The 121,896-nt window shown below is 47.8% G+C and overlaps 1 protein-coding gene across 2 annotated transcripts; it reads right to left on the reverse strand.

The window, feature by feature from the left end:
• Positions 1–16,242: 16,242 nt before the first annotated feature.
• On the reverse strand, positions 16,243–120,985 carry GALNT16 (polypeptide N-acetylgalactosaminyltransferase 16). 2 transcript variants are annotated; one of them, XM_082384395.1, is made up of 15 exons: positions 119,172–120,977; positions 47,161–47,318; positions 44,243–44,341; positions 43,216–43,283; positions 42,597–42,662; positions 40,377–40,498; positions 37,432–37,519; positions 35,794–35,878; positions 35,392–35,495; positions 31,033–31,159; positions 29,465–29,557; positions 27,998–28,081; positions 22,630–22,771; positions 21,820–21,942; positions 16,243–18,443 (listed from the first exon to the last, which is right to left on the reverse strand). In XM_082384395.1, the coding sequence occupies exons 1-15, from the start codon at positions 119,346–119,348 to the stop codon at positions 18,306–18,308; spliced, it is 1,674 nt and encodes a 557-aa protein (XP_082240521.1). In that variant the 5' UTR covers positions 119,349–120,977; the 3' UTR covers positions 16,243–18,305. The 2 variants fall into 2 exon arrangements, with proteins under 2 accessions (XP_082240521.1, XP_082240522.1); XM_082384396.1 differs by lacking the exons at positions 16,243–18,443; positions 21,820–21,942; positions 22,630–22,771 and adding an exon at positions 26,768–26,981 and having other exon boundaries at positions 119,172–120,985.
• Between the last annotated feature and the right edge of the window lie 911 nt (positions 120,986–121,896).

The following is a 121,896-nucleotide window of genomic DNA, read 5'->3' on the forward strand; positions in this document are numbered from 1 at the left end:
TGTCTCCTCCACTACATAGTTTGACTTGTAAGCCTGAGCTAAGAAAGATATTTTACCTTTGGAGAAAATAGTGATCCCTTCAGCTACATTAAGAGGTCCTGTGTCAATTTACCTAGCACACTCCTTTCTGTTTTGTAATTCAGTGCTTCAACAGGATGTTCAATTTAAGGCATATTGTGAAGAGCTTGGTTTTAAAAGCTTCTTCTGTGCCAGAGGTAACTATGCTTTTCAAGAGAGTAGGGAGAAGGCTAATGAGAACTGATTACATCACGTAACTGAGATGGGCCCTGTGTCCTTGTCAACAGATGTTTGAATTTAAGGTCTCTGGACTGTAATTTAAGAGATATGGGGTAGATCATGGTTTCTTCCTCGGAAGCCTGAGGTTGGAGGGGTTGCCCTGGTGATGCTAACTCCTACCTTCACTTACTAGCATTTGTGGTGGAGTATCTGCTCTTCCAAGACCCACCCAGGCTTGGTCAACTATATTGCCCCCTAGTCTTTGAGGGAAAGAGTATGTTTGAGTCTTTTAGTACTGCTTCAGGACGAACAGTTTGAAGAGCACCAGACAATGCTGGGCCCCTTCTCTCCAAAGTCCTGGCCATTGACTGCAGAGATTGCTTTGTCCTTGACACTGTCCGTGAACACAGAAGCCTGTTAGAAGCATGGTCACCCGCTTCCTTTCACCTACAAAGCAATTCCAGAAAGGATTACCATAATGATCTTCCCAATGATTAAGCAAATCCCAGTGGGAGGGACTTGACTGGTGGTCCAGTGGGTAAGACTACACTCCCGATGCAGGGGGCCCAGGTTCAATCCCAGGTTGGGAAACTAGATCCCACATGCATGCCTCAACTAAGAATTTGCATGCCGCAACAAAAGATCCCGTGTGCCACAACTAAGACCTGGCGCAGCCTAAATTAAATAAATAAATAAATAAATAAATATTTTAAAAATCCCAATGGGAAGTGGCAGTTGTACTGACAGAAGGGGATTTAGCCTCATTCTCCCTTCAGAGGAGTGTTACAAAAGGATTTGAAGGTACAGGTACTAATGAGGGCAAATGCTCTTTAGCATGAGGTCTTGATACAACGCTAAGGGATTTAAGACAGAAAGCCTTGATACCCCAGTATTTGGTAGCTTCTCTGAGCCAGGCCCTCTGGGTCTATTCAAGTACTTGGATTGAGAAATTACATCTTTCCTTCATGTAAAAGGCTGATGATCACTACTTACACAGCAGAGCATTTGAGGCCTATGTGACCTGTACATGAACAGTGACCATCTCTGTAATATTGCCCAGTAATTCCTGCAACTGACCATCCTAGATAGGGGGATTCTGCAGTTTGTATAAAAGATTCTGTAGCAGTGCTTCAAGGGACCACCCAACATTGAGCCGGTGTTGGTATCAGCATGGAGCATGCTGTCCTGAGAGCCCATGGCTAGGACGGTCACTCAGGCTCCCCACGTGGACAGAGTCTTCGCCCCACTGGGCTCTGACAGCCGCCACCTGGCTACCCTCTGCACAGACATCTCCCCACTTAGCTCTGATTCCCACCTAGGCCACTCATGGAGAGGCCCCTCTCACGCTGCTCTTCCACAAAGATGATTTTGCATGGTAAACACTTACATGACCAGCTGCCCTGATAGCTGTCACGCTGTTTACGTCCCATTTTTAGTGCCATTTTTAGTGTTTAACTTAATCCTCAAGATAAATGTAGAGCTCGGTAAGTAATAACTGTTACTACAAAACAAACTCCTAGAGTTTTGTGCACTTTTCTCTGTATATATATGTTACAGTTTAATAAAATGTATTCCCCAGAAATATTTAATACTGTTATTAAAACAATACTTCCAGAAAGAAGTCTAAAAAATTCACGTTACCATGAAGTTATCCCTGTACCTTAGTAGAGGCCTGGGACCCTATGGCAGCCGATCAGACAAAGAATCTGGTTCACCTCCCAACACTTCTTGGTTCTCTAATGGGCTGTCCTTGCAGCACTGGGAAATGCCAAAAGGTCTGATAAAAATGTGAGGGCTGCGGTTTAACTTCTCTTTTAGCGTATTTCAAGAAATGTTTTAAACATACTAGAGTTGCTAAGACGTTGGTGCTGATCCTAGTGTGGGCACAATCTTGCTTTGCTTTGATCTTTTTCCTTTTTTGTTCCTTTGCATTTGACACATTATTCCTTGAGGGATGAAGGGTAAAGGAGATGGGAGTGCAGGAGCCTCCTTTGCTCACTAGTATACGATTCCATCAGTGTTAAGGAGTTGTTGTGAAGTTCCTTAGGTTTGTTAATGGTATTGTGCTTATTTTTTTTTTAATTGTTATCTTTCGGAGCATGTACTGAAATATTTACAGATAAAATGATGTAATATCTATGATTTTTTTCAAAATAATCCAGTGGAATGATGTAGAAGAAATAAGGTTAGTCATAATTTAATAATTGTTGAAACTGGGAGATGGGCATTAATCTCTTTGCTTTTTTATATGCCTGAAATTCCCCATAATGAAAAGCTTAAAAGAAAATTGATAACACAGTCACAATCTTGCCACTACTGTGCTGGCGGGCTATAGGCAGCTGTAATGCTGATCGTTTGTGAGACTGGCAATGAGCATTCGTCCCTTAGCCCTGTGTAGTGTTTGGCCATTTACAGCACCTCATGTTCACTACTCCATTCCACCTGCCCAGCTCCCTCCTCGAAACCTGAGCTCAGAAGAGGGCATGCTGAATTCTTAAAGCAGGACATATTTGGGTCACAAAAGAAGGCTTTGCTCTGTACATTTTGGCCACTGTGGCAGGAGGAGCTTACAAGGAAGCCTAGCCAGCTATGCTGTGTCAGGCTGGCGTTCCCGCAAGCCCAGGAGCAGCTTGGGATGTTGGGAGCCACTGAAGCTGCATTTCTGACACGTGTTAATGAGCTTTGCTCAGGGATGTAAACAGAGTCAGCCCTTCAAACTAAATTCTGGTGGAATTTAACAACCTTTGCTTAACCATCTCCCTAGACTGCTTCTGGGTGGACACAGAGTGTCAATCTAAAAGGGGGCATTTCCCACCTCTGACAGCTTTCCAACACCAGTTTTTAAAAAGCTGCCAACTACACCCAGCCTGAGTGTGGGTATTTGCATTTGACACATTGTTCCTGTTAGAGGAAAGCAAATGTGTTTTCTGAATACCCAATTTCAAGCTTCTCGACTGCCTCCATAATCTTCCCCAGTCTGGCTGGGAGTAAGCTGTCATACAGGGGACGCTGGAGAATCATGCTGGGAGTCAGAAGGACTCATTAGGCTGACACTTGACAGCTGATTTTTGTCATGCTAATTTTAGACCATTCCTAATCAAGGACCACCAGGTCCCAAGGCAGTTGTGGTCACTGCCTATTTGCCAAATTAGGTCTTTCTCTAGCCGAGTAAATAGACTTTGAGTACGTGTAGCTGCGTCCCTCAGTTACATGGTCAGAGCCAAGGAGGCCAACGACAGAGATGAACTCATGTAGACAGGTTAACATCTCTGTTCCCTAAGACTAGCCGCTCCTCTTGAAAACACATGCCAGTAATTCAAAACCAAACTCATCACCCTTCCCCTTGACCCCATCCAAAGCAGCATTTCCTGTCTTGAATAGGACTGCCAGCCAACCAGTCATTCAAGCCTGAGACCTGAGTACGATTTATCTCTCCCTCTTTCTCATTTTCTATATCCTATCAGTCAGCAAGTCTTGCTTTTCCTTTGTCTCCCTGCCTTCATTCATCATTTCCACTGCTATGTGCCAGACACAGTGTTAACGTCTGGGGATACAATGATGAATAAGGTAGTCCTATGTGATCCCTGCTTTCAGTTCTTAAATGTTCTCCTATTTGGGCCCTAATCACCATTCCCAGTGCCCTAGGTCTGCCCTAAGTCAGCTCTCAGCTGACTCACTCCAAGTTTCCTAACTTGCCTGCCTCAGTGTGACTCTGCATCTGTTAGTCAGTTGTCTTCTTTCTTGTTACAGATGACAAAAACCCACCTGAATTACCTTAGGCAAAACTAGAGGAGGTGTCGTTTATTGACTTGTATAACCTAACTACGGGGATGGCCGGAGCACAAGTGAATCTCAGGGTCAGATTCAACCAGAAACATGGACAATCAGGAAAGCCTACTATTTCCAGTCTCTGCTTCCCTTTCAGTGTCAGCTTCATTCTTCCCACAGACCAGCTTCTACTTGGTGGGGACCATGGCTGTCCACAGTCTTCAAGCTTCACCACTTTAGAAAGATTTCTTCTTTCTGGTTGAGTGCACAAATCCCAAGAAAATGTTCAGGTTGCCCCAGTTGGGTCACCTAACCTAAGGAAGAGGTGGGGTCTGTGTGGTAGACAGCCCCTGAGATGGGCCCCCATGATCCCACCTCCTGGTAGTCGTGCCCTTGAGTAAACCCCTACTCTTAAGTGAGGACTGGACTTATTAATGACGCTCTTCTAATAAAAAGGATACAGCTGAAGTGATGGACTCCCACTTACATTAAGTTATGAAAAGGCTGTGGCTGCCATCTTAGGCACACTCTCTCGCTCTCTCTTGGGCTGTTCACTTGGGGGACAGCCAGCTGCCATGTTGTGAGACAGCCCTGTGGAGAAGCCCTCATGAGTGGGCTTGGAAGCAGATCATCAGAGGCCTGCCAGCAGCCATGTGAGTGAGCTTGGAAGTGAATTCTCTAGGCCTGGTTGAGCTTTGAGATGCTTGCAGCCCTGGCTGACGCCCTGACTGCAACCTCATGATGTCCCTGAGCCAGAACCATCAGCTAATCCGTTCCTGGATCCCAGATCTACAGAAACTGTGAGATAATAAATATGAGTTGTTTTCAGTCACTAAATTGTGAGGTAATTTGTTACACAGCAATAGATAACTAGTGCAGTCTCTAACAAAATGGAAGCCTCTATTCAAGCCACAAGAGAAGGCGCATTTCCCAGGAAAAGGAGGGGGCCATTCTGCTGATAAAAGAGCAGCTTCTACCACTACTTTCTCCTAGTCTATCCTCTTTCTTGCTGTGGAAGAGAAATTTTTCTATAATGAAAGTCACTTTCCTGCTTAAGATTCTTAAAGCTGTCTATGACTCTTAAAATAAAATCCAAGTTTTTAGCCTGATGCCCAAGGCTTTTTATGATGAGCACCTTACCACCTGTCAAACTTAGCTCCCACCACCCTCCTCCTGCTCCCACCACACTTCTTACGGTCCCTTGAGTACACCACGTGACCTCTGGCTTGCCTTTGCACAAGCCCTTCCTCTTTTTTTTTTTTTTTAATTTATTTATTTATTTATTTATTTTTGGCTGTGTTGGGTCTTCGTTTCCGTGCGAGGGCTTTCTCCAGTTGCGGAGAGCGGGGGCCACTCTTCATCGCGGTGCGCGGGCCTCTCACTGTCGCGGCCTCTCCTGTTGCGGAGCACAGGCTCCAGACGCGCAGGCTCAGTAATTGTGGCTCACGGGCTTAGTCGCTCCGCGGCATGTGGGATCCTCCCAGACCAGGGCTCGAACCCGTGTCCCCTGCATTGGCAGGCAGATTCTCAACCACTGCGCCACCAGGGAAGCCCAGCCCTTCCTCTTATGGTCATGTCCACAAGGCCCACACACTCTAACCCCTAATCACAGGTTAAGGCTTGACTCAGTATCACCACCTCCAGGAAGCCTTCCCTGATCACCTGATCCCTCCAGTCCTCTGTCTTCTGAGCTCTAGTAGCATCCTCTGTCATGGTTCTTAATCCCACTGTGTGGAATTGTTGGTGTGATTGTCCACCTCCCTCGATATTCTCTGCTCTTTGAAGGAGGAACCAAATCTTTCGTATTGGAATCCCTAGTTCCTTCTAAATAATATCAATAGGTTCTCAAGATGTTTGTTGATTAATTAATCAATTAGCTAATTAATTGAGTTATGGTATCAAGGAGTTACTCTCACCTGCACTTGCCTGTTAATCTGGTTCCATTATAAAAGAGTGTGGGCCTTGTGGGTCAACTTCATTTTATTACCTCAACTAGGGTTCATAAATGAATGAAATAGACATGATCCCAATCCATGATACCTTCATGATGCTTACAGTCAAAAGTAAAAACTAGTGTGGTTACGGCAATTTCCCTGGAGGTCCAGTGGTTAAGATTCCACACTTCCCCTTCAGGGCACAGGCTCGATCCCTGGTCGGGGAACTAACATCCTGCGTGCCGCTTGGCACGGCAAAAAAAAAAAGCAAAACACACACACACACAAACTAACGTGGTTACTATTATGAAGGAAACCATTAGGGTTTTTTTGAGAGAGAATAGTCTTTTGAGTTATTTGAGCTTGCAGAGGCAGAGGCCCCAATAAGCCTTGACATTAAGCTGAGATTTGAAAAATGAGAAGGAGCCAGCCAGCCAGAGTGGGGGAGAAGCATGTTACAGGCAGAGGATGTGCTGTGCAAAGGCCCTAAGCGGGGAAGAGGTTGGTACATTTGAGGAATTCAAAGAAGACTGGCACAGTGATGGCAACGGGGAGCAGAACAAAATGAGGAGGGACAGGTAGGCAGGGGGCGGAGCTCAGGACTCCAGCTCACCACACAGGAAAGCCCAGTACGGAGGCACCCGCCCGGCTACGTGGTTCTTTCATTCTGGCCAAGGGCGTGTCCCGCGAGGCCTTGCACTCACTACTGCCTCTGCCCGAATGCTCTTCCCCAGGCAATCCTCTCCTAGCACTCAGGTCTTGCATCAGTGCCAATTCCTGCCCCATCTGAAGTTAGCCCTTACCTTCCTAGTAACTCAGTCACATAGGCACCATTTACTTTCTGCATAACACCTATTAGTATCTCAGAATAATCTGCTACATCTTGTGGGTTACTTTTTTTTTCTCTCCCTCTAGAATATATGCTCCATATCAGGACCTTGTAGGTATTGCTCACTGCTATATCCCCTGTGCCTAGAGCACTGCTTGGTATGTAGTAGTAGGTGAGTATTTATTGTTCATTCAGTTAGCCAACAGTTTTTTAATGTCTGTCATGTGCCAGACCTAATGCCTTGTTCCAAGACAAAACGGACATGTTTCCACCAGGAACCCTGACTCAGGGCCGGCTTCTCAGGTGTGCAATGTGTGCAGTTTGTTCAGGGTGTTGTGCTTAGAAGGGCCCCATGCTGCTGTGATTGTTTTGAAATTCTGAATAGTTTATGCATTAGGTGACCCATATTTTCATTTTGCACCAAATCCTGCAAATTATGTAGCCAGCCGTACCCTAAAGATAACTCCAGCAATCTCCTCAGCACATTCAGATTTGAAAACAGCTTAGGGACAAATCAGTAGATTCTGCACATCACTGTTAATAATTTTGACAAGACTGCCTTGTATATTTAAAGCTCTGTAAAGGGTAAGTGATTTACAGAGATAGTGTGGTTCAAGAATATAATTCTGGGAGCCAGACATCCTTGGAGTCCCGGTCCTGACATTTCCTAGCTGTGTGACTTTGAGCGACTCACATAACATCTGCTAACCTTGATTTCCTCATTACAGATGGAGATAATGATAATGTCTACCCCCACAGAGCTGGCTTGAGAATTAAATGAAATAATACTTAAAACCCTTAGGTCCGGTTCTGCATGTCCTGAAAAGCAAGTTCAGTGGCCCAGCTGCCCGCTGCCTTCTTTGCTCCCCCTCCCTTTGGCTCCTCCCACTCTCCTATATAGTCCCAGGTGGAAAATCTGGGTCAATGTGAGTGACTGCTAAGTGAGAAGAATACTGAGGAGAAAAACCAAGGAATTATAGCCTTCAGGGAAGCAATAATATTTTACTTAAAAATTGCTTGAGCGAAGACTTTGTAGATGTTTGCAATTTGTATGCAAATACTAAAGACTCCAACACCCTGAGCCGGGACATGGCCCTGGGCAGAAACTTCAAGAAGACCACGGCTTGGACCACAGAGAAATCTTCATCAGCTTCTCTCTGCTGCCAGTTTAAACTAAAACCTTAGATAATCCCAAAGCTGCCTTAGCCTTTAATATATTCCGTAGTATATAAAGCAATTTTCTAACAAGGTAGGTCCATCCCCGTCTGTATTTACTGCATCATCTCTGCTGTATTATCCTTGTTCTCACATTTATTGTCTAATCAGGCACTGATTTGGCATTAACTTGCAAATGCTGGGTCTCCTGTGCCCGGTGAAAAAGTATTTTCACTGGTCAAACCTCACCTGATTCCTTGAAAACCCAAATCAATAGCCAGTTTAGAAGAGAAAGCTGAGAAAAACTTGACATGCACCCCAAACCCTGCTTTCTAAGGCTAAAGACTCTCAGAACTGAGAGAACAGAAGCTTTATTGCACTCATTCAGTCATTCAACAAACATTTATTGAACACCTACCATGTGCTAGGTGTTTACCAGGTGCTGTGGATATGTCTTTATCTTCCTGCAGTTTGCATTCTAGTGGGAATGTAGAATACAGCCCTGATTCAAGGTAAAAGGGGGAAATATGGACGCTCAGGGAACCTTTAGGAAGACCCCTCCCCCAGTGGCTAGGGACGGAGGTGGAGAATGTCAGGGAAGCTCCCAGCATTCTTGCCCACGAATTACATCCATTTGTCCATCTCTCAGTTCCGGGCCTGCCAGGACTCCTCTGTCTGCAAAGTCAACAAGCCTGACATGTACCGATCTTGAATTCATGCCCCCTTTTGGAGTCCTGGGGACCCTGGACCAGGGCTGGGGCTAAGGTTGGAGTCAAGGCCTTCCCAAGGAGACTCGTTTGCTTCCCACCGAGCTACACTCATTCATTCGTTCATTCATCCACACTTATTGAGCACATCCTCTGCATCAGGCTCTGGGGGTCCAGCTGCAAACGAGACAGATACTTCCCCCCTCACAGAGTTTGGGCACCCCTCTAGGCACCATGCCCCCTTTTCTTTGTTTATTCCTGTCCATTCACAAATGTCACCTCTTACTACATTGCTAAGAAGCAGGTAGTGTTTTCCCTGTTTTACCAGGGAGGGGACTGAGGTTCAGTCAGTGAGGTGAGGTGACTTGCTGTAGGTTGTCCAGCTAGTCAGAGAAACAGCCGGGCCACAGCTTTCAGTGTGGCTCGCCAGCCTCTGCTTTTTCTGCCCCACCAGGCAGAGCGAACCCTGGGCTGGGAAGGGGCCTCCCAACGATGACACAGGGGCTTTCTCAGGCCTGCTGAGAGTGGCAAGGTCGTGCCTGTGTAGCCTCCAAAGACAGAGGCCGCTGGCCTAGACAGTCATCACAGCCCCCATCTCCTCTGCTCCAGGGGGCGGGCCCAGTGAGCCCTGATCCATGTCAGGCCGGGGATGCAAATGGGAGGTTCCCAGATGGAACCACGCTTCTGCCTCGTAACCCTCCCTCCTGGCTCCCATCCTGGCCCTCCCCACCAGGCTGAAGCTTTTCAAAGCCTTGTTGGAACATCAAGTCCCCTGCTGAATCAACTTTCTCTGCTTCTCAAAGGTAAAAGCAAGTGCCACCAACAAAGTTTCAGAGCCAGATCAGCAGTCTCTAGCTCAGGAACAAAGTGGACGCCAGGACTCCCCAACTCTTCTTTCCTGGTCGGCTTCCCTCTCCCTCGGGCCCCTATGTCTGAGCTGCGAGGCCTTGTCCTGATGGCTGGAGAATATCCTTAGCAGCTGGGAAACCCACAGCCTCAGGGTCTGGCAGCTCTGGCCTGCCCCAGGGTCAGAGAAACCCTCCCTGATAGTTTCCGGAAGGCTGCACATGCTTTCCAGTTTCTGACCACAGACGTTTTCTCATTTGACCTTCGCCCACATCACCCCCGTTTTTCAGGACCCTGAGGCTCAGGAAGCCTAAGTGGCTTGCTGGAGATTACCTGGCTCATAAAGGGCTGGGCTAGAGCTGGAGCAATTGTTCTCTTACTGCCAGGCCAGAACTCTCCTCGCCACCCCTGTTGTCACATGATAAAGCAGCCAAGAAATAACTGGGATGGACACATTTGGTTATAAATTTAAAATAAACCCAGGTGCTTGATGAACATACAAAGACCACCTAGGTGCCTGGTGAAAACTGGGTGAATCTCCCAGGCTCCACAAAGAACCCTCAAGTCCCCACCCGAGCTGGACAAAGCCACAGGGGCTAGTGTGCAAAAGGAGATTCCACCTGAACAAGCACAAAACTAGGGTCTGAGGAGAAATAATGCAGAGCAAAGAAACATTGCCAGGAAGGTGTGTGGAAAACAATAGCCCTGGCCAGGCTGCAGGACGAAAGCAGACAATGTAGCAAAGAACCTTGGCCTGCGGGGCTGCATCACTGGGGAGGTGGGGAATGTCTCACCTTCCGACACCTGGCACCAGGTAGAGCCATCAGCAATTGCCTCTGTTACTGTGTCACGGAAGGTTACGTTCTCGGGTCTCCTGGGGCTCCCAATATCCTGCTCTGTGACTTTGGGCGTCTCGGCCTCCCAGCCTGTTTCTACATCTGTAGAAGATGATAGTAGAGCCAATCCTGGCCCACCCTCCCTCTCAGGCTTCTAAGAATCAGCCATGGAAGGAACTGGGGTGTAGGGGGACAAACCTTGGGCCCTGGAATAAGACGGAGAGCTTTGCACAGGGCCTCAGTTTCCTTAAGTGCAGGATGGGGAAATAACAATACAGAAGTGTCAGAGTTAGTATGAGGATATGAACTAACATATGAAAGGCAATGAAGGGTAGTAAGGAGCTTGGACCCTGGGTCAGACTTCATAAGTTCAAATTCTGGCTCTACCTCCAGCTTAGCTGGGTGATCTTGGGCAGGTGTGTTAACCTCTCTGGGCTTCAATTTCCTAGTTTGTAAACGGGGTGATAATAAAACACCTACCTGATAGAGTTGTTGTTAGGATTAAAGAAGTTGAAATGTGTGACTGTCAGTGACTGGTGGATAAGTGATAGTACTGGCTATGAATGTCATCAGTTGGATGACCCATAAAAAGGACTTTTAGTCATATAACTCATGGCACAATGTATGCCCATCCTGTGGGCTTGGGAGGTGCAGCACTGATTCCTTGATTCATGAATCTTCTGGGGTGGAAACTCTTCTATAACCAAGTCAGCCACCTGTGGCTGGTATTGGGGAAGAAACTCATAAATCACACAAAGCAAAGTTGGCATGTGACATCTGGCTCAGCAGCAAACCTTGGCCAAGCCCCCTGCCCACCCACCCTCTGCCCCGGAGATATCTGGCAGCCTACTGAGCAGAGGGCAGGTCTGCCACATGCAGCGTCAGCTCTCTGAGCCCTCTGTGCCAGGTGGTGACCCACGCCCTCCAGTAGGAGACCAGGACCCATCTCAGTCACCAAACCAGTGAGTGACTCTCAAACTTGAGTGTGCATCAGAATCCCCTGGGGGCTTGTTAAACTCAGGTGGCTGAACGCCACCCCCAGTGTTTCTGATTCAGTAGGTCTGGGTGGAGTTCAAGAGTTTGCATTTCTAGTAAGTGCCCACATGATGCTGAGGCTGCCGGTCTGTGGGACCACACTTTGAGAACCACTCACCTGCACCTCTGTGGGACTGAGTTTACACCTTGCTGTTTGTCCTTGGGCAAGTTTCTTCTCCTCACTGAGTCCCCACTCCCTCATCCCTAAGATGGGCACACCAGAACCTGCCTCATGGGGGTGTGGACACCAAATGAGATAAGGCACATGGTAGCCCTCTTCAGTTCTGGGATCCCAGGAAATGCTCAATCCATTAAGCCCTCAACATCACCAGTGCATTGTTGTTGAGGGCTCAGAGACAACTAATAAGTAGGAAGGATGGAGTTTTGAAGATCCTAAGCTTTTACAGACAAGTGAGAGGGAAAAATGAACAAATAGAGATTGGGTGCTTTCTGAATGCAGTGTACTGATTCCTAAATGCAAAAATGCCTTATCACTCAAAACAAAAACAAACAAACCAATGAAATGCAGCTAGAATCTTTCATTTCATTCATTCGACAAGCCAACACTTATGGTGAGTCTGAGAACTGGGCTGTGTGCTGCAGCTGTGTTGTACGGTGCTGGGAAGTGCTGTACGAAGCTGGAGCAGACATAGGTCCTGTAATCAAGGAGCTGCAGTCCAGCAGAAAAGAGAAAAGTCCACCTCCCAGCATAAGGAGGAAGGTGCTCACTTCAGCTGGAGAGGAACATTCAAGATGAGGAAGAAACAGGCCAGAGAGATGCTTTCAGGCAGGTGGGAGATAGGGCAGGTTTCCTTATGGAAGCAGCATTTGCCTGGAGAATGGGTAGCATTCAGCCCTTGGAGATGACAAGTAGAGGGTGGAAGAAACACAAGAGTACCGACAAGAGAAGGCAGACCGCAACTTCCAGAAACAGGACGCAGAGCAGTTTGGCTGGATTGCAGGGTGAGGAACAGAGGGTGGGAGCTGAGGTTGGCCTGGTTGCCTGGTGTCCAGGGATGGATGGCCTTGACCGTCGGTGGTTACACGGCTCCTCCGAGCCTGTTCCATGCCCTCTGCGGGGTCGGCGCTCAGCACATTACGGGCTTGGTGACATTCATGGTGAGGATACCACAGGTGTGAGAGTCTGCATGACCCAGGAAGGGTATCCACAAGGAGCCCAAACCGCTGCCCAGAGCCTGCTCGCCTTCCCAGCATCCGTCAGTCCCCTGCCCTCCCCCTGACGGCCGCAGGACATGAGCCCAGGGCTGAGGTCATGCACACACCCAGGAGAGGGCCCCCAGCACCATTCTGCTGCCCCACCTGCTGTCCCCCACTGCTTACTGTGACCTGACTTAACCTTAACAACCCCCCACTCTCCCACCCCTGTGGAGAAGAGGCTCTGGAGAGCAGAGTCAAACAGGCAAGGTCTGCCCTTGCCCATAAGCAGAGGAGCCCGGGGCTAGGCAGCTACCCCAGAGGGCTGGGGCCAAGGGCCACCCGTGCTGCAACCAGCCTCCTGCTGTGCTGCCAGCCGCCTCTCACCCGGATGGTGGCAGAGGTCCCGACGAGGCCCTGGAGACTCTTCCCTCCTGGTTCTGGACCCAGAACCCCAGACTCTCCTGCCAGCCCTGGTTTCCCCTCCCAAAGAGGGTTTCCCAGCGGGGGGCATTTCTCCTTATGGGGGTGCCGTTTCTGGCTCTGATGTCTGGCTCCCAGATCTGGTCCCCACATTCATCCAGCTCCTCCTTGGCTTCTCCTTCTCGCAGTGGGGTCAAGGGCCAGTGTACTCAGTGTACACAATCCGGAGCCGGCCCGTGTGCACTGTGTCCTGACTCGACCCTGCGCGGCTTTCTCTCCCTCCTGCTTCAGAGCGCTATGGACTCAACATGCGTCATATCAGCCGGGCCACCTGTCATCACGCAGATGAACTGGGAATCAGCAGGTCTGGGTGGGAGCCTGGGCACAAACGCACTTACAAGCACCTCAAGTGATGCCAGCGGGTTATCTGGACGCACCTTGAGAGACAACTTATTTGAAAGAAGAATTGTTGAAAGACGAGCCTGCTTTTCAGATGGCTTGAGCAGTCAGAGATAACCCAAGCCAGGGAGTAAGAAGAAATCGAGTCTTTCTGAACACCTGCTGGTCATTTGTATTCATTCTCTCCAGATAAGAATCACTGAATTTTCTAGGCCATCTCATCCCACCCTTTCTTTTGCCCTCCCCACACTAAGAAAACAGCCCTGGAGGAGTGGTCACTGGCTCAAGGAGCAGAAGACCCATCTGTCTGGGTTTAAATGGATCCTATATTTTCCATCTATAATTATTCTATGATTACAGCCTGGTCCACATCACCACCATGCTGCAATGCACTGGGGTAGAAAGTCAAGGCCACTCGGCAGTTGCCCGCTGAGCCTCCAGCTGGGCTAGTATGGCCAGCTGGCCTCACCAGGCCTCATCCAACCCGCCCTTTACCCGGCCCGAGACTGGCATTGCCCAGAATGTCATTTCCAGCTGCCCTGGAAGCATCATGACTCCCTGGCCCCCAGGCCACAGTGAGAGGCCCCTCCGTGTTGCTCCCATAGCTCCCGCCTTCCCTGTAGCTTTTCTCTTCTGGTATTACGGTTGCCTGTTTATCTGTCCATCTCGCCTGCTGGAACATTAGTTCTAGAACATTTGTCTTGTTTACATTTGTGTCCTCACCCCTAGGAAAGTGCCTGACATGCAGCAGGCACTCAGAAAATGCCTGTTAATAACAGCAATAACACACACTTACTAAGCATTTAGAAAGGGCTGGGTGCTTTGCAGTAGTTAAATAAGCCAGTCCTCACAAAAACCCTCGGGAGCTATGAGTACCCCCATTTCACAGGTGAGGAAACCAAGGCTGAGAGATGAAATGACTTTCCAGCTAGTAAGTGGCAGAGCGGGATGGACCTGGCTGATGGGGTCTCCGGATCCCCACTCCTGCTACACCCTTCCCCACACTCCGTGGGGCTGAGTTCCACAGCAGAGGGCTGTCCCCAGATGGCTCTGGAGCCTCAGTCCAGCTTGGCTGCCCACACCCTGGCTGCCAGGTCAGGAGAGAGCGGCCCACCCTGCTCCATCTCAAGGTCTTTGCTAAGGGCCTGGCAGCGAAGACTTTTTTTTTTTTTTAATAAATTTATTTATTTCTTTTTAGCTGTGTTGGGTCTTCGTTTCTGTGCGAGGGCTTTCTCCAGTTGCGGCGAGCAGGGGCCACTCCTCATTGCGGTGCGCGGGCCTCTCACTATCGCGGCCTCTCTTGCTGCGGAGCACAGGCTCCAGACGCGCAGGCTCAGTAGTTGTGGCTCACGGGCCCAGTTGCTCCGCGGCATGTGGGATCTTCCCAGACCAGGGCTCGAACGCGTGTCCCCTGCATTGGCAGGCAGACTCTCAACCACTGCGCCACCAGGGAAGCCCCCCGAAGACTTTTAAGATGAAAGAAGCTGCCCTGGTCCCCCTCCCTCGTTCTGGAGGAAACTGACTCAGACTATCAAGGGGGACACACAGAAATACCACAGACATTGAGAACATTGTCGGGAATGAAGTTGTGGACATTGTGAACTCCAGCCCTTCCTCTCCAGGTTTCCTTTCCTGTCCCATGGTGGAAGAGGACCACACCCCTTCAGCGCTGGAAGACATCTTCCCCAGGCCTGGGGGTGCCAGACCCCCGGGGGGACAGAGATGTTGCCTGGGTTATGTTGTCCCAACTGTGAGTGGGGAGACCCATACCGAGGGGCCAGGAGGAGCCTTTGTGAAGGCAAGTCACAGATGCCCAGGGACGGGGGGGCCCCCTCCCTGCTGGACACATGGGAGGTTGGCCCCATTCAGACACCCCTCCCGCCCTCCCCTTCCCGTGTGCTCTGGAAGACTCTCTTCTGCCGCATTAGGGTTATGTAAGGCCCAAGGCCATGGTTAATTGCCAGCCCCAGGGCTTTTGCTGATTCCTCCAGGGGCTGGCTAAGGGCAAAGAGTCTTAGTTCCCAGGAAAAAACTGGGGGTGAGAAAGAGAATGGGCCTCTGGAGAGGTAGGCTTGGAGGAGGGCAAGAGAGAGCATGACTCAGGAGAAGCCAGCACCAGAGCCCTTCAGGCTGCGAGTGAAAATAGACGCCAAGTGGAAAGCTGGCTCAGCCTGGCCGGGAAGGAGGCCCGAGAAGGCGGCAGGCAGTGCGCTGTGCTCCTTGAGAGGACGGATGGACAGACAGACTCTGCAGCCACGTTGTGTGCTCGGAACTGTCACCAGCCAGGGCTTTGCTCCGGGCCCCTCAGGCCTGGTGGTCAGTTCTGGAGAATCCCGTATGAGCAGCCCTGAGGCCAGGCGGGTGCGGGGGTGGGAACGGCTGTGTTCAGGGAGGCTTAGTGGCGCGCTGGCCTGCCCACTACAGTTCATGTGCGCACCGAGGCAGTGCTTATTTTTACCTGGTTAGGTTCAGCTTCTGATCACAGAAATGGTGGGGGCTTTCCATTGGTTTCCATGGAAACATTAGACAGAGCATCTGCTACCCCATCAAACAAGGCTACGCTGGTAGGACTCTTTCTGGAATTACTTTGCAGTTTCTACCTAGGAAAATCAGCCCACCTGCGTTTTTACCACTGCCGTCTTGTGTGGCAGAGGAAAGGAAGGGCAGTTCAGAGGGAGCAGGCTGGTACCTGGGAGCCTGGGCTCTGGTCCCAGCCTGCCCCACCTGATGGCTCCCCCCCAGAGCAGCCAGCCTGTCGTCCAGGAGTGCCTGGGGGGGCACATGGGCTGGGGAGCAAGCTACCAGGTGCAGGAGGGGGTGAGAGCTGAGCGTGCTCAGTTTCACTTTTCCAGAATAGAGGGAGGGTGGCACTGAAGGCCTTGGCTCTGGAGTCAGAAAGGAAGGCGCTGGTGCACGTGTGCATGTGAGAAGTGGCTTTATTCCAGGAGTTTTTCATAAAGACGAGGTCCTCAGGGACAGCGAGTGGCACATGCTTTGGTCAGGAAGAGGAAAAGCAAAACAGAATAGGGCTGAGTCCCAAAGGACAGCTGACAAGTGCTGAGCCTGGTTTGATCACAGGGAAGGAGGGGGCCCTCTCAAAGGCTCTCTGAGCAGCAGTCCTCTTACATTCATTGAGAGATGCCCATGTTCCCTGTCCCCAAAGGTCCACGCTACCTGCTGGGGTGGACACGCACAAGGGAGATGGCGGTGGATGAAGCATCACACAGAGGATGGGAGAAGTGTTGCCCTGGGGGCCAAGGGCTCCATGCTGGGGAGTGCAGGGGTTCAGGCTAGGGCACAGGAGCACTGCTGAGAGCACGCCAGCGAGAGCCAGGAGGTGAGAGGAAACCACTGAGAGCCCTCCAGGGTGGGTGTGGGGACCATGGCCCCAAGGGCTGCATGGGGGGAGCAGGACCACAGCAGTTGAGGCACAGCAGGGAGGGGGAGGGGCATGGCAGCTCCAGTGACCGGTAGCTCCAATCCAGAGCAGAAGTTCAGACCTTTTGGCGATCAGGGACCTCTGTAAGAAGCTGGGGAAATCCATGGACCCTCTCCCCAGGAAAATGCATATATGCACACAATGCAATATTTGGGGGACCATTTCAGGACATTCCTAGGCCTGGAATCCATGAACTCCCTAGGGGTTCCAGGCTGATTTGCTTTGGGTGAGAGACCCACCAGGGTTCCTGGTACCACCAGTCTTTTCCCTAAGATCACACTGCCTGAGCCAGTGGGGCGGGGGGAAGAGGAACATGGGAAACAGCAGAGGCAGTTCCAAGACCAGGCCCTGGGGGAGGGGAGAGACTCCCAGTGGTTGTGAGAAGGAACTGGGAGCTCTGCACAAACTGGGGCCTCCAGCCAGCCTCCAGGCCACTGCAGCAGCCAAGTCCCAAGGGCCTCCCTCCTGCAGTGGGGAGGGGTGAGGATAAGTACCAGCCTGGATGGCTTAGCCCCCATGACCTAGGGATGCTCCAGAATGGAGGTCCCGTTCTTACCGCCCTGCCCCCGACCCTGTAACGCTGTGTTTACAGTGGCAAGGGCTCTTGAGAAGGCAGGAGTCAAAAACTAGGAGGGAGGATGGGGCTGTTCGGTGGTGTCTGTCCTCATGGGGTCCACGCGGTGCGACCGGGCAGGGGGCCAGGGCACCCGCTGGTCTTTAAGGCCCAAGGGAGAGGTCTTGTCCTGACACGTGTCCACACAGAAGTGGGATCTGTTTAATAAACTGTGTCCTGAGGCTTCCCCTGGAGATCCCCCTTCAGCCCCGTGCTGAGCCGGGGGAACCAGAGCGCAGGACCGGAGGCACCGGCCCTGGGGCTGGTACGTGTGGGAGGAATTAGGTCCCCGGGGAGAGACCCACTCTTTTCAGTGCTTTGCTGCTCTTCCGTCCTCGTCTTTCTGCAGATCACCCATCCTTTGCCCTGGATCCCCTCCCTCCCGCCCCCAACCCAGCAACCTGCCTGGGACAGGCCACTGAGCTGCTCACCTCTTGCTGTTCTCCATCTGCCCCGCAGGCTGCCCCTTCCTCCGCCTTCAGCCTGCCCCCCGTCCACACTGCCCACATTCTCCTCTCGTGCCTGATCCCACAGGCAGACCCCTGGCCCAGTGGGACCCGTGTGGGCTGCTGTCCTCGTTCTCCCCAGCCAACAAGGGGAGGCCCCCAACCACTGTCCAGACCTCGGGAGGGTGGAGGGAGGTAACAAAGGGCCAGGGCTCCTGCCCAGTCTCTGCCCAGTAGCAGTCCAGCATCCTGACCTGCTCCTCTCCCCAGGCAAGGCCGGGGTGGCGGCCAGGGCAGCAGGGCATCACCCCTGCGTCCTCCCCGTACAAGCTTTGGAGAATCATGTGTCGTGGCAGTGGTGTTTGCTGATGATTCCGGCAGAAATGTGAGGAGATGGAAACGGCCCGCTTTACACTCCCCCACCCTAACCCCCTTCCGGTCCCAAAGTCTCATGCAAAAGGTACAGGAGGCCCCAGGCTACGGTCATGTGTGTGGCAACAGCTGCCACTGCTGGGCTGGGACGTCGGCCTGGCACTTGCTGGTCACCAGCTGGGTGGTCTTGGCCTCCAGGCAGAGGCCGCTGACTGAATGCTGGATGAAAGAGGCTTTTCTCCTCCATCTCTGTGGGGAGAGGCAGGAAAGGAGGGGAAAGAGAAAACAATGATTAATAATAATCATAATGTTCATCCCTTCATTACACGTGTATGTAAGTGGCCCTAGGACACACCCCCATTTAAATGGTCTGTGTGTCCCTTACAGAAGAGGTGCCCACACCCCACATGCAAACCTGAAGCCCGTTCCTCCTGAACTCTCTGCCTTCTGTAGGCTGGCATGAAGAAGTCACTGTCTAGGTCAGAGGCCCATGGGCTGGGCTGAGTCTAGCCCAGAGATGTATGTTGTCTGGCCTGCACGTGCTTATTTAAAATTTGGCTTAGTCATTGCATAAAAACCTGCATTTCCAACTTCCCTTTAGACATGGGCCTGGTTTCTTTGGTGGCATCAGTTGGTTGTGGCTGGAGACCTGCTCTCTGCTAGTCAGCCTAGTTCCTGTTCGCCATAGTCCCACCTGGGCCCGACTTTTCTCCTCTAGGGCTTCCCCACTTGCACTCTGTAAGCCCTTGAGTTTGAGTCCTGGACTAGGTGAATCTTTTACTCCTTCAAACAAGATTTCTTCTTCCTGCAGCTCTAAGCTTCTGCCCTGGCCTGTAGCTGTGCAGCCAGTTACCTACACCCTTTAATGGGAACTGGTCGCCATCCCTGCAGAGATGAAGAGTGATGGAATGGTGAGGGCACTTGAGTCCCCCTATCAGAGTCATGAAGGGGCTCCTGAGGCAGTGCCTTCACCTCCTGGTGCCTCCCCTGCCCCAAGCTTGACAAGGGGGACAAGAGTTGTTCCTGTAGACCATTTTGGAAGTGGCTGGATGGACGATGGAGTGTGGTCTGGAGAAGGGATGAGAGGCTGAGACCCAGGTTTCGAGGCTCAGGGAAGAGTAAACAGGGAGACAGGTCTATTTTTGGTTTCTCTCCTATTTCCCTTCCTTGCATCCATAGCCCCTCTTCCTATATCTACCTCGTCCTCTGTCCTCCGAAGAAGTGGGGAATGCTGGAGCCGCAGGGCTCTGAGGGGGAGGGGCCCTGTTCTCACTGGAGCAACTGGGAGAAGGGAGATGAGCGGCACCAGCTGCAGGGCCAGCACTGGGGCGGCAGGGGAACGTGGGGTGGCCACAGAAGGGAACCAACTGGGAGGTGCGAACAGGGTGGAAGGCAGCAAGGGGGCGTGCTGCAGAGCCCAGAGTCCCCTTAGGAATGCGGGGCTGAGAACCAGTCTCTCTGGCCCATGTGGTCCCAGCAGAGAGGGCTTCCTGGCTTAAAGGCCCCGGGCGGTGGGCAGGATTGGGCCTTTGGTCCCTCTGGAGCTCACAGCATCCTACTGCCTTGTGCTCTTCCAGTCTCCGACCTCCCGGGAAGGGTTGGCCACACACTCCCCAGCTGGGCATTGCTGGGCCACTTTCATCCTTACGGCCAATGTGATCTGCACCTTCCTTGACACAAGGTAGGCACCGAATGCAGTTTTGTTTTATGAAGAATGAATGCATGGGTGAATGAATGAATCACCCAGTCATGAGGAAGTGCTCTGCAAATCACGGGATTCTCACTTCCTACCGGTGCCATCAGGCACAGTCTTGGGGTCTCCCCGACTCTCCTGGCCATTATGTTCTGGCCTGGCCAGGGAAATAATATCGCCTCACAGCGCGCTCCCATCGCCACAGTCTCGGTTCTTGCAGATTCCTTATAAGGCAGACAGGGAGAGAGCCCCTCATTTTATAAGTGAGGAGACTGAGGCCCAGAGAGGTGAGGGGGGGTGACGGAGCTAGGACCTGCTGACATCTTCCCAGCAGCTCTATGCACAGGTATCTCTCCCATAACTGATACCCAGGTGGCCTCAGAAACGGGGCCAAACGGGGACCAGGAAGGGAGGCCTAGATTTGAGAAGGCACCGGCAGTGGGAGAGCTGCTCACCCTTCCTCCTGGAAGAGAGGGCTCAGCTGTTGGGGCCCCTGCAGGATTTGCAGGGGCAGAAGGAATGGGGCCAAAGGAGATTCCTAGGAGCCCTGGGTCAGTGTGAAGGGGGAAATGGATGCTTCAGCTCCAGAGAAGTATTTGAGTGGTGGCTACCCTGGGAGCTACTTCCCTGACTTTGGCCTCCGCAAGGATGGGGCTGGGAGTGGCCTGACCCTCAGAGAGGCCGGTACTCCAGGTCAAGGGGAGCCTGGGGACCCACCTAACTGCAGGGGAGGCGCAGAGGGCAGGTGCAGAGGGCAGGCAAGGAGGCAGGCAGGACAAGCTGCAGCGTCCCAACCAGGAAGTGCTTCAGATGTGTCCCGCAGGCCCAGCGAGCAGGCCTTGGCACACAAATCTCTCTCTCTCCCTCCCTCACACACACACACACACACACACATACACACACACACGGAGGCTGAAGGGAGAGGAAGGATCCGGCTGCTTTTCCAGAATAAAATAGCAAACTGCCAGTCATCCCTAAAGAAAGAGCCGACCCAGGCAACAGAAAAGGGGTGGGAGGAAAAGCCCGTGGCTGAATCAAAAAGCCAGGCACTCCTCTGCCCCTTGCAGTGCTCTGCAGGCTGGCCAGGGTCAGGCACAGTGGGAGCTACCAAGAAGGTGTGGGCAGAGGAAGGACTGGACCAGAACTCTGGCCTTTGTGTCCATTCCCGGGCAGAGCGGCAGCCCTCCCAGCCAGGAATGGAGTGGGGCTGACTGTCACTGGCTGCTGTGTGCCCTGAGCGTCCGTTTCTTCCTCAACAGGCAGGCCTGACCTGTCTCCCAGGATTAATGAAAATAGGGCAGGTGAGAGTGTTTGACAGATGGAAAAGGCAGTGCTCACGTGAGGCCGGCGTGCCAGCTTGGAAAACACTGTGGCTGGATCTCAGTTTCCCCAATCAGCCAGCAGTCAAGAAATACCTACTGAGCACCTACTATGTGCTGGGGCAAGACTGTGGGCTTAGGAGTCATGCTGACCTGGGTTTGAACCTCAGTTCCACCCCTTCCCAACTATGTGATCTGATATGTTTCTTAAATTCAGTGAGCCTCAGTTTTCTCACCTCTAAAATGGGGTTAGTACTAGGGCCCACATTGCTGGGTTGCTGGGAGAATTAGATGAGATGACCTATGTAAAACCCCTAGCACAGGTTCTCAGTAAAAGCTCACACTTATTTTGGCTGTGCTGGTTGTCAGGGGCTAGGGATACAGTGTTGACAAGATAAATAGTCCCTGCCCGCACGGAGCCACAGGATGCAGGATGGACACCTAACAACTATTTACCGTACTTCGTCATGAGGAAAACAATAGACTTGACCTGGATACTGGCTTAGGTCCCCCAGATCCTCACTCTGGAGGGCTTATTTGGGTCTGTATGCCAAACCCGCACTGTGTTCCCCGGGGCTGCCGCCATCCCGTGCCCACGGGCGAGAAGGCTTACCTGCCTGCCTTCTCTCGGGTCGCACGCCTGCAGTGCGACCAGGGACCCGGGGGAGATGGAGGTGGAAGCGGCAACCAGGCACTTCCCCTGCTGCTGGATGAGATGGTCACTGAACAGCCACGCCTGCAAGACAGGGAGCAGAAAGGCCAAGTCCAAAAGTACAGCAACGGATGGATGGATAGATGGGTAGATAGACGATAGAGCAAATACACTGTGTATTTTGGTAAAATTTTCTACAAATACTAGGGATGGGTGTATGGGTAATCACTGTACAATTCTTTCAACTTTTCTCTGTTTGAAATTTTTCATAATAGAATATTGGGGTGGGGGAGCTTAGCTGGAGCTGGCCAGAGGACGTACGGAGGGATGCTCAGGGGATGGGGGGAAAGGCAGGACACGGGAGCAGGGCAGCCCAGGAGCCAGTCCACGCCGGGGTCTCCACGACCTGCTCTACTGCGACGTGGTGCATCAACACTCATGTTGCGCACGTGTGTACACAGGCGTCCTGCATGCCCTGTATATACGGGCGGGCCACAGCTGCATCCCAGGAGAGAACCGGGCTCTGTTCGGGCAGCATTTCTCCCTCTGCAAGGAGAAAGCAGGTGGTGCCCATAGGGCGACTGTGTGACAGGCTACAAAGGCGACCAAGTATGGTGGGAGCAGACCCAAGGAGCAGAGTGGGAGGGGACAGCTTGCAGGGTCCTTGGGAAAGTGGGTTTGTGGAAGGTGTAGGCAGAGGGAAGATGAGAACGGGCAGAGGGAGGTCCCCACCCGCGCCCGGTCCTGACCCGGGGGCCCTAAGCCACTTACCTGGGCCGCCGGCGGGCTCTTGGCAGACCCTCTGCAGGTCCCCATGCTGAGCAGGAAGTTACCAGCCGTGTCCTGGCCCTGGGATTCTAAGCAATTAGCCCCCTGCCTAATGATGCCGGGGAGCGCTTCCTTCGCGGGGACGCTGAGAGGAGAGGCAGCGGTCAGGCTTGTCCTCTGCCCTCCCCGGGCGTACCCACCCTTACCCAGAGGGCAGCGCCCTGCCAGCTCTCGGGGCACCCAGGTGTCCGTGCGGAGGGGAGCCGGGGAGCAGGCCTGGCAGCGGGGGGAGGTGAGCAGGGGATGGGGAGGGAGCAGGGGTGCCTCTGGGAAGACTGGGCCTCGCCCCACTGGGTTCTGGGCAGCTCCGGGAGCCCCAGGGACGGCCCTGGAGGCCAGGCCTGAGAGGGTTCAAACCAGAAACCAGGGCTCCCCAGTCCAGAAAGAGGACGGGCTGGGGAGAGGCTGAGGCCCAAATGTGGGCTCAGTAAACAATCTCGAAATGACAGGGAAAGGGGTCACTTTGAAGAGGCAAATGTAAAATACACAAATATAGAAAATGTGCTCAATCTCACCAATGATTAAAGAAATACATATTAGAGAAGTACCACTGTTTGTTTACCATATGTTTATATATATGTGTGTGTGTGTGTGTGTGTTTATATAATTTATTTACATACATAAAATAATATATTTATATATTTAAGTGTAAGTATGTATATCTATGTATATATACACACATATACATATATATATATATATATTTTTTTTAAATATCACTACCTAGTGTTGGCAATAGCTGTGGGATTGGGTGAGAGCATAAATTGGCCCACCTTTTCTGGAGGGCAGTGTGGTATTACGTATCAAAGGCCTTAAAAATGTGCACACCTTTGTCCCACTTCCAGGAACTTAGTATCCTAGGGCAATAATTAAAGATGTGTGCAGAGATTTAGTTTAAAAGATTTTCATTCAGAGTGACTGCTTATACTGAAAACATTGGAAATTCCTAGATATCCAACAATAGGGGATGGGCTAAGTAAATTCTGATTCATCTGTAGGATGGAAAAAACCTTTAGCCATTAAAAATGACTCTGGTAATGTGGGTAAGTGTTCAAAACATACAGTTAAGTAAAACAGGCATGTTTCAAAATAGTGTATTATTAGAACATTTTATATGCACAGGAAAAATATGCTTAAACACACACACAGATATAAAACACACTGTCTTACCCTGTGGGTAATAAACCTAAAGGGGATGCTGGCCCCAGCTGACGTGGGCTCGTATTCCTGGGTTTAGAAGGTTATACACACACTTGGCTTACGGACCCACAGGGCGTGACGGGGAACCAGGAGGGCTTAGAGTCTGACCACATGCTAATCCTATCTGCCTCTGTTACCTCTGTCAGGAAGAGAACCTGGGCGGGGGGCATGGATCAGAACATTTCCGGCACTCTCTTGTCTCATGTGGACACCCTGCAGGACCTCGACCAAACCAGGTCTTCCTTCCTCAGGGCTGACTGGAAGCCCCCGGATTCCCAGAACCTACCCGCTCTCACAGAGCCTCAAGGAGAGCCCTTCACTTTCCCTCCACACTACTGGTAGCAGTGCCCCTTCAGAACCCCACACCCCCTTGTAAGAGGTCGTGCAGTTCTAGAACAGAGGCTGCAAACTGTCGGCCCCTAAGCTGAATCTGGCCCTGGACAGGTTTTTTCTGACCTGTACAGTGTGATTATTGGTGCTTTTAATTAGTTGGCAGTATTTTAAGATTTCAAGTTTACACAGAAAAATCCAGCTTCTTTTTTTTTTTTTTTGAACTTTAGAATTTTTTGTTTTGAATTTTAGAATTTTATTTATTTTTTTTATACAGCAGGTTCTTATTAGTTATCCATTTTATACGTATTAGTGTATATATGTCAATCTCAATCTCCCAATTCATCACACCAAAAATCCAGCTTCTTTGGAAAACATAGGAAGGTCAGGCCACACCAAACTTGCATTCCAGCACGGCACTAACACACTGTCATGAGCAGCAGCTGCCCCCTTATGGGTGGAGCTTGTGCATTTCAGTTTGCCACAGTCCCCTCCACTCCTTACTGTCATCCCCACCCACTTGACTTATTGACATTGCCTGTCTGATCACGGTAGGATTTAAGTTTGCAACCTGCTAGGTGCAAGGCTGTTGGGAGGCAAAAGCTCCACCCCTCTGCTTCATCCACGGGCAACTGTGTTATACTTCCCCTCTATACAGAGATAAGGTCCTGCGGAAGCCTCTTTGAGAAGCCAAGGTTGTTTCAGACCCTCCTCTTCTCTTCCCCTCCCTACCCGCTGTTGCTTAGGAAGATGTGCAAGATGATCAGTTTTCAGAGGTGAGGCAGATACTGTCCAAGTGTGGCAATGTCACTGACAACAAAGGCCTGCCCACTGATGCTTATGGAGGAAACCCGGGGCTTGGGCAGCAATCTCAAGACCAGATGCAGCTCCTGAGGTGTCTGAGTGGTAGCAGCCCTGCAGCAGCTGGGATGGCCATCACCACCCTTCCTCTGCTCTCTGGCAGAGCCAGGTTTAGCTGTCCTATTTGTTGGTAGTCCTCTTAAGTCTGCATCTGCTTTGCTCTCTGTGGACCACCTCGAAGCTGGGCTGCCATTAGCCCTTATGATGCCTTTGTAGAAACAGCAATAGGCATCCCTTTCTTGAGACACTTTACTTCCATCTGTTAGAAAATCATCATAATATAGATGATTTTCTACCTTATGAAAAAAAAGACAAAAAAGTCTTTTGTTAGAAGACTTTTACTGTCATTTGCCAGGAATTGTAGTAATAAAGGTACAATACTGTGTGACCAGCACCCTTCAAATATGGTGTGCTTGTGCAATGCACAGCCTGCACAACTGTTCCTGAACATCCTAATAAAGGTAATACATTAGCAATTGCTGAGGCTAGCCACAGAACTCTGATCTGGAAAAGCGGCAGCACTGTAGCAGTGCTGCAGGCAGGCCTAGGAAAGCAAAGGCCTCTCCATTCAGCCTCCTAAGTTTCTCCACTGACCATCTGCAAATGTGGTCCAACTATTAGGATCTTGTCTGGAGGAACATGGTATCATCTGGGCCTATAGATCTCCTTTCTTTTTTTTTTTTTTAAATTAATTAATTAATTAATTTATTTTTGGCTGTGTTGGGTCTTTGTTTCTGTGCGAGGGCTTTCTCTAGTTGCGGCAAGCAGGGGCCACTCTTCATCGCGGTGCACGGGCCTCTCACTATTGCGGCCTCTCTTGTTGCAGAGCACAGGCTCCAGACACGTACGCTCAGTAGTTGTGGCTCACGGGCCCAGTTGCTCCGTGGCACGTGGGATCTTCCCAGACCAGGGCTCGAACCCGTGTCCCCTGCATTGGCAGGCAGATTCTCAACCACTGCGCCACCAGGGAAGCCCAGATCTCCTTTCTAATTAATAACCTGATCCACTCCGGGCCCCTCGTCCTGAGAACTGAGGCAGAACATGAAGGAACAGACAGAGGATGAGTAAACTGGATAGGAATGAGCTGCAATTTCTACCTTAACAACAAAAAATCATTTTTAAACGTCCACACAGTGACAAAACAAACGGAAGGTGACTTATGCTCCTCATATCACACGGCTGGTTTCATCCACTCTCCTGTCTTTGTGATAGATCCAGACTTCTGGTAGTTATAAACGACTTCTTCCTCTTGGTGCTCATGGGATGACATGGGACACTGCGTGGGGACTGGGGTGTGGGGGGGAGAAGCACATCCCCGATCCTCCCAACTCTTCCCCCAGCTCCCCAGCTCCTGTCTGAGGCCTGGAGTCCATGACTCCAACCGGATAGCATGAACTCTGACAGAACACAAAGAAAGACTATGCTTTTTACCCTCAGAAATGACATGTCTGAATGAAACTGTCCCCTTAAAAGTGGCCACTTGAGGAAGCTGTTCATTTATTACAAGTTTGTAAATTAATGTTCTTCCATGCACAGCCATCATCTGCGGAGCTGGGGTCCTCCAGGCTGCCAACTTCTTCCAAGGATGCTGCCGCCGCTCAGACTCTTCTGGAATTCCTTGAACATTGCTTGCAGAGTCAGTTTATCCTTGTTACTTGTTTCAGTCTTGTCACCCTGTATTTGGGACCCAGGATTGTATTATCTGGGTTAATCAACCAGCTTATTCACTGGACTTGGCTACAACTTAACTACGGCTGTTTTCCAAAAATCAAATCTGCCCTTGAAGGACAAAGATTTGCCTCCTTGGAGGACCTGCAGGCTCTGAGAGATGGAGTGTTCTGGAAAGCCATGATAGCATCCTTGGGAGACAGCAGCGGAAAAACCCGTTCCCCGAGGTGACATTTCTAGAAGAGAGAACGCTAATTTCAAAGTTATTACTGACGCTTATTGACTACGCAATTTATTCAGTTAAAAATATTTATCGAGTGCCCATTTTGTGACAGGCACTGTTCTAGGGGCTGGAGATAAGGCAGTGAGCAAAACAGATAAACACCTCTACCCTCACGAGGCTTCCTGTCAAGTGTGGGGAGATGACAGTAAAATTAATTGGCCACATATATGCTGAATGACAATAAGGGTGACAGAGGAAAATAAGCAGGGAATGCTGGGGAAGGTGCAGTCGGCCAATGCAGAGTTCGGGGGAGCCTCACGCGGCGGGGACAGCTGAGTCAAGGCCTGGAGGAGGTGAGGAATGATGTAACCAGGATGCTGAGAAGCATTTTGAAATGAGGAAAAAAAGAATCAGCTCCGCCCTCCCCACCCCTGTCATTACAGCTACTGCCCACCGTGCTGTAGCCCACACACATACACCATTTTCACGCTGCTTCCTCATTTGCTGGAGCAAACATTTCCCCATGTTTTTTCACGGTTTATGATTATAACATTAATTGACACATATTTGCCTAGGTCGACGCATCATGATTCACTAAACCCAGCCCCTATTGTTAGTTATTTCTCGATTTTTTCACAGCAGAGAAGCCTACAGTGGACATTTATTTGTCAACAGGTTTTTTGCTTTGGTTGCTTTATTTCCTTAGGATAAACTCCCGGAAGGGAGAGAAGAGAGTCAAAGGAAATGAGTGTTTCTGCAGCCTTTGCTACATAGTGCACTGTTGCTGTCCTAAGGGGACAATGGCCATTTCTAGCTCTAAGGCCCAGTCTGTTAAACTTTGGTTCCTACCACACCTCACTCTTAACTCCTGGTAACCTCCTCCCGGTTCCTCCAGACCCTTCACATGACAACAAACACCGACAGCTAGAAAGAGCCAGATTGCCTGGGCTGGGGAGAGATCAGGGTGAAGGGTGCCCAAGCTGCCGGCCCCCACCCAGGCCAGATGCACGAGCTGAGGGCTGCACTCACGTGAGCTCTGGGTAGACGTTATCCAGGTACCAGCGGAAGGACTTGCAGTTCATCTTCTTCCTTTGCTCAATCCGCGTGGCCACGCTGGAGGAGAAGGCAATGCTCAGTGGGCGTGAGAAGGCCCCGGAGGCCGGCCCCCTCTTTCCACCTACCCCAGGGAGATAGGGCCAGGAGCTGTCCAAGGCTGCCTTCCAGCCTTGGTCCCTGCCTTAAGTCATTCTCTGACCTGCAAGCTCGTCCCAGGTTTCCTGGCCACGCCTTATTTCTCTCCTCAAATTCCTGCTCACCTTTCAGGATCTGCCCAGCCCACGGGGGCCAGGCTTTAATCTCAGCTTCTTACTCCTTGAGACCTCAAGTGAGGATACCACTATCTGGTCCTTATTTTCACAGACTTAGCAGAGCCTTAGTGAACTAGTTTTCCTTTCCTGCATTCCAGTTGAGCAGCAAGTGTCTACCAACAAGAAAACCACGCTTTAAACATCTTTCCAAAAAGTTGGCAAATAAAAACCATCTGATGTGTCCATGGACACCTTCCTCAGCTCCACTGACCATAATGGCCACTGACAGATGACCCTCACCGCCTCTCTGAGCCTGTTTGTTCTCAGTAAAGTGGGGACACAACCATCTATCTCCAAAGGTTTTTGTGAGAATCAAATGAATAAAGGGGACATAAGTGCCGAGCACAGGGTAGGTCCTCAGCAGATGTTACTTCCCCACTAAAAGAAATAGTGACATAACTTCTTTTTTTTTAAAACTTTTTTTTTTAAGGGATAAATACAAACAAATAGAGGGAGATTCATTGATGATAGCTAATAATGTTTTCAAACATATCTGACCACAACATTAAGTAAGAAATAAATACATTGTGACCAAGTATACCCATGGGCATATATGGCTACAAACATACAACCAAAATAAGAGTTTTCACAAAACAATATCTATCCATAACTGCAATCAACTGTTATGTTCTGTACTAATCTGTAATACTCTAGTTCTCTATCATTTAAAAAAAAATACTGGTCACGACTCTCTAAATTGATTTCGCAACTAATCCACATTTTGAAAATGCTTAACTAGACTGTAGTCATAACAGTTCAGGGCAGAAAAATAAGCTAACGGATCACCGTCGGATTTTGAACAGCAAGGGGTAGAGCCAAAACCCCGAGTGTTTTCTACAGAGAGCCATCCTTAAGCACTTCCCCAGATGTCCGTCCTGCAGGCAGCTTGTGGGCCGGCAGAGCTGTCATAAGCGAGCCCTCCCTGGTTATTTCTCCCTATGAGGCTGCATCCTCCTCAAGGACCCAAACCTTGTCTCTGCATCGTATACCCTACAGGCCCGGAAGAGCCCAGCGTCCTGGGGCAGCTCAGTTGCTAAGGAGACCCTGAGCGCTTCCCTGGCGTACACACAATTTTGTATTTTGCTAAGGTTGTGGAGGGAGGCCAAGGGGGGCTGGGAGAGGGGCCCACCTGCCGAAGGCCTTCCCTATGGCCGAGGGCCGGGCCTCATAGTAATACTGCTTGTATTCATCCATCCACACCTCTGCAGTGCGCTTGGTATTCCTAAAAGGGTAGGAAGGAGCAAAATAAGGTCACCAGGGCGGTGACAGAGTTAGGGTTGGGATCAAGATCAGCTCTGTGCAGTACAGGGTGCGGAGGCTCTCAGGAATGCACGCGAAAGAATACTGATTGGGGTGGTGTCAATGAGAACAGTCTTTTTGGAGGACAATCTGTCAGCATCCATCAACTCTGTGGGTATAGATACTATTTGACACTCCACTTTGAGGAATCTATTCTACCAAAATACCAGCACGTGGGCAAAGGGACATGTACAAGAATACTTGTGTCATAAAACACTGGTGACAGCCTAAATGCCCATCAGTAGGAGAATAATGAACTACGTCCACATGATGGAGTACTAGGCAGCCTCGAAAAAGAACACCAAGGTTAGTACATACTGACGCTGAAGGATGTCTACAATTTAGTGTGGAGTGGCAGAAAAGCATGCTGCAGAAAAATCATGCAGTGTGACCCCATTTATATAAAAAACACAAAAAGAATAGATACATGTATATGTATAACCGAATCACTCTGCTGTACACCTGAAACTAACCCAACATTGTTAATCAACTATACTCCAATATAAAATAAAGTTAAAAAAATGTAAAAAAAAACACCCCACTAACGCATGCACCTCTATACAGAAACTATATATATATATGAAAATAAATTAAAAGACCTGAAATGATAGGCTAGAAATCTATTAGCAGTAGTTACTTTTGGAGAGACAAGTGGATACGAGTAAGACTGGGTGAAAGGGACTTTCACTTTTTTCTCTCTATGTGAAATGAAGAGTAAAAATTATAATGTATAACATACTATATGTACAGATATATATATAATATACATGATATAGTGTGAATTTTTACAATAAACATGTATCACTTTTACAAGTATAAAAACAATTAAAATGGGATAAGGGGAAGCAAAACAAAAAGGCCATTTGATGAGCTAGACCTGGGGAGCCACCGCTGGCAACAAGGGAGCCTGAGAAGATGAAGACTCATCCCTGGGAGGGGGGCGCTCATGACGCTCCTCCCACCCTCCCCTTGCCACCAGCATCAGGGGGGCGGGTGATGGGGGTGGTCTTCTACGACCCTGCCCACTGCCCCTCAAGATGAAGTGCACGCTGTGACTGGGGACATGGATGGGCAGACGCTGACCAAGTCAGGGTCAGGACATGGCGTCTATGACCAGTACTTGGGACCCAGTGAGTGGAGGGCAGCTTCCAGTTGGTCATTTGGCTGGTTTTCCAAGACCCTCATGGACAAAGACAGTCAAAACAAGAGAGGCCTGGTGGAGACACTCCCAGCTTCATCCTTCCAGCCTGACAGTACCGGGATCCCAGAATGGGGGGCAAATGGGGAAACCGAGGCCCAGAAAGGTGGGGTAGCTACCCACAGTCCCTTGGGTAACTGACAGGGCTGGGGTCTAGGTGTCCTAGCTCTTGGCGCGGTGCTCTTTGCACTGTGACCTACCTGATGTAGGTGAGGGCGTTGCCCTCAGGAAAGTTGTAGGGGTGCCGTTTCCTGAAGACGTGGCCCACCCGGCTGCAGGGCACGATCTCCAAGCTCCCACCGCACATCCACACCCGGAAGGAGAGCTCTGCAGAGACGGCAGCCATCAGGAGGGGGAGGAGCCACTTGGCAAGTCCCCACGGAGTGAAGGTGGGAAGGAGCTGGCTTCCCTTGCCTTTGGTGTCTCCTTGGAGGCATACGCTGGTGTCTGAGCTCCTGGGCCTGTTTACACGGGGTGCACCCACTCCTTGCACGTGTTCCTGACTGCTCTCTCCATGCGTGTGCACACACACATCCCACACACACACCCCCTCCTCACACACACTCCACACACACACACGCTCCACACAGACACTACACACCCATTCCACACACGCATACCCTCCACACACACCACACACACAAACCACACATACCCTCCACACACACATAACCGCTGGCATCTTTCTGGCTGGCCCAGACCTCCCTCATGGCCCCGGTGGTCTCCATTTACAGCTACCACTGGCCCTACTGAGACATACTTCCTTTTGGTGGTGGTGGTGACGCTGAACGAGCTTTCACAGATGACTGTGGTCCCTAGTAGTGCTGGGAGAGACGAGCTGTGGCCATCCTGCCTCCCAGAAGGGGACGTCACAAGTTGCCCACTCTGTTTTCCACTCAACAATCCTCACTTCTGACAAGGACCCACCTCGGCAGCTGGCTGAACCTCACATAATCTCTTCTGATTTTCTACTTTCTTTCATTTTAACCCTGAAGTTGGACACCCTTTGACATTAAAACACCTCCCTCCTGTCCCAGAAAATCCGTAGCCCTTGTTTTTTTGTTTTTAATTAAAAAAAAAAAACAAAAACAAACGGAAAGACCAGTTATTTTCATGAGTTCCAGCCTTGGTTCCTCTTCCCACTCCCCAGTTGGCTGTAAGGACACTTGTGGTCCCTGGCCCCGTCTGGGGGCTCTCATCTGGAGCGACTGCTCAGGGCGCTCCCAGGGACAAGCAGAGTGGGCAGCGGAGGTGGCAGGACTAAGGCCCCCCTCCTGGCCAGCCTATGTGCACCAGGTGACTTCGCACTGTGGTCCACGACTGGACGTTAGGCATATCTGGACCCGCACCCAGGGTTGGCTACGTTAATCGGCTTCCCTAGGTCTGCCTGCAAACTGCCAGGCCTCTGTCCCTTCTCCTGGTCAGAGCTCTGCAGCTGGTTCGGCAACTGAGATTTAGAACTGGGGACGGAAGATCTGCATTCTGGTACCATTTCTTCCAGATTAACTTTGTTATGCTAGTTAGGTCATTTCATCCCACATAGTCCATATTGCCCACATTACTATTACTTATTGTCATTTTTATCAACAATGGCAACGACAGGGAATTCCCTGATGGTCCGGTGGTTAGGACGCTGCGCTTTCACTGCCAAGGGCACGGGCAGGTTCGATCCCTGGTCAGAGAACTAAGATCCCACAAGCTGTATGGCGCAGCCAAAAAAGACCAACAACAATGGCAACAACAAAAGCGGTAACCATCATCCATTTACTGAGCGCTCACTCTGTGCTCTTTATGGCTGATGTCTAATTCTCACAGCTACCATGTGGCATTGGTGTTATGATCCCCCACGTTTTTAATAAGGACTGCGAAGCTCAAAGATGTTAAATAACCTCTCCAAGGTCACCTCCACGCTCAGGTGCAGAACTGCAGTGTAAAGTTCACACTTTGTCCAGCAAGTCCCACTGTTTGAAACAGATCATGATCTGTCAGACGCCGTTGTAGAATCCCTTACATTCTAGTGGGGGGAGACAGGAACTCAGTAAAAGAAGAAACCAAAATACAAGTAGACAAGAAAATGAGTAGAATACTTCATCTGCGAAGCAGGTAGGAGACTGAAGCAGGTGAGTGGAGTTGGGGGTGAGGCTGCAGTTTTAATGAGGCTGATTAGGGATGTTCTCGATGAATGGGAATGGGACATTTGAGCCGAGGCCTGAAGGAGGTGAGGAAGAGGCACGTGACTCTTAGGGATGAGCGTTCCGGCCAGAGGGACAAGCAAGGGCACAGAGCTAGAGGAAAGAGCACAGTAGGCAGGAGTGGAGCGAGGTGCGGGGAGGGCAGGAGGAGCTGAGGGCGGAGCTGGCGGTGTGTGCTTGCGGGGGAAGGGCAGATGGTGTAAGGACTTCGGGTTTTGCTCTGAGTGATGCGGGAGCCCTTGCAGGGTCTTGAGCAGCTGAGTAACATGATCTGACTACCTTTTAAAAGGATCCCTAATGAGAATCCCAAGGTTTTCACGTTGGCCACCCTCACTCAAGGCGGCCTCTGTGTTCCGGCGTTTGGCTATCTCAGGGGAAACAGGAACGAGTCTCGGTTTGGGCACCTCCCTTCCTTCCACAAATGAACAGTTCTGAAAGGCCCAAACCCATCAGTGACGAGAGTCTCCTGGCTTAAACTGGTCCCAGCAGCTGAACATCTGAGCACCACGGCTAGCCTAGGAATTTCTTTGAATTTTTTCAAAGAAACAAAACCCTCCCTAGAACCACTGTGTGGTTCACCTTTCAGTTCCGCAATCACTGAGCCCTGGCCTCAGGCAGAGTTTGAAGTTAGCTATTTGACCATTCACTTGTTTCTCCATCAGGCCCCAGCCTTAAAAAAAAAAAAAAAAAAAAAAAAAAAAAAAAAAAAAAGAAGGAAGGAAAAAAGAAAAAGGCCTCTGGATGCAGCAGAGACCGTTACTTTCCCAGCCCTCTGAATCTTTACAGGAAACTGGATTTGCCAAAGCTCCCTTCAGGCTGAGATGGAGAACACAAAAGAGGTCACTTAGGCCCAAAATACATAAAAGGAGGTCAGAATGGAAGGGTCACTGCACCCCAGTTCCCAGAATTTACTCCTCTGAATGCCTGCCTGGAAACGGTTTCCAAGAGTAAGTTACAAAGGGGAGAAAATCCCACGCCTGTTTCCACTGCGGCTGGTCCTGAGTCAGAGCCCCACTGCCCATCTGTCCCACTGTCCCAGTCAGAGAGGGAAGAAAGACCTGGTCCTTGCCTCCCAGAAACACAGACTCTGACTTGGATCACACCTCACAACACTTAAGTGGCTCCTGTAAAGGCACTACCTACACCTGTCAGACATGGAGTTTCCCGGCTGAGATCTGGAAGGTGGCATCTACCTCAGTTTGCCCATCTGTCAGATGGGTGAGATACCACCAGCCCTATTTACTTTGCAAAAAACCTGGTCAGGTTGAAAAAGGAAGCAGTGGGAAAGGGCTCTGCAAAGGACTGACTGGGTCCACTGCCAGAGCAAGGACAGGCCTTTGTGTTTCACAAGCCTCAAGGTACCTGCCCCCAAAACCCTGCCCCACTCCTGGATCCCTGGGTTCGATCGCCACCCTCCTCCACCACGCTCCTCATCTGGGAGGCTGCCTGTGTGGGCTGCACCCCTGGGCTTCCTTCCTGTGTGAGGAAGTTCAGCCAGCAGGTCGGGGGAGAGTGAGGGTGGGTGTTTATTCCCTGACACCTTCCACCTGGCACAGTGGACTGGCTGTAGGCGCCCCAAGACCACAGCTACTGTGGGGGAGCACTCCCTCCCTGTCTTTCAGACCTGGGGGTGGCTACACCTCCCAGCAGTCACCAGCCCAGCCCTACCCTGGCCCTTGTGGTTCCCTGTAACTTGCCCACGCCGTGTAAATAGGCCCTTTTATAAACCCCCCTTAAATTACCCACATCAGATGTTCCATCTGTACCCAGCCTTTATCTCACCTGAACCTCACCAGCGACCCTGGGGGTTCACTGGCTCTTCCCTTTCCTTGTGGGGCTAAAGGGTTCCTATGGCCTCCTAATAATAATAATGGCTGCCAGCATCTTCACCCCCCTCATCTCACTGAGTGCTTATAACAGCCTCTTGGGGAAACTGAGGCTCGGGGAGGCTTTCACTTGCCCAGGGCCAAACAACTTATAGGTGGTAGGGCCAGGATTTGCACCCAGGCCATCTGACCCCATTGCTTACGTTTAACCGCCACCCCCTACTGCACACACCACCCCCAGCCTTTCTTGTAGGGAAGCAGCCATGTGCTTCCTCCATACACGTGTCTAGCCATGTGGCCACAGGTTCTCCCTGACCACCTAATCTCTTTGTTGACTAGCTGTGTGGCTCTGGACAAATTACTTAACCTCTCTGTGCCTCAGTCTCTTTACCAGTAGAATGGAGATATAATAGTACTTACTTCAGAGATTCATTGTGAGGATTTAAGGAGTCCATATGTGTAACATCCTTAGGGCCTTACATATAGAAAACACTCAATCCGGGTTACCTATTATTATTATTGTGGTTATTTCCCAACTTACCAAAATTCTCTCCCCCCCAGATGTCCATCTGGGCATCATACTTTCCCAAGTGGTTAAACCAAGACTTGTCAATCACGAAGATTCCTCCAGCTATGACAGGTGTCCTGGGAGCAAGGAGAGGAAAGAGGTAACATATGAGCTGGAAAATCTGAGCCCCTCTAGATGGCCCCAGGGCCCAGGCCATTTGCCCTAGCATCCCCCACTTGCAGAGTCACTGGGGTCGGATATCTGTCCCGCTTGTTGGCCTCTGGCCTCTCTCTCTCCCCAGGGCCCAGAACAGAGTTAGCCCTTGGATCGTGCACCCCTAGGAGCCCTGGCGACTGAAATGGCCCTCCCAGGAGCCTCCAAAGCCCCTGACTCAGGGAAGAAAGGGGTCTCTCCAGAGCCCACAGCAGTCCTGACCTTATGGGCTTGGTGGGGTCTGTCCGGGCAATCTTCTGCTCCAGAGGGATCTGCTCCCACTTGAAATGCAGGCTCCAGTCAAATCCTAAGGGACAGACTGGGGTGAGGATGGGGCTCGGGGGCTCTTGTCCCCTCACTCCACCACCCCTGAGAGTGTCCCTTGATCAGAACCCAGCTTGTAGAGGGCCCTGGGCAATTCATGTAGTCATTCCTTCATTCAGAACGAGACAGGTCCCTGTCCTCATGGAGTTTGAATCTACTGGGTAAGACAAAGACTTACAAAGATAAATCAGTAAATGGATAATATGTCAGTTGGGGTTGAAAAGTGCTAAAAAAAAGAAAAAAAAGAAAGAAAAGAAAGGAGGGGTACCCATGCCATTCTAGGAAGTGTAGCCAGGAAAGGCTCTCTGAGGAGGTAACATTTGAGTAGAGACCTGAATGAAGAACTGATCCATGCAGACATGTAGGGAAAGGGAATTCCACGTGGGGGAACAGCAAGTGCAAAGGCCCTGAGGTGATTTCCCTAAGGAGAAATGCCTGGCTCCCTTCAGAATCCCACTCAGCCTCAACGTCTAACGACTCTGTCCATTTATTGGAAAACTGAGCCCCAAATAGGAAATCCACTCTGCGCATTAGCTCCTGGCAAAAGATTCTCTGGAGCAGCCTGCCCAATAGAACTTGCTGCAATGACGGAAATGTCCTATATCTGCACTGTCCAACGTGGTAGACACTAGTCACATGTGGTTATTGAGCACTTGAAATGCTGCTAGGGCAATTTAGGAACTGAGTTTTGAATTTTACTTAATTTTAATTAATTTAAATTTACATAGCCAAAAGTGGCTATTATCTACTGTATTGGACAGCACAGTTCTAAAGCCTAGACCAGAGCTGCCCAAAAGAAATACAATGCAAGCCGGAGACGCAAGCCACACATGCAATTTAAATTTTTCTAGTAGCCATATCAAAAAGTAAGAAGAACATATGAGATTAATTTGAATAATGTATTTTTAATGCAATATATCCAAAATACTATCATTTCAATCATTATCATTGATGAACATATTCATAATCAATACAAAAAATTATTAATGAGATATTTTATATTCTTTCATACTAAGTCTTCAAAACCTGGTGTGTAGTTTTTCTTACAGCACATCTCAGTTCAGACTGGTCACATTTCAAGAGCTCAATAGCCACATGTGGCTAATAACTACCATATTTGGCCAGGTCTAGACCATTTCCAGGCGTACAGGTCAGGAAACCGTGCAAAGTTGAGGGCTCCCCCTTCCCCACCCCCAAGACAGTAGTCATATCATGTTCTTCTGCCAGGACTTGTGGACATGGTGCCTGGGCTGGCAGTATTTGAGAAGGATGTGTCAAAGTTCGGGGGGAGGGAAAGATCAGAGACTAGCTTGGCTCTGTCCCTGATTGTGCCAGGAGCCTGCAACTGCCAACTCTGGCCCTTGGTCCCCAACCCCACGGCTCTACACAATCCCCTTTCGTTTTCTAGAGGTAAAGGGGGTGGGGGTGTGAGACGCTCTGGCACAGTTGGGAAGAAGAGCACCAAGCCAGGGCTTTTGCCTGCCCTCACCTGCCTCCTTTCAGGTCTAGAGCCCCTCCCCTGGGAGCCGGACCCACCTCCCCGAAGGTCAGCAGATGCAGCAAGGTAGGCGAAATTATCCAGACTGATGACATCAATGATGGGGCTCACCACGCGGGTGTGATCCTAGGAGAGGACACATGAGATGGCGTGAGGCCAGGGACTCCGTGAATAAAGGCCCAACTGCCTGCTCTGTGAAGAAGTTCTCTTCGAGGCATTGGGCACTCAGCACCTCCTGCAGGACACGTCAGGCTCCCAGGAGCTGTCCTGCATCACCACATCTAGGCTCCCGGAAGGTCCCTCTTGGGTCTCATGGGCACGATGCTCTCCCAGCCTCTTCCTCTCACATCATGTTGAGCCCTGCCAGGATCTCACCTCCTCAGTAAAGCCCTCCCTGATTGCTGCAGGCTGAGGACTTCTTCCTCTTTTAAACTGCTCTCACAATTATAGACCAGACAATTCCTGGGACAGTGAATCAGATGCTGCCTGATGTGGATCTTCTGTTGCTGGTTTGAACTGTTGTTTTACTAATTGTCGTCCATCTTTGTACATGTTGAGGTTGAGTCTTCCCAACTGGACAACCAGCAGCTTAAGGGCAGGGACCCTGCAGTCTCTGTGTAACCTGGGTGGCACTCCTCTCATGCCACATCCACTTCAAAGTCAGACTCACACTCCCTTCATCATCTCCCAGACACAAATCCACCTCCAAAACATTGGTGGGTAATATGCCAACTTTACTAAAGGTTTTTTTCTGGGGGTGAGGGGTGGGGGGATAGTGGCGGTGGTGGTGGATTTTATCATATACCACGTGCAAAACTTAATTGCCCTCCATCAGCAGGATGTCTGTTCTCTTCTTTTCTGCCTCCATGGAGGGACATGGAACAGAATTTCTTCTCCCTCCTCTCTCTGCATTCTGTGCTGACCCTCAAAATCCTCTTGTCTGCAACTTGGAATCCAGCTCTGCCCCTCAGTTCACACTCCGTCTCAGGACGACAAAACTGTGGGACGTGGCAGAACAGGGGAGACCATCCATGGTCTCCCACAGTGTTCTATGGGGGCCTCACCTTATCCTTTTTATAGACTTTTTGTATTGAGATATAATTCACATTTTTATAACAATTTTATTAAATATAATTGATATACCATAAAATTCGCCATTTTAAAGTGTACAATTCAGTGGTTTGTAGTATACTCACAAGGTTGTGGCACCATCACCACTCTCTAATTCCAAAACATTTTCATCACCCCAATAAGAAACCCTGTACCATTAGCAGTCACTCCCCATACCCGCCTCCCTCCAGCCCCTGACAACTACTAATCCACTTTGTATTTCTACAGATTTATTTATTCTAGACATTTCATATAAATGGAATCATATAATATGCAGTTTTTTGTTACTGGCTTCTTTCACTTAGCATAAGGTTTTCAAAGGTCATCCATATTGTAACATGTGTCATTACTTCATTCTTTTTATGGCTGAACAGTATTCCACTGTATGGATATATCACATTCTGTTTACCCATTCACGGTTGATAGACATTTTGCTGTTTCCATGTTTCAGCTATTCTGAATAACACTGCTCTGAACACTCAGGCACAAGTTTTTGTGTGGGGTATGTTTTCATTTCTCTTGAGTATATACCTAGCAGTGGAATTGCTGGGTCATATGGTAACTCTACATTTAAACTTTTGAGGAAGTGCCAGACTGTTTTCCAAAGTGGAAAACAGCACCATTTGACATGCTCCCCAGCAATGTATAAAGACTCCTATTTATCTACATCCTCACCAGCAATTGTACTGTCCATCCTTTTGATTATAACCATCCTGTAGGTATCAAGTGGTACCTCATTGTGGTTTTGACTTGCATTTCCCTAATGACTTAACGTTGAGCATCTTTTCATGTGCTTGTTGACCACTTGTCCATTTTCCATTGCGGTGCGCGGGCTTCTCAATGCGGTGGCTTCTCTTGTTGCGGAGCACGGGCTCTAGGCTTGCGGGCTTCAGTAGTTGTGGCACGCAGGCTCAGTAGTTGTGGCTCGCGAGCTCTAGAGCACAGGCTCAGAAGTTGTGGCACATGGGCTTAGTTGTTCCGTGGCCTGTGGGATCTTCCCGGACAAGGGCTCAAACCCGTGTCCTCTGCATTGGCAGGCAGATTCTTAACCACTGTGCCACCAGGGAAGCCCCTTTGCTCATTTTTATTTTTATTTTTTAAAATATTTATTTATTTATTTATTTATTTTTGGCTGTGTTGGGTCTTCATTTCTGTGCGAGGGCTTTCTCTAGTTGCGGCGAGCGGGGGCCACTCTTCATCGCGGTGCGCGGGCCTCTCACTGTCGCGGCCGGGCCTCTCTTGTTGCAGAGCACAGGCTCCAGATGCGCAGGCTCAGTAGTTGTGGCTCACGGGCCTAGTTGCTCCGCGGCATGTGGGATCTTCCCAGACCAGGGCTCGAACCCATGTCCCCTGCATTAGCAGGCAGATTCTCAACCACTGCGCCACCAGGGAAGCCCCCTTTGCTCATTTTTAAATTGGGCTATTTGTCTTTTATGGTTGAGTTGAAATCACCTCATCCTGTGCTCCATATGTCCAAATCCTCCCCATTCTAGAGAACAGCAGACACATGGGAGGGCCCCCTGCTTGAGAATACCATCCTCTCCTCCCTCCTTCTCAGGCTTCCCAGCCTGACTCACCCTCACTCCTCATCACTCTCTCAGGAGGAAAACAACACCACCCATTCGTAGTAGGAGCTTTGTGGCTCACCCAGGCTTTCAGCCAATTTAATTCTCACCACAACCCAGTGGGACAAATATTACAATTATCCCTGTTTTCAGATGAGAAAGCTCAATGAGGTGAAGTTACTCAGGAGGGAGCAGACCATTTAGGCTTCCTACTCTGCCTGCCCAACTCCAGAGACCGTTCATCATCTCCCCTCATGCCAAGGACATGTGGGCACGTCCAGGGCTCCCCCAGGGACAGACAGACTTACCTCCTTCACCCGCTGCAGCATGGGCTGCAGCCACTCGGTGTTCACTTCGCAGTGGCTGTCCAGAAAGGTGAGGACAGCAGCTGTGGCCACATCTGCCCCGCGAACTCGGGACCGGATCAGCCCTGCAATGGGAAGGGACAAAGGATGGTGCTGGGATTGAGCCAATTTGCTCAGCCGTCCCCCCAAAGTCTCAGGGCTCTCCGCCCCTTAGGGCTGAGGTTTCCTCTGAGTTATTGTGATTTAACTTTACTTCGTATTTCTTGATTTCTTCCCTCCCTCTTTTTCTTTCTCTCACCCATCCATCAACCATCATTACTCCAAGGTTATTCTCTGAGTGCCCGCTGCATGCCAGACATTGGACTCTGGGGACACACTGATGAACAGTCAGAGTTTAGTGAACAGAAGTTGCAATAAGGTGTGGTTTGGTACCAAAGGAGAGCCAGAAACCACCACTTAGGAACCGCAGGGTGGTCCCCTCCAGCTGCACTATCCTCTATGACATGCAGAGAGTCTTCTAGACTAAGACAAGCTGGAGTTAGTATGCCAGCCCCTTCACTAACTGTAGCATATTATTTAACCTCTCTGAGCCTTAGTTTTCTTATCCAGAAGATTCAGAGAGAATAATCCCTGCCTCTTGGGGACAGTGCGTGGTGCCCAGGAAGCCGACACGTGCAGAGATTCTACTCTGCTTCCACCTCATTCCCCAGTCTCGCCGAAGGCTCGTCGACTGTCAAAAAAATGGCCTCACTTTTGGCAGCGCCCTGGTCGGAGCTGGGGACTTGCCTGATCAGGAGAGAGGAGACCCAGATGGTCCTGCCCCTGACAGAGCAGCCACTGGTGTGGGGAGATTTCCCTGGCCACACACAACTCTGCCCAGCACTCTACTGCCCCATCCTTCTACTCCATAGGGAGCTGTAAAGCACCTAATCATAAATTTACATCTATGTTGGGTAAAACCCCAGGGAACAGCATACTCCCAGGCCTAACGGCACCTGCAGCCCAGTGCTTGGGAGAGATCGCTCTCTGGCCTCTTCCATTCCAGTTTGAAGGTCCCCTCGGCCTGACTGGACTTTCTTAAATACACTCATCACATCTCTTTCTTTCCTTCCTTCCTTCCTTCCTTCCTTCCTTTCTTCCTTTCTTCCTTTCCTCCCTCCCTCCCTCCCTCCTTCCTTCCTTCCCTTCTTCCTTCCTCTCTCTCTCCCTCTCTTTTTCTCTCTCTCTCCCTCTCTCACCTTCAGTGGCTCCCTATTCTCTGCTTTATCAAGTCTAAATGCCCCCCGTCATCTATCCTCACCCCACTCATTCCTCGTGCTGACCAGGCCCAATTCTCCCAGGAAGGGAGACTAAGTAGAGGGAGGTTAAGAGGTTGGGCTCTGGGTGGGCCCCCTGCCCCGGGGTGCAATCCTGGTTCCTTTATTCATCACTCTAGGCAAATTACTGAACCTTCTTAAACCCCAGTTTCCTTATTTGCAAAACAGAATGATGGTCTGTTATGAGGACTGAACATGAGAATGTGGGCAGAGTGAATGCTACAGGGTGAGAATGCAGGAAACTCAGGAAGAGGCTGTTAGTACTTCCTGTACCCAGGCCGGACTGATGCCTTTGCTCGCAGAGTCCCTGGGCCTGGAACGCCCTCCCTTGTGCCCTATTCATCTGTCTCACAACCCCTTCACCCAATCCAGGCCCCCTCTCCGGTCATTCCCCTCTCCTTCGGCTCCCTCTCCTCCATCTCCTTTCTACCCCCATATAATTATAACCAGCCTCAGCTCCATAATAAGCTCTCCGAGGGCAGGGACCATATTTATACTTCTTTTGTGTCCCCTAGAGTGCCGTGTACAATCCTACACTGTAGTCGGTGCTCCAAAACACCTCTTGATTGGAAGTGCGGTCACATCTGCTTTATACTGCCCTGTGGTTTTCTCAAAGCATTTAAGCCTTACAATAACTGTGCAGGACAGAAAGGGTACTATTATTATTCCCATTTCTCAGGAGAGACAACGAAGGCAGCCGGAAGTAGAGCTATTTACCTACAGTCACACTGTGATAGGGGCTGACCCAAGATAGCAAGAGGGTCTTTCCCCAGACATTGGTCCTGGCCACCAGGAACGCAGCAGGACCACACTGGCTTGGTATGACATGGCACCAAAAGGGAGTGGGGAGGTGCAGAAGTCTAGATCAAAAGAGGTCTGTGGTGGCACCTAGGGTCCAAGAACTTACCTTCCCGCCGGTCATTGCGCAGGCATTTGACCTTGGGGATCCTGGTCAGGAGAAGGCAGTCTTCAGCTGGGGGTGGAGAGAAGGAAGCAAACTCATTCAGATATTGACATCAGACCACACGTGGTTCGACCACTACTGGAACTTCCCAGGAGCTTCTCCAGACCAGGCCCAGGGGAAGGCGAGGCATGGAGGAGAGAGGTCATCTCCACTGGCCAAAGGATCGCCCTGTCCTCCACTCCCCGGCCAGACTGAGGACTGCCTGTACTTGTGGCATTACCCCCCAGGGGGCACCAGAGAGCACCAGCGCTGTCACCAGTCCATCAGCCTCGGAGCTAGACTGTGGGGACAATACTCTGCACACGGCAGTTGTGATAATGAAGGATGCTGCTGAGGCAGTTTAATTTTTTCTTTAATGTCATCTCACTGGTGTCCCATCAAAGCAACACCACTCCTTTTGCACCAGGGAGCAGAGCCAGGGAGGGCACCTAGAAAAGACTGAAGATCCCCGTGGGGAGCAGAGGTCAGCCTGTGATGGCCAGAACAACCTCAAGAGTGCTTCCCTTGGCATTCTGGGGAAATGGGGTGTGGAAGGGTGCAAGAAAAGAAGGTGCGTACTTACGATCTGAACTGAAGTCATCCACTAGAATGATCTCCTGGATCAGGCTGGCAGGAGTTCTGTTCAGGACGCTGGAGCAGTGATGGGGACAGAGGAGCCCAGATTTAGACGTCACCTTCTACTTCCTTCTTCCTGCCATGGGTTCCCCCACCGCCCACCTCGGAAGCCTGCACACTGGCCACGGGCAGCTGCTAGCAAACCTTCCGGGCCCTGGTCAATGGCTGAGGGGCAGTGTGATCCTCAGGGTCCTCCAAGACCCTGCTGACCCTGCTGCCTGGACCCTCAGGTACTTGGGGCCCACCCCAGATGGGGGGTGGGGACTGCCCTAGTTTAGCTGTTGAGGCAGGACCTTAGCTGCTCTGGCTACCTGGGCTTAACAAGCCCACCTGAGGACAACCCCCGCTGGCCCCGAAGCTGTCTGCTTGGAAAGCTAGTGAGGCTCCTTCTGGCCTGATGGGTCCGGAGGGGTGTTCTCAGAAAGCTCCCCCGCCAACTCTTTCCCTCCCACCATCCCTCCTCCTCCTTCACTCCCTGGTGAAGGAAACCTAAACTTCTTTAATCCCTGCAATATCACTGGGTACTCCATTCTGAATCCTATTCTTATCTAAGTTCATTAAGAAATGAGGTGAGAAGTCAAACTTGACCACGGGGCCAAGCTTAGGAGAACAGGAGGGGCACCGCTCTCTGAATCGCTGACAGGTGCCTACTGGGCTGGCATCCATCCACCTAAGGCCTCACGTCCGTCCCCACCGCCCTGGGCTCCTGACCCCTGCATTTCTGCCCGAGTCCTGGGGACCTGACCTTGTGTTTGTGCATCTCGCTAACAGTTGGACTTCTTGGGTCTCCCTGACCCTGATGCACCAGCCTCAGCCTCTCAGAAGGGCAGAACACCCCCTGCCAGTGCCCGCTGGTCTTCACGCCGTCTGGCCACAGCACCCAGTCTCAGTGTCCTCCCCTGCCAGGGCCCAGCAGATCCCCGAGGCCTGGGGGAGCTGCACCACTGAGATGAAAGATCCAAGGTGGGGCTCACCTTTTCACCGTGCGCAGGAGGGTGGAGCGGGCTTCGTTGTGGAAGGTGATGATGACGCTGGTGGCCGGCAAGTCCGAGGAATAGGACACGGAGGGGCAACTGAGAAGAGAGCAGAGAGGTCAGAGGGCAGCTGTGAGAGTGTTCTCAGGGCAGGCTTAAGCTTCTCTGTGTCCAGCCTGCTGCCCCCTGAAGCCGGGCGTGGGCCCCGGGCCTCCACACCCATGCCCAGCCCACTCAGGCCGCCCAGCCTGGAGTCCTTGGAGGGAAGCACAGGTTGGGGGCCCTTCCCAGGCCTGGGTGCTCTTTACAAAAGACCTAGAGCACTCGGAGCCCCACAGTCACTGAAGTGTTGAGGAGGGATCGACGTGTGTAGGCACCGCACAGGCCCCAGGATCAAGCCCCGGACCAACACACAGAACTCCCTGCCCGAGGGGGCAGCCAAGAGAGACAAAATGGCAGAGGGGAGAAGAGGGAAAATGGCCTCTCTTTGTCTCTGACACCCTGTAGCTTCTTCCTTCTCATCTCCTGGCGGCTCCTGACATCTGGTGGGATCTGGAGAGGAACCGTTCCCATCCTGCCCTCCCGTGAACTCCTCCCTCTCACTGCCACCACTAACAGCCGCCTGGTGACACCGGGCAGGGGAGCAGCCTCACTCTTCCCATGGGCCCTGGGACACCTGGGGGAAACCAAGTCTCTGAGGAGACACCAAAGGCAGGTCCCCCTACCTCACTCCCTCCCCCAGCAGCTCTGCGCTCCGCCTTCTCCAGACACCACATTTTGGGCCCATTGGCTTCCCCATGCTCAGAAAAGGGAATTAAAATGATCCATCCCTGCCAGGCTTCATCCTTATCGGTTCTGCGAATGCTTCTGTGAATGCATTTATTGGTGCTCCTGGGGCCGCGGCGGGAAGGCAGCCGCAGTGCTAGTTTTCATGGCAATCTTCTTTATTACAACTGCTCTCTGACTATTCCAGCGGTGACTGTTTTTTTATTATGGCATTCATTCCACGGACAGCGGCTTACAGCCGAATTCCCAGGCCCATTGCCTGCCCTGCAGAGCAGCCCAGGTCAGACAGGCAAGTTCCGCTAGCCTGGGACCCCCACCAGAGACATGCTGAGAGGCCCTAAAATAATCCTCCTTGAGAGAGGATGTCGGGGAGTGGGAGGGGTAGAGAAATTCACCTCTGCCCTGGGAAGCCAGGCGTCCCAAGTGCCTCTCCTCCCAGAGGCGTGTGGGTTTGGGGGTAGGAGGGGGCTTGGTCTGCTGAGATGGGGAGCCCTGGGGGAAGCAGTCACTTCCTGGGCACCCAGACCCCCTGCACTGACCGCTATGGCCCCAGGTCTCTATCTTTGAAGCCCAACGATCTAGTGCCCAGGAAGGATGCCAAGCCCACTGGACTTCTGGTCTCCGTGGGTGACAAGGAAGGTGCTAGAAGCAGGCCCCCTTCTGCACCTTTATCTCACACACATCCGTTGTGCTGCAGAGTCGCTGCTTCAGAAGGAAAAGCAATCATTTATTTATTCATTTATTTATTTATTTATTTATTTATTTTTGGCTGTGTTGGGTCTTCGTTTCTGTGCGAGGGCTTTCTCTAGTTGCGGCGAGCGGGGGCCACTCTTCATCGCGGTGCGCGGGCCTCTCACTATCGTGGCCTCTCTTGTTGCGGAGCACAGGCTCCAGACGCGCAGGCTCAGTAATTGTGGCTCACGGGCCCAGTTGCTCCGCAGCATGTGGGATCCTCCCAGACCAGGGCTCGAACCTGTGTCCCCTGCATTGGCAGGCGGATTCTCAACCACTGCACCACCAGGGAAGCCCAGGAAAAGCAATCTTGACGCAAGTCACCCTCGCCTACCCTCAAACCAAGACCTGCCCGGCGCTGGGCACACAGCCGGCTCCAACGCAGCCCACGTTGGCCATTCAAAGCTGCAGGCACACGAGTGGGTCAGCTCCAACCCCGCCTCGCTGCCTTGATCAATGTCTGCACAGAGCACAGAGGAGGTCCCCATACCAGCCTGGGTTGGCAAGGAACCTTCCCCGGAGGAGAGGACGCTGAGGAGAGTCGTAAGGGTGTGGCGGGGAGGCGTTCAGGCAGAGGAAACGGCCTGTGTGTGGAAACAAGGAGGAAGGCCAGAGGAGTCCGGGAGTGAGGGAGCACCAAGGGCTAGGTGCAAAGGAGCAGAGGCTCGGAGGGGACCAGGTGGCTTGTACTTCAGGGAAAGGGGCTTAGACTGTTCCCATAGGTGAGGGCAGGGAGAGGAGAGGTTGAAGGTGGAGACTCGTATCATCCAGACGGGACACGACAAGGGCCTGAACCAGGGACGGGGCTGATGACTTGCCCACTCACACTGAGCAGAGCCCAAGCTGGGATCCGCGTGGAAGGTGTCCTAGGTCCTGGCCTAGGGCCTCTCCCACCTACCACTGTGGGAGAACAAGGAGCAAGAGTGCCAAGCATTCCTGGGAGCTGCTGAGGAAGTGGCGGCAGCGGGGCAGGAGGAGAGGGAGGAGAGGGGGCGGTGCACAGCACTCTACTGTTGGCACAGTGCAGGCAGGGCTGGCGGCCCCTCTTCCCCTCAGACATCACCAGACGGGCCCCAAGAACGCCAGGCTAGCCCACCCCCTCAGACGTCCCCGTGGTCCCCTGGCAGGTCACTCTTGCTGGGATTCCAGCCTGAGGTACTTAGGGGCCTCTCTGGCCTCACTGGGAAGTCTCCTTGGACCTCTCGGTCTCTCAGGAGGTCAGTGAAATAAAGATGAGTCAGGAAAACGACAGATGGTAAGAGTTTGAATGTCTCAATAGCTGGACCGAGTCTGAGGAAATCTTCCTCATTTCTTAAAATCCACGTGACTGAAAGAAAAGCCAACTGGTGCTGGCCCTTCCCTCCACCTTTCTTTCTCCACCGGCACAATGGAGGCCACACCTGTAATGGCGGGTGTCCCGGATGGGCCGGTCAGGGCTCAGCTTGTCGCTCTCCAGCTGGTTGAAGGCATGCTGTCTGTAGGGGTCCTCTCCAGGCTTCAGCTGCTTGGCTGCCAGGTACGCCTTCTCATCAAAGCCTTTCGAGGGTGTTCCTGTCGCCTGAGACAAAGGTCAGCATCAGAGGGGCCACAGGCAAGAGGATAAAGTAGCCACTGTGTGGTAAGCACTTACGACACGGTAGGACCCAACTGCATTACCTCATTTGTATCTGTGAGCAGGAGATCGTTATTTCCCCCATTGTACAGATGAGGAAACTGAGGCTCGTGACAGTACCCCCATGTGTGGGGGCAGGGAGTACATGGGAACTCTCCGTACTTTCCGCTCAATTTTGTGCAACTAAAACTGCTCTTAAAAAATAAAGCTTATCCTTCAAAAAAATAAAAAATAAATAAAAAAATAAAGCTTATTAATAAAAAAGCTCAAGGTCAGAGCTAGTAGGTCACAGGTTTCTGGAATCAAAATGGTTGTTCTGACTCTGAAGCCCACACTCTTGACCAGTGCTCTTCGCTGGATATGGAGATGGTGACACCTGGAGGGCACCTGACCCCCAAAATGAGGTGTCCTGAGAGGTCACCAAGCAACCTGCAGATTGACAGTCTCCTAGGGATAAACTTGGGCCTGACACTGGGCTAGGCATACAGGAGGTGCCTGATCAGTAAAACATCCAGCGCTGGGACAAGCTGCTGCCCAGAGAACCACCTGTGAGATCCAGCAGACCCTCACAGGCTAATGCCAGAGCTGCTAGGACGCAAATGCACAGGCAGTGATGCATCTTCTCTGGGACTTGTGTTTGCTGCTGAAATAGCTCACGTCAGGCCTCCCGGGCACCCCAGTGCTAAGTGCTGGGGAGTGATGGATGACAGATGCCATGGTCCAGCCTCCCTCCTCTTAGCCACACCCTGCTTTGTGCTCCCAAACTCCCCCCATGAAAGACACTGGGGAAAGATACATCTGAGATGAATGGATGAGTGGATGGATCCTGACATCTCATTATCTGAACCACACTGCCAGCCGGATGTTGCCTGGAAATATCATCAATGGTGAGCGCATCTCGACTCCGCCCCTTCCACCTGACCAGCAGCCCGGGCAGGACCTGTGGGCCCACAGGGGCAGCAGGACGGCGGGTGAGAGTTGTCCAGGCACAGAACCCCTGCGTGAGAACTCCATCACAGGCCTAGTCTCTAGAGGGACAGTCCCAAGAAGACAGCTCGACCTGTGGAGAGGAGATGGATGTGTTGGGAGATCCACCAGCAGCCCAGGGCCTCCACATTCCCCTGAGAGCCTAGCTCCCAGCCTCATGGGACAGGAATGCAAAGGTTCCGGGGAGTGCCTGTCTCCTAAGGGCTGCCTCTCTGTAGTGTTCCTGCCTCCTAGGAGCCAGTCCCTGAGCTCCCTGAGGTCAGAGCCAGTGAGGGAGGTTCCCTCATGTGTACTGGGCCCAGCCCTGTGCCACACACATTCTCAGGATGGTGACAACAGCTGCACTGCCGCGCTGTGATATTCTTATTTGGTGCCATGCCAGGGACTGGACAGATGGGTCAGAGTCCCCATAGACTCGCAATCCACTGCAGGAAAGAGAGAACGAGTGGAAGGAGGGGATTGGTTCAAGATGGTGGAGTAGAAGGACGTGCTCTCACTCCCTCTGGCGAGAGCACCAGGATCACAACTAACTGCTGAACAATCATTGACAGGAAGACACTGGAACTCACCAAAAAAGACACCCCACATCCAAAGACAAAGGAGAAGCCACAATGAGACGGTAGGAGGGGCTCAATCACAATAAAATCAAATCCCATAACTGCTGGGTAGGTGACTCACAAACTGGAGAACACTTATACCACAGAAGTCCACCCACTGGAGTGAAGGTTCTGAGCCTCACATCAGGCTTCCCAACCTGGGGGTCCAGCAGCGGGAGGAGGAATTCCTAGAGAATCCGACTTTGAAGGCTAGCGGGATTTGATTTCAGGACTTCGACAGGACTGGGGGAAACAGAGACGCCACTCTTGGAGGGCACACACAAAGTAGTGTGCGCATCAGGACCCAGGGGAAGGAGGAGTGACCTCATAGGAGACTGAACCAGACCTACCTGCTAGTGTTGGAGGGCCTCCTGCAGAGGCAGGGGGTGGCAGTAGATCACCGTGAGGACAAGGACACTGGCGGCAGAAGTTCTGGGAAGTACTTCTTGGCGTGAGCCCTCCCAGGGTCTGCCATTAGCCCCACCAAAGAGCTGGAGTAGGCTCCAGTGTTGGGTTGCCTCAGGCCAACCAACCAACAGGGAGGGAACCAAGCCCCACCCATCAGCAAACAAGCGGATTAAAGTTTTACTGAGCTCTGCCCACCAGAGCAACAACCAGCTCTACCCACCACCAGTCCCTCCCATCAGGAAGCTTGCACAAGCCTCTTAGATAGCCTCATCCACCAGAGGGCAGACAGCAGAAGCAAGAAAAACTACAATCCTGCAGCCTGTGGAACAAAAACCATATTCACAGAGAGACAGACAAGATGAAAAGGCAGAGGGCTATGTACCACATGAAGGAACAAGATAAAACCCCAGAAAAACAACTAAATGAAGTGGAGATAGGCAACCTTCCAGAAAAAGAATGCAGAATAATGACAGTGAGGATGATCCAGGACCTCAGAAGAAGAATGGAGGCAAATATCGAGAAGATGCAAGAAATGTTTAACAAAGACCTCAAAGAATTAAAGAACAAACAAACAGAGATGAACAGTACAATAACTGAAATGAAAAATACACTAGAAGGAATCAACAGCAGAATAACTGAGGCAGAAGAACGGATAAGTGACCTGGAAGACAGAATGATGGAATTCACTGCTGTGGAACAGAATAAAGAAAAAAGAATGAAAAGAAATGAAAACAGCCTAAGAGACCTCTGGGACAACATTAAACGCAACAACATTTGCATTATAGGGGTCTCAGAAGGAGAAGAGAGAGAGAAAGGACCTGAGAAAATATTTGAAGACATTATATGAGAAAACTTCCCTAACATGGGAAAGGAAATAGCCACACAAGTCCAGGAAGCACAGAGAGTCCCAGGCAGGATAAACCCAAGGAGAAACATGCCGAGCCACATAGTAATAAAATTGGCAAAAATTAAAGACAAAGAAAAATTATTGAAAGCAACAAGGGAAAAACGACAAATAACATGCAAAGGAACTCCCATAAGGTTAACAGCTGATTTCTCAGCAGAAACTCTACAAGCCAGAAGGGAGTGGCATGACATATTTAAAGTGATGAAAGGGAAGAACCTACAACCAAGATTACTCTACCCGGCAAGAATCTCATTCAGATTCGATGGAGAGATCAAAAGCTTTACAGACAAGCGAAAGCTAAGAGAATTCAGCACCACCAGCTCTACAACAAATGCTAAAGGAACTTCTCTAAGTGGGAAACACAAGAGAAGAAAAGGACCTACAAAAACTAAACCATAACAATTAAGAAAATGGTAATAGGAACATACATATCAATAATTACCTTAAAAGTGAATGGATTAAGTGCTCCAACCAAAAGACTCAGGCTCGCTGGATGGATACAAAAACAACACCCATATATATGCTGTCTACAAGAGACCCACTTCAGACCTAGGGACACATACAGACTGAAAGTGAGGGGATGGAAAAAGATATTCCATGCAGATGGAAATCAAAAGAAAGCTGGAGTAGCAATACTCATATCAGATAAAATAGACTTTAAAATTAAGAATATTACAAGAGACAAGGAAGGACACGACATAATGATCAAGGGATCAATCCAAGAAGAAGATGTAACAATTGTATGCACCCAACATAGGAGCATGTCAATACATAAGGCAACTGCTAACAGCTATAACAGAGGAAATCAACAGTAACACAATAATAGTGGGGGACTTTAACACCTCACTTACACCAATGGACAGATCATCCAAACAGAAAATTAATAAGGAAACAGAAGCTTTAAATGACACAATAGACCAGATAGATTTCATTGATATTCATAGGACATTCCATCCAAAAACAGCAGATTACACTTTCTTCTCAAGTGCACACAGAACATTCTCCAGGATAGATCACATCTTGGGTCACAAATCCAGCCTCAGTAAATTTAACAAAATTGAAATCATATCAAGCATCTTTTCTGACCACAACGCTATGAGATTAGAAATCAATTACAGGGAAAAAAACAAAATAAACACAAACACATGAAGGCTAAACAATACATTACTAAATAACTAAGAGATCACTGAAGAAATCAAAGAGGAAATAAAAAAATACCTAGAGACAAATGACAATGAAAACAAGATGATCCAAAACCTATGGGATGCAGCAAAAGCAGTTCTAAGAGGGAAGTTTACAGGTATACAAGCCTACCTCAAGAAACAAGAAAAATCTCAAATAAAAAATCTAACCTTACACCTAAAGGAAATAGAGAAAGAACAAACAAAACCCAAAGTTAGCAGAAGGAAAGAAATCATAAAGATCAGAGCAGAAATAAATGAAATAGAAACAAAGAAAACAATAGCAAAGATCAATAAAACTAAAAGCTGGTTCATTGAGAGGATAAACAAAATTGATAAACCATTAGCCAGACTCATCAAGAAAAAGAGGGAGAGGACTCAAATCAATAAAATTAGAAATGAAAAAGGAGAAGTTACAACAGACACTGCAGAAATACAAAGCATCCTAAGAGACTACTACAAGCAACTCTATGCCAATAAATGGACAACCTGGAAGAAATGGACAAATTCTTAGAAAGGTATAACCTTCCAAGACTGAACCAGGAAGAGATAGAAAATATGAACAGACCAATCACAAGTAATGAAATTGAAACTGTGATTAAAAATCTTCCAACAAACAAATGTCCAGGACCAGATGGCTTCACAGGTGAATTCTGTCAAGCATTTAGAGAAGAGCTAACACCTATCCTTCTCAAACTCTTCCAGAACATTGCAGAGGAAGGAACAATCCCAAACTCATTCTATGAGGCCACCATCACCCTGATACCAAAACCAGACAAAGATACTACAGAAAAAGACAAGTACAGACCAATATCACTCATGAATAGAGATGCAAAAATCCTCAACAAAATACTAGCAAACAGAATCCAACAACACATTAAAAGGATCATACACCATGATCAAGTGAGATTTATCCCAGGGATGCAAGGATTCTTCTATATATGCAAATCAATCAAAGTGATACACCATATTAACAAATTGAACAAGAAAAAACATATGATCATCTCAATAGATGCAGAAAAAGCTTTTGACAAAATTCAACACCCAGTTATGATAAAAACTCTCCAGAAAGTGGGCATAGAGGAAACCTACCTCAACATAATAAAGGCCGTATAAGACAAACCCACAGCAAACATCATTCTCAATGGTGAAAAACTGAAAGCATTTCCTCTAAGATCAGGAACGAGACAAGGATGTCCACTCTCACCACTATTATTCAACATAGTTTTGGAAATCCTAGCCACGGCAATCAGAGAAGAAAAAGAAATAAAAAGAATACAAATTGGAAAAGAAGAAGTAAAACTGTCACTGTTGGCAGAGGACATGATACTATACATAGAGAATCCTAAAGATGCCACCAGAAAACTACTAGACCTACTCAATGAATTTGGTAAAGTTGCAGGATACAAAAAAAATGCACAGAAATCTCTTGCATTCCTATACACTAATGATGAAAAATCTGAAAGAGAAATTAAGGAAACACTCCCATTTACCACTGCAACAAAAAGAATAAAATACCTAGGAATAAACCTACTTAGGGAGACAAAAGACCTGTATGCAGAAAACTATAAGACACTGATGAAAGAAATAAAAGTTGATACAAACAGATGGAGAGATATACCATGTTCTTGGATTGGAAGAATCAATATTGTGAAAATGACTATACTACCCAAAACAATCTACAGATTCAATGCAATCCCTATCAAGTTACCAATGGCATTTTTTACAGAACTAGAACAAAAAATCTTAAAATTTGTATGGAGACACAAAAGACCCCGAATAGCCAAAGCAGTCTTGAGGGAAAAAAACGGAGCTGGAGGAATCAGACTCCCTGACTTCAGACTATACTACAAAGCTACAGTAATCAAGACAATATGGTACTGGCACAAAAACAGAACTATAGGTCAATGGAACAGGATAGAAAGCCCAGAGATAAACCCACGCATCTATGGTCAACTAATCTATGACAAAGGAGGCAAGGATATACACTGGAGAAAAGACAGTCTCTTCAATAAGTGGTGCTGGGAAAACTGGACAGCTACATGTAAAAGAATGAAATTAGAACACTCTCTAACACCATACACAAAAATAAACTCAAAATGGATTAGAGACCTAAATGTAAGACCGGACACTATAAAACTCTTAGAGGAAAACATAGGAAGAACACTCTTTGACATAAATCACAGCAAGATCTTTTTTGACCCACCTCCTAGAGTAATGGAAATAAAAACAAAAATAACCAAATGGGACCTAATGAAACTTAAAAGCTTTTGCAAAAACAAAGGAAACTACAAACAAGACAAAAAGTCAGCCCTCAGAATGGGAGAAAATATTTGCAAACGAATCAATGGACAAAGGATTAATCTCGAAAATATATAAACAGCTCATGCAGCTCAATATTAGAAAAACAGACACCTGAGTCCAAAAATGGGCAGAAGACCTAAATAGACATTTCTCCAAAGAAGACATACAGATGGCCAAGAAGCACATGAAAAGATGCTCAACATCACTAATTATTAGAGAAATGCAAATCAAAACTACAATGAGGTATCTCCTCACACCAGTTAGAATGGGCATCATCAGAAAATCTACAAACAACAAATGCTGGAGAGGGTGTGGAGAAAAGGGAACCCTCTTGCACTGTTGATGGGAATGTAAATTGATACAGCCACTACGGAGAACAGTATGGAGGTTCCTTAAAAAACTGAAAATAGAATTACCATATGACCCAGCAATCCCACTACTGGGCATATACCCAGAGAAAACCATAATTCAAAAAGACACATATATTTGTTATAAAGCAGAAACTAACACACACACACACACACACAAAAAGACACATATACCCCAATGTTCACTGCAGCACTATTTACAATATCCAGGCCATGGAAGCAACCTAAATGTCCATCAACAGATGAATGGATAAAGAAGATGTGGTACATATATACAATGGAATATAACTCAGCCATAAAAAGGGACAAAACTGGGTCATTTGTAGAGATGTGGATGGATCTAGAGACTGTCATATAGAGTGAAGTAAGTCAGAAAGAGAACAACAAATATCGTATATTAACGCATATATGTGAAACCTAGAAAAATGGTACAGATGAACCGGTTTGCAGGGCAGAAATTGAGACACAGATGCAGAGAACAGAAGTATGGACACTGAGGGGGGAAAGTGGCAGAGGGTGTTGGTGGTGGGATGAATTGGGAGATTAGGGTTGACATATATATACTAATATGTATAAAATGGATAACTAATAAGAACCTGCTGTATAAAAAAATAAATAAAATAAAATTCAAAAATTCAAAAAAAACATAGGTAAGGACATCCAAAAAAAAAAAAAAATAGAGAGAAGGAGTGAAGGAAGGAGGGAGAGGGGAGGAGAGAGAGAGGAAGAAGTTTCTGGCTTGAACCCTGGATTGCTAGAAGGACCCAAGCTGTCAACTGTGAGAGTGAGGATGAGGGTTCCTTTGTGCCCTTCCCACCAGAGAAAAGAGTGGGTGCTAACTCTGCCCCCCACTTCCACCCAGCCCGGGATCAGGCAAATGGAAAGCGGCCTCCAGCTGATGGTGGAGGAGCTAAAATAAGAACAAAAATTGCAGAAGCTCCCAAAGGGAGAGTATGCCACTGAATTACCCTGCCAGTCAACTGAGGGAAATAACCATGCTTATTTATTTAGGACTTATGGCCACGCTGTGGGCTCAGGAAACATCTGAGCTCTCAACCCACACTCACCCATCGCCCAGTAAACATTGATCGAGAGCCACCAGCTACCGGGTACTGGGACACCCTTCTGCAAGTTCCAAGGATCACCTGATCATTCATTCATTTGTTTACAGAGGCTTGACTCCACTTGCTCATTCATTCATCCACCCATTCATTCAGCAAAACTCCGCTGAGCACCACCTATGTGCCAGGAAGGGGAAGGCATGGTTCTGACTCTGTCCCCATTCCCAGCCTGCTGCCTTCCTGCGCCTCATTCAAAGCTTCTTCAGGGCCACAGAGAAGGCTGTGTAAGAGCATCTCTAGAGAAGTTCCTCTCAGGACCTCAAAACTGAGCTAGACATCCTCAAGGATGCGTCTGCTTCTCCCTCCCTCAGACCCATAGCCTCTGATGGTCCAACCCTCCTCCGAGGTTAGACCCTTCACCTGTGACACACCTTGTGAAGAAGGGCACAAGGGCCTGCTCCCTCCCAGAGGTCTCAGCTCTGCTTTCACGTTGACCCAGCATCCCCGGGGTTTAGAGCTGAAACATCAGTTGGCTGTGTGTCAGCCGAGTGGGGGTGATACTGAGGAAGGGTAGGATGTGACCTCTCTATCCAGTCCCTCTCTGGCCTCACCCCAGTCACTGCCCTGAGCTCTTCTACCTGATATCTATCCACACACCCACACCACAGCTCATTTCCCTCCAGCTCTTGAACTCTCCTTTCCCTTTGGCCCCGGTCTTTGATTCTGAGACTTCCAGGCCTTTGAGTGTCCCAGTGGCTACCACTAACTCAATGCCTCAAAATGAATTCTTCATCCGTCCCCAAAGCAGCTGCTTCTTCTGTGCTGCCTGTTGCAGAGGTGGGCAGTCCCACCCTCCTGGTCCTCCAGGTGACAAATCCAGGGGTCACCCCTAGTGCCCTCCCCCATGCTCCACAGCCTGATGCAGGCCCCTGCCCTGGGTCTCACAGGCAGTGTCCTATGCACATGCCACTAGTGTTAAATCAACAGATTATTTACTGAAAGTCTAGTTTGTGCAGACACTGTGCAAGAAGCTGGGAGGATGGAAATAAACAAAAAGTATGGCCCCCAGAAGAGAAATCTAGGAATCTAGGTCACTCCCTTTTTCTCCCCCATCCCATGCCAGGCATGGCCATGGAGGATCATAAAGAAACCTCCACTCTCAAACTCAGATCACACGGGTAGCTGGAGAACTGGCCATGGAACCTCGCCCACCCCACCCCAGCTGGGGCAGGAGTCTGGTGATGGCACAGGCACCAGGCACTGGTGGCCAGTGAATGCTGCCTCCCTGCTCCCCTCTTCCAAAGGGGAAGTGTGTTGTGCTATCCTGTTCTCCCAGCCACACTGCTTACTAAGCATATCGGTGAGGGGTAAATACATCCTTTGGCTCTGGGCTGCGGGACCATAAGGGGATATATCTGGATCAGCCTGAGAGACCCGAGATCCTGGGCTTGGAGCCAGTCGGAGCCACTGGATAGGAGGACTTGGACTGCTGTCCTTTCTGGAGGGGGTGAGGGCATTTGGGGCTGTCTGTGGAATTCTTATACCACATGGCACTGACATCTGTGCTTCACTTCTCTTTCTTTTCCACTAGATAGTGAGCTCCTAGCACCTGGCACATAGTAGGTATTGAGCGGATGTTTACTGAATAAAGGAATGAATGAGTGAGTGAATGAATGAATGGATACCTAGACAGTATCCCTGCTCTCACCTTACTTATAATCAAGTGGGGAGAAAACCACAGCAGACAAATGGGATCCTCTTACACCACACAAGACCTCCGGTGGCTTTCACTCTCCCTCAGGGCACAAGCCCCAGAGCTCACAGTGGCCCAGGAGCGGAAGCCCTGTCACCTCGCTGGACTCAGCTTCTACTGTTGCCCCCTGCCTAGCTCTGCTGCAGCCACACTGGCCTCCTGATGTTCCTTGAGCCTGCCAGCACCTTCTCCTTAGCCCCTTTGTTCCTTCTGCTTCCTTTCTGGAAGGCTTTTCTCCCAGTTGTCTGCATGGCTCCCTCCTTCACCCCCTACAGGGCTCTGCTCAAACCCGGCTCCTCTGTGAGCCTTCCCCAACCACCATCTGTGAAACTGTGGCCTCAGCCCCACCCTTGCCTTCCCCATCCTCTCGCCTGCTTTGGTTTTCCTTATAGCACGTAGTATCATTGGATGTTCGATGTGCATTTTTGTTATTAATGTTATCTTTTTGACTCCTTCTTCCCACAAGAATATAAGCTTCACCACGGCAGGGATTGTCTGTTTTGTTTAATGCTGGATCCCAAAGCCCAGAACAGTGCCCAATGGGACTGGAAAACAATGGCTAAAGAGTATGTGAGTGATGAGTTGTCATGCCCGCAAGCATCTCCTGTCCCCACCCCCCCACCCCGCTCCCCACACTCAGCTAACACACACTTGGAGTTGAAGTGAACCAAGAAGGTGGCAGGGTAGTTTTGCTCATCTTAGGGACCTCCTCACTCACATGCTCCTGGCAGGGCTGTTAATCACTCTCTTCCCATCCCACCAACACCTCAATCACCACCATGGGGTGGGCACAAGACCCAGGCTAGGGTGATCTTGTCACTGCACTCCCAGATGCAGGGGACTGGTTCAGGAACGGTCATTTGACTCAATCGGGGCCAATCAGAATCCACCCTGAGACTTTTCTATAAACTGAGCTCTTTTTGTCAGCACTGGTCAGCTTGGGAGGTGAGAGTCTTCCTGCCCATCACATGGAGAAGTCTCGTCTGGAGAATGAAACCAAGAAGAAAGAATCAGAGCCAAGAGATGGAAAGAAAGAGCTCTAATGATATTGTTTGGGGTCCCTGGAGCCAATTATATCTGATCCAAGTTCACTTTGGGGTTTTTCTATCTCTCTATATCTGTCCATCTAACTACTTACCTACCTATCTGTCCTTTTTTTTTTTCTCTTGAACTAGTTTGAGTTGGCTGTTCTTCTCTCATAGCCAAAAGTTCAGAGATGTCAGTTCTTCGGTCCTTTCAATGAAAAGCAAACCATTCTCCAGAAGTAAGAAACAAAAATCAAAACCAAAAACCAACAAATGAGCCACCAATGGCAATGACACAGTTTGGGTGAAAGCCATCCATTCCAAGATTTCCAGGCTGTTCTCTGGCATCTGGCCCAGGGACTTGAGCCCAGAGCCGGGTGAGGCATTCCTAGCCTTGTCCAGCAGGCAGGGCTGTGGTCAGGCTTTGGGAAGGGCGGGGGGGCAGGAGGGGGTTCCATCTGGACAATGACTTAAGAGGTCCTTGGGTTGCCATGGTGAGGAACAAGTGTTGGGAAGATGGTGAGTGACAGCCTGATGAGGCTCCCACAGCCCTCCAGCCGCCTGCCGAGAGTTCTTGGTGACGTTTAGGCAGCTGCCTCCTAAACGTCACCAGTCTGTCTTTTCAGGAAGTGCCAAATCCAGCACTTCCATGTCCAATAAGGTCAATCACATCTGAAATTGTTTAAGCTGAAATCATGACTCTGCTTTATAAAATGGGAAGAATTATTTCTCATCTTAGAGACTTTTATCTTCAGTCAATCACTTCGATTAAACTTTGAAACCTGCCTGACTGGTATCAGTCTTTTTCCAGCTAGATTTGCTTATTTCTTCTTGACTGCTAAATTTTTGGAAACAAACAGCCAAGGGGAAGGTTGAAAATAAGAAAGGAAAATATTTTCCAAGTCATTTTCATCAAAAACAGTTCAACCCAAATCTCCAAGCCTTATAAACTTTCTTTTAACATATACGCACATGTACCCCTAAATTTCAGATTTAAACAACTCGAACTCCTTTTAAATAACTGCTGCCCAATTTCCTTTTATTGCCAGTAAAACAGGTACCTGCTGGGTTTGCCTTTCACTAAACTCACTGAAACTGCAAATAAAAAGGCTCTGGATATGGGAACATATGTATATGTATAACTGATTCACTTTGTTATAAAGCAGAAACTAACACACCATTGTAAAGCAATTATACTCCAATAAAGATGTTAAAAAAAAATTAAAAAAAGACTCTGGTCCTATTTTATGGATGACTCCTGACTTTTTTTTCTGAGTCTGCTTTAAACGCCAAACACCTGGTGAACAAAATGTGATTCCCAACCACTCCTGACTCCCCTAGGACAAAAATTTCATCTGATGCTGTGTCCCAAGTTGAAAGACTGCCATTCATTAGGAGAGCTGGGAAACAGTGCATGAGTCACCATCTCTGAGAGCACAGGCTTGGGTTCCACCCCTCCCAAATGAAAAGGCGGGTCCCCTGGGTCTCCCCGCAAGCTGCTGGGTTCTGGGGAGGCAGCCAACCCCGCCTGGACAGCCAGTGCTCCTGCTTAACCAGACAAGATGCCAGGGGCGGCACCGGGCTGGCAACCTCAGCTTGGGCACAGGCGAAACTTGCCTAGGTTACCAAGGGCCTGTCCCAGATACGTCCCCATCTTCCTTTACACATTGCCTCAGAAGTAGTTGTCATAGGGGTTACCAGCCTGGGCTTTGAAATTCCATGGCCCTGGGATACAATGTCAGTGCTTATTGCTCTCTGGCCTTGGAAAGTCACCTACCCTTTCTGAGCATGCTTCTTCGTCTGGAAAATGGGGATTAGGGTGAGGATTAAAGGAGATAATGTAGATAATATATTTAGCACGGTAACTGGCACATAAATTATATATTAATTATCATTAGCTTGCCTGTCTTTTTAGCAGTGACTCTCAACCCTGGCTGTACATTAGAATCATGTGGGAAGATTTTTAACATCCTGACGTCCAGGCCCTACCCAAGACTAATTAAATCAGGATCTCTAGGGGTGGGTCTCAAGCATCAGGGGTTCTTAAAGCTCTCCAGGTGGTCCAATGTGCTACCAAGGCTGAGCAGCTGCTTCGTATGGATGCAGGGTGGTGAGCGACTGCTAGTCAAGGGCTGCTAAAATCACAGGACCAAGAACGAGGAGGGACCTAGGCCATCTCCCCTGACCCCTTCCCAGGAGCCTCACTGTGAGTCTGGTTTTCTGGCCTCTCTTTGTACTGACCCAGAGCTTCACCATCAGCAGAGCCAGCTGCAACTCAGCTAGAGCCTCCAAGGCTACTATAGAAATCCCACCTTGCAACACTTACGCTCACAGGCCTGGGAGGTTCTAGTTCAATTTCATACCAAGGAGCACAAGGTGCCTGGGAAGGCCACCTTGAACTTCCAGTTAGGTTTCCCACCATGACCTGACTTCTCCAGGGTGCTGATGACTGCACAGCTTTATGATACCAGTGGTCTCACCAAGAAAGAGTTCTAGTGGTTATGGTGATCTCACCAAGAAAGAGAGGGGGCGCGTTCCCCATTCCCTTAGATATCTGAGCCAACTAGGATCCTCTATTTAAGGCTGGGACAAGGCATCAGGCCCACTGTTCCAGACCACCTGTGCTCAGATCCAGGAAGATTCCAGGCCCAATCAAGCTCTCTGAGTCTCATTTCCCACTCTCTACCCAGCCCAGAGGTCATCTAGGGATGGAGGAATTCTGAGGGTGGTCCATGCTAGGAATACGTGGTATGATAGCTCAGTTTCCACCTGCTTATCAGTTTACCCAGCTTGAGTAGAGCATTCCTGGGTCTGTGAAGGGTACTAGAACTCTGCCTGACCCTCCCAGCCACAGCTGCTGCAGAACATGAGGAAAGATTAGGCCTCTTCTCATCTGAACCGATAACTGTCTGCTCACTGAGGGCCTACAATAAGCTGGATGCTATACGAGGTGCTTACTTCTATCTCCCAGTAGTCTTGCCAAATAGGTGCTCTTCTTACCCTTATTTTACAGAGGTGGAAACTGAGGCCCAGAGAGGTAAAACAACAAGCCCAAGGTCACACAGCTGCTGAGTGGCTGGGCTGGGACTAGAATTGAGGTGGTCCGTCTGGAAAGCCTAAACACAAAGCTACCTCTGTGTGCCTTCAGACTACTCTGGGCCAGATGTGCTTGGCACCCCCCCTTCCAACTCTGAGTCCCTCAGCTCCAAAGCAAGCTGGCCTTCAGTGCCTGGACCACAACCAGGCCTGACAAGTGCAGGCCGGAGGTGGCCTCCCTCCTGGGCGCAGGGTTCAGAGCAACAGTTCATGACTCTGATGGGGACCTGCCCAGTGCTGTCATCTCTTGGCCTGACATGAGCATGGAAATACTTCTCTGCTTATGGCTAGAAAGAAGACAGAAAAATGAAAAGTATAAGAGTTTGTATTACTCAGACCAAAACAGCACATAACCAGATCTCCTCAGGTCAGCCCAGGCCCTCCTTGGTCTTTCCAGCCAGGGATGCCTTCAGGGTCCTGGTGACCTTGAGCTGCAGTCACATCAAAAGGGGGACAAAGCTGATTCCCCTTCAGGTTCTTGTCTGCTGGATCGTTATCAATCCCCCAAACAACACTGCCACGCTCTGCGGCTGAGAGAAAGGATGCCAGCGGAAAGAACTGCTGTGACAGCTCTCAGGGCTCCCCAGGCCCAACACACACCCTCTTGGCCAACATACGGTGCGGGTCACCACCCCGTTCTGCTCTAGTCACACAAGTGTAAGATGTCAATGTTTGTAAGTTATCGTTGCACTTCTGGTGTTCCATATTCAGAATCTATTGAACTTGAACCTGTCGGATATTAACTGAAAAAATAAAAGCAATAATGGGCCGTGTAACACATAGAACATAAAGAGTATGACGATTTTGAAGGTGGCAATAGCCTCCTGTCTCAACACTGAGGTCGGGACCAGCTGGGCCAGGATAAAATTCAACCCATTAGCACTCAGCAAGGCCCTGATCATGGGCTGGGCACCTCAGTTTGTAACACTTTTCAGAACAGAGAGCCAAATCTGAGTAGTGGCTGATGCAGTACATTATTGGCATTGTGGGTCACGTTCAGAAGTACTTTACTTGTGGTTCATGACTAATGTAATTAAACAATTAGGTTAGACCCATCAGTAGGATAAAGCATGACAGAAGCAGACTTTTTTTTTTCTGGTCACACCATGTGGCTTGTGGGTTCTTAGTTTCCCGACCAGGGATTGAACCCAGGCCCTCAGCAGTGAAAGTGCAGAGTCCTAGCCACTGGACCGCCAGGGAATTCCCAAGGCAGACTTTTATTTTATTTTTTAACATCTTTATTGGAGTATAATTGCTTTACAATGGTGTGTTAGTTTCTGCTTTATAACAAAGTGAATCAGTTATACATATACCTATGTCCCCATATCTCTTCCCTCTTGCGTCTCCCTCCTTCCCACCCTCCCTATCCCACCCCTCTAGGTGATCACAAAGCACCAAGCTGATCTTCCTGTGCTATGCGGCTGCTTCCCACTAGCTATCTATTTTACATTTGGTAGTGTATATATGTCCATGCCACTCTCTCACTTCGTCCCAGCTTACCCTTCCCCCTCCCCATGTCCTCAAGTCCATTCTCTAGTAGGTCTGTGTCTTTATTCCTGTCCTGCCCCTAGGTTCTTCATGACCATTTTTTTTTTTCTTAGATTCCATATATATGTGTTAGCATACGGTATTTGTTTTTCTCTTTCTGACTTACTTCACTCTGTATGACAGACTCTAGGTCCATCCACCTCACTACAAATAACTCAATTTCATTTCTTTTTATGGCTGAGTAATATTCCATTATATATATATGCCACATCTTCTTTAACAAGGCAGACTTTTAAAATCAGGTTAAACATAAAGAAAAAGGAGGCTGGGAAGGGGAACTGGAAAAAGCAGCCTGCCTCGTGGGCAACTTTCTTCAAGGGCCACCGCTGGGACAGGTACAACTTGTCCCCTCCACAGGACCATGCTCTGGACCGGCACCTCCCCTGCAGCCCAGCAGTTTATCTAGGTACAATATACAAAGTGGCCGTAAAAATCTGGAAACAGGGATACTACTAATATTTTTTAACGAATAGAGCCCTTTTGATGACTTCTTCTGGGATACGCTAAAGATGCAGTTTTATTCAATGAGAAATCAGAGACACAGATCATCTGAGCACAGCGTATCACAGATGCATGTGCTGGGATCCATGGAAATGTGATCTTATGTACTGCATTCACTGCAGTTTTGCACAATGCACCAAACCATACATTATTAATGAGCAACAACAAACAACTATGTCATGCGTTGTCATGTAATCTAAATAAGCCACGTATTATATATGCTCATCCGTGTTTTCCTTGATGGCCAGCCTGTAGCTAAACAGAATCTTAAAGGGAAGACATAGCCCGTTCTTGAAAAAGTTTTAGCGATATTAAGGTATGAATCCTCCCTGACTTAATCTACAAACTCAGTGCAATCTGATTAAATAACAAAAAACAACTGTGTTGGCAGTGGGAGGGGTGGTGGTGGGGACAGTAAGGATTCAGCTGGGAGCGCTTAAACATGAGTGAACAATCAGGGAAAATCTGAAAAAAACTAAAGATAGAGAAATAGACCTACAGATATTAAGACACAGCAAGGACTGCAGGCTTTATGCAGCAAGATACTACTGGCATAAAACCAAACAGATGAATAGAAGAAAATGGAGAGATCAGAAATAGACCCCACGTAAATATGAAGGGTTGGCATAAGATATAGTTGCAATTCAAATGGCAGGGGGAAGGGAATGATGTGCTATTCAGTGAATGATGTTAGGAAAAGTGACTAGACAACATGGAAACAAATAAAGCTGAATTCATTTCTTAAACCAAAATTAATTCTAGGTGGCCCAAAAATTTTAATTTAAAAAAGAAACTAAGAAGTATAAAGAAAAAACTGTTTACTTTTTATTCTTGTTTTTTGGCAATCTTGGACATGAAATTCAAATGTTATTTTAAAAACTACATAAAGGCTTAAAGATTTTATGACTAAAAACACCAGAAAGTCAAGATACAAATATCACACTGGGAAAAAGCATATTAGCCAAATATATGCCAAACAAAGAACTAACTTCTTTAATATACAAAGAGCTCTTACGAATCAATAAGAACCAAGAATTCAAAAGAAATGTAGACAAACTACAAACAACAAATGCTGGAGAGGGTGTGGAGAAAAGGGAACCCTCCTTACACTGTTGGTGGGAATGTAAGTTGGTATAGCCATTATGGAGGTTCCTCAGAAAACTAAAAATAGAACTACTGTATGACCCAGTAATCCCACTCCTGGGTATATATCCAGACAAACTATAATTCAAAAAGATATATGCACCCCTGGGACTTCCCTGGTGGCACAGTGGTTAAGAATCCACCTGCCAATGCAGGGGACATGGGTTCAAGCCCTGGTCTGGGAAGATCCCACATGCCACGGAGCCACTAAGCCTGTGCGCCACAACTGCTGAGCCTGCACGCCTAGTGCCCATGCTCTGCAACAAGAGAAGCCACCACCATGAGAAGTCTGCTCACCCCAACGATGAGTAGCCCCTGCTTGCTGCAACTAGAGAAAACCCACACACAGCAACGAAGACCCAACGCAGCCAAAAAATAAATTTTTTAAAAATTAAAATAAAAAAAGATATATGCACCCCTATGTTCGTGGCAGCTCTGTTCACAATAGCCAAGACATGGAAACAACCTAAATGTCCATCAACAGATGAATGAATAAAGAAGATGTGGTACATATATACAGTGGAATATTACTCAGCCATAAAAAAGAACGAAATAATGCCATTTGCACAATGTGGATGGACCTAGAGATTATCCTACTAAGTGAAGTAAGTCAGAAAGAGAAAGACAAATACCACATGATATCACTTATATGTGGAATCTAAAATATGACACAAATGAACCTATCTATGAAACAGAAATAGACTTACAGACATAGAGAACAGATTTGTGGTTGCCAAGGGGGGGTGAGCGGGGGAGGGATGAACTGGGAGTTTGGGGTTAGTAGATGCAAACTATTACATATAGAATGGATGGACAACAAGGTCCTACTGTGTAGCACAGGGAACTGTCTTCAATGTACAGAGATAAACCATAATGGAAAAGAATATAAAAAAGAATGTATATCTACATATAACTGAGTTGCTTTGCTGTACAGCAGAAGTTAACACAACATTGTAAATCAACTATACTTCAATTAAAAAAAAAAAAGATGCCACCTAATTTCCAGGGCTCAATTTCTTATAAATTAAAAAAAAAAAAAAGAAATGTAGCCGTAAAGGATATGAACAAGTAGTTCATAGAAATATGACATACTGTGACTCCCTTGGTGGCACAGTGGTAGGAATCCACCTGCCAATGCAGGGGACACGGGTTCAATCCCTGGTCTGGGAAGATCCCACATGCCACGGAGCAACTAAGCCCGTGCGCCACAACTACTGAGCCTGTGCCCTATAGCCCGCGTGCCACAACTCCTGAGCCTGAGTGCCACAACTACAGAAGCCCACACGCCTACAGCCCGTGCTCCACAACAAGAGAAGCCACCGTAATGAGAAGCCCGTGCACTGTAATGAAGAGTAGCCCCTGCTCGCCACAACTAGAGAAAGCCCACGCGCAGCAACGAAGACCCAATGCAGCCAAATAAATAAATAAATATTTTAAAAAAAGAAATATGATATACAAATGGCCAATAATAAATGACAGGTGTTCAACATCACTGATTATTAAATAAATGCAAGTTAAAACGATACAATTTCTTACTAATTTCGTAAATTTGCAAATAATTATTACTATAATGCTCAGTATTTTGAAAGTTTGAAGAAACAGAAGCCCTTATATGTTGGTGGATTATAATTGGTATGACCAAGCCTGACAACATCAGCATTTTAAATGCTACTTTTTGACTCAGTAGAAGTTTCAATTTTGTATAAACACATACCTGGTTTTCCTGAGACAGTCCCAGTATATACCTGTGCTCTCAGGAGCCCCTCTGAATTAGAATCTGTCTTAGTTTACGTGATAGATTATATGATCACCTTACATTTCTAGATATTAACTCTATAATTAAACTCACATGAGTATTTTAAGTGTACAAGTATCTTAATTACAGTAGTATTTATTTAAAATGCTGGAAATAATTTAAATGCCCATCAGTAGAGAACTGATTAAATAAATTACAGTTTATCCTTACAGTAGAATTCTAAACAAATGTTAGAAGGAATAAGTTATGTATGAATATTGTGATTCATTTCCTATAAAGAGTTCATAAATACATGCATATCTAAATGCATAGATTTGTTTGCAAAAATACATGGCAAACTGCTAAACAGTGGTCACCTCCAGCAAGCGGCACAGGAGTGGGCTGGAAGACTAAAGGATTTTACCTTTCCCTTTATAAAAATTTGAATTTTTTTGTAAATAAGTACTTATTCTTTTACAATTAAAATACTTTAAAAAACCAGATGAAGCTTAATTCTTCTCTACCTAAAAGAGTTGAGCTAATTACTGTCATCATCAACATTAACATCTTCAAAGTGAATCTGAGATATAAATAAATTGATGAAAAGTAAGCCCTTCCTCAGCTGTAACATTTGGGGGCAGAAGTAACAACCAGGGGCAGAAGTACCAGATGGAGAGGACGGGAAGGGAAGTTTAAGGGAGGAAGAATAATTTTCCTTCTGCCCTTCTGAATTCTTAGCTGAGACCCCTGTAATAAAGACAGATAAAGGGTTCTGGGACCCAAATCCAAGGTGTGCTGGGGTTTCCCCCAAACCACCAACAAGCAATTCTTGGACACCAGCTGGGTGTCCGATAATTCAACTCAATCCTGACACTATCTACCTAGAGGTAGTATCAGATTCCACAGGTTGAGGGCTCAGTCCCACAAGACTGCCTTCCACTTCAGATGCCAATTGCAAGCCCACGTTGTTACCTCTGCTTCTGACCTACTGGCTAAAACCCAGAGGTTCCCACAACCCCCTCACTGGGTTCAATTAATTTGCTAGAGCAGCTCACAGAACTCACTAGGTTACCAGTTTATTACAAAGGATACTGAAGGATACAAATCAAGAGCCAGATGAAGAGAGAGTATGTAAGGTGGGGGGAGAGCAGGGATAGGGGTGTTGTTGCAGGTGAATCCATCATTCAGGTAATGCTTGAAACCCAGCTGGGTTTCTCCTGATTTCTCCCCAAAGCGTGAGTCTAACAACTGAAAATGGGGTGCAGGGCAAATCCTGGCCAGGGGCCATTAACCTCACCTCAGGTACCAACCAGAGAAGTACACTCTGAAGAGGTTGGTAGGGAGGCTCACGGGCGACTGGTGTCATTTCCTTTTCATTTTGTCCATTTTAAGCTTTTGTAACCTTTCAAAAGTGCCTGGTGTTGAGTGCTTAACTTAGTAACTTGGTTGAAAGGGGCGGGCAGGCCAAGGAGGGCTGTGAAGGGCTGTCGGTGGAGTCCCTCAGGCTAGCTAGCCCACAAGCCATTCTGCAGCGCCTGGGTTAACCTCTGAGCATAGCAGCTTCTTCACCTGCGGAAAGGAGGTGATGATACTTACCACCCAGAGGTGTCAAGCGTATTCAATAAGATACATCACATCCGGGCCATGGGAGGCCCTCACTAAATGACTGTATAAAAGGAGGGGGGTTGAACAAGATGGTCTCTGAGGCCTCTTCCATCTCGAACATTAAATGAACTATAACTACATCCATTCACCTCATCATCGTTCAAGACATATTTATTGCAGATCATGCAGGCCCTCTAAAGAGCCAAGAGCGTCTTCTTATGTGACCTTGATACAGGTAGGTGCTCAGGGGGGGTGTTTGTCACATTAGGAAGGTGTGTACATTGTTCCCCAGAGACCCAGTTTCCGAGGGAGCTGGAGGAATGGTCAGCAGCTCTGATTAAGTGTCACCAAAATGGTATTTGCTCCTTCTGGGGCCTCGGGTTTGGACAGGAAGTAAGACTACAAAGGACCTCTAGAATGGGGGAGCTGCAGGAAGCGGGTGAACCTGAGACCCCCATTGTGGCTTCTGCCAAGTGCATGAGCTAGGCAGATGGGCATGCTAGCTTTGGGTCCAGGAGGGACAGAAATGTGTGTTTTATTGTGGTTTGAGAGTCATTGTGGTTTGAGGAAATGACATTACGGTGGGTTAATGGCAGACAGTGCTTTTCTCCCTTGACTAATATCTTTGAGGATTATATTAATTTTTAAGTCAACAGAATGGTTATTAACTTAGTACCCTTTTGGAAAACAGTCTGGCAGTACATTTTTAGTGCTATATCTTTTGGCACATGGCCTTTTCTATTTTATTCTGTCCATTATCTTCCCCTAGTCATGGCAGGGTACCAAATGGGCCCCAAATCTCCCACATACCCAGAAGATTTAAATTTAACCTTTGGAAGAAGGGAGTGACGTGTAAATATGCCTTCTCATCTAGGATTCTTATTTTAATCACATAATTAATTATAGACAAATACTGGCATAAAGATGTCCATGACAGTCTTATGTATAAGAATGAAAATTTGGAAACAATCCAATGTCAACAGCAGAGAAAAGATTAAGTAAATTATGTTCCATCAACTAAAAAGAATATTTGGCAACCATTTACTATGACTGTCATAGGCTGGGGGGAAATAAATACACTCTTTCATGTTACTAGAGGGAGTATAAACTGGTACAAATCTTCTAGAGGTAAACTTACCAGTATGTATCAAGAGTCTGAAAAAGATGTGCACATATGATTTAATTTTAGAAATCTGTCCTAAGGAAATGATTAAAAATGAATTCCATTTACAATAGCAAAAGATGGTGGGGGAAAATCCCATAGACTTCCAGTAACAGGGAATTGGTTCAATAGGTTTTGGTATACCCCCCCACCAACAGCATACATTGCAATTATCTTAAAAGATGTAGAAATGTATTTTTTTAACATGGGAAGATGTTCGCCATACACAGTTAAGTGAAAAAACAACAACAACAGGCTACAAATTAATATGTGCATTGTGATTCCATTTTTGTTTATCTAGATGTTCTAATTTGTCTTAATGAATAATTATTACTTGTGAAATCAAGAAAAAATAACATTAGCAATATTAGCTATGAAAGCTGTGTAGCAGCACAGAAAATTACTTGCACAATAATGGGAGGAAAGGGGCTTCCCTGGTGGCGCATTGGTTAAGAATCCACCTACCAATGCAGGGAACACGGGTTCGAGCCCTGGTCTGGGAAGATCCCGCATGCCACGGAGCAACTAAGACCATGTGCCACAACTACTGAGCCTGCGCTCTAGAGTCCGCGAGCCACAGCTACTGAGCCTGCGTGCTGCAACTATTGAAGCCCGCGCGCCTAGAGCCTGTGCTCTGCAACAAGAGAAGCCATTGCAATGAGAAGCCCACGCACCGCAACAAAGAGTAGCCCCTGCTCACTGAAACTAGAGAAAGCCTGTGCGCAGCAAGGAAGACCCAACACAGCCAAAAATAAAAATAAATAAAATAAATAAATTTTAAAAAAATAATGGGAGGAAAGAGCAGGATAAAAATTGTATATACTCTGTAATTGCAGTTATGTAAAAATTATGGAGCTTGACAAGAAAAGCATATCGAAAAATAAAAACAGCTATTTGTTAGGATGGGGAGATTATGAGTGATTTTCCATCCTTTCGGTTATTACTATGTTTATGTAATTTTTATTTTTTCAAGTAGAAAAAACTCCTTTGAGACTTTTTCTTCTGTAGCCTTTCCCCTGCTTGGAATGGTTGTCTTTAGGAAACGCAAGGCTACTTACTAAAAATAATGCCTTACAATGGGCCTAGCTCTTTCCAGCTTCCTTTACTTCTGTCGGGTGAAGTCTATCATGGTGACCCCTTCTCCTTTTATAGGTCTGTACATCTCTACCTTATTGCTATCAACTTGGACCCCTGACCCCAAGCACCCAGATGCTATTGAGCTAACTAGCCCCTTTTGGCTATCCCAGAGCCCATGCATCAAATTTGCCAGCTTTGAACCTTAATGTCTCAGGGTTTTGCAGGGGCAGAATGACCACCTAACATACACAACTAATAATGGTCTGACGCATGTTTAACCCCTCCTAAAACAGGTGCTTGCATACACAGCCCTCGAGAGTACATTCCTTTGGGGGAAACAACTTGGCAAATGTATGGAAAGACTTTTAAATGTTTACAGCCTTTGGTCTAGTAATTCTGATCCTAAGGTGTTATAAAATAATAAATATATAAAGATATGGGTACAAGATATACCGCTCAATATTTTTTATACTAGTAAAACATTGGAAATAATCTAAATGTCCAACAATGGGATCTTGGTTAGGTAAACTACGGCACATGATAAGCTTGCCATGTAAAATACAGGTTGCCCAGTTAAATAAGAATTTCTAAATTTTTTTAGTATATCCCAAATATTGCATGGGATATACTTATTCTAAAAAAGTATATTTGTTGTTTATCTGAAATTTAAATTGGAACATAGTTACGCTAAAAAATTATTCATTGTTTATCTGAAATTCCAATTTACCTGGACATCTGGTATTTTTATTTGCTAAATCTGGCCACCCTACACATTCATATAATAGAACACCATGTAGCCATTAAAACTCGTGTTTTTAGAGCAGGGGCTTCAAATTGTGCTTCTTCTCTCCCTATGCTTTAGCTAGAACATCGCATCTTTTATTTATTTTATATTTTAGCCTTCCGCATAAGATTTGGTTTGAAAATAAGGGTTCCATTGCTAAAAGAAGGTTGAAAAACACTGTTTTAGAAAACTATTTAACAACAGGAGACAGTGCTATAAAATAATAAGTAGAAACATTCATGTTAAAAATCGGTATGATTCTAGGTTTGCATATACACACGCACATATGTGGAGAGAGAGAATGGCAGAGTGTGAGAGAAAGATACAAACACTCTGGAAGAATCCTTTTTTTGGCTGCGAGGCACACGGGATCTTAGTTCCCTGACCAGGGATAGAACCCATGACCCCTGCAATGGGAGCACAGAGTCCTAACCACTGGACTGCCGGAGAATTCCCAAGAATCCTTTTTTTTTTTTTTTTTTTAAAGTTATTATCTCTGGATGTTGGGATTATAGGTGATTTTTAGAAGATTTCTAGAAGACTTTTTCAGATTTTCTATGATGAACTAAATGCATTTATTTTGAAAAAATTACTATTAGAAATATCTAGCCTCTCAGATGACATTAGTACTTTAACATCATTAAGCCTCTATGTCTGAGATTCTTCAATTTGGGAGTTATGAACTCTTTGGGGATCTAATGAAGTCTCTCTGTCCTAGACTCAGAAGGTATTTTCACAGAAAATTCTGCATACAGTCCCCCCTCTCATTCCTTCTTGTTAAGAACCCCTCCTTAGATTCTAGAATGCCATTCTTTTATTCTGCTTGCTCATAAAGCTACTTACTCTGTCCCTGTGGCAGTTGTTCTTAACCTTTTTTGGGGGGTGGGGGGTGGGGCAGTGGTCTCACACCTGCTCTGAGATCCTATTTAAAGCTATGGACTCGCCTAAGAAAAAAAAGCACACATGAACCCAAATGCCGCTGCAGGCGGTTTCTGAGGCTCACAAACTCCCTGAGGTCCATTCTCGGACTCCAGGTCAGAACCTCTGGTGTAATCCCAAGCCTCTGGCACTCACTGGAGCCCTGACTTGGTTAATTCCCTTTAGGGCCAAACTGGTTAAATATAGACTTTGAAAAAAGGAACAGAGCCAGGGATAGAATCTAGCTCAGCATTCCCAGGGCACCATCACACAGCAAGCACTTCTAAAGCTGTGTGTGTGTGTGTGTGTGTGTGTGTGTGTGTGTGTGTATGAGAGAGAGAGAGAAAGATGCAGAGGAAGAGCTTTTTGCACCCTGAGTGCTGCTGAAAAACATTAGAGTTGAGAGAATTCCTTGGACGGGAAGAAGAACCAGAGGGAGATCCAAAGCTGGTACCTCTTGCTTTGTATGATCTGTGCCTGGGATGGCTGAGCGTGGCAGGGAGAGGGTGTGGGAGTGGAATACAGAGTACTGTGTCAACTCCAAGTTGGCCGCCCACTCCTTTTAACAGCTCTTAAGCAGCGACTTAAGTAACATGAACCAACCTCTTTTATGGCCCTGAAAACCTTGACAAGGGTTGACAAGGTGTGGGAGAGGGCTGGGAGCCTGGGAGGACAGCCCCACGGAGGGCGGGGTAATCTGGTAGTAGCTATTGGAATGTTAAACGTGCACACCCTCCTATCTAGCAGCTCTACATCTTGGCATCTCTTAAAAAACAAACAAACTTAACCTACATACCCAAGGAGGAATGAACAGGGTATTTGTTTGGAGCGTGGTAACCGACACAAAGTTATCTCCGATCCATTATACATTTTAAACCAAAACATAATCAGCAAACCCTATGAACATAACACAAATTTATGTTTCTTTTCCTAGGGAAAAACACAACAATATTCTGCATAGGGCAAGTTCCAAGCTCGGGCTAAAGCTGCCTTTATCTTCTTCACCTCATTCCTATGTACTCAGAGGATCACAAGACCAGCAAGAGCCTACGACAGCCCTGTACAGCGGCAGGAGCCTGGGCTTGGAAGCTCATGTTAAGACTAAAACGGATGTCCTTCCAGTGGGAACACCAGTTGCTTTTTCTCTTTGCTTTCATCTTGACAAAAAGATCTTAAAGTTCATCTGGAAGAACATCTGAAAAGAGCCCTGGGCTCTCTAGAATAGACCTCTCCCCTGCCCCACACCCCCAAAAGAAGGCAAATAACAATGGAAGAGATTTGCCTTGCCAGTTATTAAAACTAACTCTAGGAGTTCCCTGGTGGTGCAGTGGTTAAGAAACCGCCTGCCAATGCAGGGGACATGGGTTTGAGTCCTGGTCCAGGAAGATCCCACATGCCGCGGAGCAACTAAGCCTGTGCGCCACAGCTACTGAGCCTGCGCTCTAGAGCCCACGAGCCACAACTACTGAAGCCTGCACCCCTGGAGCCCGTGCTCTGCAACAAGAGAAGCCACCGCAATGAGAACCCTGTGCACTGCAACGAAGTGTAATCCCCGCTAGCCGCAACTAGAGAAAGCCTGCCCGCAGCAACAAAGAACCAACACAGCCAAAAATAGATAAATAAATAAATAAAAATTAAAAAAAAAAAACTAACTCTAAAGCCACTTAATCAAAACAATATGATAATGGCTGAGGAAAAGACAAAACAGATCAGTGGAACAAAATATGATCTAGAAATAATATATATGAGATCTCAGTATGTGACATATGAGCATTCTAATTCAATAAGGAAGATAGCTTGGCATAAATAGTGTTGACATAACTGGCTACTCATATGGAAGAAAACAAAATTAGGTCCTCACTTCATAACAGGTACTAAAATAAATTCCAGATGAATTTTAAATATAAATATTTTTAAAACAATAAAAATATTATAATAAAATTTTGAGTAACTGAACGTTGAGGAAGATCCTTAAGAAAGGCAGGAAGCCCATAAGCCATTAAGGAGAAAGTAAATAGACTGGACTTTACAAAAATTAAGAATTTTCCTATGGCAGAAATACTATTAAATTCAGAAGACAAATAATATCCTATGATTTAATAACTCATTATTTATTCCACATTTGACAGATAAAAATTAATCTCTGAAATATGAAAAAGACAACCCAAATAACTGGGCAAAGGATATGGACAATTCATTAAAGGGGAAATACAAATTGCCAATGAACATATGAAACAACTGATAGGTAAAAAATCAAAATAAAATAAGATGCCATTTTCATCTATCAGATGGGCAAAAATGAAAAAAGAATAATAACATCCAGTGTTGATAAGGCTGCAGGAAACACAGCCAGCGGAGGTATTCATTTCCACCACCTGGGGGAAAATAATTTGGCAAGGTGTGTTTAAATTTAAAATATACAAAACTTTGACCAGTAATCCTAGTTTGGGAACTTTATGCAACAGAAATAAAGGCATGAGTGCAAAGTCCTATGTATAAGAATGTTTATTATAGCATTGTGTATATTGGCAAAGATTTGAAACACCCTGAATGCCCATTAGTGGGGAATGGGTAAACAATTGTGTTAAGGCCATCCCAAGGAAGAGGTACATCTAAGCACACTGTTCTGAAGAGATGTCCCCAATATTTTAAGAGGAAAAGCAAGTTGAGGAATCATTTATAATGTTCCATTTTCTGTGTAAAGAGAGAGCAAGGGAGAGAAAGCTAGCTATGTATAATGTGTATATGCATTTCTATGACCATAGAGAAAAGAATAGGAAATTCCACAGTAGGCTGTTAATATTTAGCTCAGGGAGATGAGATTGAAGTGGGGTGGGGAGAAGGGGCAGGAAGAGAGAGTTTTAACTTTTTCTTTAGATAGCTCTGTATCACTGCACGTGTTAAAACAGGCATATGTTGCTTCTGTGACTTTTAAAAATCTAATAATCCTTTTTAAAGAAGAAAGAATATGGGCTTTAATTCTTGGTTCCACCCCTCATGAACTGTCTGACCTGACGTTCTTGCTATAAAATGGGCACAATTCCTGCCTCTACCTCAGGCTCCCAGGAGGATTAAATGAAGTCACGTGAGCAAAGAGCTGTTCCCAGAGAAAACAAGGCCCAGAAAATAGAGGTACTTCATCTGAGGCTAGGAATGAGATGAGGGACGGAAACGGGACTGTCAGAGTCCCCTGGTTCTCAGGGGGGGAGCCCCCCCACCCCCTGTCCTGAGCAGCTCTTATTCCATTGGAGGAGTCTGCCAAGCTCCAGTCCTTCCGGCGTCCTCCAGTTGGACCAGTTAGGGGCACAGCCCACAGCCCTGAAACCAAGCACTGCTGATCGGCCTTCTCAGGGATGGGCCAACCAATGCTCTTGGCCTCTGCCATTGGGCAGTCACTCCTTCCCTCCCCTGTCCCAGGGACTCCACAGTGGACCAGCCCCTCCTCCACCTTCAACTCCCACCACCCACCAAGAGCCTAGCCCTCAGCCCTCCTCTCATGGGCCCCAAACTGACGCCCAGGACTTCAAAAGTCAGTGAAATCCGAGGGGTCGCATCTAAAGCCAGCCTACCCCTCTTCCCCTCCAGCCTCACAGTGGATGCTGTGAACATTCTGCAGATGCCTCAATGGCCATCCCCCAAATCTACATGCAAAGTTTCTCCTGCAGGCTTCAAACATCACCCTGGGCTCTGAGTGGGCAAAGGCAAGAATGGTTTTCCGAGAGATCAGAGAATGTCACCTCGATCCCTGGTGACGCCAGGGACAGCAAAGGAGAGAATGGCTTCGCTCTAGTCAGACTCTGGTCAGGGTTTCCATTCTGAGTCTGCATGTTTGTATGAGTACATGGGTGCATAAGTCTGTCTGCATGGGTATGCTGGTGGGTGGCACAGGTATGCTTACGTATATACATGGGCACAAGCTTTTGTGAGGACGTGGGCATGCTGTGTGCATCAGGACATACGTGTGTGTGTGCATGTGCAGATGTGGCACATGCACGTCTACTTTAAATGTTTAAATATAAAAGCTCTTTAAGAAGGCAGAGGGGTTCACCCCAAAGATTAGAGATTTGCTGATTTTGGCATTGACTTTTTGTATGTGCAAATTTCTGAACCATTTGTGACATATGGCAGCACACTAAGAAACGTCCCTCCCTGAAGTTTGCACACGTATGTGCTGAAAGCCACCACCTGGGCAGGTCTTCATCCCTTCAATTTTGCTTCTGGGGCTGATAGAATTTTTTCATCAACCGCGAACAGCTCCATCAGACCCTGAAACATGGCCACTTTGGTGTCTTAGGGACAGAACCCAGGGGAGGCCCCTCTGGCACCACCTCTACCACCGTCACCCTGACAGCCACACAGAGAAGCTGGAGGTTCTCGGCAGCCAGCCCAGGGCAGTGTGAGTCACCGTGACTGATCAGGGAGGAAAGAAAAGAAGGATGGGGGGAGGAGTGTAGTTGCTCCAGGACCGGGTGGGGGGAAGGGAGAATCTGCCCACCTGCCCTCATTCTCAGGGCCCACGTCAATTAAGTAAAGGGGGACATCAGTGCTTATCAAAGGAAGGCCCATGAACCTCAAGAATATGAGGTAATCCAGCCAAGGATACACAAAGACATGAGATAATCACAGAGCATCTTCCTTTTGTTCAAAGATCTGGGAGCTAGCTATTTTTCTATTACACAAGAAGTAGGTACAAACTTCTCGTACATCTTTAAACGAAACAGGAGACTCCCACAGCTCTGTGGGCCTCAGGTCCTGCCCCAGAGCCCCGGAGGGATGTGTCCCCTCTCCTCAGGAAGGTGACAGGCTTTGGGAACAGGCCCTGGGAGCCCTGCAGGGGTGCATCCCAGGATGCCAGTGGTGAGGGGAGTAAGTGGCAGGGCTGCAGACTCTGGCAGGACCTCCAAGGGACCTGGCCCAAGAGTTTTACTCAATATGTTTATTTTTTTGTAGTTCTAGTTTTTTAATTTTTAAAAATATTTTTATTGGAGTATAGTTGATTGACAATGTTGTGTAAGTTTCTGCTGTACAGCAATGTGGATCAGTTATACATATACATATATCCCCTCTTTTTCAATTTTTTATTATTTATTTATGGCTGTGATGGGTCTTTGTTTCTGTGCGAGGGCTTTCTCCAGTTATGGCAAGCGGGGGCCACTCCTCATCGCGGTGCGCAGGCCTCTCACTATCGCGGCCTCTCTTGTTGCGGAGCACAGGCTCCAGACGCGCAGGCTCAGTAATTGTGGCTCACGGGCCTAGTTGCTCCGTGGCACGTGGGATCCTCCCAGACCAGGGCTCGAACCCGCGTCCCCTGCACCGGCAGGCAGACCCCCAACCACTGCGCCATCAGGGAAGCCCTCCCCTCTTTTTTAGATTCTTTTCCCATATAGGTCATTACAGAGTATTGAGTAGAGTTCCCTGAGCCGTACAGTAGGTTCAGTATGCTTTTCAGAGGCTCTGTGTAGGGTTCTGAGAGGCAGCCAGACTGGGTCTGAGTCCCAGCTCCTCGTAGGGGGCACGTTGGATAACTTTACCTAGCCTCAACCTCTGCACCTGCAGAATGGGGACACTGACAAAATCTGCTCCACGAGGGCTTTATGAGAATTACTGAGATAACTCCACAAAGCACAGTGCCTGGCACTCCCCGGATCCCAGCCCTGTTGGCTGAAGCCTTTGTTGCAACAGAATCACTGGGCAACTTCTCCCTCTGCGCCCCCAGCATCCCTCAGTCCCTCACAGGGGTTCATCCCCAGGCACTCCCAGTGAACCGGCTCCACGCAAATCTCTGTCTCAGAGCCTGTTTCCTGGGAACCTAAGAATCTAGGTGAGGTTCCTTAGGGAGCCAGAGAAGACAGAACAAACAAGAGGACCAAGCCCTGAGTCCTGGCCCTCCAAAGTTTAAGGGTCAGGGACGAGGAAGCCCCAGCACCGAGAGGGGAGGGAATGGCTGGCTGAGTGTAGTCTCTCAGAAGCCGAGAGTGACAAGGAAAAGAGAGAGTGACCGACAGTGTCAGAAGCAGCTGATAGAAAAGAAGGATGAGGACCCAGATTTAATGATGGGATCTAGTCACGTGGAGGTCTTTGGTGACCTTGACAAGAGCGTTTCAAAGGAATAGTAGGGACAAAAACCTGATTGAAGTAGATCAAGAAAGAATGGAAGCATAGACTTTCCAGTTTGTTATTTTAATCATAGCACGGAGACCCAGAAACAGCATTCTGCTTCCCCAGGGCCGCTGCACACACCAAGATGGGTCCCTAGGGGTGGACACCTGCCCTGTCCACCTCAGTCTCGACCTCACGCAGAAGGTCTGCACACTCTATCCAGATTTTCCAGTTGTTCCCAGCGGCAGGGCTGCTCTGATACCTCTTAGCTAGAAGCAGCAGTGCAAGGCCTCAGCCGGCCGCTCATGGGTGACGTCTAGAGCTGAGTCTCAGGATCTCTGAGGACACAGGATGTAGTTCTCATCACTGGGCCTACCTCTGCAGGACAAAAGCTTCCAGCCCTCCTCCGACACATGCCCTGCTGCAGCCCCAGCGCCACAGAAGGCACCCAGTAAAGCCTGTACCAGATCTTCCCACTGGGGCCCCAAATTTAGTTTAATAAATTAAATCTTCTGCCACAGAGACCACTAACTCACAACAGCTGTTGCCATGGCAACCAAGCAGCCAGCCTGCTGTTCGAGCTAACAGCCACAAGCCTCCCACTGGCTATTTGGCTTGGTGAACCCAGGGGAAGATACCCCTAAAGTGTCTGAGAGGCTGGAACATGGTGGGGGGATGTGGGAAGTGAGGGGGGGACAGGAGGGTGTTTGTGAGGTGCAGCGCTCAGTGCTCTTGCAATTGTTCCATAATTCTCCACCAACAGGTTGGGGTTGGGAGAGCTGTAAAGAACTCGTGCCGGAGGGGTCCCCAGTCTTCCTGTGATGTAGGCCATTTCTCCAGCAATACCCACCTACCCCCTCCACTCCTTTTCTGAAAGGTGAAGGAGGGAGGGGGACTTCAAGGGGCAGAGAGGGGACCACACACAGCCAGGAGAAAAAAGGACACTGGGCCTGAGACAACCCCGCTCCAAACAGAGTGTGTTGGCAGGCCCCAAGGTTGCTCTTGACAAGGGCGCTGTAACCCCTGGGTCCTCCTGATTGGTCTCGAGAGAAGCCGTTTGTTTGAACCAATCCTGAAAGTCTTTAATCTGAAGTATAGTTTAGTGACCAGGGGTTTTGAAGTCACACAGATAAGAGTTCAAGCCTCAGCTCCTTCTCTTACTGTTTAATATTAGGCAAATTACTTAACCTCTGAGCCTCGGTTTTTTTCAGATGTAAAATGCAATGAGCATAAGACCAATGTCATAAAATTATTTCCAGGATTAACTGAGATTAAGCCCAAAAAGTATGCAACACACAAGTGCCTGGCACACAGCAACCTCACAGTAAATGGGGAGTACTGTGGTTATTATTGCTATTGTTATTATCATCAATGATAATTATGTTGATTAACAGACCTAGAATGTTGAAGACATAATTGAGAGACAAAAGAACTGAGAAGGATAAAAGCAAACCCCAGCACAGTATATACATTAAGTATCATTTTTGTTTTAAAAAATGTTAGCAATGGAAAACAGCATGGCAGTTCCTCAAAAATCTAAAAATAGAATTGCTGTATGATCCAGCAATCCCACTCCTGGGCATATACCCAGACAAAAGTATAATTCAAAAAGAGACATGCACGCCAATGTTCATAGCAGCACTATTACAATAGCCAAGACAAGAAAACAACCTAAATGTTCATTGACATTTACATATATGTATATATACATTGTCCATTTATATATATATGTATGTAAAATGGAATATTACTCAGCCATTAACAAGAATGAAATAATGCCATCTGCAGCAACATGGGTGGATCTAGAGATTATCATACTAAATGAAGTAAGCCAGAAAGAGAAAGACAAATACCATATGATATCACTTATATGTGGAATCTAAAATATGACACAAATGAACATATCTATGAAACAAAAACAGACTTACAGACATAGAGAACAGACTTGTGGTTGCCGGCGGGGCACGGGCGTGCTGGGGGAGAGAAGGATTGGGAGTTTGGAATTAGCAGATGTAAACTATTATACATAGGATGGGTAAACAACAAGGTCCTACTGTATAGCACAGGGAACTATATTCAATATCCTGTGATAAACCATAATGGAAAAGAATATGAAAAAGAATATATATGTATAACTGAGTCACTTTGCTGTACAGCAGAAATTAAACACAACATTGTAAATCAACTATACTTCAATAAAATTTAAAAAACTGTTAACAATGGATATCTTTAGGTGATGGCACTATGTTTTCTTTGATTTTTGTCTTTCCAAGTTTTCTGAACGGAACAGGTATTACTTCTGTAATTAGAAAAAAAAACGCTTTTATAAAAGGTCAGAGATGAGCATTAAAAATGAGCTACAGACTGAAAACCATCGAAGGGTATACTTTAAACAGATGAATTGTATGGTGTGTGAATTATATCTTAAAGAACTGTTGCCAAAAAAAGCCTTAAAAAATGACTCAAGGTGGTCAGGCAATAACTCATTCAAAAATTCTTAACATAAAGATGTATAAACTAAAGCAAAATAAGAAGGGCAAGAAAGAAAGAAAATGAGGCAAGAGCTGACAAACAGAACTATTATGTAAGGTTAAAAAACTGGATAGCTCACGCTATTGGCGAGGCAATGCGGAATCAAATCCTTGCATAGATTGCTGGTGGGTATAAAATGGTACAACTGTTAAACAGGACAAACCAATGAAAACCACAAATGCTACAAATGCATATACTATCTGGCCCAGCAATTCAATTTTAGGAAATGTAGCCTATAGATACTCTGTGTAAGTGAGAATTGATGTATATACAAGTTTATGGACCACAGCATTGCCTATAATAGTAAAAAACTGGGAACAGCCCAAATGTCCACCAGTAGGTGGCTGTTTGACTAAGCTATGGTACATCCATACAATGGAATAGTATAAGCTGTAAAAATAAAGATAAAAGAATAAGGAAACTATCTATGCTCTGATATGGAAAGATTTTTAAGCTATATTATTAAGTTAAAAGCATCAAAGTACAAAACAGTATTATAGTAAACATGCTACCATTTATGTAAAACGCGGGCAAAGATTATATATTCCTATTTTCTTACACATGCACTCTGTAAGAATACATGAAAATAACAGAAGTTGGAGGGCACTGAGTGAAAACTGAGCAGATGGGGAATAGAACTTTCCAGAATGAAACGTTTCACTGTATACCTTTTTATACTCTTTGATCTTAGAATCTTACGAATATATAACTGATTAAAGTTAAATAAAAGTTTATACACTTAAAGGAAGAAGTTAAGGAGTGCAATGATATGTTGTCTGGGAGGGATCTAGATGAAGCAATGATGGTGGATGTTAACGCTAAACATTGAAGCTCGCAGATGGGTCTGTGGGGGTACACTGTATGTCTGAGAATTTTTCATAGTAAATTATCAAAAATGTAAAAGGTATTCATGGGACTTCCCTGGTGGCGCAGTGGTTGGGAATCCGCCTGGCAATGCAGGGGACACGGGTTCAAGCCCTGGTCCGGGAAGATCCCACATGTCGCAGAGCAACGAAGCTGGTGCGCCACAACTACTGAGCCTGCGCTCTAGGACCCATGAGCCACAACTACTGAGCCCGCGTGCCACAACTACTGAAGCCTGTGCACCTAGAGCCTGTGCTCCGCAACAAGAGAAGCCACCGCAATGAGAAGCCTGCACACCGCCAAGAAGAGTAGCCCCTGCTCGCCGCAACTAGAGAAAGCCCTCGCACCGAAACGAAGACCCAACACAGCCAAAAATAAATAAATAAATAAATAAAATTTTAAAATAAATAAATAATTAATTAATTTAAAAATAAATAAAGTAAAAGGTATTCATAATAGTCAAATGTTGGAAATAATCTAAATGTTTATCAACTGGTAAATGGATAAACAAAATGTGGTCTAGCCATACGATGGAATACTAATCATCAATAAAATGCAACAAACTACCAATAAGCAAACCGCAACCTGGATGAACCTCAAAAATATCACGCTAAGTGAAAGAAGCCAGACACATATAGCCAGACATATATTGTATGATTCCATTTCTGGGAAATGTCCAAATAAGGCAACTCCATAGAGACAGAGAATAGATGAGTGGTTGCCTAGGGCTGGGACTGGGAAGGGGAAGTGACTGTAAATGGGCAGGAGGGCTCTTTCTGGGATAACAGGAATGCTCTATACTTGCTTATGGTGATGGCTGCACAACTCTATAAATTTAGTAAAAGTCATTGAATTGTGCACTTAAAATGAATGAATCTGGGGAGTTCCCTGGCAGTCCAGTGATTAGGACTCTGTGCTTTCACTGTCAAGGGTGTGGGTTCAATCCCTGGTTGGGGAAATAAGATCCCACAAGCTACGCAGTGCGGCCGAAAAAAAAAAAAAAGAATGTAATTTATGCTGTGTAAATTATACCTCATTAAAGTCACTTTAAAAAGTGAAGGAGAAATAGAGTCACAGATGTAGACAACAAGCTTATGGTTACCAAGGGGGTAAGGGGGACAGATAAATTGGGAGATTGGGATTGACATATACACACTACTATATATAAAATAGATAACTAATAAGGACCTACTGTATAGCACAGGGAACTCTACTCAATACTCTGTAATGACCTATGTGGGAAAAGAATATAAAAAAGAGTGGATGCATATGTATAACTGATTCACTTTGCTGTACATCTGAAACTAACACAACGTTGTAAATCAACTCTACTCCAGTAAAAATTAATTTTTTAAAAAAGTGAAAGAATTGGGGCTACTAAGGAGTGGTAGTGGTTAAGTGCAAGGGTCTTGGCATTAGACTCCTTGGGTTAAAATGTCAGCTCTCATGTACAATGCTTGGTGTCAGTCTATTTATCTCTTGTAAAAATAAAATACAGTGTGTATGTGTGGAAAAAAATGTAAATGTGATATATAGTACAAATATATATATATATGTTTAGGAAAATATAAATTGTGTATATTACATTAAAAAGGCATCAAGTCATTAATTTAAAAAAAAAAAAAAAATGTCAGCTCTCCCAGTTCAGCTGAGCAAGCTACTTCCTTCCAATGTCCACACCGTAAAGTAGGTCTGTAATAACTAATGCTTACTATAATGCCAGGCATTATTCCAAATTCTTTACATATGTTTACCCATTTAATAAGCCTTACACTCTTCCATGGCGATCATTTTAATCATTTCACAAATGAGGAAACTGGGCACAGAGAGGTTAAGTGACTTGCCCATGGTCACACCAGGTCGCACAGCTAGCAAGCAGAAGAGCAGGCAGCCTGATTTTAAGGGCCGAGTGCTGAACCACCTGACTGCAATACCTCACAATGACACCACCTAACTCAGGTTATTGTGAGAACTAAATAAAAATAATTAATACAAAGTGCTTGACCTACATTAAGTACTCAGTAAATGCTAGCCAGGGAAGAAACCACCATCTAATTGACTCAAATGGCTTGTGTTTGTCCAATTGTATTTTGAAATGTTCAGAGAATAAAGAGCCAAGCCTCTTTAAGAAATAGTCTGAAAGGAAAGTGCTAAATCCTACAGAGCAGCCGTAAAGAAATCTCTTTTCTATCTGGTTTAGATATTAAGGAATGGAGAGAGCAGGGAGAAGCCAATGCTATTCCTAATATGTACTTAAGTGCCTGGGTTTCTTTGCAAGGCGGTGGGACAGTGTGCTGAGGAGTCTGGAGCCCAGTCTTTGGGGCAAAACAGAACCAGTTTAATCCCAGCTCCTCCACAGATTTGGCCATCCAATCAGTGACAAGATACTTAACTTCTATTGAGTCTCAGCTTCCTCATCTGTAAAATGGGTTGAAAAAAAAAGAGGACCAGCTTGGGGGTTGAAAGGATTACATAATATGTATAAAGTGATCAGCACAAGTTCACGACACATACTTAGGGCTTAATAAATGGAGGCGCTTGTCTTCTATCTAATTTTCTTATCACCTACGGGTATATTTCTCATTGTAGACCATTAAGGAAGCATTGCACTTGTAGAGGAAGATTAACCAAGTAAGTGTCTTGTGGTCCCAACACTGTGATTCGACACTGGGACAAGGCTGCCCAGTGGGCCAACTCTGTCCTCACCCTGGAGGGGAGCCGGGAACTACGGTCACTGTCCCCAGGAGGCATCTGCCAGCCTCTCCACAGGGCCTGCAAACCAGATGGGTGATGGGAAGCCAACCTCACCAGACTAAGGACCAAAGGAAGGATGGGCTTTACTTAGATCTGTGAGTTTGGTAGACGATTACTGTGGGTAGGATGGAATAATTCTCCATCTCCCCAGAGAGCAGAAGAAGAGCAGCTGGGTCTAGGCTGGGCCAGGAGGCTGGCCAAGTTAGCCACAAAGAAGGACTTCTGCGGCCATAAGACCAATGCAGGGTGTGGAAGGAGACAGGGGACAGGGGACAGCTGAGGGGCAGTCAGTTACGCTCCCCTGGGCTCTGGAATGGTGCTCCCACGCCCTGCCCTGCCTGCCTCAGCTTCGGTCTCCTCTCCCAGGAGGAGCAGGGCCCAGCACGAGCAATACCATCAAGCAGCTGACCCACCTTTTCCCTCCATCCCAGGGCATAGGTCATAATGGGAAACAAAGAGGTGGTCTGGCCAACGGGCTAAGAGCACTAACTGAAGAATGAGACAAGTTATGTGGGGGTCCCAGTTCTGCCCCTGACTAGCTGTGTAGCCTTGGGCAAGTTACTTAACCTCTCTGTGCCCCAGTAACTATCCCACAGGGATGCTGGGAGAAGAAAACAAGATCATGTGTATAAAATGCTTAGGCCGGTGCTGGGCACAGAGTTACTGCTCCACAAATAGCACTATTATTAAGCTAGCATTGAGGCTGAGATAAAGCCAGCCACAGGTCCTCTTTCCCACCCCAGGTTCCTGTCTTAAAGAGGGACACAGCAGGATGCCACCTGGTCTGTGCCCAGGAGGGGCATCCAAACCCCTCTCAAGTTAGCAGTTCCTGTGGGGTCCCACTTACCATACCCACTACAGTGACGACTGTGGTTCCTTACGCTTTTATGGCACTGGACAGTTTGTAAAGCAGTTTCACATGCACTATCTCATCTAAGCCCATGTGTATTATAATTGCTGTTCTACAGATTGAGAAATGGAGAGATTCAAGGGGGGATTGCACAGCTAGTGAAGGGAGACTGAAGCCCTGGGCATTGGGCTTTCTGTTCTATATCATTCTTGCTCATCGTGGCAGAGGTAAGGGTTTGTCCTGCTCCGGCATGTACTCACTTTCCTGCCTGAGCTTCTGTGCCCCGTGGTCTACGACCACAGGCCTGGCAGGCCAGAGTCAAGGTCAGGGCCTGGCGTATGTCCGTGGGAGGAAAACCCCCTCCCACCGCCCTGACCAAGAGCAGGAGAGGTGGGGACAGGCCCTGATCTCACTGGGTTGTATCCTCACCAACCCATCTGGTCTACCTGGGATCACGCCATGTAGAGACACGGGAAGTCGAGTCAGGTCCTTCCAAGAGATTTTGGGGACCAATTTCAAACGTTTCTATATTAAAAAAATTGTTGACAGAATTTTAGGTGATTTTTATTTTCTTGAATTCATTCTGCATTTTAAAATATTTATAGTGACTATAATTTTTCTATTGAAGTATATTTGATTTACAACATTGTGTTAGTTTCTGGTACAGCAAAGTGATTCAGTTTTATATATACATATATATATTCTTTCTCAGGTTCTTTTCCATTATAGGTTATTACAAGGTATTGATCTATGTAAATTTTTAAAATATTAAGTCTTGTGGAAAAAAAGCAAAGACCAGCCCTTCCAAAAAGAATCTCCCTTATCATTTAACCCTAAGGTAAAGGCCACTAAAGTTGAGAATTTGGGCCTGGAAGCCCCTCTCTCCCTCCCTGTGGGCACAGGGCCCTCCTCTGAGAATCACAGGTGTCCCAGGAGCTCCATGGGCCCCGAGAGCTGTGTGTGGGGTGCCTTCCCAGCTGACGTATGCGTCTCTAACACAGTTTAACTGTCATCAATAATGAAACTGGGATGGAGGGTTTGTGCATTTAATTCTTTCCAGATAGGGCTGAAATAGCATTTTCATTCTCCGTCCTCATTTCCAAGGGCTGGTAATTTTCTGGGACCATTACCACTGGGGCTGAGATTCTGTTCCCAGACCAGAAGTGAAGTGTGCAGGGAAATTTCCTCCGCAGGTCTGAGTGAAGGAAGGTGCTCTCAGGAGCCACATTCTTAATGTGAATCTTTCAATCGCTCTCCACTGCAGCATCTGGGGTCAATGAGAGCCTTACTATTTTTATAACTTATTCATTTGCTTCTGTCATTTTAAAATCATCAACAGTGAAAACAAAGGGTAAAGCCCAGGCCCATGTCTCGGCTCCTCTGGGGAGGCACCAAGGACAGATGATTCTGGGATTCCGCCCCTGCAGAGCTGTTCCCAGTGCAGGCGGCCTGGGTTCAATTCTCATGTCTTGAGACAATTTTCTCTTCCCCCACCTTCCTGTTTGCCTGCAAAGCCATCCAAGATGTTGGTTTCCTGAAGCAAAGGGTCATTCTCCTGGGAGCACTGAATCCGGTAAAACTGCTTCCCAGGGATCTTGCAAAGATCAGACGAGATGGTGTGGGTCAAAGTGCAAACAAGAGTGTCTACAAATATGAGTTCTGAGGACAGAGATGCACATATGGGTACGTAGCAATAAAGCATTGTGGCATTGTCTCTCGCTTTTAAGAATCTTACAGGTTAGATCACTGACAATGACCAACAAACCATATGTTCATATTAAATTAATTAACAAAAATAGCTCAGAACAATTTCTACATTGGGCATGGGAGACAGCCTTTGTTTTGGGAAGCCTAGCATCCATTTCCCCTTTTGAGGAGCGCCCTGGTTTCCTTTTAGAGAAATGCCTCTTGTCTCTGAGGGCAACCTCAGTGGGAAGGTAAATCCAAGGGTCTCCTCCCACCCCACCCCCCAACATTACCACGGAAGCCAGAGGGGTCCTTTCAGGCCCCTTTGGAGACATCCAACTTCTTCCCACCAAAGGGCAACCACGGGACTTAAGTGGGCCAACAAGGCCCTCCTGGGCCTTAGGCTTGAGACCAGCAATAGAGAAGTGCAGAGGGTGAGCCTTCTAGCAAAGTAAAGCCTTCGGAGGTTTTGATCACCTGAAGCTGGTTCCCAGCCTCCCAGGTATCCCAGCAGTACATTCGCCTACGACTGAAGTCTGTCATGCTAACTTAAGACCAAAGACTCCAAAATGGCGATCCCATCAAAGTGATGACTTCCACGTGGGCTTAGCCACTAAGCCTCTCCAAGGCCTCCAGCACCCCAGCATTCCTCAGAGGCCCCAGAGGGAAAATAATTAATGACCTCTATCCACTGGCCGAGGAAAAAGCCACGTCGTCGTCAGACCCAAACATGAGCCTGGGTCACGTACACACTCCCTCTCTCTCTAGGTGCTGACTTTTCCAGACCCTGGGTTGAGTTTTTGAGTTTCTGAGGCTGTGGAGACTATTTTCCAACCTATAGAGTTCTGGGTTGATGGAAACCTGCTGGAACCTTCTGGTCCTTGAGGATGTACCCCGTGAAAGGCCCATGAATCTCATTATCTCCAAGTGATTCCAGGTGGGAAACTAGTGAGGCCTGGGACCACAATTCACTAGGCCAGGCTAGGTGCTCACTCAATGCAGGAATAAAGTCAATGCCACCAGCCACGCTGGGTCTTGGGGATGCACTGGTGCTGGGGTTACTGGTAGGAGTGCTGTGGTCTCCTGGGCCTGACATGTTGGTGCCGGTCCGATCTGGTAGCATCTCCACTAAATTCATCCACCACCAACTGCATCAGAGGCTTCTTTGAAGTCGGTTGTCAACCCGTTCCGACGGCCTTCTGGTTCACCCTAATGCAGAACAACTGTTCTGTGGCTTTGTGAAGAGGCGGTGTGATACGGTGGGAAGAGTTGTGGCTGGGAGGCCTGGAGGCCTGCATCCGAGCCCTCGTCTGCACAAACAAACCGTGTGGCTTTAAACAAGGGATGGTCTCTCCGTCCTTCAATTCTTCCTTGTAAATCAGGCTACCAGGTGGCCTGCCAGGTCCTTTCTTCAGATCTGACTGGCCCTCCCTGCCGGCGCAGCTGGGAAGCAGGGTGTGGGGACCTGATGGAGGCAGTGGCAGACACCTTTGCTCGTTTGCTCTGGACCTGCAGGGTCACTGATTCCAAGAAACGTTTTGGCTTCTTAGCACCACAGTCTTCCAGGACTCAGGAGACTTCAGGGACAATCCAGAGCTCCTGGTGCTATGGAGGGCTTTCTGGGCGTCCTGAGAATTAGTCACTCAATACCCAGAGGAGGATCAAGTGGAGAGTTTTCTGCTGGTTTGGACCCTACACAGTTAGGATTTTCGGCCAGTGTATCTCATTTTAGAGGCAGTGGCATCATTTCCAAGCTGTAGTTTCGCCTCCGATCTGAATACAAGAGGCAGTGTGATCCAGGAGAAAGAACTGTGGAAGCAGGAGAGGCTGGATCTGTGTTGGCTCTGCTGTTCACCTTCAGGCAAGTCGCTTAACCTCTCTGAGTTGTTTTCCTCAACAGCAAAATGAAAGAATTGGACTTGACTTTGTTCATTTATTTATTATGTATTCCCTGTAGCATTAGACACAGGAAGACAAAAAAATCCAGAGTCGTAAAAGGGAGGGAGTGGGTAGCTTTCCCACTCCTAGTGAGGGACCGCAGGCTACAGGAGCAGTTATAATTGCTATACTGAATTTCTAGCCACACCAAAAGGGAAGCACTGCGTGCTGCTTAGTTCTCACTCTTTGCTTAAAGAAAGCCTATCCATTGGTCAAGAGAGAGATGCTTCTTTCCTCCACTGAATTCTGCAATTCACTCAATCTTGCATTTAGCTGGTAAACATTTACTGAGCATCTACGAGCGGCCTACTGAGCTGGGTCTACAGCAGCAACCAGACCTGAGGGGATTTTATCTTGGGGATTCTCACACAGTGGAAATACAACAATGATGCCAGTGTTGATGGTACAAAAGATGCTGAGAGGGGGTCTATAAAAGTGAGGGTGTGACGCAGAGTTGTAATTCTAAAAAGACTTGTCAACAGCAAGTAAAATTGCAAATCAGCACCAGCTATGCCCTTCCTGGGGACCTAGCTTGATGTGGGGACCTGATCTGGAAAACCAGGAGTGGTGAGCGACCCACATATCCTGGAGACTCTCTCAATTACTCATCAACTCATTTCAGCTTTTGACAGGAGTTAGGGGCTGGACAAGAGATGCTCAGCCTTCTGTAGCAGGCCCGGGGCGGTAGTGTCCTGTGTTTTTAACTGGAGGAAGAACAAATTGTGTCAGGCAGCGCCTGCCCACTCACACTCTCTTACGTTTTTATTAAAACTTATACACTTTATTGTAAAAAATTTCAAATGTACTGAAAAGTTGAAGGAATTATACAGTGAATAGTCATGTACCCACCACCTCGATTCTATAGCATTTTGCTGTGTTTGCTCTATCGTGTATCTATCCCTCCATCCATCCTTTCATCTGTCAGTCAATCCACCTTAATTTTTTGATGTATTTCAAAGAAAGCTTTGAAATACATCACCCCTCAACACTTCAGCATGCATATCATTAACTAGAGTTCAAAACATGTTTAAGGTTTTGTGTGTGTATGTAAAATGCACAAATCTTAAGCATACCTTTAGATGAATTTTGATAGTGCACACACCTGTGCCATCCAAATCCTTGCCGAGAAATACAACATTAATATCCCTCCAGAGAGTTCCCTTGTCTGCCTCCTTCTTAAGGGACCCACCGCCCACCTCATCCCCATAGCCCCTGCGGCCGTAATCTGTGTGATCTGCGCCCCACGACTCTGGATGCTTTGCCACAGCCATTTGGCCAGGGTGGACACAGACCCAAAGGTGGCCCATCTAGGCCTTGGCTAGTGACATTTAACCTCTGTGGCCGGGCTCAGCGGGAGGAGCTGGGCCGATCAGAGGCTCTCTCAGGAGGTAGTAAGGTAGGAGGTAGATGGGCCCCTGGGCTGCTCAGCTGGTGTTTGTCAAGTGGAGTAAAAGTGAAGCTTTGTTCTCCCCCAGACACTCCAAGGACAAAGCTAGTGGCAGAAGCTGAGCTCTGCTGAAGTAAAGAGATAAGATGACCACTCCTGTGGTCAAGGAAAATGTCCCTGTCTGCACATGTGCAGGAAGGCTCCTTGGGGGTCAAAAAGGGAGGGGCGCCACCCCCTAATAATCTGTGGACATACATACCCCCAGGGACCTCTGCGGTGGGATCCATCTTAGCAAAAAGTTGCGCAGGCACATTGGGGAGGGCCCTAGGGCAGGTCAGGTGTGAAAAAAGAAACCAGATAATTGGCCAAAGGTAAACAAAGACCCGGCTGGACTGTCCTGTATAAGTGATTTAAATCACGTCTTTACTGTGCTTATCATTAGAGAGGACGCCCATGCCCATACCCTTTCTCTCCAGGTATGTATTTCTGCCTTGCTTCAGTCTTAGATAAATAAACTGTTTCTCTGTGTGCCCTCCCCCTTGTTGTACTGTGTCTCTAATGATAAACTTTGTACCTGTTTTTACAGTTTTTGCCTCCTTGAAATATTTTTGCTTTCAAAGGGTCGGGGGAGAGCCAGGGGAACTTTGCTTCTAGCCTGTAGCCCCTGGTGGTCTAGTGGTTAGGATTCCTGGTTTTCATCCAGGCTACCCAGGTCTGATTCCTGGGCAGGGAACTGAGATCTCGCTTCAAGCCACGGTTCACTGCTGTCCCTCCGAGATCAGCAGAACACTGAGAGACTGCACTGGCTGGGCAAAGACACGGAGGTGAAGGCCACAAGGCAGACCTGGGGCTGGGTCACCACAATCACGGGCCACGTGCCCGCAGAAGGACAGAGAAGCCAGGGCTAGTGAGGAACACGAGTGTGTACCCAGGAGACACAAGCCTCTGTGTGAGGACAACACAGTCCCTGAGGGAGGACGGGAGAGAGGGCCTCAGTTCCCTTCGATTGCAGCTGCAACTCCAGGTGTCCGGTGTCTGCGGAAACCTGGGGGCCTCTCCTTCCTACAAACTACAACAGCCTCCCTAGAATGTAAATGCAGACAATGGTAGGTAGGACGGTTTGTTAGGAAAATGAAAGGATCTTTCTTACATGAGATCCTGCTTCCACGTGGGATGGGCAGTAGGCGTGACCTAAATGTCCCTGGAAAATGATGACAATAATAAACGACACCAGCATAATAAGTGATAATAAAGCCAAGCCCAGTACCACATGTTTTAACACGTAATCTCACCTGATCCTCCACATTGTTCCCATTTTGCAGTTGAGGAAACAGGCGCAGGACAGAGATGTGATCTGCCCAAGTTCACGGTAAGCTGAGGAACCAGAGCCGTGGTACAGAGCCGGGAGTCCTGGCGTTGGCTCACGTGCCTGCTCAGCGGAGGCCGGGTGGTAAGTTTCCTGCCCTGGAGCATTTGTCACAAGTGAGCAGCCCACGTGAAAAGAACCTCCTCGCTCTGGCTCCCAACCATCACTTCCTCGGAACACACCAGGCAGGGCGAATTACCTGAAGTGGCAGCCCCAGGAGCTGACCCGAGGCTGAGGGTTCCTCAGTTATACCTATCTGTGTGCCACCATCCCGTCAACCCCACTCCCCGACATTTGCGTTCCTCTGTCCTTGCTGACAGTGATGGTCCAGGGTCCTTGAGGCTAGAAGGTGGCAGGATGGCCCCACTGCCAGCATCAAGGAGGCGGCTTTGCTCCCCGTTCCCTGTGGCCGAAGAGCCGACAGCTTTTCCTGGAGGAACTGAAGCGGGGGTTGGGTGGGAGAGAAGGAAGAGATGCAGGTCTGCATGGGCCCTGACAGCTCTGAGAATTCAGAATGAGTCTAGTCCCAGCAGAGGGTCAGAGAGATGTTCAGCAAGGCAGGTGTGAGCGCCCTGAGGCAGGAATCTATTTTTCCAAACCAGGAGGGGGCACGGCTGAGTGGAATCATTTTTTTTTTTTAATTTTTGGCTGCTCTGGGTCTTCGTTGCTGCGCGCAGGCTTTCTCTAGTTGCGGTGAGCGGGGATTACTCTTCGTTGCGGTGCACGGGCTTCTCTTGTTGCAGAGTATGGGCTCTAGGCACGCAGGCTTCAGTAGTTGTGGCGCGTGGGCTCAGTAGTTGTGGCTCTCAGGCTTTGTTGCTCCACAGCATGTGGGATCTTTCCAGACCAGGGCTCGAACCTGTGTCCCTTGCACTGGCAGGTGGATTCTAAACCACTGCACCACCAGGGAAGCCCTGATTATTCTTCTTAGGCCTGTCCTCCCCTGGTATCTATCCACACCTCTGTCATCATGTATTCTCCCGCCTGACTGTAAGCACCTTGAGGACAGGGGCCAGGATGTTGGTTCACCTTTGATTCCCTGGTACCCTGCACAGTTCTGGATGCATTGTAGGTGTTTAATGAATGTATCTTACGTGAGTGAAGACACAACACAGGGAAGCAGAGAAAACAGAGGGATAATAATAATAACAAACTTAACATAGCACTTACTTACTAAGTGCCAGGCACCATTCTAAGAGCACTACTGACAGTAAACAGTCAAATCCTCATAACTACCCTGTGATGTACGTACTGAGACACAGACAGGTTAAGTAACTTGCCCAAGATCACATAGCTAATAACCAGTGAAGCTAGATTTAAACCCAAGGCAGTTAGACTTCAGGGTCCATGGTCTTAACTCCTGTGATGACCATCACCCCATCTTTCCTACCCTGGAAAAGCTTCCTGGAGTATTACACCAAGCTCCTTACTTGCCTGAGCCCAAGAATCAAAACCTGTAAGAGGCCAAGTGTGAATCTGGCAGACACTCCGATGTCCTGGCAACCAAGACACAGGTGATACGGCCCACAAAGGGCCAAGTTGTGAGCAAAGAAACACCAGCCTTACCAATAATGGTCAGCTTCCTGCTGATTCGGTCAACGTTTACTGGTAGGTTACAGGCACTCTCCGGCACAACGAGACAGACGTGCTCTTTGCTCTCAAGGAATTGAAGTGAATGACATTAGCGACTCACCATTTGTGATGTACCTGCTCTACGCCACCCCCCATGTGTATGGTATATCTCTTTTAATGTAGCCCTTATGACTAATTATGCCCACTGAACAGATGAAGAAACAGAGGCTTAGAGAGCTTAGAGAGGTCAGGTCACCTGCTCCATGGTAACTACATGTATTTACAGGTAGCTACATGGCAGGTCTTGCTCTGCTGGTACAGAAGGGAGCTCTCAGGTAAAGGGGGTGAGTTGGAGAGCAGTAAAGAACACATAAACAAGATCATTTGCAGGAGTGATAAGTGTGGGGAAGGCAATAAAGCAAGGTAAAAGGCAGGAGAGATGAGCCAGTTATGGTCAGCTCTGGGGTGGGGGTGGAGGCTCTCGGCAGAGGGGACCGCCTGTGCAAAGGACCTGGGGCAGAACAACTTGACTTCCTGATGTTAAGACAGGAGGGCAGTGTGGCTGGGGCACAGTGAACAGAGGGAACGTTAAGAGATCAGTAAAGTAGGGGATTTGACCCTGGGCCTGGCTGACGTCAGGCCTGTGTGCTCCAACATACAACGTGTCCAAGCTGGTAGTGTGCAAAGGAACGATGCAAGGAATCGCCTCTAGAGGACAAGGGTGGTCCCAGGTTCCAAGCCCCTGTGAGGGGTACTGACCTCACTGTGCAGCTTGAATTGTCTGCATGTAAAGAAAAAAAAACTACCAAGTGCAAACATAATCTTTATCAATTCTTATGTCTCTCAGAGGTCCTTTGGGGCAAACCACCACCACGTAACTTATGGAAAATCAATAGTCCTAACACCTGGTCTTTGACATGCTCTGTGTATGCAAGTACTCACCAGCAGGAAGTAATTTTAGAAGGAATGTCATTTCTCTAATGACCATCGTGGTGGCTTGGGGTTTAGACGGGCCCTGGGGACAGGCTCAGCTGCTACCAACACCCCCATGCTGGGGCAGAGGACTGTGTCTGGAGTGATGGGGGACTTAGTGGGGCTCCCCAGGCCTGTGAAATATCGGGCCTCAGAAATGCCACAGGCCTGCGTCCTGAGAGAAGAGAGTGATGTCAGTGTCTTGAGCAGTCAGGGCTCCCCGGGTCACGGGAGCATGTGGAGCCCAGGAGGATGGAGGGCTGGGCTGGTGTCATGACCACACAGCCCTGTTCGCAACAAAGGAGAACCTTTCCACCTCCGGAGCTCACAGAACCCTGCAAAGAGGGGAAGGCAGACAAGCAGGGCACAGGGGTCCACCAGGTTTGGAATCACCCCTCTTTTCCTCCCGCCTACTCTAGGGATTCAAGTGGGGAATTCAAGTGAGACCTCCCAAACCTAACGAGTCTGGGGCTGACATGGGTTTCGCCTCTCCTGTATGAGTCTGTGGTGAGCAGCCCCCTGCTGCATATCCCAGCGCTGCAAAGGATTGGCTGGAACAGCAAACAGGTCGCTCGCTCTCTGAGCCATAGTTTCTTCATCTGTCAAATGGAGACACTAACAGTCCCTAGCTCACGGAGTCAAGTCAGAGAACATGGGTAAAGTTCTTCGCCCTGGGCCCATCACACAGGAGGCCCTGCAGGTTCAATCATCCCAGAATCAGAGTGCTCACCACATACCAGGCGCCGTGGAGGTCAGGTACAAATGCTAACCCTGTCCGCTGGGTGTGCAGGATCAGATAAGGAAGAGCAATCTCTAGTTGATGACACAGTAGCAGGTGCCTGGGCCCTCGGGGAGTGGCGTGGGCATGGGTCGAAGGCTCCAAGTTTTTATTAGTCATGAGCAGCCCAAGCTGCTCTTTTTCTCCTGAACGTGAGTGACTGCAGCTGGACCTGCCTGCCCCTTTCTTTTCCTAAGAGTCACAGTTATCACTGGCAACTTTGCAACTAATTGCTGCAAAGGGGTGGGGGGCTCCCTAAGGGCTGTATCCTCAGCTTCTGCCCCAAAAGGAGGGAAGGGAGAAAGGAGGGTGAGACTCCTCCCAGGACTGATGAGAGCCAGGCCCTCTCAGGAAATGGGAATAGCCTGGAGATAAAGAGCCTTTGGCCCCTGGGTTGGCCCCTGGGTTGGAATTTGTTCTGACCTCACTCGCCCACCTCTAGCTGCGGGGCCTTAGGCAAGTTACTCGACCTCCGGGAGACTCATTCAGTCAACCAGCTTCACTAGGGGCAGGCAATGTACTGGGTGCCTCAGTTCTCTTATCTAGTAAAAATAATAAGAATAGGAAAACAGTATGACAGCTCCTCAAAATATTAAACATAGAATTACCATATGATCCAGCAATTCCATTCTGGGTACGTACCTGGAAGAACTGAAATCAGGGTCTCGAAGAAATATCTGTACACCCACGTTCATAGCTGCATCATTCACTGTAGCCGAAAGTTGGAAACAATCCAAGTGTCCATCAACAAATGAATGGATAAACAAAATGTGGTATATGCATATGATAGAAAATGCTCAGCCTCAAAAAGGAAGGAAATTCTGTGCTCCCTCTTGTGAGAGCACCGGAATCACAACCAACTGCTGAAAAATCATCGACAGGAAGACACTGGAACTCACCAAAAAAGATACCCCACATCCAAAGACGAAGGAGAAGCCACAATGAGACGGTAGGAGGGGCACAATCTCAATAAAATCAAATCCCATAACTGCTGGGTGGGTGACTCACAAACTGGAGAACACTTATACCACAGAAGTCCACCCACTGGAGTGAAGGTTCTGAGCCCCACGTCAGGCTTCCCAATCTGGGGATCCGGCAACGGGAGGAGGAATTCCTAGAGAATCAGACTTTGAAGCCTAGCGGGATTTGATTTCAGGACTTCGACAGGACTGGGGGAAACAGAGACTCCACTCTTGGAGGACACACACAAAGTAGCGTGCGCATCGGGACCCAGGGGAAGGAGCAGTGACCCTATAGGAGACTGAACCAGACCTACCTGCTAGTGTTGGGGTTTCTCCTGCAGAGGCGGGGGGTGGCTGTGTCTCACTGTGAGGACAAGGACACCGGCAGCAGAAGTTCTGGGAAGTACTCCTTGGCATGAGCCCTCCCAGAGTCCGCCATTAGCCCCACCAAAGAGCCAGGTAGGCTCCAGTGTTGGGTGGCCTCAGGCCAAACAACCAACAGGGAGGGAACCCAGCCCCACCCATCAGCAGACAAGTGGATTAAAGTTTTACTGAGCTCTGCCCACCAGAGCAACACCCAGCTCTACCTACCACCAGTCCCTCCCATCAGGAAGCTTGCACAAGCCTCTTAGATAGCCTCATCCACCAGAAGGCAGACAGCAGAAGCAAGAAGAACTACAATCCTGCAGCCTGTGGAACAAAAATCACATTCACAGAAAGACAGACAAGATGAAAAGGCAGAGGGCTATGTAGCAGATGAAGGAACAAGATAAACTCCAGAAAAACAACTAAATGAAGTGGAGATAGGCAACCTTCCAGAAAAAGAATTCAGAATAATGACAGTGAGGATGATCCAGGACCTTAGATGGAGGCAAATATTGAGAAGATGCAAGAAATGTTTAACAAAGACCTAGAAGAATTAAAAAACAAACAAACAGAGATGAACAATATAATAACTGAAATGAAAAATACACTAGAGGGAATCAATAGCAGAATAACTGAGGCAGAAGAACGGATAAGTGACCTGGAAGACAGAATGGTGGAATTCACTGCTGTGGAACAGAATAAAGAAAAAAGAATGAAAAGAAATGAAGACAGCCTAAGAGACCTCTGGGACAACATTAAACACAACAACATTCGCATTATAGGGGTCCCAGAAGGAGAAGAGAGAGAGAAAGGACCCGAGAAAATATTTGAAGAGATTATAGTCGAAAACTTCCCTAACATGGGAAAGGAAATAGCCACCCAAGTCCAGGAAGCACAGAGAGTTCCAGACAGGATAAACCCAAGGAGAAACATGCCGAGACACATAGTAATCAAATTGGCAAAAATTAAAGACATCCACGTCTCAACACGTGGATTGTTGAGACGTGGATGGATCTAGAGACTGTCATACAGAGTGAAGTAAATCAGAAAGAGAAAAACAAATATCGTATATTAACGCATGTATGTGGAACCTAGAAAAATGGTACAGATGAGCCGGTTTGCAGGGCAGAAGCTGAGACACAGATGTAGAGAACAGACATATGGACACCAAGGGGAGAAAACTGCGGTGGGGTGGGGATGGTGGTGTGCTAAATTGGGCGATTGGGATTGACATGTATACACTGATGTGTATAAAATTGATGACTAATAAGGACCTGCAGTATAAAAAAACAAACAAACAAAACAACTAATACTAAACTTTCATTGGGTTATTTGTATGGAAATATGTTAATATAAATGTTTCAGACATTAAAAAAAAAATTAAAGACAAAGAAAAATTATTGAAAGCAGCAAGAGAAAAACAACAAATAACATACAAGGGAACTCCCATAAGGTTAACAGCTGATTTCTCAGCAGGAACTCTACAAGCCAGAAGGGAGTGGCATGACATATTTAAAGTGATGAAAGGGAAGAACGTACAACCAAGATTACTCTAACCGGCAAGAATCTCATTCAGATTCGATGGAGAAATCAAAAGTTTTACAGATAAGCAAAAGCTAAGAGAATTCAGCACCACCAAACCAGCTCTAAAACAAATGCTAAAGGAACTTCTCTAAGTGGGAAACACAAGAGAAGAAAAGGACCTACAAAAAGAAACCCATAACAATTAAGAAAATGGTAATAGGAACATATATATCGATAATTACCTTAAATGTGAATGGATTAAATGCTCCCACCAAAAGACACAGGCTGGCTGAATGGATACAAAAACAAGAACCATATATATGCTGTCCACAAGAGACCCACTTCAGACCTAGGAACACATATAGACTGAAAGTGAGGAGATGGAAAAAGATATTCCACGCAAATGGAAATCAAAGGAAAGCTGGGGTAGCAATACTCATATCAGGTAAAATAGACTGTAAAATAAAAAATGTTACAAGAGAAAAGGAAGGACACTACATAATGATCAAGGGATCAATCCAAGAAGAAGATATAACAATTATAAATCTATACGCACACAACATAGGAGAACCTCAATACATAAGACAACTGCTAACAGCTATAAAAGAGGAAATCGACACTAACATAAAAATAGTGGGGGAGTTTAACACCTCACTTACACCAACGGACAGATCATCCATACAGAAAATTAATAAGGAAACACAAGCTTTAAATGACATAATAAACCAGATAGATTTCATTGATATTTATAGTACATTCCATCCAAAAACAGCAGATTACACTTCTTCTCGAGTGCACACAGAACATTCTCCAGGATAGATCACATCTTGGGTCACAAATGAAGCCTCAGTAAATTTAACAAAATTGAAATCATATCAAGCATCTTTTCTGACCACAACTCTATGAGATTAGAAATCAATTACAGTGGAAAATAACGTAAAAAACACAGACACATGGAGGCTAAACAATACGTTATTAAACAACCAAGAGATCACTGAAGAAATCAAAGAGGAAATCAAAAAATACCTAGAGACAAATGACAATGAAAACAAGATGATCCAAAACCTATGGGATGCAGCAAAAGCAGTTCTAAGAGGGAAGTTTATAGCTATACAAGCCTACCTAAAGAAACAAGAAAAATCTCAAATAAACAATCTAACCTTACACCTAAAGGAACTAGAGAAAGAACAAACAAAACCCAAAGTTAGCAGAAGGAAAGAAATCATATAGATCAGAGCAGAAATAAATGAAATAGAAATCAAGAAAACAATGGCAAAGATCAATAAAACTAAAAGCTGGTTCTTTGAGAAGATAAACAAAATTGATAAACCAGTAGCCAGACTCATCAAGAAAAAGAGGGAGAGACCTCAAATCAATAAAATTAGAAATGAAAAAGGAGAAGTTACAACAGACACCGCAGAAATACAAAGCATATTAAGAGACTACTACAAGCAACTCTATGCCAATAAAATGGACAACCTGGAAGTAATGGACAAATTCTTAGAAAGGTATAACCTTCCAAGACTGAAGCAGGAAGAAATAGAAAACACGAACAGACCAATCACAAGTAATGAAATTGAAACTGTGATTAAAAATCTTCCAATAAACAAAAGTCCAGGACCAGATGGCTTCACAGGTGAATTCTATCAAACATTTAGACAAAAGCTAACACCCATCCTTCTCAAACTCCTCCAAAAAATTGCAGAGGAAGGAACACTCCCAAACTCATTCTATGAGGCCACATCACCTTGATACCAAAACCAGGCAAAGATACTACAGAAAAAGACAATCACAGACCAATATCACTCATGAATATAGCTGCAAAAATCCTCAACAAAATACTAGCAAACAGAATCCAACAACACATTGAAAGGATCGTACACCATGATCAAGTGGGATTTATGCCAGGGATGCAAGGATCCTTCAATATATGCAAATTAATCAATGTGATACACCATATTAACAAATTGAAGAAGAAAAACCATATGATCATCTCAATAGATGCAGAAAAAGCTTTTGACAAAATTCAACACCCAGTTATGACAAAAACTCTCCAGAAAGTGGGCATAGAGGGAACCTACCTCAACATAATAAAGGCCATATATGACACACTCACAGGAAACATAGTTCTCAATGGTGAAAAACTGAAAGCAGTTCCTCTAAGATCAGGAACAAGACAAGGATGTCCACTCTCACCACTATTATTCAACATAGTTTTGGAAGTCCTAGCCACGGCAATCAGAGAAGAAAAAGAAATAAAAGGAATACAAATTGGAAAAGAAGAAGTAAAACTGTCACTCTTTGCAGATGACATGATACTATACACAGAGGATCCTAAAGATGCCACCAGAAAAGTACTAGAGCTAATCAATGAATCTGGTAAAGTTGCAGGATACAAAATTAATGCACAGAAATCTCTTGCATTCCTATACACTAATGATGAAAAATCTGAAAGAGAAATTAAGGAAACACTCCCATTTACCACTGCAACAAAAGGAATAAAATACCTAGGAATAAATCTACCTAGGGAGAGAAAAGACCTGCAGAAAACTATAAGACACTGTTGAAAGGAATAAAAGATGATACAAACAGATGGAGAGATATACCATGTTTTTGGATTGGAAGAAGCAACATTGTGAAAATGACCATACTATCCAAAGCAATCTACAGATTCAATGCAATCCCTATCAAGTTACCTATGGCATTTTTTACAGAACTAGAACAAAAAATCTTAAAATTTTTATGGAGACACAGAAGACCCTGAATAGCCAAAGCAGTCTTGAAGGAAAAAAACGGAGCTGGAGGAATCAGACTCCCTGACTTCAGACTATACTACAAAGCTACAGTAATCAAGACAATATGGTACTGGCACAAAAACAGAAATATAGATCAATGGAACAGGATAGAAAGCCCAGAGGTAAACCCACGCACCTATGGTCAACTAATATATGACAAAGGAGGCAAGGATATATAATGGAGAAAAGACAGTCTCTTCAATAAGTGGTGCTGGGAAAACTGGACAGCTACATGTAAAAGAATGAAATTAGAACACTCCCTAACACTATACACAAAAATAAACTCAAAATGGATTAGAGACCTAAATGTAAGACCGGACACTATAAAATTCTTAGAGGAAAACATAGGAAGAACACTCTTTGACATAAATCACAGCATGATCTTTTTTGATCCACCTCCTAGAGTAATGGAAATAAAAACAAAAATAAACAAATGGGACCTAATGAAACTTAAAAGCTTCTGCAAAGCAAAGGAGACTACAAACAAGACAAAAAGACAACCCTCAGAATGGGAGAAAATATTTGCCAACGAATCAATGGACAAAGGATTAATCTCGAAAATATATAAACAGCCCATGCAGCTCAATATTAAAAAAACAGACAGCGGAATCCAAGAATGGGCAGAAGACCTAAATAGACATTTCTCCAAAGAAGACATACAGATGGCCAAGAAGCACATGAAAAGCTGCTCAACATCACTAATTATTAGAGAAATGGAGATCAAAACTACAATGAGGTATCACCTCACACCAGTTCGAATGGGTATCATCAGAAATACTACAAACAACAAATGCTGGAGAGGGTGTGGAGAAAAGGGAACTGTCTTCCACTGTTGGTAGGAATGTAAATTGATACAGCCACTATGGAGAACAGTATGGAGGTTCCTTAAAAAACTAAAAATAGAATTACCATATGACCCAGCAATCCCACTACTGGGCATATACCCAGAGAAAACCATAATTCAAAAAGACACATGCACCCCAGTGTTCACTGCAGCACTATTTTCGATAGCCAGGTCATGGAAGCAACCTAAATGCCCATCGACAGACGAATGGATAAAGAAGATGTGGTATATATATACAATGGAATATTACTCAGCCATAAAAAGGGACAAAATTTGGTCATTTGTTGAGACGTGGATGGATCTAGAGACTGTCATACAGAGTGAAATAAGTCAGAAAGAGAACAACAAATATCGTATATTAACGCATATATGTGGAACCTAGAAAAATGGTACAGATGAACTGGTTTGCAGGGCAGAAATTGCAACACAGATGTAGAGAACAAACGTATGGACACCAAGGGGGGAAAGTGGTGGGGGTGGTGGTGTGATGAACTGGGAGATTGGGATTGACATATATACACTAATAGGCATAAAATGGATAACTAATAAGAACCTGCTGTATAAAAAAAGAACCTGCTGTATAAAAAAATAAATAAAATAAAATTCAAAAATTAAAAAAACAAAAACCAAAACAAAACAAAAAAAAGGAAGGAAATTCTGACATATGCTCTAAAATGGAGGAAACTTGAGGACACTATGCAAAGTGAAATAAGCCAGTCACAAAAAGACAAATACTGTATGATTCCACTTACAGGAGGTACCTAGAGGAGGCACATTCTTTGAGACAGAAAGTAGAATGGTGCTTTCCAAGGGCTGGCAGGAATGGAGAGTTAGTGTTTAATGGGTGCAGAGTCTGAGTTTACAATGATGAAAGTGTTCCGGAGATGGATGGTGGTGACACTTGCGCAACAGTGTGAATGTACTTAATGCCACTGTGTACATTTTTAAATGGTTTATATGGTAAAGTTTATGTTATGTGTATTTTACTGCAATTAAACATAGGAAAATAAGAAGAAGAAATCAATATTAGGCATCAATATTGCCATTTCTGTTACCCAGGGAAAGCGGCACCCCTGGGAGTAGGAGTGGACCATTCTAGGCTGAGCTCTCCTGTAGTCAGTGTGACTTGGGAACAGAACGAATGCTCGGCTCAGGGTGAAATCCCAGGGTCTTCCCCCACCCACCCAGTCTCATTCTTGACCTGCCCCCACCCCCCATTCCAGGCTACAACCTTAGAAAATGACCTGGAATTGGGCATAGCATACCATGCCTTTGCTCAGGCCACACCTCCTGCCTGATATTCCTTTCTCTCCATGTTCAGCCAGCATATGCTCATCTTTAAAGTCTCGGCCACCAGAAGCCCTAAATAGACATTTCCCCAAAGAAGACATACAGATGGCCAACAGGCACATGAAAAGATGCTCAACACTGCTAATTATTAGAGACATGCAAATCAAAACTACAATGAGAATGGCCATCATTAAAAAGTCTACAAATAACAAACGCTGGAGAGGGTGTGGAGAAAAGGGAACCCTCCAACACTGTTGGTGGGAATGTAAGTTGGTGCAGCCACTATGGAAAACAGTATGGAGGTGCCTCATAAAACTAAAAATAGAGTTGCCATATGATCCAGCAATCCCACTCCTGGGCATATATCCGGACCAAACTATAATTCAAATAGATACATGCACCCCTATGTTCATAGCAGCACTATTCACAACAGCCAAGACATGGAAACAACCTAAGTGTCCATCGACAGATGAATGGATAAAGAAGATGTGGTTTATATATACAATGGAATACTACTCAGCCATAAAAAGATTGAAATAATGCCATTTGCAGCAACATGGATAGACCTAAAGATTATCATACTAAGTGAAGTAAGTCAGAAAGAAAAAGGCAAATATCATATGATATCACTTATATGTGAAATCTAAAACATGACGCAAATGAACCTATCTACGAAACAGAAACACATTCACAGATGTAGACTTGTGGTTGTCAAGGGGTGGGTGGGGGAGAGGAGGGATGGATTGGGAATTTGGGATTAGCAGATGCAAATTATTATATATAGAATGGATAAACAACAAGGTCCTACTGTACAGCACAGGGAACTTTATTCAATATCCTGATATAACATAATGGAAAAGAATATAAAAAGGAATGTATATATATGTAATAAAAATTTTAAATGGAAGTTGTCTTGTGAAATAAATAAATAAAGTCTCAGCCACATCATCACCCTCTCAGTGAGGGTGGCAAAGACTTTGCTCTACTCAGCACATGCCCTGTGATGGCACCCACAGACTTCCCCACCCTCATCAGCTCCCTTCCAAGCCCAAGCAACTAGAGAGCAGGAGCTGGGGCTCATTTCACCCTTGCACCCCAACTTCTAGTTCAGTGCTTGTCACGCACTAGAAAACAAATGCTTTCTGAGTGGAAATGCACACAACATTTATTGTGCTCACCGTGGATGCTGTTTTGAGAGGTTTACACACGAGTCACTCATCATAACAATTCAAACAATTATCTAGGGCTGGGATTAGTGTGAGGGAAGTGAGGAACTCAGGTGCCAAATGTAAAGGGGCACCAAAAAAACTCAGGAATCAACATAGATTTTATATATATATATATATATATATATATATTTTTTTTTTTTTTTTTTTTTTTTTTTTTGGCAGCATTGGGTCTTCATTGCTGTGCGCGGGCTTTCTCTAGCTGCGGCGAGTGGGGGCCGCTCCTCGTTGTGGTGCACCGGCTTCTCACCGTGGTGGCCTCTCTTGTTGCGGAGCACAGGCTCCAGGCGCACAGGCTCAGTAGTTGTGGCACACGGGCCCAGCCGCTCCGCGGCATGTGGGTCCCTCCCGGACCAGGGCTCGAACCCATGTCCCCTGCATTGGCAGGCAGATTCCAAACCACTGAGCCACCAGGGAAGTCCCCATAGATTATATTTTACTGAAATATTTTCTTAAATCAAATATTAAAATTTTAAAGACAGGATGGATCCAGCCCTGCACTTACAGCACCCACCTCACTCACCTCACCCTAATCCCAAGCCCTATCAGATTATGTCTTTATTTTTTGATATTTTATTCAACAACTCCATTTCCAGATATTTATCTAAGGAATTAATCAAGGCTATGTGTAAAGATTTACCTGCAAGGATATTCATTGTTGTGTTGTTCACGAAAATAAAAACCAAGAGAACATTTGGTTGAACCACATGAAACTGCCAACATTTGACTATTTTTCACCTAAAAAGAACAGTTTCATATTGTTCAGTCTAATGTAAATATCCATCATTTATGAACTGTGATTATATAATCTATGGAACATTCACCCACTGAGATTCTAGGCAGCCATTAAAAAATATTTGGAAGAAGACAATGACATAGAAAGGTGACATAGAAAGATAAAGTGTTATATGAAAAGAACCAGGTACAAAGCAGCATAAAATGTATGATTTCACTAAGAAAAATCCACCAAAAAAGATCTGAATTGATTATTCACCAAAATGTTAATAGTGGTAAGCCTGAACGGTGGGTTTTAGGGTGATTTTCAGGTCCTTCTTGATTTCCCATCTCTTGTATATTAAACATGTACCATGTCCAAAGGGAGAAAAAAGAACAATAAAGAAAAACCTGCTTGTCTTTGATCTCATACCTTTCTCCCGAAAGACTTCATCATCCCCTTACCCTGAGAGGGGTGTAGACACACCCATTTTTACTATTCCTGCCTTTTCACAGATGGGACTCCCAGTCTCTGGCCCTCAGTTCTCTTCACCTGACCCTTTCTTCCTTTGCTGACCCTTCTTCTCCTCCACCCCCTGCACCCCAATGCTTAGACCTTGCTTAAGGAAGCGCTTCCTCTACCACCACTGCTACCACGCCAGCGCCACCTCCTTGCCCCCCACCCTCCGGATCCCCATGCCTGCCCCGAGGCTGGTCTTCGGGTGAAGAACACACGAACACACGCACCCAAGCACCAAGCACAGAGGATGGAGAATCGCTCTGCTGTCCCCCAGGCTGGTGAAACGGTGCTGCGTGGGTGACAGGCTTTACGGGGAGGGGGCGATGGGGGACGCAGGAATCTTGCCTTCAGTCGTCCACTACCCTCCTTCTCCATCTTCATGCAGTTGAGACCCAGCAACGCTGGGGCACCAACTCTTTCTTTTCCTTTTAATATGTTTTTAGAGTTGAGGGATTTTTTTTTTTAATTCCAAAAAGTACAAAGACTAAGAATCACCTGCATTGCACCCCCCACCCCTGAATTAACAACTCAATATTTTATCAGATTGGCTTTAAGTCTCTGTCTCTTATTTAAAAAAAAAAAAACAACCTGAAATGACATGTTACAAAGACAGTCAAAACTCCCTGTTGGTCCCCTCCCCCATCTCCTCCAGGAACACTCACTGTCCTGAGTGTGCTGTGTGTCCTCTTCGGTCCATTGTTATACTTCAAGATATATAGGCACACATACACACACACATCCAGGAACCATAGACGCAATTGTTTTCTATTACTTTAATTTGCATAAATGTATCATACTACATCATCTGCCATCAGGTTCTCTTTCCCCCTCTAACGTCATGTTTTTAAGTCTTATTCGTGCTGATAGGTATTGATCAAGTTCATTTATTCTACTACCGCAAGTAGTAGCCCACCCCAGGTGGGTGGGCCTGATGCCTTGGCATGGTACTCTCTGGGGCACAGGTGACACCAAGGCTTCCCCTGACCTCAGACGTTCTGCTAATCTGGAAAACCTAAGCCAACCAGAGGGACTCTCCCCAGCCTTCATCCTTCTAGTCCATAAAACCTTCCAAACCAGCCCCAGCCCCTCATCTCTCCCCCAGCTCCCACAGGTGCCAGAATCACCTGGTCCCTACCCCACTCCTTTGTCTGACCTGTGAATATCTCTTAGCCTTCTTAGGTTTCCCATCCTGATTTCAAGAAATAAGGGAATTAAGATCCTTCACAAAGTCTCCTTTCCCCTTGTAAACCATACCATCAGGTACTGGGCATCCTGAGAAGTCAGTGTTTCCTCAGGCTTTGTTGCCAGGCTAACCTGGTCACATCCTGGCTCTGTTGGCAGGTAATCGGCCCTCTCTGAGTCAGGTTCCTTATCTGTAAAATGGGGATAGTAATACTCAGCTCACAAGCCTGCTATGACAGTTAAGGGGAAAATATATAAAACACAATTGGCAGGCTCCGGGTACATAGCAGGCAGTCAAAAAATGCTTCTGCCCTTGCCCTTCTTCTGTCTCTTCTCAAACCAGCAACCACAGTGGTCTCTCAAAATGTAAGTCAGACCTCATTACTCCTCTGCTCATGTGAATTCCCAGGTTAGGTCAAGAAAGCTTTGCAATATGCCTCTTGGGCTCCTGGTTTGCTTGCTCTGGGGGAAGCCAGCCACCACACCGTGCAGACTCTCAAGCAGGCCTGTGAAGAGGCCCATGTGGGGAAGAACCGAGGCCTCCCACCAACAGCCAGCACCAAACTGCCAGCCATGTGAGAGAGCCACCCTCCATCCTGCGACGACTGTATCCCAGCTGACATCTGAGTGCAACCTCACTGAGAAACCCTGAGCCAGAACCACCTGGCCAAGCCCCTCCCAGATACCTGACCCACAGAAACAGCAAGAGACAATAAATGAGTATTGTTGTTTTAAGCTATTACTTTTTAGGGTAATTTATTATGCAGCATTAAATAAATAATATGCAAGTGAACAAATAATGACAACTTATTATCATTAACTTGTATGCTAACATTAGTATAGCACTTAGTATGTGCTCGGCACTATTCTAAACACTTTATGTCTCTGAAATCCAGTGTGTATTTTACACTTACAGCACATTTCATAGCAACCATCTGAAATCGGGACGACTTGTATCCCCACTTTACAGATAAGGAAACTAAGGCACAGAATGCTTAAATAACTTGCTAGTGAGCAGCAGGGCTGGAACATGCACCCTGACACTGGCTCCAGTGGCTGGGCCCATAACCGCTACCTCATGATGCATCCTGAACAAAGCCATAACCAAAAATGTGGCACCAAGAAGCAGGAAATGTTCTCAAATTCACAGAGCCTGCTTTCAAGGGGTGGAAGAGGAAGGAGAGAAAAAAGGAAAGAGCCAACCCTGTTCTCTTCCCCAAGACCCTCCAGGCTTTACCCTTCTCCTTGGGTTTCAGCTCTAACCATCTCCTATGCCGCCTGTACAGTGGTCTCGGACCACAGCCAACTCACCTCCACTGAATAAGTGAAAAATGTTACTAAAACTTCGCACAATGTTTTAAAGCTCTTGTCACATCTTCTTAGTTAGGCTTCTCATCCCTGGAGATGACCAGTTTTTCCTCTGCACATCTGACTCAATATAAGCCTCATCCTTGCTTCTTCAAAGTGGTCAATGTCTTAAAGCATATCTTTCTTTTTATTTATTTATTTAGGCTGCACCGGGTCTTAGTTGTGGCATGCGGGATCTTTTAGTTGCAGCATGCAGACTTCTTAGTTGCAGCATGCATGTGGGATCTAGTTCCCCGACCAGGAATTGAACCCAGTCCCCCTGCATTGGGAGTGCGGAGTCTTACCCATTGGACCACCAGGGAAGTCCCAAAGCATGTGTTTTTTTTTTTTTTTGTATGATATCATTTATATGTGGAATCTAAAACATAAAACAAACTAGTGAATATAACAAAAAAAAGGAGCAGACTCACAGATCCAAAGCATGTGTTTTAAGTGGAGAAAAATCACTCAGATAAGGCAGCTTCATCAATGCAGGATCAGTAAATACAACGTACATGTTCTACAGTCCCCTTCCTTGCCCTTTACAGACATGGCTAATCAACTGCCTCTTTCCCACCCAGTCTGGATGTAGTTTCAGAATCCTTCTCACCACAATGCTCCAGGACACCACTTCCACAGGTTCTGAGTTGGCAGTAGAGCTGAGACCTATTTGTCATTCTGGTTCAAACAGGACAAAGACAAAACACCAAAAGCAACAGACTGGAACTAATCCCTCTAGTTTCCAAGGGAGTAAAATGGCTCCCTGCCTCCACTGCTCTTACCTCTCCTCCCAAACCGATTTTCATCACAGCAAGAGATTAGAAGGGACTTTTCTTTTCCCAATTATACCTCAATTTTATTTTTTTTTGAATTTTTGAATTTATTTTATTTTTTTTTACAGCAAGTTTTTATTAATTATCTATTTTATACATATTAGTGTATATATATCAATCCCAATCTCCCAATTAATCCCACCACCACCACCCCGCCCCGCCACTTTCCCCCCTTGGTGTCCATACGTTTGTTCTCTACATCTGTATCTCTGTTTCTGCCTTGCAAACCGGTTCATCTGTACCATTTTTCTAGATCCACATATATGCGTTAATATATGATATTTGTTTTTCTCTTTCTGACTTACTTCACTCTGTATGACAGTCTCTAGATCCATCCATGTCTCTACAAATGACCCAGTTTTGTCCCTTTTTATGGCTGAGTAATATTCCATTGTATGTATGTACTACATCTTCTTTATCCATTCATCTGTCGATGGGCATTTAGGTTGCTACCATGTCCTGGCTATTGTAAATAGTGCTGCAATGAACATTGGGGTGCATGTGTCTTTTTGAATTATGGTTTTCTCTGGGTATGTGTTCAGTAGTGGGATTGCTGGGTCATATGGTAATTCTATTTTTAGTTTTTTAAGGAACCTCCATACTGTTCTCCATAGTGGCTGTATCAATTTACATTCCCACCAACAGTGCAAGAGGGTTCCCTTTTCTCCACACCCTCTCCAGCATTTGTTGTTTGTAGATTTTCTGATGATGCCCATTCTAACTGGTGTGAGGTGATACCTCATTGTAGTTTTGATTTGCATTTCTCTAATAATTAGTGACGTTGAGCAGCTTTTCATGTGCTTCTTGGCCATCTGTATGTCTAGAAGGGACTTTATTTATTTATTTATTTATTTTAATAAATTTATTTATTTATTTATTTTTGGCTGCTTTTGGTTCTTCGTTGCTGTGCGTGGCTTTCTCTAGTTGTGGCGAGCAGGGGCTACTCTTTGTTGCAGTGTGTGGGCTTCTCACTGCGGTGGCTTCCCTTGTTGTGGAGCATGGGCTCTAGGTGCGGGGGCTCAGTAGTTGTTGCTCACGGGCTCTAGAGCACAGGCTCAGTAGTTGTGGCACATGGGCTTAGTTGCTCCGCGGCATGTGGGATCTTCCCAGACCAGGGCTCAAACCCGTGTCCCCTGCATTGGCAGGTGGATTCTTAACCACTGCACCACCAGGGAAGCCCTAGAAGGGACTTTAAAAAGAGAAGACACTGAAAGAAAACATTGACCTTGGTTTTAATGATGGTATAAGGATGAGAGCCCAGACTGGGAGGTGTCTGTGCCCATAGATGATGGTGAATTAGGAATTAAAGACTCAGCAGCAGCTGGACCAGAAAGGACTCATCCTGAAGTCAAGGTAAAATAGGAATGTAGCCACATTCTTTACTTTATATATAACCTTCTGCTGACAACCTCCTAGCACTTTAGAAAGGGGTCACGAACACATGAAAGGACGAGCGACGTCCAAAGAAACAGGATACAAGACACATATATAATTTTAAAATTTCTAGTGGCCACATGAAAAAAAGGAAAAAAAACAGGTAAAATTAATTCTAATAATATATTTTATTTAGCCCAATATATCCAAATATTATTTCAACACAGAATATAAAAAATATTAGTAAAGTATTTTAATTCTTTTTTTGTACTAAGTCTCTGAAATCCAGTATGTACTTTACACTCATAGCACATTTCTTTCCTTCTTTCTTTCTTTTTTAAATTATTTTTTGGCTGCTTTGGGTCTTCATTGCCGTGCGCAGGCTTTCTCTAGTTGAGGCGAGAGGGGGCTACTCTTCGCTGCGGTGCACGAGCTTCTCATTGTGGTGGCTTCTCTTGCTGCGGAGTACAGGCTCTAGGCGCGTGGGCTTCAGTAGTTGCAGCATTTGGGCTCAGCAGTTGTGTCTTGCGGGCCCTAGAGCACAGGCTCAGTAGTTGTGGAGCACGGGCTTAGTTGCTCCGCAGCATGTGGGATCCCCCTGGAACCAGGGATTGAACCCGTTTCCCTTGCATTGGCAGGTGGACTCCCAACCAGTGCGCCACCAGGGAAGTCTGCACATTTCAATTAAGATACTAAATTTTCGGGACTTCCCTGGTGACACAGTGGGTAAGACTCTGCGCTCTCAATGCAGGAGGCTGGGTTCGATCTCTGGTCAGGGAACTAGATCCCACATGCATGCCGCAAGTAAGAGTTCGCATGCCACAACTAAGGAGCCCATGAAGCCGCAACTAAGGAGCCCACGAAGCTGCAACTAAGGAGCCCACCTATTGCAACTAAGACCCAGTGCAACCAAATAAATTAAACAAATAAATATTTTTAAAAATCAAATTAAAAAAAGATACTAAATTTTCACCAGAAATATTTTATTTATATTGAGATTTCATAAAATTTACAGCTGAAAATGTAGATTCCATATACTGAAGTTCTTCTAAACACTCCTAGAAGTTTTCCAATAACTGAAATGAGTGTCTGCTTTTAAATTTAAATCAATTAAAATTAAATAAAATTAAACATTCAGTTTCTTCTGTTGCACTAGCCACGTTTCAAGCACCCAATAGCCACATGTGGCTGGTGGCTGCTGACCTTGGTCAGTGCAGGTCTGGACCCTGCAGGGCTCTCCCTACCTGTGGGCAGCTGCCATCTCCCATCAGAGCCCCTGTGACTATGCTCAGGGAACCCGTGGCCTGGCTCTTCTGAACACTCTTGCTCAGGTGTGGGCCTCACAACCGGTTTCATTCTCTGACCAGGCCCTTTCTTACTCTCTCAGCTTGGCTTGCCCTCAGCTTTGTCCCAGCATAGGTGTTCAGATCTCCCAGGCTCCATGCTCTGCAGTTCTTGGGCTAGTCCACCCCAACCTGGCTCTGTGCCCCTGCCCAGGTGTGGTTCAGGGGCCCTGCTTGGCTGGAAGGGTTGTCTAGGTGATGCTGTGTTTCTGCTTTGCCAAAAACCAGGGGTGGGCAATTTGGGGGTGGGGGTGCATCCAGGGGCAAGTCATTTCCTTTTGGTGTTTTGGAAGAAGGCCCTTGCCATTTTCATGCCCATACAAGTGGCACCAAGATGGTACTAAAACATTACTATGGGCACCTCTGCTCCTATCTGGAATCCCTCTTGGCCTGTGGCTCCAAAAGGTCCTCCATCGCCTTCCCTGATCCCTGTAGGGTGTGCTCCGTCCCTTGGTTCCCTTTCTTCCTCTGGCCTCTTGGGTTGGTGAACTATCTGGGGGCTGTGACTCAGTCCTACCACTTTACTCCTTCAAGCCACCAGCACCACAGCAGACATCACTAATCAATCACAGTTTCTTTCTCCTTGAGCCTCAGGCTGGGCTCTACCCCAAACTCTGGGATGATGCCTCCAGCCTCCCACACCCCCCGCCAGCTGTCCCCCAGCACCCAGTAAGGGATTTCACAGGAAGGAGAAAAGATGGCTTCCAAGCAAAGAATCTGGTCGCAGACTTATGAGGCAGCAGAAGCTAAGCCCCCTGGAACTGACTTGGCCACTTTGGAAGGCAACGTGGGTTCCCTCTGGCTGTGGCATCAAGGCCAGACCCCCTTGAAATGAAAGACCTTGAAATGTCAGAAGCCCTCCCCAACAGTTAGTTTAAAGAAGCTAAAAGCCAGAGCTGCTGTAAGAAGATAAAGGGATGGAAATCTGAAGTCTGAAAAGCGGTGTCTAAAAGGGCATGACTGACAGGACTCTGGGACTGAGGGTGTGTGACCTGAACCACAAAAATAGAGCGCCTGCAGCTTGCCGGGCACATGAAGCCCCATCATACCAGTCTCCTGGGCACTGGGAAATCCACTAAACATCAGTGCACACGGCCTCAGACAGGCCCAGGCAGAGCCCCCGTCCAGAAAGCAGCCCCTCTCACCCACCTTCTGCCTGAAAAAAAAGTTGTGTGGGGTCATTGATTCTGCCAGGCCTCAGGTGTCCACCCAGGCATAGGTGTCCACCTCCCTGTCTGCGGGAAGGCCCTGGATGCTTCAGCCTCCAGGGTCTGTTTGTACAGAAGAGGGCAGGAAAGGGCAAGAATTCCAAGTTCCTGCATTGCCCGAAAACATCCTTTCCGGAGTCCCGAATGCACCTGAAGAGAACACAACGAACCAGACGAAGAAACAAAGGGGTGCTTGATCAGGTACCAGCGCACAGACGAATTCTCCTTCCTGCACAAAACTCTCCCCCAGAGCAGTCTCCCATCCTGCCCTACTCCAATATTTCAACAAGGGCTCCATTATCTTTTGTCTTTTAAATCTCTTCAGGCACTAGCACCCTCTGTTCCCCCTCACCAGCCTCCTCTCACACACACACACACACACAGGACACACAAGTACCTCACTGATCTCACATTGTGGGGAAATGAAGTGTTCCAGCCATAGAACATTTTTCAAAGAACCTAGTTACCTCTTTAAGAACCAACACTTACTAATATATCTGACGACACTGCTGGAAATCCTTCTGAACTGAATGACATAAGCTCCCTGACATCCCAAGCCAGTACACTGAATGTAATTGATCACTTCCTGATGACTCAGGAACACGTTTCTGAGCCCATCTTTGCCATGGTCTACAAGGCCTAATGATCTGGACTTTCACCTTGGGCCACTTTTACCCTTGCTTACCCTGTAGAGATAGTGCCCGGGGCTTTGGCTGTCTGGAACACTCTCTCCCTAGATGTCTGCATGGCTCACTCTTTCCATTCATGCTGCAGCTCAAACACCATCTTATCCAACAGGCCTTTCCTGGCCATCCTTCTCTCATTTTTCTGTCCCCTTTTGCCGCTTTATTTTATTTTCATAGTGTTTGCCATCACCTAACACATTGTATATCTATTTATGGTCTGTCTCCCCCACTAGGATGTGAGCTCTTTGAGAGCAGGGATGTTGCCTGTTTTGTTATCCCCAGAGCCTGTAACAGTCCTGGCACACAGTAGGTACTCAGTAAATAATTGTCAAGTGAAGGAACAAACGATGCCTTCAGCACTTCTGACCAGTGTGTACCTGTGGGAGGGGGGCTGCTCCAACCTCACATGGCTGGTTGGTCCTTTGCTGTCACCTGTCACTTCTCAGTGTATCAGCAGCTCCTAGCTATGCCCTCATCTTGCTTCTTTTAATCTGCTGTATATGTAACCTACGAAAACCTGAAGGTTACCAGGAGATGGACAACCTTCTGAACTCCTTAAACTGATTTTTACAAAAAATGTGGATTTCGGGGACTTCCCTGGCAGTCCAGTGGTTAAGACTGCGCTTCTACTGCAGAGGACGCGGGTTCGATGTCTGGTCGAGAAACTAAGATCCCACATGCCTCACGATGAGGCCAAAAAAAAAAAACCAAAAAGTGGATTTCTAGGCTGTGGCCTAATTCCATGTCTGTCTTCTGAATAAAGTCCAAGAGCTTGAGACTATGAATTCTCTACTCAGGGGTCTTTTCAGCCTCCTTCTGGTCTTCCCGGATTGTTGAGAGTCTGAAGTCCACCCAGAGACACTCCTGCATATGTGTCTGCGTCACTCCATCAGACAGTGTTTCAAGAGAAGAGAACAGGGTGGGTTTGGTACAGTTTATTCCTTATGAGAACTGGTTTCATGCTCTTCTGAACACAAGTGGTCTGGTCCTTGTACACCTCACCCCCGGCCTTATTCTCCTTAATCCAAGCACCATCAGACCACGAGCCCTGGCTTGGGGCCACCTCACTTTTGCAGGAATGGGTCAAAAAGGTCAAAGATGGTTTGAGCTGGGAGGGACCTTGGAGATCCTCTAGTTCAACCCTCATCTGACAGATGAGGAAACTAAGACCCCGAGAGTGGAAGTGACTCACTTAAGGAAACATAGCCCCTTGGGAGCAGGGCTGAGCCTAGAAGGGGGATCACTTGGCCTTCATTCTGCATCCTCTTTCTATCCCCTCACCTCCTCATCCCTGGCAGCCAACATCTGTTTCCATCCTGAGCCGTTTCCTTCTGCCTGCACCTGGCCTAGCCAGGGCCTGGGGGAATCGCACAACGTCAGGGCTCACAATTCGGAGCATGTTAAGAGATGTGGTCACCTCCCCTCCCCCACCAACCCCCGTGCTCTGAGACGATGTTGTCCTTATGTCCACGGAGCCACACCTCATTTCATGGAATGGCAAGGAAGTGGCACCGGTGCCCTTAAGCTAAACTTGCAGCTCTTCCTAATAGGTCCAGAAAAGTGGAAAGGCCATACCTGGGGCAGACTTGCCTCGGTGTCTCCCCAGGTGTGGCCTGAGCCTTATCTTGCCTACAGAGTATAATGATGGCCCCCTCTGTCCCCAAACACCCCTTGTCTGCCACTCCTACCGGTTCTGAAATGTTCACAGAAGTCCTCCGGTGGCCTTACTGTCTCTAACCAGATACTGGCAAAGGGTGTGGCTGGAATTCAGGGTGTGGGGGATCCAGGCAGGCCTGGGCTTCAGCCTCCTCCATGAACACAGCTCAGGGGCACTGCCAGCCGGCGCCGCCCTGGAAAGCAATGGGCAGGGCCCCGGGACGCAGGACAGGCCACCTGGAAACTCTCCCCAGGCTGGATGAGGGAAATAGAAATGGTATATGGGAAGGTCAGACTCCAGGGGCCTCAGGTGGGTGGAAAACCTTTGTGGGCCTCGTTCTGGGGAGCAGGAAAGAGCCTGAAGACCAGCACTTCTGGCTTTGCAGCCTTGCCTCTGACCAGCCTTGGCCCCCTCTCCTTCCCTGCTTGGCAGCTCCAAAGGAACAGGGAGGGGACAGCACTGTGGCAGTTATGGGTTTCTTTTTCATCACCCTCCTCCCTGGCCTCAGTGTGTTCAGCCAGCCTTGCTTCCCAGGGTGCCAGGTCTCTTGCAGTATCATAATTGGGCCCTATTTCAGACTCGGTTACAGAGCTGCCTAACATCTTCCGAGACAGTCAGGACCACGAGCCTTTTTCTCCTCCTCCCACTGCTGCTGGAAGAAAGCGCTGACCTGGCCACAGGGAGTGTGAAGAGAAACCCTGGTCAGCCTTCGGACTATTCCAGAGACAGTCAGCTCAGTGAGAAAGTGTTGCTTCTGCTAAAAACAAATCTCTCTCCCTGCAACTTTTACCCACTAGCCCCAGTTCCATTCCTTGGAACCCTACACAGTAATTCAGTGATGGGAAATCAAGCCCTTTCAGTTCAAACATTTTGGCAAAGGTAACTGGGGGTGTTTGTGGGGCAAAGGGAACTGGGCACCTACACAAATTAAATATAGTTTAATTTATATTTATTTTAATTGAAGCCTCTGCTCTCAGAGAACAGTGCTGGAAAAGCCATCTTCTTTGTTCCCTTCTGCTAGGTAAGTGGGGATCCCTGTGCGGCCTCAGGGGTTACTACAGGACCAACTCCGGACAGGGGTATCCCTCAACTAGCCATAACTCTCACAACACCATTCAAAAGAACTCTCTTAAAGCCATTTATTTGCTTCTAGAAAGGAAGTTATCATCAGCTTACCCAAGGATCAACACACCTAACAAATCATTTCACCCAAATTTATTTATTTATTTGGCCACACCGTGAGGCTTGTGGGATCTTAGTTCCCCAACCAGGGATCGAACCCGTGCCCTGGGCAGTGAAAGCGCAGAGTCCTAACCACTGGACCACCAGGGAATTTCCCTCACCCAAATTTAACATATAAAATACCCAAGGTCCAGAGATGTAAGTTTTTGTCCATGCTCACTCAGCAGTATCCCAACTGTAGGATAAAAAAACTCCAGTTTAGGAAAACTCTTGCCTAAAACTTTCATGGTTTCAAATAGGAGACATTGCAAATGAGTACACCTACCCTGAAAATACCCACAATGGATAGTCTTTTAAAAATATGTCTGTAAAGTGAAATTCCATGTAACACCTTAGCATCCCACCCACGCCTATTAGCATATGGAAAACCAAACCAATCACAAATGTTCTCCCCGACTGTGAGTCCTAAAGACTGAAGGCCAGCTGTGTCTGCTCCGCCTCCTGCTTTGGCTGCTGTCCAGAGCCAGCAAGCATCAATGTAGATTCAAGTGGATATCCCCAAATCCACTGCCTTGCCCGTAAAGTACAGCATGGAAAAATCACAAACCCTGCCACATCGTAAGCAGCCATTTATGGATGAAGTCAGTATCTCCCTTTAGTTTTACAGATTCTATAACCAATTTTTCACATCAAAATTTGGGACACATGGACTGACAACAGGACAGAATATTAAAAATTAGGACCTCCCTGAGATACCTGGGCCATATGGTTGCCATGCCGACATCCCGCAATGCCAAACAATTGCCTCCAAGGTCCAGAAACAACTTGGCTGGCTTGGAATCACCCAGACATTGTGAAGACGGAGCTGCCTCCTGGCCCAGGCTGTTATGCAGACCCTCCCTTTTCCAGCTCAGCTCTCTGATTCCCCAGGGGAGTGATGATGACGCTTGTCTGAATTTTCTCAGCCTCTGTCAGCCGGACTAGCCACATCATTCCCTAAGAATCTGAAAATCCACATGCAGCACGTTCTGGCCCAACTAGACAGAGACGTGTTTTGGAATGGCAAGAAGACCAGTGAGAGGTCAACCACAGATTTCAAAGAGAAATTAAATCTTCAGCTGCACCTGCCCCTTTTAAGTTGAACAAAGGGTTTACCTCCTGGAGAAGCTGAACACACATTCCCCTGGCTCTCTAGTTATAGTCAGCTGGAGCTGGAATAAAGTATTAGTGGGATATGAAACTTGGATCATTGCTCCCAGAGATGGGCAGAAATCCTACTTCACTCATGTAACAGTACTTATTAAGTCTTGCTGTGCTCATCAAGGTGGGGATGCAAGAAGCTTCCTGCATTGTCCCTGCATGATAGCTTCCATTCAATGAGGAGACAGGCCGATGGCTGAAAGTCCCACTGAAGCGAAATACCCGGAATATGGGAATACAATGCAAGGCTGTGTCAAAGGCAGGGTGTGACTGGGGATCAATGCCTATGGAACAGACATCCAGGGCTTAAAGCCTAAGAACAATGAGGGAGCTGGCTATGACCGGAGTGGCCAGAGAAGGCTCGCGGCTCACTCCCTGGAACTTCCACTCTCCCTCTCTTCCTGCACCTCCATTCCTGGCTCCCCGATACTCCTTCACACTTTAAACTCGGCTTCCAGTTCACAGCCCTCTTCTAATCTGCAGCAAGTCAAACCCCATGGGAACAGGGAGAGGGCCGAGAGGATGTTCACTGCAGCCCCCACGACCTCCCATTGCCACCCCTCAAAACGAGTGCCGCCCACCTCCAGCAATGCCCCCCCAAGCCCCCAGCACCATTCCCAGGCTCTCAGTCTGAGTGGCTTTCCCGGATTCTGAAGCAGAGGCACCTGTGATGAGACCAGCCTCAGGCTCTGAGCAGCAGTTAGTATCTCTGTGCTCTTCCCTTCCATTCCCCCTCCTCTCTCGCTTCCTCCTCCTCTTCCAGCTCAGACCCTCCTTCCATCACGTCACCACAGAGGAGGACAGAACATCTGGGCAGCCTGCCTCTCCCCTGCCACTCCAGGCCCGCCTACCCTGGACCAGAGCTGGCCCTCTCAGAGTGTAAGAACAGGGCAGCTCTGATGAGTCCCCGCTGTGGAAGCTCCCTGGGGGTATGGGGCCACTCGTGGTTTGCCCAGTTCCGACTTGAATCCGTCCACCCAGATCCCAACATTCTTGGATCTTTACACAGGAGGCTTTCCTTGATCAGCCTTTCTGTCCAAACATCCACAAGTGCTTTGGAAACAGTGTCTTAGTGGCAGGGACCCTCAGCCCAGAAGGGAACACTCCACCTAATCAGGCTCACCCCCAGAGAGCTCAACCAGACGGGGATCTGGGAATGGGGGAGTGAGGCTGGGGAAAACCCACAAACCCCAAGGTCTCCTCAGGCAAAGCCTGGAAATATGGTTCTTTTGCAGGGGATTTTCACTTCTTTCCGGGTAGGTAACAAGAAAGGGAATCTGGGGCAGGATGGGAATATGAGAGCACTTCCACACCTACAACCGCCACTACAAACAACACACCATATTCCTGGGGCTCAGCTGCCTTGGCACAAAGATCTCAGAGTCTACTCCACACAAGCCTTCGCCCTCCTGACCCTGCGCCTCTCCAGGAGCTCCTCACCCCTGCCTCCCCAGACTCAGATCTTTCAGAATGGCCACCCTGCTCCACTCCCCCACCTTCAGCCCCTCACTCTGCTTTCCTTCTTTCCGGCCCCCGCCGGCCAGGCTGCCCCCGGCCCAGCAGTCGGTCCTGAGAGTCGGGTCGCCCAAGAGTCTCGCCCACCATCCGCCCCCATCGAAAGACTGCGGCCCGCCTGAGCGCGCCTCTCGCGGGTTCCAGAGCCTCCCGTCTCAACAGGTGCCCCTGCCACACAGAGCCGGCTCCCGGGGCCAGGGCGGAGGCGGCGACAGGCACGCCCCAGCCCAGGTCCCCGGAGCGCCTGGGGGGCTCCCCCGCACCTGCGCCGAGGCCCCAGCCGTGCCCCGCCGCCTTGGTTTCCCCGCTCGCATTGAGATCGCGGGGCTGACCTCGTGAGAGGCAATCTCCGAGTCTCGGCGCAGACACTGCTAGTTCGCGCGTCGTGATGGACTGGTGTTGGGGCGTGGGACGCCTTCAGGACGAGACCTTTCCCCGACCCGGAGAACCCCGGGGGTGATAGTGGGGAGTCCTCCGTGCCCCACAAAAAAGCAGGTTCAAGTTGACCCGGGCTGAGAAGGGAGCTAAAAGTCCAGCAAGCCCCTAGCGACCCTGCCTCACCCAGCGCTCCCACCCCACGTCCTTTGCCCCAGAGAGGCTGAAGGGGGGTGCGCACGACCACCTACGCGCTTAGCAGCGAGTGGTTCCCACTGCCGGCTCGCCGCGCGCAAGGTCCAGCCGCCTTCAGGGGCGGGTGAGGCGCGGGCAACCCCTAGCCCTCGGCCCCCGGCCCTCGGCCCCCGGCCCTCGGCCCTCGGCCCCCGGCCCAGGCTGCGCAGCGCCCAGAGAGCCGCCACGTTCCCAGTCGCGCGTGCACGCCGGGCCCACCAAACTTGCAGTACTTTCTCCCAGCCCCCACCCGCTGTCACCCTCCCTCCATTCGTGCGCCCTGGCCCCGCTAGCCCGACAGAGGTTGCCATAACAACGGACAGGAATGCTCCAACGTATACAAAGCCGGCGGGGCGCGGCGGGCACGCAGCCCCCGGCCCGGCCCCTCGCCCTCTGCTGCCGCGCGGGGCTAGGACGCGCGCCGCGGCTCCCCGGCCGGCAGCCCGGCTCGCAAAGCGTACTCACAATGAGCGGGATGGTGCGGTCCTCCCGGAGCTGTTCCGGCCTCCCGCCGGCCCTCTGCGCGCCCCGGCCGCCGGAGGATGCTGCGTGGGCTCGGTTGTCCTGCCATAAGTAGTAGAAAGTGCCCAGGATCCAGGCTACGGTCAGAATGGCGATGGCATTGGCGCGGATCTTCCTCATGGTGGGCGGCTGGGCACCCGGAGTAGGGGCCCGGGCCGGCGTGCTCTCGGAGCTGGGGCGGGGGCGCTCGCAGCCCCAGCTGTTTGTTTTCGCTCGCGCCGGGCTGCTCAGTCCCGCAGAGCAGAAAAAGGAGAGAGGTGGGGGGTGGGGGGGGTGATAGGGAGAGACAGGAGCACGGAGCGATCCTCACGGTCCTAATGCCCTTCAGCCCGAGGCGCGCGCCTCCCGCGGGCGCCCATTCATTCGCGCGCAGAGCCCGCCCCCCGCTCCAGCCCCGGCCGGCTGCGGGGCCGCTGCGCCCCGGGAGAGGAGCGTAGCGGGTGCAAAGCGACGCCGGAGGAAGGCCCGGCGAGGCAGACGCCCGCGGCGGAATGGCGACGGGCCAGAGCCAGTCTCGGCTCCAACGGCTCGGCGACCGAGCTCTTGGCGGCTGCCCCCGCCCGGCCCTGGTCTGTCCCGCCTACCTCCACCCACCCCCGGACCGAGCGGCCCTGAGTCACCGGTTGGAGATGCGCGACCCCGGCCCGGGCCCGCGCTGCGGAGCTGCCTTTCTGGACTGCGCTCTGAATTGCTCTCTGGAACACGGTTTAAGGTGTGTTCGGCGAGTCTTTGGAAAGGGGCGGCTGGGCGGGAGGAGAGTCTGGAGTTTGCACCGGAATCCTCCGCAGCCTAGGATTCCGACCGCCGGAGGTCCCGCCCCGAGGAGGGATTGGAAGCTGGTGCACTTGACATTCGAAGAGAGCGAAGGGGAAGAGACGCTGCTTCATAGCCAGTGAAAGGAGAATGGGGGTACAACCACCCCACCTCTTCCGTTGGCCTGGGGCTCCCAGCTTTCATGATGCTTCCTTCCACCCCGCCTCGTTGTCCCCTGGACAACCCTGGAGTATTATCATCACCATTTCATCAGGAAGAAAGGAGGCGGCCAGAGAGGCTGGAAGATTCGCCGGAGACCACACGACTAATTAGTGGGCAGAGCCCAGTCTAGAAACCACCTCTCCGTCTGACACTTTGAACAAAGTGCAAAACACGGTGTTGAGAGACACGGACACAGAAATTATTGAGATTGTGCCCCAGCCCTGGTGGCACTGAGAATCCGATGTGAACTACTCTCACTCCGGGCAGAAGGCAAGGTGGGCTAAATTAGTTCTAGGAGATCAGCACAGTATCAGGCACAGAACAGACACTCAGATGTTAAATAAACAAACCAAGCAGGGATCACAGAGGAAAAATATTGTATTGCAAGGTGGTCTTAGGGGAAGGCTTCTCACAGAAGGTAGATAAATCCTTTGAATAAATTCTTAAGAGGCAGGAAAGGGAGGACAGGGCAGGATGTGCTGCATGAACAGCATGAGCAAAGGTCCAGAGGATGAAAGTACTTGATGTTTTCAAGGAAGAGATCTACCTGGCGGTGCCAGGGCCCAGGATGCTGGGAAGTTATTGGTGGGAGTTGAGGTTGGCCAGGCTGGGTGAGTCTGGACTCAGGAGGCCCTTTCATGTGAGAGACAGGGTTGTCAGGGAGCTTGCATCCTGCTGGGGCTCCTGGACACTGGCTCATCTGAAGGGCCACATTGGGTCCTGGCCTCTAAGTGAAGCTACCTCGGGAATCAGGCAGATGGCGAGGTCACAGTTCATGCTTTCCCCCAACCACCCCATCAGCATTTCCCTGTTTCTCTAGCACTCAGGACTGAAGCACTTTTGTAATAGATGCTCAGTACACTTCGGTTGGAGTGAAGTGAATTGAAGGAAGAAAACCTGAATGGGTTTTTTGCTGCAGAAAAGTCATTGTTTTAACTGCAATATCCTTTCCTCACTCAGAAGACTAACCACGAGGACAAGTCCAAAAATGGCCCTACCAAGAATGTGACCCTAGAAAGAAGGGGATGCATAAAAGAGGGCCTCACAAAGAGATCTGTACGAATAGCGGGGAATCTGAGGCATGAGCTGTGTGGCAGTCAGGAGCAATAGGAGATGGTGTGGAGATGCAGGCCAGCCTCGCTCTCCCAGGTCTCCCTTGCCTGGGCAGTTTAATTAGACTGCAGTAGGGACCAGGATTCACTTCCATAGACCAAGATAACCACTGTCAAGCCACTGCCTTGTTTCTGCAGCAATCATGGGGCAGACCCAGTGGTCATGTCCTCTGTGGGAAGCTAGGGAGACTTGCTCCTTAGGAATCAGGCCCCACAGGCATCTCTAGATGACGAGAAAATGTAAGGGCACTGCCCTTCTGGTGTCCCTACCCCCATACAGGCTCTCAGGTCAGCCAGATGGGAAGACCTGGGGAATGACCCTCTGCTGATATAGGCTGCTCCTCTCATCCCAGCCTGGTCTATTATGTCTAGCTGCCTTTGGTCTTGAAAGAACCAGGTGAGAGGATGTGGGATCCAAAGACATCACATCAACCCATAGTGAGAGGCTCCAAAGTCACCCCTAGGCATGGAGGATGAAGCTGGACCATGCCAAACCGAAATCAGGCGGATGGGTTACTGATGGCTCCAGAAGGAGGGCTCCATGAGGAGAGGAAGCGAAGGAGGAGCTGGAACTTGGTAGG

This window comes from Balaenoptera borealis, assembly GCF_965194805.1.
Source record: "Balaenoptera borealis genome assembly, chromosome: 3".
Lineage (NCBI taxonomy): Eukaryota > Metazoa > Chordata > Mammalia > Artiodactyla > Balaenopteridae > Balaenoptera > Balaenoptera borealis.

Excerpts from the sequence above, each read along its gene's own strand:
- GALNT16 (XM_082384395.1), bottom strand. The coding sequence starts at position 119,348 with ATGAGGAAGATCCGCGCCAATGCCATCGCCATTCTGACCGTAGCCTGG. Across the intron at positions 42,663-43,215 it reads GGATGACTTCAGTTCAGATC|CTGAAGACTGCCTTCTCCTG; the intron begins GTAAGTACGCAC and ends CTCCACCCCCAG. Across the intron at positions 29,558-31,032 it reads AACGCCCTCACCTACATCAG|GAATACCAAGCGCACTGCAG; the intron begins GTAGGTCACAGT and ends CTACCCTTTTAG.